The following is a 135,128-nucleotide window of genomic DNA, read 5'->3' as shown; positions in this document are numbered from 1 at the left end:
AATAATGACAGCAAGCATAGAAGGTTTCCTCTAATGAAAAGTATTTTATGCTCAGTTTCTATTACTGACCATGCCACAGGTACTTGGTAAACAACATTTTTCAACATATCAGTTCATGTGTGATCGAGAAACTCCCAAAATGCAAACAATATATATATATATATATGTAGAGAGAGAGTAAAGCTGCTGGTGATGAAGAATGCAATTTAAAATTCACAATGAGACTATTCTCATTTTCACCAAAGTAAAGCGTGTGCTAATCTAAAGAAGAAAATTATTTACTTGGGAGTGTCATGCTTGAAATGATGTAGGTTCTCATTTGAAGGACTACTTAATTTTTTTAAAAAGAAAATTAAAGTTTTGCTGAAAGAGTGATTGGCAATTTGCACGGGCTGGTTTACCCTTTCCAGGCACAAGTCCATAGTTGCTTTTACTGATATTGGTGAGACACAAGTAACTTTATTAATAATAAATGAATAAATTAAGTTATTGTTAAAACATACATGATCAGCGTAACAAGACTAAAACAAATGTCCCCAAAATTTTTATCATGTCAACCAGAGTGAAGATTCAGCGATCAACTACATTCAGCATTTATCCAGCTTTGTTATATAAAAGACTGATGATCTTTTAATGCCAATGAGGTATGTGGGGAGGAGAATGGGACTGCCCTGTTTTACAAAAGCGCTTGTTTGACTAATTTGACAAACTGTTATTCAATATCATGCTCCAGCCTACCCAAAAGAGGAGGCATCAGGCTTCAGCCTTCAATATCATGGCTAATGCATATAGACACTGTATCATGAGTGAAGGACAACACAGGTTGCAAGAGTATAGCAGGAAGAAACAGGGGCGAAGACAAGCTCGGTAACAGGCATCTCATTATTTATTTTGGGGTTGCACAAAGGGAGGCAGGCCAGCCTTTGCTCATGTAACCTGTATGAGGAAGGAATCAAAATACAACCTGCAATCCACTCGTCTGCAATGGCTAATTTAGTGTATAGACGGAAGAAACAGAGATGAAGATGCGACAGTTAATTTATTGTATAGAAGGAAAAAACAGGAATGAAGATGAGCCCGGAAACAAGAATCTTGTTGTCTTTTGGGAACAAAATATGACCAAGGACAATATCGCATAAGTTGCTAGCACTGTCAAAGGAACTTTGGCTTTTCAATGCAGTGTGGTTGTTGCTCAATGCTTCTGATACAACCCAATCATCTTCTAGCACCAGTACTCTACTGCCAGTAAACAGAGAGAAAAAAATTCCTGTCCTCATAGCTCAAACAGGCCAGAGAATACACTTGAACAAACAAGCCAATCCTATACTGATTAAATAACTATAAAAGTGTCGCATAAAGAAGGACCCAGTTATTATCTACATACAAGAGGCAGATCAATTAGATTCAAAATACACATAAATTCAAACCTTAGGACGAAGCGGAAGCAGCCTTGATAGCTTTTTGCAGTTCACTCTCCAAAGCACCTTCCAAATTCGAATTCTTCCTCGATTCTTTCAGCACATTGTCTTGCACACCACTCTTCTTGGTCTTCCATTGCTCAAACCCAGCAGAATTTTCGGTCATCGGTGATGCTTTCTTAGCAACACCATCGACATTTTTAGCTCTATAATTCCATTCCCGCCCGCCCAACTTGACTATCCTCAAGTCCTCCAAGCTCTGCTTTATCTCACTGTTCTCCTTCTGCAAGAACTCCATTTCTCTTCTCAGAGAAAGAGACATGCCCCTTAAGAGCTCCAAATTACCCTCGCTGCTCTTCGACTCCACCTCCTTGGCCTCCTTCACCTCGTCAACCCTCTCTATACCGATCTTATTCACGGCCAGAAAGGGCAACTGTTTCCCAATATTGGCGGGAAAATTGACGCCCCACCGGAAATTCACCGCAACGTGCTTGGTCACCGGCAATGCCGTCTTCGCCATGACCGCAATTCCAGACAAAAGCGAGCCTTTAGAAGGGGAAAAAGAAGAAGAAGAAGACTCCAGCGACAAGTCCTTCCAAGTAATCGGCCTCTCCAGAGGCACGAATCCCATCGAAGTGACCTCGCCATTGGCCTTTGGGTTAGGGTTAGGGTTAGGGTTTGAATACGTGGTTTTCTGGAGAGAGAAATCGCCAAATTGGGGCTTGATTTGGAGAGAAAAAGAGGGATTAGCGTGTAGGTTGTGTGGGAAGAAACTAAAGTGCGCGGAGATGACGAGAGGGGAATTGCGAGGGGAGCCGAAGAGGCTGACGCCGGATTTGAGAGAGACGGCGAGAGGCGGCGGGGCGTCGGTGGAACCGGCGGAGGTGGGGGTGTAGGAGAGCTTGAGATAGGGACCGGAGGGGAAATTGGTGCGGAGAGAGAGGGAGAGGTCGGAGGGGTCGGAGGCGGCGACGCCGGAGAGGAAGGGGAAGCCGAAGACGGTCACCGGAATCTTGGCTCGGAGGAGGAGTGGATTGGAGCGGTGGTGGTAGCGGAGAGATTGGGGCTTCTCATCAGTTTCGTCTTGGACTTTCAGCGAAAGCTTCATCTTCTCCAACTCGAGGAGACACTACCGTAATCCAATCTCTAAACTGCAGAAGCAGGCAGAACTGGGAAGTGCGAAGGCCGTTTGATTGGAGAACCGACGGAATCGTTCATCCTTTTTTGGTAAATTACACTCGTTCCCCGTAAGATTCACAAAAATCAAAAGGATGCCCCTTTCAAATTTGCTGAATAGTAATACACTGTCCAAATGTCCAGTCTTTGGATAAAATTTACTTCCATAATTCATCCATTTTTAAATTTTCATTTTAAAAATTTACAATTGTAATTTTTAAAATGAAAGATGAAACCAAGAGATATTTCTCATACTATATTATATTGTATTGTTACTAATAAAGGCATATCCATATGTGAGTTGTCCTGCCTATGTTGAAACCCCTCCCCCTCGCGCGACAATCTACAATTAAAAAATATTTTTTAATAATAAATTAGTCAAAAAAATTACAATTTATTCCAAAATTTGTGATATATAATTTTATATCTCAAAAAAAAAATTTAATCTCTTTTTACATAAATTTTTTAATTCACCCCTAATTGGTAATCTAAATTATAATGACTCTCAGGCATTGCAAAAAATAGAGTTACAATGATAATGAGTATATTTTATATGTTTATTTTAAAAATTATTATTTTTCACATATGTGCAAATAATTAGAGTTAAATAAAATTATTATAAGTAAAAATTAAAAAATATCTTTAAAATGTAATATTATATGACTCTATATTATTCTATATATATATATGACTCTAAATTATTCTATATATATATATATATGTTTCTAATAATAATAAGTTCAATGAGTGATGTAAGCAATAATAAGTTCAATGAGTGATGTAAGCAAACAATGTAGATATATATATATATATATATATCTATTTATCTATTCTAGTTGATATATAATTTTGTCCCATTTGTTTGTGTCAATAATTATATTCTTAGTGATTAAATGATTTAGAGACAAATAATAAAACTTTTAAAGACTGTTATCAATTTTTACTTTTTTTTAACTTTAATTATTTACTTTTGAAAAAAATAAACTCCTTATGGATTGTATGAAAAGTTGCTAAGTTACAATTTTTGTAATTTTAAAATATTTTAAATTAAATTATTGCTCTCGGCACACAAGTCAACTAATTGAGCCATAATAAATTGAGATTAGTATTAATAGGTTGTGAATTCAATTTTTTATCTTATACAGTAAAATAAAGTTTTCATTTGTGATTTACTTCTTTTATCGAAATTGAGAGTACGAATGATAAGAGATCGCACAAAAACGACAATCCTAAATATCTCAAATTATTCATAGAAATAAATACCATTATTAGGGGGTATGAGTGTGACAAATAGAAAACTTTATCTTGAAACATATCTCCAACCCCTCAACTCAACACATGAAACTTTGGCTATTAAAGCCCAAAACATTATTTGAATAAAAAATGTAGGCCACCTACTTACTGAATCAAATCTAAATCAAACTAAAACTATAGAAAATAAGCCAATAATGCCTTAAATAAAATTTAAGGATTTCATTCAAATTTTGTCATTTATAAGATTTTCTATAACTTGTCATTTCAATGTTTCTAAAATATTTTTTATAAAAAATATAAATAATTTTATCTCTGCTATCTCAATAACCATGTTAGAAACAAAAGTAATTTGTATTTATGTTTGCTTTATAGATGACAAAATTCATATTTATGTTTGATTGAATAATTTTTTTATAATTTTATATATTTAAAATTATATTTATAAAAAACTTTTATATTTTTCATTTGCCTATTTTCCCAACATTTTTGTTTTATACTTTTTTGAAAAATATTGTTTCTTTATTTTCGTTTCGTATCATATCCATTTACTATTTCTATTTATGTACAACCTAGGTCATGGTTACTTATTTTTTCATACTTAAGAATAAGAGTTTAATCCTAGTATAGAAGAAACACTAGCTATATGTTCAACACATATAAGTGAAATGTAGTTTTTGAGAAGTTGCCAAAAGGAATAAGAACTTGTGCCATGCATCGCTAATGATGCAAAAAACGTTTTTATATATAGAGAATGAGTAAAGAGGGATTTTGTAATCGCAAACAACGTAGACCCCAAAAGATGGTCCAATATTTAGTGGATCTATGCAAAGGGGAGGCGGGTTTTTAATTTTTTTTCAAAAACACAAACAAAATACAACAAAAGAAAAACAAAAACCCTTACAAGACTTAGTATTAGACATCCATATGAATAATAAAACCATTAATCCATAAAGGGTTGAGTATCACAAACCTCAAGTGGATGAAGAAACTGTAGGTTGTTTAATGCACCGTAGCTCTTGACCTCTAGCTAAGCTCCCACGAACTGCTACAGCCTGATCTCGAACTTGTTAGCTTAGATGACCAATCCACCCTCACATGCATAAGGGTTTCAGTCCATCCACACCTGAGCTACATCGAAACCCTTCAATGGATGTGTGCTAGCCTGTCTCAACAAATGTGAGCCAAAGCTGTCAGTGGTTCTTAAGGATAAGAATCAGTTGTCTCACGACCAAGTATCAACTTAAGAAGAAAAGAAATGAACAAGAGACGATTTTCAGCTTCTGAAGTAGGAAAAAGAAGCATACGAGAGCAAGAACAAGAGATAAAATAAAGCAAGGGCCGATGGCTTTCTTAGCACGCTCAATCTTCTTTTATCTCTCTTCTTATTTCTCTCCTTTTAAATATCTTTATTAAATGCTCTACGAAGAGCATGATGAAATAAAAACAAAGCATTTAATGTTATGTTGCTGAAAGCGACAAAAGGCAAAAGTACACCAATTTAATCTCGCTCACAAAACTATCAACTACTTATAGGAATCGGTCTATCATTTTAGCCTATTCAAGCGAAACAGTCGATTGTCCATAAAGCAACTATTGACTCCTTGTGCCTCCAATTACAACTTTTGATTTATTGCATCTAGGCCCTACTATAAACTCTTAATTGCCTTTTCATTAACTCTTAATTAAACCCGTTAAATCTTAAAGGTATGCCCGTCAACTCTTAACGATCTCCCAATTTGTTGATCCTTTTGTTAACTTTTAACAACATCTAACATCATTAACTCCTTAATGATGAAAAACACATTAACAACAATAGACCACTAATTAGGCCCATAACTCAACATATGTTGACTATCTAGGTTCATAGCCATGTAATACTTAACACACGTCAAACTTTTTAACGCTGATCGAACACTTTAACCTACTAAAATGATCTCTCCATCTCCTCAAAGCATCCTAAAAGATCCTAAGTGTTCTCTAGCTAGTATTTAGGATGATGCTAATGATAATGAAGTCAATGCTTCTGGTAAACCTATTTAGGCTTTTGATTACTGTGCATTAGAATCCTTCCACTATGCCAGATCGAGTAAGAGACATGGACTAAAATTCACAGAACTCAGTAACTATGCTAGATCCAATATGATGCGATTGAGATGACACATAAGAACTCCTTCCAACATCGGAAACTTATTTCTCATTGTGTGCATTTTGGCTAGGAGTTTTCCAACTACAATCAACTAAGATGGTATAAGATGTTCACCCCACGTCAAAAGTCAATAGATCCTATCAACGAACATCTATCTCTATACACAACTGTACAAAAAGCATTTTCACTTCTTACTTCAAATGGTTATGCTCAATGGAAAATTCTCTATATAAGTGCACAAGACAACTATATTATCTCAAGTCAAAGGACCAGATACACAATTGAAAATCAATAATATATCATTAATCCTCTCAACCATGTGATCTATTACAGACATCACATTTAGTAGATATTCAACTAATATCTACTTATATGTCTACTATCTGCATTTCATACAATATGACATGTAACTCACTATCAATTATCATTAACATCTCATGCTAATTAATGGTAGTAGCCCATGTGTCGGTCTATGATCGATTAATCACATTCCCATTTAATAAATCTGAAGATCGAAAATCACTTTAAAAAATTTGAAACTAAAGATCTTTGTCATATATTTTTAACAACTTAAGAATAAAATTTTTACCAAGATGTATAAGGACTCATTCATATAAATAAAAATGAGATTTATGAAATGAATATATGATCATTTATTAATTTACAAGAATACGTCATTAATCCCTATAACATATACTAAATTTAATATTAGAACACTAAATACTAATATACGATAGACCCAAACACATGATGGTCATACATGAAATCGCATGAGGCCACTTTAATATTGAGTTGCGAGATGCAAATATAGCTGATCTAAAATACATTTTTTTGCTCTGTTAAAAAAAAATTGTTTTGAGATCATGACCAATAACAAAATACTTTCTCACTAATTTAGTGAGGTAAGTATAAAATATTCCTACACAAGACACTTGATGTTTTTTTAGGACTTGAATACAAGAATATAAATGGATGAAATAAGGGTCAAAGTCTAAATCACTCACAAACGAGACAAGTCTCATAAACGTACTAGTATTCAGTCATCATAGAATTGCCCCCGAAGTTAGTTGGCAGCCCCAAGAGAGTACGTAGAATTGCCCCTGAAGTTAATCTCAAGAGGATTTCAAAATGATAAGGATGAGAACAAATCTCGTGAGGCCTATCCACCTAGAAGATGAAAAATACCCCCGTCACGAGAAGAATCTCCCCAAAAGGCATATGGATAATAAATTACCAAAAATGTAAAACTCTAAAGGACAAATAAAAAAAAATCTAAATCTTTTCGTAAATTTATAATTTTATTTAATTATTTTAATTTTAATAATTATATTTCAATTGACTCGATTTTATACAATTTTTTAACATCTAAAATTAATTTAAAATGCGTGTATTAATACTAATGTGGTATGTCACATGTTATATGACATGTGACTAAGTGTAAGGATGTAAGGATTATATGACACATAGCATGCCGTGTCAGCATTAACACGTGTCTTTTAAATCTATTTTAAGTATTGGATAAAATTGCACCTAGTTAAATCAATTGAGACATAATTGTTAAAATTAAAATGATTTAATAAAGTTGTAAATTTACGAAAATATTTGAGTTATTTTTACTGCTTGCCCAACTTTAAAGCATAATCATTTATTCTCTAAAATATCTCATTTACTATGCAATTACTTTTATTTTTTTATAATTGTAGGAGCAGATCTAGAAGTTTATGTTAGGAGAGGCTAAAGAGGGGGGTTGGGTGGTGTGTGGGTCCCACATCTACTTCCATGGGGCCATGCCTGCCCTTCACAAATTGCCCAAGAAAATTTTATGTCCCCCCCCCCCCCCCTAACAATTATACATAGTATACATAACATTATTATTAGTTTAAGATGGGTTAAATAGACAACAAAAATTTAGAGGGATATTAAAGAGCCAATCGAGAAGATCGCAAAACATATCAATTGTATAGCTCGGATGAAGCAGATCTGGAAGTTTCAGGGGGCTGAAATCTCAAGAGGCAACAAGAAAGAAATGAGAGAGAATGAGCGATTCCACAAGACAGGGTGTTGGTCGAAATGGGCGAGAGAAAGCGAGGACAAGCGAGCAAAGGCAAAGGATCGAGTGAGAGCGAGAGAAAAGAGAAGGGTTTGTTTTGCAGAAGGGCAAGGGTAGAGTAGGGTTTGCAAGGGGTGGGCCCTGATTGAGGCTGGGCTGCAAAAACAATTATAATTTTTTTGGGTTAATAAATTCATTTAAAAAAAAAAATTGGCTGGGCTCAACTGTGGGTTAGATTCACCCTGTAGGCTAAGTTGGATTGGGCTCTTATTAAAAAGTAATTTTTTTTATTCTAGAAATTTAAATGTGATGGTGGGTTGTCTCAGCTCATATGTAAATTCGTCCCTATATAATTGACTAATTTAAGCACGAGAAAGTCTTCGGTGAATGGATCTATGTGGACGTACGAAGCATTTCTAACAAAAGAAATTTGAAAAGGAAAAGAAACAAAAAGAAGCAAACAATTATATCTTATAAGGTATACAAACGTATCAATATCAAAACGTTGTGCACATGGTATCATGGTTCGGTTGAAAATTCTCACTCCAAGCAGCCTTTCCGTCTATGAATTTACTGCAACACATAACAAAGAAGCAAGTCAACAATCTCTAACCACTTCTCTTTGATTGAGCAGTGTATGGCAGGCAGCCTTAGCCTTTTGGAAAAAAAAAAAAAGTAAAAGTTAGATTTTTCCATAATTCAAACACAATGATTTTATTTTATTGTAAATATGGGATCATATTTATAAATTATTAGGTAAGGCTAGTAAAATAGTATCTTAATTTAATACAAGAAAATTAAAAAACAAAAAAAAAACTTTAGCCATAACAATATTATTAACAAAGTAAATAAGTTTCATCTCTCAATAATAATAAATCAGTAAGAACATCAATTGTAGGTCAAAGGGTGGGGTCAGTTCCAAAATCAAAGAAAGCTGCAGAATGGAGAAAGAAGGGGTGGGCAGGTGGCTGACCTTTGTCTATGGCTCACTCCCTCACGCTTATTAGCGACCAAACCAAACCAAACCAAACATCTCACGTCTCAATTCCCACCACATTTCAAATTCAATTTCCCATCTAATCCCAATTCCAAGTGCATTGATTTCCTCCCCATTCTACCTATCTTGACAACACCACTAATAAATAACGCGGCGGCACCAACACGTTTAAGACATTATTATATTTAGTCATCATCTTTATATTTGGTTTATAAAGATGATTCTCCCACGGCGGCCCGACGCTAGGCGTGGCGGTCGCACAATCATGAGAGAAGGAAGAGAAAAAAGACGAGAGCTCTGTGCATGGTCATGAGAGAAGGGAGAGAGACTGGATTCTACAGTGACATCCTTACAAATTTCTATTGGAGATGAGAGTATTTTGATCTTTTCAACCCTATTCTGTAAGCCTCTCAGTGAGGCTTTTTGATCTTTTGCAAATTTCTATTGGAGATGAAATTTCATTATAAAATTTAATCTTTTGGTTATAAAGTTACAAATAGTGTTCTAAGGTAGTGTTTGTTAAGTAAAATATATATAAAAAAAGTAAAATATAGAAATTATTTTAGATAAAAGTAATTTTTATTATGTTATATTTTAACTAATTTTTACCAAATAAACAGACGATGATGGTACGAATATGAGAAGAGACAATGCATGAATATTTGTTTGTCATTAATAATTTTAATAACAATATATAAAAAACGTAATTAAAAATAAATTATTAAATTTCGTTTAATGTAATTACAAAAAATTTATATGTTACTCGTGACGCGAGTTAATAGACAGATGGTGTGTGGGTCCCATCACCTTGATAGGACTTATGTTCTTTCCTTCAAATTGACTACATCAAGTAATTGTTATGTTCTCTCACGTTGACAAAATAACTATTTTGTATAATTGTATTGTGAGTGATTGAGTGAGAGAAAGAGAAAAAGAGGTAAAAGGAAGCAAGTTAATGACAATTGTTATTACAAATTTGATGCCAATTACCAATTACTCCACCACTGATTACTTAATCACTTACGCTTTGATTTGAGCGCTCCAGCATACGTGCGCTTATCATAATTTACATTACAAAATTCTCTCATTAAATTTAAAAAAAAAAAAAGTAAAAGTAATCATTCTCTTAAAAAGGTCATGTTATAAGTGTAATAATTAAGATATAATAAATATATTTTATTTTTAAATATTATTTATTTATTACATTTTATTTTTAATTATAAAATATATATATTATCAATTAATATGAGCCACGTGGCATTTTAATTTTTAAAATTTTATTTTCATCCGCTGCAGTTTGCCGGGCACCCACTCCGATAAGGACAGTATTTTGGGTTCTTACATTTTTGTAATTAAGTTTATAAATGTTAAATATTAAAGGTAAATGTTAATCAATCAAACATTAACATCTAAGTGGATTTAAATATAAAATAATTCATATCGCATTTCAAATTCCGAATGATCATAAAATAATTCATTAATTAAACCTTTGATTCACAAATTTACATCTCTACAAATAGAACCCTAGTAGAATATAAGTTTGATTTGCAATGATATTCTATGTTGTAAAATACAGTTAACGTAAGAGAGTAGTGAATTAAGTTTTTACTTTCTTTTAAAAAAATTTAAATAAGTTAAAGTTAAAAACAAAAAATTATAGCACACCAGAATATCATAATAGTTTGACAATCTACCTACTCCATTATCGGGCTCTCAACTAATGATTTTGTCAATTTAAATTCAATCATGCTAGATATACACCCATTATGTACATCTTGAGCTACATAAAGAGATATGATAACCAAAATAACCTGCGCCTCTATGCGTCTCATGAAGGATTTTTTTGTCATAATACCCCCTTATGTGGCACAAGGTGTATAAAATAGATGTACCAATAACATTTTCTATCTAAATTTACGTTTAAGTAGCTTTTGTAACAGACTCAGATATAAACATTTATAATAGATGATTTTTATAATTGGATCAGTCATAATTAATGTCTTTTAAAAAGGTTAAGTTTAATCTTTGTAAGTTCATAATAGAACGATAGTAAAAGATATAAGAGAATATTTCAAAAAAATATAAGAAAAATGACATTTCTCTTGAGCGTGCAAGGAGATAAATAGATGTGAATGGAAATACAATCTTTTTTTTCTTTTCTTCCAAAGGATCACAAGCAATGATGCACTTGAAAACTTTAGGGTGCGTTCTCTTTGCTTTTTAATTTTTAGTTTTGAGTTTTGAATTCATTTTCAGTTTTTTGTTTTGGTAATCTATTTTTAGAAAATTAAAAACACGTTCTCTTTGTCATTTTGAAAAACTATTTCTCAAAACAGAAAATTAGAAAACGCGTTCTCTTTGAAATTTTAAAAATAATTTTTTAATAATATTTTATTCAATAAATTTGATTATTTAGTAAATTAAAAATATTTAATGTTTATAAGTTATTAAAAAAATTCTACATTTTAAAGTTAATGAATTTTGTAATATTTTTTTTCACTATAATAATAAAATATGAATAAATAAATAAATAAATGTGTTTTGAATTTTGAGTTTATTTTGGATGAAAACACTCAAAACAACTTTTTGTTGTTTTGAGTTTTCTTTATAAATATGTTTTTTGTTTTCAAAAATGTATTTTTAAAAACAGTAAAGAGAACGCGTTTTCATTATTTTAGAAAATTGAAAACTAAAAATGACTTGAAAACAGCAAAGAGAACGCAACCTTAGAGTTTCGGAAGGATGATTTTTTCAGCCTCTTGTTTGTGTCTAATTTCCTTTTTTATCTCTACATCTCACAAATAAGTTAGAATAACAATTTAAATGTACAAATTGTCTGAAAAATATCCATCGATATTTAATGTTCTGATTGAACTTTGAAAAGTAGAAATTGTGTATTAAATGCTTTGTAACAACTATAAGTTCAAAAAGTGTCAAATATTACTCCATTACAGACAACAATTTAATCGGCTAAGTTGTTTGTTTATTGAGTATAGGAATATTGTATTTAACTATTTTTTTAATTTACGTGATTATAAAACAATTGTACTCAATTAAAATTTTACAACATAAAATTGTAAAACTTACTCGATTAAAAAGTTTAATTTAGTTGAGTATAAATAATCATTTACTCGATTATAAGTTAAAATACTAAATTACCTCAAAGTATTAGAGATTCAACAACTTTTTGAGGAATAAGTACTTGATTACAAATAATATTTATATTTAGATAATTACTTGATTACAAATTTTAAGTACTTGTTTAATTTTGCTATTCTAGAAACTTACATTATTTACTTGACTACAAAAATATATTTAGTTGAATATAATTTTATGCTTACTCGAATACACTACAACTTATAATTGGTTATCTTTTAGACAAAATTAGCTTACTTAATTATAAATGAACTTTACTTAATTAAAAAAATAAGCCTAATTGATTGTGCTTTCATATTTATTTTAAATGGATACATTACTCGAGTATAGAATAATTATACTCGATTATAAAATGGCATACAAATAGTTACTCAATTACATATGACTTTATACTCAATTAAGAGAATAAAATTTATGTTTTGATATATTTAATCGATATAATACTTGAATAACATACATTTATATTCGATTAAAAATATTGATATACTCGATTATTTTCTCTTTTATCTATTATTTCTAATACAGTCTTTTGAACACAAAAATAATATTGAGATGTATAATAGTTATGATAATTCTAAGTTATGGAAGAAGGAATTGTTTGTTGCATTCAACAAGAGTAAAAAAGAAGCCAATAGCTTGCTTAAGCGTTGGAATAGCTTTGACTAGCTATCTCTTCATGGTTAGGTGCACTCAGAAATGGTAAATAAGGACGGGTAGGGAATTTATTATTATTATTATTATTATTGGCACTCCCATCTGTACTTTTATAATATTTTATTTAATTCCTATTTTATACTTGTAGAATAATGGATACCTATGGGACCCATATACCTAATATATTTATTTTAACAAATTTATTAAGGGTGTTCAAAAAAATCGGTGCACCGCGGAAACTAGCCAAATCGAACCGAACCAAACCGATTCGATCGATTTTTTTTTTTTGCGGTAAAAAACGGTTTGGATTATGTCCAAACCGCACAGTTTGCGGTTTGGACAGTTTGCGGTTCGGTTTTAAACCGAATCGCCCAAAAAATTAATAAAAAAATTATTATTTTAAAATTTTAATAATTGGTAGCCCATCCTATTTATTTTTACACTATTTTGTCTTTATTTTTTGCTCCTATTTATTTACATTTAATTATTTTTATTTATCAATATTTGTGTCTTTATTTACCATTTTTAAATATATTTTTTAGTGATTTTAAATAACATTTCAAACCGCGATAAACCGCACTAGCGATTTGGCGTGCTGAAAATGATTCAGACCGGCCAAACCGCACCGCGAACACTCCTAAAATTCATGATCATAATTTAAATAAGTTCACAACAATTTATAACAAAAAAAAATCTGGCATTAATACAATTAAAAAGTGAAAAGGCAATAACTTCCAATATTTAATATTATTCTAGTGCATTAACTAATAAAAAAACACATCGGTTCGGTGGAGAATTGAGATGAAAAAAGATTATAATTAAATTAGGTATTAAGTTTGTAAAAATATTTTTAATTTGAACAAAATTGTTATGTTATCAGCATTGTGCAACATAACGTTTGTCTGACGCGAGTAAAATCGAAAAGAGGGCGTGAGCCTTCTCTTTGTATATCTACATCAGACAAATTTAATGCAAACAGAAGAACATTTCTCCATTTACTAATAAGGAATAATTTCAAAAATTTTAAGTAATAAATAGAATCAGAACAATCACCATGATGTTAGCCCAAGAGTTAAGGAGGTGTCTCGAGTTATTGGTAGTTAGAGAATTGAATCACACCTGTTTGTAGTAATAGACTTGGCCATAAATAGGATAGGGTGGTCCTAAGGGGTTACATTGTGCATTGTGGTGAGATTATGGTTATAAGTTTGTCTTTACATGGAATAATTACGATTCAAATTTGGCATTCTTTAGTTGGAGAATACTCTTATGATCACATTAAAGGAAGTCCTATATTGATTGCCCCTCCTCTCATTTTTTTACCAAACAAACAATAAATAAATAAATCTTACTAGACAATAATGAGTCAAGTTCACTTTACACACTTGATATATATATATATATATCTTAATTTAAACTTTATTAGAAGTTAATTAAATTTAATATAACAATAAAAATAAAATCAAATTAAATTAAAAAAGTTAAGCAAATTTACTTAAATGGGTTCAGATTAGTCCTTGAATTTACTTATCCATCACCTATTATGATTCCAAGTATTTAGTAATTTAAAAGATGGTTACACTTAATATGACTAGAATTTAAGTTCAACTAAGTGTATAGTTTGAACTAAACCTAAATCTAACCCATCAAAAGAGATAGATGGGCAAAATAGGTAATAAATCTAAATCTTAAACACTTTGCTTGATGACTATAAATATTCAGAGTCTATTCTCTAACTATCAGGGGTGGATCTACACTTGAGCTATTCTGAAGCCCAAGATAACTCACAATTAGAATTAGTTTTTATATTAAAAATAATTTTTAATAATAAATTAATAGAAAAAAAAATTACAATCCATCTCAAAATTTGTGACGTATAATTTTATATGTTAAAAAAAAAATTTCAACCTCCTCTACATAAATTTCTAAATCTCCCCTACTAACTATATAACTTCTAGTCATAACTCTTTTAACTCCTAACTTATAATCTATTATTTTCTCATCTTCTAGTCTCTTTTATCATCTCCTTCTATATTTTAGCTTCTTAGGTTGTGTTCTCTTTGCTTTTCAATTTTCAATTTTCAATTTTGAATTTTGAATTCATTTTCAATTTTCTATTTTGGTAGTCTGTTTTTAGAAAATTGAAAACGCGTTCTCTTTGTCATTTTGAAAAATTATTTCTCAAAACAGAAAATTAGAAAATACGTTCTTTTTGAAATTTTGAAAATAATTTTTTAATAATATTTTATTCAATAAATTTGATTATTCAATAAATTAAAAATATTTAATGTTTATAAATTATTAAAAATATATCTATATTTTAAAGTTAATGAATTTTGTAATATTTTTTTATTATAATAATAAAATATGAATAAATAAATAAATAAATGTGTTTTGAGTTTTGAATGAAAACACTCAAAATAACTTTTTGTTACTTTGAGTTTTCTTTACAATTTTGTTTTTCGTTTTTAAAAATTTATTTTTAAAAATAGTAAAGAGAACGCGTTTTCATTATTTTAGAAAATTAAAAATTAAAAATGACTTGAAAACAGTAAAGAGAATGAGTCTTCATTATTATAGAAAATTAAAAAGTAAAAATGACTTGAAAACAGTAAAAAAAACGTAACCTTAGGGTGCGTTCTCTTTGCTTTTCAATTTTTAGTTTTGAGTTTTGAATTCATTTTCAGTTTTCTATTTTGGTACTTTCTTTTTAAAAAATTGAAAACGCGTTCTCTTTGTCATTTTAAAAAATCATTTTTCAAAATAGAAAATTAGAAAACGCGTTCTCTTTGAAATTTTGAAAATATTTTTTTAATAATATTTTATTCAATAAATTTGATTATTAAGTAAATTATAAATATTTAATGTTAATATATTATTAAAAAAATATATACATTTTAAAGTTAATGAATTTTATAATATTTTTTTCATTACAATAATAAAATATGAATAAATAAATAAATAAATATGTTTTGAGTTTTGAGTTTGTTTTGGATGAAAACACTCAAAACAATATTTTGTTGTTTTGAGTTTTCTTTATAATTTTTTTTTTTGTTTTCAAAAATATATTTTTAAAAATAGCAAAGAGAACACGTTTTCATTATTTTAGAAAATTGAAAACTAAAAATGACTTAAAAATAGTAAAGAGAACGCAACCTTAGTTTTTTAATATAATATTTTATAAGTAGGGTGAAAAGATGCACTTATTCATGGCTACAATAATTTTATCAACGTAAAGGGTAATAGTGCTGTTTTTTTGACATCGGCAGCAAGCATTCAGCTGGGCGAGTCAAAGGGCGCGGGCATGCCGTTTGGAATTTGATCAACTAGCATATGTAAAGGAAGCCCGACAAAAGATGACATCATTGTCAAATAAAATCCTCTGGCTTGCAATGTGAAAGGGCCCCACTCTTAAGACTTTGTCATGGGTTTGTTGACCAATTCATATTGTGGACACTGGACCCACTCTTTTTTAAGGCCCCCCATCGCATAAAATCAAAATGAAGCCATGAAATTACATGCAGTGGCAGTGGCAGTGGCAGTGCAGCCAAGGCCGGCCGTGAGATTTTTATATGTGAAATTTTTTATATTTAAAAATAAAATTATATGTAATGAATATAAATAAAATTTGTTTATTATATAAAAATATTTAAAGTTATCATAATAATAATTTAAAATTTATAAGATTTCATTTTAAATTTACTCTTCTAATATTTTAGATAAAAAAATCAACAAATATTTTCTAATAAACATAATAAATCAATTTAAATATAAAAATCAATATAATATTAAATTCAAATCTAATTAAAAAATAATAAAATCTTGTTAGATTTGATATTTGAATTAAAATTTACAAAACAAATTAATAGAAGAATATAATCGTAAAAAATATAAGAAATTAATTACATTTTTCAGAATTTCTCATCGCCCACAAAACAACTCTAGACCCATCACTGCCAAAATTTTTGATAACTTAATGTGTACTTGTTTTCTCATTAAAAATAATTTTTGAAGTCTTCATTTTCTCCTCTTTTTTAATTGTAAAATTTAGAATTAAAAGAAAAAAAAAACAAATAAAATTTCCAAGCCCAAATGGTGGATTGTAGAGCAATATATATCTAAACAAAATAGTGATTTTTCGCCAACGACGACCGGCAAGTAGCGACAATAGACTGGCTAGAAATGACGAAAAAGAGAATATGTGCGAGGGAGATAAAGTCAACGGAGGTTTAGACTTGAGAGATTTGAGAATTTGGTCAAGGGAAAGAGGAAGGACATCTCTCGCCACTATTTTTGGTTTTTTCTTTGTTAAAACATGTTGTTGTTAAATAAAAAATAAAATAATTTATAAAAATAATATTAATAATTATTTGATTGATAAAAATAAAATAATTTAAGATTATGAAAACTAATAAAATAATTTAAATTATGATAATATTAATAATTTATAGACCTCTCTAAAATTATAAAAAAAAATAAAAGTAATTGGATAAATGGGGCCTAGGCAAGCCTAGATAGCCTATGTTAGCCTGCCATTACTTTTGGCTTGCACCTAGTCCGGATATAAAATTTAGAAACCCTCCCTCGGTTCCTCTCTTCCTCAAGTGTTCGTCGCTTATTTGCCCACCCTTTCTCCTTTCTCTCTCTCTTGCTTCGTTTGTTGCGGACTGTTTGTCTCTCACTTCACCTTGCGTGTCTTTATCGGATGACTTGAATCGTCGCTGGCTGGTTTGCCTTGCTCAATCGCTTTTTTTTATTGTCTTTCTCTAGCTATATCGCTCTCTAGAGTCGCTTCAGTCTTATTGGCTCACCCCTTCAACCTCAATCGTCACTCACCCTTGCTAGTTGTCAGCTCTTTCCTCGATTTCTCACTTGGTGTCTCTCTCAATTCTCTCACTCCATCGCTCATCAACGTGGCCTCAACCTTACCCTTATTGGAAAAAAAAATTAACTTTGCCCCTGGTGGCGTGGTAGTGACTTGCTTCTATCCTATTAATAAGATAAGTTTGTCCAGTCATATATAGAAGATAGATTTATAGATATTAGATTTTCTAATTAGAAAAAAAAAATAGAAAGAGGGAGGAGAGAGAGAGAGAGAAAGAGAGATTGATTGATGAGCAATCAGTCACACGTGCCGCGTGACAAAACATGCATTCGTCGTTTAGCCTTGAAGATTTGGCGCAACCAACAAACTCTTTGACTTTGCAGCGACTCCCTTCCCGCCTTCACATGTTGTACGCCTACGCAAACCAAATTTGTATTAAACAAGCTGCGTTTTCTTTTCTTTATTTATTTCTTGCTTTTCCTTTTATTTTACATAAAAGCGCCCAAAGTCTCGTACCCCGTGTTCCAAAAGTAACCCCTCCCCGCCACCCAAATTACCACTTTACCATGCGCCCCTTCTTATTTAATCCTCTCCCCCCAAACAAATACAGATAATGTTATCCCGATATTACTAACCGAGTCGTTCTAGGCCGTCTGGAGAAGAAAACAATTTTGCTCCGTTTACTTTGTAAATTTACAAAGCGGGCCACTGTTCCTCTTGTTCTGTGCGTCTTCTTTGCTTGCCATGGCCTTCGCTCGCTACTCCATCGCGCCTCGCTATTGTCGCCCGACCTCATCTCCGTCGTCTCGCCGATAGTCGTTACAGTGGTGAGGTGATGGAGACGAGACCAGCGACTGCAGCGAGGCACGACAGAGAGGTGAATAGCGGCCATGGCAGGCAGGGGAGACGCGCAGAGCAGGGGGAATCCATTGGGGGAGGGGGAGAGCAGGGCGTGGGGGCAAAATGGTCTTTTTGCCCCTTTTCGGTAAACACGTCTGTCTCTCTAGCATTTTCCTTATTAACCAGTGTTTAGAGGGCAAATAAATAATTAGATTGTTTAAAATCTGAAAATAAAATATAATAAATATACTTATCTAAAAATAAGATAATGCTAATAATGATACTTGGGGCCATGATTAAGTTTCAGTAATTGCATATTAGATGAATTAAGGGTGTGTTTGATTAGCATGAAAAATAAAATATTTTTCAGTTAAATTATAATTTTGGGGTGTTTGATTGATATTTTTTTTCATTAAATTTATTTTCCATCCAAGTATAAAAATGCCATATTTTCCTCAAAATCAAGAAAAATCAATTCTTAGGAAGGGTTGGTTTTAATTTTTATTGGAAGTTGGAATTTATTTTCTTTTTCACCTTGTGCAATTAATCACACTCTTATTGCATCTTATTCTTAATAGTTAAATAATTTTATTAGGTAGTGTTTATTAATCAATATATACACTGAAAAAAATAGAATATGAAAAATAATAAAAAAATATTTTTTATTATATTTATTAAATTTATCTAATGACATTTGAAAAAAAAGTTACTTGCCTTTTTATTTGAGTTTTTTTTAGATAAATTTGCCTCTCTTATTTTCAAATAAATTTATCTTGATTCTTACAGATAAAAAAATAATAATAATGCATGTGTCCTCTAGTATATTCTAAAAAATTTAATAAATAATTTGATAAAAAATTTGAAATGCTTCACAACCTTGTCTTGATAATTCCATACGTTGGTCCGAAAAGCATTCAAACTTTATGTTGATATAAATTTATTTTACTCATTTTAACAAATGCTACATTACCTGATTAAATATCTTACAATATGATCCATTTTTAATTGAGCAATAAAATTATTTAAAAAATTTAAATAAAATATATTTATTACACCTTAATTACTATAAAATAATAATTAATATTACTGAAAAATAAAATACCTTTGTTACACGATTTAATTAACTTAGTTAATAAAACAAAAAAAAGGACTAGTAATACAAAAAATTCAAACTTTTTCATGTTTTTACGATTTTATTTAAAATTTTTAATTTTGATAATAAGGTTCTGATTTGATTAATTGATTACAATTTTATCAATGACCCATATTCAATTTGAAAGACGTCCACAAGACGTGACATGTCACTTGACATTTTAAATATATATAACATATATATATTATATTTAATATTATTTTATTTTTTATTTGTTTACATGTATGCATGTGGGGTTATTCAAAATATTTTAAAATACCAAATGCATGTCATGTTGGCTGGTCTTAGATATCTCTTGAATCGGATTTGAGTCGTGGATAAAATTATAATTAATTGATTAAATTAAAATTTTAATATTAAAATTAAAATTTGTAGATAAAATTACAAAAATGTTAAAAGAATTAAATATTTCGTGTTAATAGAAAAAAAAAAGGAAATATATTATCCAATGCGACAAACAAAAGAGTGGAAGCGGAAGCGGAACGGTATACGAGCCCCTTTGACTAATCTGATGGGCTGATTGAATCCTGATCGTCCAAGGCAAGGCCGAAGCACGATCATGTCCGTACAGCGTGGCAGGATCCACGAGCGCCCGAATTGATGGATTGGATCGATGGGTATATATGCTTCCGAAATTTCAAAATTTCTTTTGACTTGAATCCCCCCCCCACCCAGCCTTCCCCCGAGGTCAAGCGTGTTGAATGACCGATATACCCTTCACACAAATATTACAAAATTTTAATGAATTTGAGTCTATTTCTTAGGTTGAATCTAAGCTTACTTTGACTAAAATTAAGATTATTTTTCTATATAGTCTTTATTTATATTGGGTGGTAGTTGGGGGTTGTAATTTTTTTGTTGCATTTATGTTAAAATAATAATAAAGTTGGGTGGGTTACAGACATGTTGAAATTATTAAATATAAAATAAAATATTGAAAGGGAAGTGAAGCAGATTTATCTGAGTCTTTTATCTTAAGCTTAATAAAAATCCTGAAATTGAAAGGAGAGGAGAACAGCAAAAAAGACAAAAGGAGGGATCTGGACAAGCCGCTTTCAAGCTGCGTTTTCTCTGTTGTTTTTCTTTCACTTTTCCTTATTTTGGTGTCCTTTTTTTTTTTTTTTTTGTTTCAAGTTCAAGTTGACTACCGCCTTTTGTTCGGGACAGGTTCGTCATTTGAGAAATTGTGAAGGCTAAAAATGCCAAAAGCAGAGATCGTGCCTGTCCGGGAGCAACAGGTGGCAGCTGACGTGGACGGTTCGATTGTAAAATTCAACCCGGCGAAAACGCCAGGTGTAACCGTCAACTAAGAACCCAACAACAACACCTAAAAAATATATATATATTAATAAAATAAAAGAAAACTGAAAACATAAGCGGGACAGAAACAAACAACCAAATTACAGTAATCTCTCTCTCTCTCTCTCTCTCTATGTAAAGCAATTAAAGTCTTCCCTCTCTATCTTATTTGACTGCTCTGCTTCTCTCTCTACTCTTTCTTTGTATATACTCTCTCTCTCTCTCTCTCTTTCTTTCTCTCTCTCTGTATAGGCGGAAAACGAGTATCCGATTGTTTGTTTTTTTTGATCTTTGTGTGATGTTGATTTGTAATCAAATGTGATGGGGAGTGGTTTCTCGCAGCTGTTCCCGTGCTTCAATCCGGCAGGGAGCCGGACCGGGGACGGCCAGCCGGAGGTGATCTTCACGGCGTCGGAGCCGCTCGACGAAACCCTAGGTCACTCATTCTGTTACGTCCGGTCCTCGGCGCGCTTCCTCTCGCCAACGCCGTCGGATCGGTTCGTGTCGCCTACTCATTCCCTGCGGTTATCGCCGTCTCACGAACCGCCGGGGAAGGCCAGGGTTGGCGGCGGTTTTCCCGAGACCGGGTTCAAGGCCATCTCCGGCGCCTCGGTAAGTGCGAACACTTCGACTCCCAGAACGGTCCTCCATGTGGACAACATTTACGACGATGCCACTGAGTCTCTTGGCGGTCTTGGCGTGAGGTCCAGTATAGTGAATGGATTCGAGAGTACGTCGTCGTTTAGTGCCTTGCCTCTTCAACCGGTGCCACGCGGCTCCTGCGGCGGAGGCGAACCGTCCGGTCCGATGGAGAGAACGTTCTTCATGTCCGGTCCGATAGAGCGCGGGGCTGTGTCCGGGCCGCTCGAAGGGACCGGCGGCTCGGATGGTGGCCAGGTGCCCTTCTCGGCGCCGCTTGGTGGCGTTTACGTGAAAAAGAGGAGGAAGAAGGGCATTCCGGGAATTAGGAAAGCCATCTCTAGGAGCTTTTCGGAGAAGAAGCGACCGTGGGTGGTGCCAGTTCGGAACTTCGTCGGCAGAAAGGATGGTCCGGCGGCCGGGGAGGGTGTTGATTCGTATGCGAAGGCGGAGAGTAACGTCCAGTGGGCTTTGGGGAAAGCAGGCGAGGATCGGGTACATGTGGTCATTTCGGAAGAGCATGGATGGCTGTTTGTGGGGATTTATGATGGGTTTAACGGCCCTGATGCGCCTGAATTCTTGATGGGTAACCTCTACAAAGCAGTTTACAATGAATTAGAAGGTTTATTCTGGGATTCGGAGGAAGCTTGTCAACAAGAGGGCTTAAATGTGGCTACCGATAATGCGGTAATTACTGGGGTTCCACACCCTTTAAAGGAAGGCTCTAGTGGAGTGATTTTGAGTGATGGGGAAGCACAAATTAGTAGATGCGGATCTATTCAATCTCAATCGGATCGAGGATCGGTAAAGAAAGTAACATTTCAAGCTGAACAGACCGGGGTTAGACGGAGAAGATTATGGGAATTTCTTGCTGAAGATGATCCAGAAGACGGGCTTGATCTTTCGGGTTCGGATAGGTTTGCATTTTCTGTTGATGATGCTCTTAGTGTGAGCAATGCCGGTTCCGCAGTAAGTAGGCGTTCTCTGTTGTTGTCAAAATTGAAACATGGGTTGATTAAGCATAAAGATAGTGGGAAATTGTTTCCGTGGAGGTTTTGGTTGGAAGGCAAAGAGAAAACTTCAGCTGAGAATAGATTAGAGGAGAGAACTAGCAGAAGTGGTAGGAAGCGCAAGGTTGGTCCTGTTGATCATGACTCGGTTTTGAGGGCAATGTCACGCGCTCTTGAAATTACCGAGCTTGGGTATTTGGATATGACGGACAAATTTCTTGATCAGAATCCAGAGCTTGCCTTGATGGGTTCATGTTTATTAGTTGTGTTGATGAGAGATGAGGATGTCTATGTCATGAACGTTGGAGATAGTAGGGCTATTGTGGCACAACATGAACCTGAAGAAATCAGTACGAGTGTAGGGTCAAATGGGCTCGTGGATAATGCATCAAATGCAGAGGACATAGTTGAGGAGTCTGCAGATGCTGCTGAGGTGGCGAATAAGGTGAGAAATGAGGCTTCTACAGAAATTATGAGGTTATCTGCATTGCAGTTGTCCACGGATCATAGCACAAGCATTGAAGAAGTAAGTCTTTCAGTTTAGGAAAATGCTTTGCAGGTTCACTTTTCTGATTATTTGGAGTTTTTGGAACTTGAAGTAGCTGCTATTTCTTTCCACTTGTTGACTTGCTATTAATTGGATTCAGTTTAGCTTCTTGAAGTGCTTGCAGAATATATTGTTTGATTGGGCTGCATCTGTAGGAATAGTGAAGTTTAGTACTGTTACTACTGATAATCTTAAGATGTGGATCTGAACCTAATTTGCTTAAGAACATCGTGATTCTGTTGATGTGGTGCCAGCTGTCTATTTCCATTTCATTTTTTTTAATGCTTATATGGATTCTGCGTGGAAAGTTATAATAGGAGCATGAAACATTGAATCAACAAATACTAGGTACATTACATGAAACATGGTACGGTCACTTATTATTTTCAAAATGAGTTCGCTACTATCCATATGTAGGAACAGAGATGAGTGCTCATACTTTATCTTCTATAGTTCTCGCTTCCTTCCTTGGTCCCCTTTTAGTAGTAACTCATCCTGTTGTACCATTTTTGTCATTTTTCCGAGGCAAGAGGATTAGGATGATTTGAGGAAGTTTCCTAGTAATGTTCATTTGCCAGTAGGATGCTTGCCTTGACTTGGATGTCTTATAGTTAACGGTTGGGACATATTATTTACAGTATTTTATTTTATGCTCAAATTGACATAGATTATTGTGTTTTTCATAAAATTAAAACCTTTCTTAAAAATAATTTTTCAAACTAAAACTCAAACCAAACTATTTCCCAAACTAAAACTCCCCATCACAACAGTATTCACATAGCTGAAAAAAAAAAAATCCAATGGATATCACTTACTGGGCCAGTGGCTTCCATTGGAAGCAGCTGGTTCCCTTTAGGAACTGCTGGCCCAAAAATGGGTCAGTCTGAACTGGTTGGGCAAGCATTTTCCAACCGTGAACCTCTGCCTCAGCTTGTGATCCTCTCCTTGGTCCTCTCAGTCTCCGTGTGATGTGGCTTAAGATGTGATGAGGAGTTTTATTTTAGGAAACAGTTTGGTTGGGTTTTTAATTCGAACTTTTTTTTAAGAAGTTTTAATTTTACAAAAATATCTAGATTTTTGGATTCTTCTATTGAACCTTCGGGATTTCTTCTAAATCTCTTCCCCGTCCTAATTTTTTTTTTTCAATCTCCCAAAATTGTACCTTAAGTATGACCCATGAAAAGTCTGAAACATTTTTCTTTTACTAAGCTTAAAGTTTGTCTATTTTGTTCCTTTGGGTCACATCAAGTTATCTTTTGGGAAGAAACTGTCAAGTTGTGTGTGCCTACGTAAGGTACAATTCATGTCTGATATTGCTCTTCAGGCTTACTTGTGAGCTTTTAATGATAGCGTATAGCCAAATGGTCATTGGCTGCAAGGCTTGGCCTTGGCCATAGACTTTCCTATTTGTGCAACTTGCCAGTTTTCCCAAGGCTAGGCTATGTGGTTGGCCCTTAACAGTTAAAGTGATTTCTCCTTCCTGGATCAGGTCTATATGGGGCCATCATTTGTATTTTGCCAATACATATACCTTTATATGTGTTTATTCACCCATGACTGTCTTTTTATCCAATATGATGGTCTGCATTTGTCTAACTTTTCATGCTCCAGGCTTCTGATTGTTATTATCATTATTATATTAGAAAATACAAATGATGAATGATGCTGAAATTATTGGGTATCCTTATTGTCTCTTCTTTGTGATTTATGGAATCTGTGACTATCCTTGAATCCTGCCTTCTTAAATCTTGTTACTCCTGTAGAAATTGAGATTAATGTAGCAGTTCAAATGTTGGGAAAGTTCATTTGAAGGTAATATCTTGAATTGATGTCAAAGGCACTTGTGCTGAACTTGTAACGGGATTTTCATCCTAACATCATGTGGTAGTAAAAGTTTTCAGAACCACAGGTTGAGGACTAAAAGATTTATTTTGAAGAACTTTTGAGTAACGTGACACACAAATGAATGGGGATTACTCAAGTACCCTCCTGGCCAAGTTAAAAATGAAATTAGACAGATCGAGATGGGAAAAAAATGCCCTTGAAAATAAATGTATTCTCATCTTCAGGAACATTATGAGCACAGTGAAATCCTAGGACATTCTTTTACTTCTTAGGGAACTGTTTGAATAATTGAGGGTAAATCTATAATGTTAGTTAGTCCTTCTTCTAATGTGGTTTGGAAAAAAAGTAATCTGTATTCTTTATAATGCAATCCTTATTTTGAGGCGCTTATCCTTAAATCTCAGACTTGTGTAAAGAGAAGAGGAAAGTCCAGCAATGGTTGCTAGACATTCCCGGACAAGCAAAGTTGACTCCAGGATACTATTGGTCATTGGAATTACTGAGGATACTGAAGTAGGTGGAGAGATACTGAACCAGCCTGTAGAATGCCGAAGGCTGATTTGGGCAAAGTAATGGTACATATCTGTACCTTGTTCCACTAGATCATTTGTTGACTATCCCAAGTGGAATTTTCAGTTTGCTCAACCTTTGGAAGAAGAGTCACTCGAATGCTCCCAGCGGCTAGTTGTGCCAAAGTCTTTGGTGGAGGAAGGACAATGGATAAATTTCAACTTTGATCATCAAACTACAAGACCTGAGTAGCCTTGTATGAAGCATCCATTTTGCTTCTTTCACAAGAATTCAGAATGGTACTCACTCTCTTGGTTAATAAAAGAGCTGGCTGGCTGGGAGGTCTTGCATTTAAATTGACAACTGGGGGGAAGAAGTGCCTAGTTGAGCACGCACTTGATTGTTGGTTTGTTGCTGGGATATTGTAGCAAATTGTTGCATTGTGAAAGTTCGTGTGGTTGGAGGTCAACACATTATGCCTAGGACAACAAACCCTTGGTTGTGGCTGGCTAATAGAGGGAGAATGCCTTGCCCTTTTTATCAGTGAGAATAGTGTGAGAGTTCTGTCCAAGCATTTTTGTGTCTGATTTTTCTTGAGCATGCCTATAATTTCCATGGCTCATATTTAGTTTATAAACAAGATTTATTCCTCCATTCTGCAAATGATTCCAATTAACAGGCTAGTTGTTTTCTTTTTTCCTTTATACAATGGACATGTTTCTAAGAAATACTTAGTTTCTATCATTGTATTAATAAATTATTAAGAATCCATCAATATTATTCTTTGCTGCTTCTGGATGTGTCCTGCATTTCTGGAGAAACCCTGAACCTATTTATTTGGAAACTATCCATGCGACTTTTTCCAGTGACTGATAAAAGTTCTATCACTGAGCAGGGGTATGTTTCTGTATTCAATCATCGCAAAATTGGAGAAGCCAGGGTACTAAACCATGTTAATGTAGCATATCTGCAAATCAAGATTAGCTCGAAGGAGATACATAGAGGCAGGGGTAGAATATCTTGTGCACACCTTGCAATCGAGCTTGAGATAGGACTGTCCCAAAAAAGTTTTTATGGTTGACTATAGATAGTTTTTGTGCCCTAAAAGTTTGTGGAGATGTATTTAGTTTTTCAGAGTTTTATTTTGCAATAGGTGTTGTAAAAGATACAGTTACCCCTCTTTTTAACAGTTATAAGCTTTTAGACAAGTCAATGGCCAACACATTTGCTCCAGTTTAGGCCTGGTGGGAACAATTAAGTATAACAATAAAACTAGTAATGAATTCTTGCCACCTTTGAGGTTCCCAAAGGTGCACACCGGGGGGGGGGGTGAAAGTTTGACTTTGCCTGCAGGGGGGCTTGGTGTTTCTGCTAGCTTTCCTAGGGCCTGCATAGGATGGTTCCCAGAGGCATGGGCAGTTGTGAAAGCTTGACTTAGCTTCCTAGGGCCACTTGACCCACTTGGAGAGTGGTCTGATTGTGATTGTAACAGAAGAGTGATTGGTATTGTGACAGTAGATAGTATACATGCCCATGGCCCATCCTCACTTGTATCTGTACATATATAAATATGTATATGTATGTAACCAAGAGGGGAGGGAGAGCATCAACTGTGATCAAATCAAAGAATACATCAACCTCCTAAAATATAAAAGATAAAATCTAACTAAAAGATAACAATCTAAAATATAAACAAAATATGACTCTGGAATCTAAATCAAACCATAATAAGATAAATCAAATCAACAACATATCAGGCGGTTTCCACAGCTTCAATCTGTGACCTTCTAATCAAAAGGAGCAACTTTCATTGCTACCCTTGCTCCTTTGATGTGAAAAGCTAAAATTATTGATACTGTGTCTTTTGTGAGAAATGCATTTATTGCTTCTTCACCCCAATGTATTTTCTGGACTATAGTAATTTGACTTTACAGAATAAATTTAGTACATCATAGTGTGCTTTCTAACAATTTGTTCTATATTGCTTCAAGGCATCAAACTAGAAATTGATATTTGCTTCACAGTTATGCTTTTACATGCTGAATATGTTAATGTTGTGTTCTGTCTTCTATACAGCTTCTCTGTTTTGCACTTTCTTTAACTTTGATAATGGTAGTTTGCTATGATTAGCTTTTCTCTTGTATCTTTGATTAGCTCAACATTCTTATGCTTCTCTATCTTAATATGAACTACTGCAGGAAGTTATAAGAATCAAGAGTGAACATCCAGATGACAGCCACTGTATTGTCAATGATAGAGTAAAAGGCCGTCTTAAAGTTACTCGTGCATTTGGGGCTGGGTTTCTTAAACAGGTTTGCAGATGATTTATTTTGTTGTTATGCCATCTGACAATAATATTGCATATTGCATGGGGAGGTAACTAACTTGTTGAACTATGATTATTGTAGCAGGGATTTTAATGTGAATGCAAAAGTAATCAATTACTGTTTTATGCTTATAGAACAGTTATATGTCATTTGAAACAAAGAAAGAGATGCGTCTATCAGATGTCCACAGAAATTGAGAAATAAATCTTTTTTTCTGGTAAGTAAGAATAATGTAAAAGAAGATAGAAAAATACAGAAAACAGTCCTAAGACCAATGCTAGGGCGTACTTCGAGCAAAAAACACTTAAGTTAGCAGGAGACTAACTTAGTAACCAGAACCCAAAAAAAAAACAACACTAATTAATAGGAAAAAACACCAACAAGAGAAAGTTTGGGCCATATCCTGAGCTTTCTAAGACTAAAACTGCAAACTAGAGGACTAAGGAGATATTTTCCATTCTGGAGGCCCCCATTTAACCACCGCAGCCGTACTCTGAATGATTGCTTTAAGGGTATAGACATACAGAAATAAAAATGTTACTGCGTTGATTTATGAACTTTCGACATGCATTTAGCACAAGATTTTGTGTTTATAGGTAATGTTAGAGATTAGGAGCACAATAGGATCAGTTCTTGCCAATTCTCACACCCTCAACGCACCCGATTGCAATGCAATTGGACAGAAATATAATCAGAAATAAAACAGATGGAAGAACAAAAAATATAAAGCTGTAAAGGAACAAACACACCGCCCAAGACCAAGAATTATACTGGTTCAGGCCAATATTTGGCCCTACATCCAGTCGCCCAAGGCACACAACAATCCTCTAGAAACCGGCCAATTAAATTTAGTACAGTCCCAACAATCCCTCTTTCCAGCGCTCCCAAGTACAAACTTCCCAAGAGATTACAAAAGATCGCTCTAAGAACAATTCTCACAATCTCTCTCTTTTACACTGCATTCAAGCGCTCAAGGAATTCAGAATGATTGGATGCCTGAGACTAGCGCCTTTCCCCTCTATTTATAGAGGTTTGGGACGCTGGCTATGAGGGATTATTTTAAACCTATACAAAAGTCTAAAATGCCCCTTATAATGTACGTAGGTAAAACATCCTACACTACTTAGTCTCTTGGGCGAACTCCTTCACGGGACTGCATGCATCCTCTCTTCTAGATACAATCGACTCTATGCAAAACTCTTAACAGGTAACAATACAGCTAATCTGCTACAAAATATTTGGCCTTTGCGTCTTTCAAGTCCCATTTTCAAACCTTGATGACTTGAAATCTATAAATGGACCTATGACAATGAGTTCTTCATATGACTGAATTCTTGAAATTTCTTAATGATGTCACTCTTCATCTGATATGGATCCGGATGTATATATATACATCCTGAAATGTTAAGCACTACAGAATTATTGCATCATGTTGGCTTTGACATGTTTGTATTTCCGTGAAGGCTCAAAATAATTTTTGTTCATATTGCTGAAAAGAACTGAACTTTGACGTCATATATGGGTAGTGTAAATGTCACGATATTGAGTTGGTGATATGCTGAGAATGCAATATCTATTATTGTGTGTAGTGAGTTATAAATATAATGAGCAAGAACCAATGCTGATTTCCTGATTAAATGAGATCTTGCTTTATTAAGCTTTTCATAATTTGCTTGAATTTTTTAACTTATGTAGTATGTCTACTGTATTTTATCAGGAGTACGAAAACTTAAAATGATGTTTTTGACTTGCATGTTGATACAGCCCAAGTGGAATGATCCATTATTGGAAATGTTTCGCAATGAATATATTGGTACTGCGCCCTACATATCTTGTTCGCCTTCTCTATGTCACCACAAACTTTGTCCAAGAGATCAATTCTTAGTCCTCTCATCTGATGGCTTGTATCAGTACTTGAGTAATCAAGAAGTTGTTTCTCATGTTGAGAGTTTTATGGAGAAGTTTCCAGATGGAGACCCTGCACAACACTTAATAGAGGAGCTTCTTTTGCGGGCAGCCAAGAAAGCTGGTAATATGCTGACCTTATTCTTTGAGTGACGTGTATGCTTGCATGTGTTTAGAGTGTGTGTGTGTATCCTTCATTTTTGCTTTCCCTTGCATTTACATTTCCAATCAGTTGAGGATATTTTTGAAAGAGATATACAAATGAGCATCCCAGTAAAATATTTGAGGCATTAGTGCTCTAGCCCTTATGAATTGGAGTGCACTTTTAAAGTTTTTCATGTTTATTTTCCTATAGTTTTATTTACTGGAAAATAAACATTAATTGTAATGTAGGTCAAATGTTTTTTTTTTTTTTTAATTTGTAGGACAAAAATGTAAAATTGCCAATTATATATTCTGAGATATGTTTTCCCATATGTGTTTGGTGTGTGCATGTGTATCCTTCATTGTATTGTATCAATGTATGTTTAATTAATGAAAGAAAATTATTTTAGATGTGCCTTTAATTCTGATATAGCGTAAACAATTCTATCATTATTGTGCCACATCTTAGAACATGGTGTTTGTAATGTTCCCCTTTTGCATTCCATGTATTAAGACAATCCATATTCCTAGCAATACACGATTGATTTGGTGTCGAGTCTTCTTCTTCTTCTTCTTCTCCTCCTCTTGAAAAGTTGAAGTACATAAAAAGAATGCCCTTAAGGGGAAGAACCCTGTATAAAGAAGGGTGATTGTTATAACCATCATCACACAAACAAAAGCAATCTCATGAGCACATAACTATGATCCAAAAATGAAGGCTCTACCACTCTTCCTGCATGCACAGTACTACACTATTAGAAACAACCTAATGAATTCTATGGAGCCTGTGGTACAAGTATTCTCAACCTCAGGAATGAGAAAGGACTATTACCAATGCTGGCATTGCCCATTAGGTACTGAAGAGGGATAGAATGAGGGACCTGTACCCACCATACTGTGACCTAGTAAATGATTAATAGTCTCTACACATGATCACTCCTTTCAAGCTGGAGGAAGAACGATCATCAAATTACCCTCTAGTCAGAAATAGGTTTGACCTCTTAGGTGCAGGATTACCTCTGTCAAATTGGAGCCAAATTGCCCAGACTATTAGAAAAATATGAACTTGGTTTATACCTTCGTTTTCATTTATTTGTCTTGTCTTTTGCCTTTGCCTTGGAATATGACATGCTTGTTTGACTGCCTATATTGTTAACTTACAATCAAACCTGACCTGGTTCACCTGTTTGTGGATGGAGCCTACTCTATGGTTTGGGTGTTGTGGCCTGAGAAATAAAGTAGTGGTAGAAAGAATAATCATGACCTAAGCATTTTAGAGTATTGTGGATAGTATTGGTGCATTGAGTATTGAAATATAGATATTTGACAAAAACCACAGATATTTCGAGTCCAGGTCTTTATTTTATCATTACCATTTTAAAGAATTTGTGTTTTTAAAGCTAAGTTAGGGCTCAAAGATGGATCTGATTTAATTGTGAAACAAAGTGAATGTGAGCTGGATTTTCTTGACAGCCAGAGAAAATATATGTTTTTAGGTCAAGTGGATTAGGTTTTAAGAACAAAAGATTTTGGTTCCTGGGAATTTAATTGGGTGAAAGGATAACTTATTTGTTCACAGGTAATGCATAGCAGTATGCGGAACTCCATTTGAAGAAAGTGAAAGGGGCATTACTTGGTGCAGTGTGTAGATTGCTCCAACTGTTCTAAAGTTTTCAAAAAACTAGTATTTGTTCACAGGACTAAAATGACCTATTTTTAGCTCAAAAACTTACCCCATGATGGTCAAATCAGTCCGAACACCTTTGCTCATCTAATGCCCTGGGTTCAATTAGTGAAATCCTACATTAGCCACTGTTCAAGACTTTAAACTCAGCCAAATTTGCATTGTGTACTAACTCAGATTTCTGGAATTAGGGCAATTTTTTATATCTATTGTGAAAACTAAGGCCACTTTCTGGTTCCTTTCCACTTTATGCCTGAGGCTTTTATTCTTCTTCTAGAGTCCTATCTCTAGTGCTTGAATCCCCTTTCTCACCACTGCTATATGATCCACCTTGGGTGGGTTTGTCAGTGTCTTAATTGAAATCTCAACTCCCACTCTTAAACTGAGGTGTTTTGTCACCTATGTTCAACCATTTATTCAACAGGTCATTCTGCATGAAACGATGGCTTATAATACTTGACAGATTGTGGGAAAGAATGACTACTGAGGGATTAGGTTGTGACTTTGACCTGGAATTGCATCTGATGGACCAAATTTTGATTTATTAGTGCACACAACCTTTTGAGCAGCAATGCTTGATTGTGATAGAGGCTGTAATCCTTGATTCACCTGTTATATTTTATTTTGACTACATGGTGTACTTAACATCCTCTATCTACTGGGGGGGGGGGGGGGGGGGGGGGTTTGATTCCCTAAATTCTAGACTTCCATGCATCTGTCATGTCTAAGGTTTTTCACCACGTTTTCTTTGGTCTTTCTCCCCTTCCTCTGTTGCAAATTTTCTTCATTTCATTCACTCATCTCATAGGTGTTTCTATTAGTCTCCTCACATGTTCAAATCATCTTGTGACTCTTCTATCTTATCTTTAGTAGGTACCCCTCTAACCTTAATACATATGAACTTTTTATAATTTTTGTGGGTTGAAGCATGAGAGATTTTTACTCAACAGAATTTTACATTGTGGTTGAAATCTAAAAATCTATTTGCATTATGAAAATGAAGATTAACAGCTCTTGGATGATTACATTGGTCCATGCTAGTGACAATCATGAAATATTCTACATTCCTGCCCCTCTGTGAGTGTTGTGCTCACGCAAAGTTTGGGTGCCATCTCACTTGTTCTATACGTGGTTTCTTTCTGTGCTCAGATAGATAGATAGATGTTCACAACTGTAATGCTTCTAATAACCGACTCTGGCTACTTTGGCATAGGCATTGGCCTTGCTATGGTTGTGCATTTGACCTTTGAGTTTCTTGTTTTGAATTTACGTATATGTTTATTTACTAACTCTTGTTGGAATGGAATTCGTCTTTGAAAGATAATATGGCCTAAAGTCATTTAATTCTGGTTATAAAATAATTTTGGAGCTGATCTTCCAGTCAGTATGATCATATGTGGAGTTTTTGTCAAGGCTGTACTTTTAACTCCACTTTTACCGATCCATTTTCATCAGCTTTGAGCAACTTAATCAATGCTTTACCAACCCAACAACAACAACAACATATCCAGCATTTATCCCACTATGTGGGGTCGGCTACATGAATTCTAGACTTTCATGTATTTTTGTCTTTTGTCATATTTTCATTTAAATCCATACAACTTCATATCAAAATGCTTTACCAACCCATTGATCATATTTTCTTAATGATGTGCAATGATATGCTTTACGATAAACTTAAAACTACAATAGTAGCCTGGAGTTTTCATTTGAAAGGCTGTTGTCTGCGATTGGATAGACTTTCCGAGTTTAGACCTGATCTTATGTTGTGTGCAGGAATGGATTTCCATGAGTTGCTGGACATCCCTCAAGGTGATCGTAGGAAATATCATGATGATGTTACCGTGATGATAATATCACTCGAAGGAAGAATTTGGAAGTCCTCTGGAAAATATGTTTGAGATCTTCAATCCATGAATCACCTGGCTAGTGACTTCGTCTGTACAAAAGTGAAGTTGCAGCTGTAGCTGCGAGCTGAGACAGTTGCCGGCAAGTATGGAAGCGATTCCGACCCTCTTTTCATGGGGCCATGAGGAGGATTCTTTGATCTCACATCATAAGCGCACAATTAAAAGGGGGAACCCCACATGATGATAGTGACAAAGGCTAATGTTAGCTATTAGTCAAACTCAAAAAGTGCATGCAACATATAGAGATGAGGAAAAAGAAAAAAAGAATTTTGTAGGTGGGATTGATGGGAACATTGATCTTTGGCAAAAAGATCCCTTTTACCTTTTCTTTCTTTTCTTTTCAATTTTAAGATTTAGCATAGATGGAGGCTCTTTGATTCATTTGTATCTCTTCCTTCCTTTCTATAGCAAAAAGATGTAATTCCATGGGGGTTTAGATTTCCTTCTGAATTGGGCATTTTCCTTTGTCAAAGATGAGCGTGGCTAATTTTCTTGGGGATTTGCGAAAGTATCATATTCCATTACCCAGCACGAGGCGCCACCAAGTGGGAAGAAGTGAACAACTAAACTTGTGGCACAAAGACCAATTTTTCTCTTTTCCTTAATCTGCGGAGACTGATTTATAATGCCAGTGAGGTGAAAGGGTACGTGGAAATTAAATACTACAAAGATGTGAATAGCATTAACAAGCAATATCAGATGGCATAATGAGAAGGATTAACCTCTTATTGAGAGGCTGATTGAAGGGCACGAAAATAACAAAATTGTTCCTGCTTAAATTGTAATTTTGTTTTCTGTCTCTTTCATGGTTGTCTCTAGCAAGTGTCGACTGCTATTGCATTGTCTGGTCGTTGTTGTCTCGCAATGGCAGTTGGCAAGGCAACGAGGTGAGGCGAGACCAAGCGAAGGTGGTGCGGTTATGCAACAATGGTCAATGATTGTTAGAGGCAGCCATGAAAAGGGAGAGAAAGGAGGGCAGAGAAAACAAATTTGTAATTTAGGTGAGAGCATTTTTATTATTTTTATGCTTTTCAATAAGTCTCTAGATAAGATTGATGGATTGTGTGGCATGATTCTAATAAGAAGGGAACTTTCACATAACTTGTCTTGTAAAGTGATTGGTGCTACATGTGTTTTTGTGCATGTAAAAAGCATGGTGTCAGCTAAGGGAAAAGTGGGTTTAGGAGATCCAACTTCTCCACATGAAATTCATTGATGGATTGGATAGGGTAGGTTGGGCAAGCATTGATGTAATTAGTGAGTTAGGTTGCTTCTTTAAATTTTTATTATTCTGTATTTGATCTTTTTCTACATCCTTGTATTTTATTTTGGATTTTATATACTATTAAGTGAGATTTTTTATTATTTGTTAATTTTGATTAAGATAAATTATGATCGTATTCTTAAAATTTAGTGAAATTATTAATGTTATATTTTTGAAAATGACAATTACCTTTCATTCTGTCAAAAAATTGAGTAAATTAATCATTTTACTCTCGCTTTCGTACATGGTAACATGGATCAACCATCATTAATAGTTTTATCAAACATAAAGACAAAAACATCTAGTGATTAAATAATTTATAGTAAAAAAAAGAAGGAAAGAAACATTAGAGTTTCTCTCTCTTAAAGGAAAACTCTAGAAATGGCTTCTCACTTTGGTTTTTCATCCCTCATCACCTTTAGGAAGTCTCGCCATCTGGACAAATTTGTCATCACCAATGATCCGTTTTTAATTGCACCTATTTTCACATCAAATATTAGGGCTATTCTTTTCGTATTTTAGTTTTAAATTCATTTTCAGTTTTGTGTTTTGAGTATCTATTTTGACATTGTTGAAAACGCATTTTTTTTGTCTGTAACGTTTTTTGTGTTTTAAAAATTTTAAACTTGTTTGTGATGAAAACAACTTTTTGTGCTTTGAGTTTTTTTTATAATTTTTTTTTATTTTTGAAAATATGAAAGTAAATATATTTTTACTATTTTAAAAAATTAAAAATTGAAAACAACAAACAGAATAGGGCTTAGTTTTTTGCCTATGTTCATCTTTTATCCTTTCTCTTTTTTGATTTACCCCATCTATTTTCCTCCAATCTCTTCGATTCTTTAATTCCTTCTTTTCTTCTCTTCTCCTTCCTGTTTCAAAAGCTGGCCTTGTTCCGTTTGTTGTGTTTAGGTCATTTTTAGTTTTCAGTTTTTTAAAACAGTAAAAACGTGTTACTTTTATATTTTTAAAAATGTATTTTCAAAAGCAAGAAAAAATTTTATAAAAAAAATTCAAAATAATAAAAAGTCGTGTTGACTATTTTCATCATAAACATGCTCAAAATTTTTAAAACGCAAAAAAAAAAAAAAAATTATAGATAAAGAGAACGTGTTTTCAGTAATTTCAAAACAAATATTCAAAACATAAAACTAAAAATGATTTCAAAATTTAAAACTGAAAACTGAAACACGAAAAGAACAGTTCCTAACCTTTTCTTTTCTTTCATCCCGACTTTTTCCACTATTAATCATTTTACCTTTTCTTCTTTAGATCTAGCCAAACCCCCATTTACCTCAACCTAAAATCAAACGCCTTATTTTCAAATTGCAACACATCACTTTAGATGTAAGAAATGGGTTCCAATGACAATTTGTTGATCACAAGCTTATTATTTTAGGATTTTTTTTTTTGTTTTTCTCTATTGTTTGCATCTTTGGATCTTTATTTGTTTGTAAGGCTACTTTTGTTAATTTGTTAGTCATGTAACCCTCTCTATCTCCTCACTAAATGGCTTTTGGAAAAACACTTTAGGTTGTTTCATTTGCCGGATGAATTTTGATCCTTCTAGGTCATTCCTCACTGTATTGAGTGATTTCATTGTCCCTAATTGGCTCTTTCAAGCCACACTTTAGTGGCCCTTTATTCCATGGCAAGATGCTTATGAATGCTTGTCCCAAGCCATTGGTTTCATAGTCATTGATGTTGCATCTATCTCTTATATCTATAGCTCGATCCTATTATCTTTTTTTTTTTTGGTTGCTCTAGTGTTTGTTATCTATATGGGTCTGACCCCCAACCTCCTTATACTTGTAGGTATTGTTATTAAAATTCCGATTCAACGTGTATGATTTTACATGTCGGAGACATCCAAACTATTTAAATCGTATACAAAATTGGAATTGGGATAAAATCGTATAAAATTGGGGTTTAAATTGTTAAAATCGTGATTAAGCTCGCGATTTCAGTGAGTTTAAATTTTTGACTAACTAGAAGCTTAGAGATGGAATTAGTAAGTGACCAAATTGATTAAGTTAAGCAAGCTTCCAGTAAGTTCTTACAGATGCACAATCCCGATGAAAAATTTGACTAACTAGAAGCTTAGAGATGGAATTAGTAAGTGACCAAATTGATTAAGTTAAGCAAGCTTCCAGTAAGTTCTTACGCACTCACAATCCCGATTTCTTCCACAAAACATAAACCCTTATCTTTCTCTCTTTAGTCTCTAGCCTTCAACCACTATTCTCTACCGCCATTCCCTCGCCACGTGGTTGCTTAGTGGTGCTTGGTGCTCGATTACTTGAAATCTCAACATTCTTAGTGTAACCTTTGTCTCTTTCTCCTTGTGTACTTCACTTTCAACTACTATTTACTAAGGAAACCATGTTAGCCTAGAAATTTAGCAATTGATTTGGGCAACCACACAACACAAATATGAATTAAGATCCCTAAATCGTGTTTCCTGTTAAAATTTGTATATTCAAAAATTAAATTATTGAAAACAAAACAAGTGGTAAAATACACAAACTAGGGAACTTCTATTGAAATGGTGGCTTTGATTTAGAAAATAATCACAAATAAAATGAGTTTTAGTTTAATTTTTCTGCCAATTGTATCTGCACACCCACAAGTAAGAACATACTACTCCATTGGGACAGCAGGAATGGAAATTCCATAATCAATTATCATCTATGAAAAAGTTATAGTTTGCTCAATACATTATCTATGTTAAATTAAGTAAAAATTGTAACTTAAATCTGATGGAAGAGGTTGGAAGCATCTTTTAAAGAATTTTGAATTTTAAGATGACATTTATTTAAAAGATGTTGATGATGATTGTGATGGTGATGGTGATGATGGAGATGATCATAGCTTGGACTTGGATGAAGATTTAAATATTTATCCTAATGATTTATTTTAGTTTGTATTTTGTGCTTGTAACATAGAAGTTTAACAATATTTGTTATTTTTATTTATATTAGATTATGACTTATGGGAATTTACAATATATGAACTGATATTTGAAATTTTGATTATGGATTGATGAATGATGATAAATAATGGACTTAATATTTAGAAATTTCATATTATTTAGTATTTTTGAAATTGATAGTGTTAAACTCAAGGGTAAATAAATATGATTTTGATGATAATAAAAATATTTTTATGATATAAATGTATTTTTTATTCATGTAAAATGTAAATTTACTTTGAATTAAAAGTGGGTATAAAGAGTAAATTTATTTTGAATTAAAGGTGAATTGTCTTCAGACATGTTTATTTATTTTGATCATTTATGTCTCAAAAGTTTATGTTTAAATTTTTATATCTTGATAAATGCATTTCTTACTCATATATAAAGTAAATTTATTTTGAATTAAAGAAAAATTGTTTCGAGATATGTTTTCTCTTACTCATGCAAAAAGTAAATTTATTTTGAATTAAAGGAGAATTGTTTTTAGATATATTTTCTTGTTTTAATTATTTATGCCTCAAAAGTTTATATTTGAATTTTCAAATATTGAATTAAAGGAGAATTATTTTTAGACATATTTTCTCTTATTCATGCAAAAAGTAAATTTATTTTGAATTAAAAGGGAATTGCTTTTAGACATGTTTTCTTGTTTTAATCATTTATGTCTCAAAAGTTTATAATTGAATTTTCAAATCTTGATTTCTCATGCAAAAAGTAAATTTATTTTGAATTAAAGGTGAGACATGTTTTCTTATTGTTTGAGAAAGCCTAAATATTTTTTGAATTTCAAACTTCATATTAACATTTTCTTTAATGGCTAGTGTGTTTGGAAAGTGTATATATAAAGGGTAAGTATAGAGGGTCAATGTTGAGAACAAACTTGATAAAACATTCAAACAAGAGTGAGAAGTTTCGAAGTGCTAGAAGTGTGTTAGCTGGTGGAATTCTCAATTGTTAATGACTTATTTGTAATTGTCTCTGATTGTAAGTTTGTTATTTTTCTCACTTGTTGTGTGAGGGGATTGTATTTGCTAGTGGTTCTTGCTTGGGCAGCCCAATTGGTCAAGAAGAGGGGCACAAAGTGCATTCCGTGGTAAATTTTGGACCAAGACCAAGGATCGAGTCTCGCAAGCGGTAGTGTGGGGTACTTCTCTCCAAAGTGAGAAGGGGCTCTTTGTGCGCGGTGAGCCCGGGTCTAGCCACTACGTCCGGCTGGGTCACCATGATTAACTTCCTCCCACGTTCTGTTGGGCCGGGTGTGGGGGGCGCTCGGGGTGAGCGATTTCACCTTTTGGACCAAAAGCTAGTGTTGGTTCTAGGTCCAATTAAAAGCTAGTGTTGATTCTCCCTAGTGGAACCTCAAGCTAAGTCTTGAGAGAGAGGATTAACCTTTTTAGAGCCGAACCTCTATAAATTTCTTTTGTTCCTTGTGATTATATTGTTATTAATCTTACTGCAATCATCACATATTAAGATCACAAATTTAAGAGTTTTCAAAAAAGTTAAAATTATTAATTTTTAAAAAAATCCAATTCACCCATTTCTTGGGTATTTTTCTGGGCAACAGATAGATGAAGTAATTTTAAAATAGGTATATATATTTTATTTATAATAAGAAATAATTAGGTTATTAAATCATATTAATTCATTTTTATAAAATTATATTATAATAAAAATATATTTACAAAAAATAAAAATATTTTTAATTGTCTTTAAAATTTTACAATTCGATTTTGTAAAGTTTTTTTCGATCCTACTTAAAATTTCAATTTTAACAACCTTATTTGTAGGCAAAACTAAAATAATTGCAACAATTTACTTTGGGAAGTTTACAAGCTCAACATTATTTCTCTTGATTCTTAGTGGTGAGGAATTTTAGAAACTCATAGGTTGTGACATGGGTATAAAAAAAATTTGTAAGCCTACCTTGGCCCTAACCCTTGTAGGTAGCCTTAATCCCACATTTATTCCACAAATCTCTTGTTGTTTTGTTAATCCCATTTCCCATAATTTTTTAGAATTTTCTCGTTCTTTTCTTTCTTTGTTTTTGTGAGAGAGAAATAAAAGAATAAGCTAGCTCTCGAAGGAGTGGGACATAGGATCAACAAAATGGTGAGAAAATGTGAAGCGAATGGAGGATTAGGGCTTGCAAACGAAGATTGTTGCCAAGGTAAGCTTCACAAATATCTTTTAGAGGTATGCAATTGGTTATAACCGAACCGAACCGAATTGAGGTATATAATCGAACCGAATCGACCGAATCATCTAAACTAATCCAACTAATTGAAATCGAATTAACCGAATTTTGAGCCATTGTAACCGAACTGAACTTTTTATCAAAAAAATCGAACCGAACCTAATAATCGAATCGAACCTAATAAAAGATGGTTGATTTGTCGGTTTGGTTCAATTTTTTGGTTAATAACACCAAAAAAATCAAACCGAACTAAATAACCGAAAATCTTAAAAGAAATAACTGAACCGAACCGCTATCGGTAAAAAATCGAACCAAATTGATCGAACTTGTCAGTTCGATTTAGTGAGTTCGGTTTATTCGAACTTTTGCTCACCCCTAATCTCTTTCTAGAGTCACTATGACTAGAACCTATAAGTTTCTAAAATACCTCTTAATTGAGAGCCATTTCTCTTTATTGAGATAATGTTCAATATGCCTACTTCCTAAGTAAGTTACAATTAATTTTAGTTTGTATGGCAAATGTGATAAGAACAATATAAACTATTTAACTATGAGATGTTCTTGTTTTTATGTTTGATCAATCTACGAATAACTGTCAATCTAGACTTACATATGAGAGACACTTAGAAAGAAAAAGAGAAAGAGAAAGAATATGTGTGTTTGAAGGAGTGGGAAATGGAATTGGTGAGACTAAGGAATTTGTGGATTGCATAATCTCTTCTTGTAATCATTATGACCATAACTTTTCAACTTATGAGTTTTCAAATGCCTCCTTGATAAGAATTAAGAGATGACATACGGCAAATGATAGATTTTCTAAATAAATTGGTGTAATCAATTTTAATTTATATTAATGTAAATGTAGTGAGGACAATTATAAACTATTTAATATTATATATTTTTCATTTAATTATGAACCATGATTGATTTGAGTTTAGTCATGAAATTAGAGAGAGAAAAAGTAGAATTTTGAAGTTTATGTTATCATCCAGAAGCAAAAATTTTATGATAAAATGTCTGTCTTAGAAGAATAAATTCACTTATAAGTTAACATATTTTAGTTGACTACAAAATTAGTGCAAAATTTTGAATTGTAGTTTCTAATTTATATTTTCAACAAAGCAAACAAATATTAAATATTTTTTTTGTGTGGATACAATAATGAATTTAGTTGATTGGAAACGTTGTCAGCAAATCGCCTGAATCCGCAAAAATAAGAAAACAATCAAAGGATATGGGAAGATCGTGCGCGCAAACACTGTGATACTTTAATTAGACACTGAGTATAATGAAAGAAATTGTATTGAAACTAGTATAAGAGATTTTATACTTTTTCAAGAATGGGTGTTTGCTTATTTATAGAGAAATATAGAGTGATTTAAAGTGTAACAGAATTATGATTATTGTAGATAGCGTTTATCTTGATTTTTCCTAACTTGGCTGAGATTATAATTATTATAGATGATGTTTATCTTGTCCTTTTTGGGGATAAATTTTTTTATGAATGATTGTTTATTCCAATATTCTAAAATCATTCAATATTAAAATTCTTTATAAATAATTGATTATCTTTTTGAAGAAATTTTTGAATATCGGAGTTATCTTGTTTGCGTAAAACCCCCCACATATGAGAAATTTATGCATTTCAGTCCAAAATATCATTTTGAGCTTTTAAGTTTTAATGGGTATTTGTTTATGACACTACAAATATAATAGTGATATCACATCATAAATTATTAAAAAGATGTTGAAATTTTGGGTTTATTTTAATTTTATAATTAATTTTTAATTTTTAATAATACACTAAACTTACTTTGTATTTAATTTCAATTTTATAATACCAAAAGCCTTCATTTTGTTATTTCATTAAACACCAAGGTGAATGATGAGTTGGAATAATTATATTTATGTGTACATGTAAATACATACATATATAAACTAAAAATATATAATTGAAACTGAACACAAAAAATTTAATATACTATTAAAAAATAAAAAAATTAAAATAAAATCTAAAAATTCGATATGATTAAAAAGTGTGACTATTAATAATAACAGTTATCTTAAATTTATTTATTTTAAAAAATAATATAAATTAATTTGGTGATGCTAACCGCCTGACCGGAGCCCGAGTGGAGTCTGAGTCGACTCGCAGGCGGTCCACAGCCCACACCGCCAATGGCATTTAATGCTACCACCAAACGAAACAAACGAAAAAGAAAAAAGGTCAAAAGAAAATAAGAGACAACAGAAATATCAATCTACCCCGTACTCGGGCGAAGCTTGTTGCGCCATCAACGTTGGAAACTCCGAAGCGGCAGACTCGTCGGATCGGCGATGGCGGACTCAAGGCTGTTGTCGGTTTTCCACCTCTCTCTGCTCATAATTTTCTTTGCCGACAGCGTCATCACTGCCGATGTTTCTTCTTCTCCGGTTGAAGCAGCAGCCGCCGCCGCCGCCGCCGCCATTGAATTACACGAAAATGAACATCAAAAGCCCCCGGAACAACTACCTAGATCGGATTCAACTCTCCAGATCCAATTGAACAAACTCAATTCTCACGTCCAAATACTCGGTTTCTCACTCTCAGTCACTCTCTCTGTATCCCTTTTTTTATTTTGAAATGTTTCCAGTTTCGAATACCTAGGTGTTGTATTTTTGTAGTCTTGAGGTTTCAGAAATTTCCCTCCGTAATTAAGATTGTTTGGGGATTTAGTTTGTATGGATTTGTTAATCATGAAAATGTAAGAAAAGACTTGAAAAATTAGATAGCTGCATGATGGGGGAGAAACTTCCTATAACTATCCTCTTTGCAATTCAGAATTCGATTTTTCTTTGGTGCTCCTTTGAATGTTCTCGAAGTTTTGCTAATTAATTTTTAATAGCAACGTTTTTGAACTTTTTAACCCGCCCGTGAGATAGAATGGTTTCATGTTTGTTTTCAAGTATACAGAAAGAAAAGGACAAGGAAAGGAAAAATATAGTAGAAATGATTTGAAATGGTATTGGTAAAATATTTTTGATTAAGAAGTTGAACAGAAACCAAGTTTTAAGTTGATTCTTTGACATTCATTTTGCTTTTATTGTATGATGATTATGTGCTGATTTTTGCTCCAGTAAATTCATTTTTAGGATGGCATCTACGGAATTTAATGTTCTTTTTTCTCCTTCATTTAATCATCTCTTGAAGAATCCCATATCGATGAGAAAGCTCGTGAACTGAAAAGCAAGGATGACATCATAGAAGATCAGAAGAAGTTAATCCATGGAATGGAAGATAACATTGCATCATTGCAGAGAGAGATTGCATCTCTAAGGGTGAGCCTTCGGCATTTCTTGATATTCTTATTTGCTGTTATCTCTATTGTTCCAGTTTTGAATGTTTACTTTTTGCATTTAGTTGTTAAAAAGTTTCGGCTGCATACTTTTTTAGGAGAAGGGGACATTAGATGCTGATCAGCGTGTGGGAAAGGCTCATGCCCGTATAGAGGAACTCGAGAAACAGGTTAGTAGTCATGGAAGAATATCCATTTACAACAAAGATAACCTCTCTATGTCATATATGTTAATGTCATGTCTTGTCAGCAGGTTAGCAAATTTAGAAAGGAAATGGAAGCTAAAGATAGGAAAAGGAAGGCTCTTGAATCTGAAAAAAATGAAACTGAGAAGAAGCTGGTTGAATTGACTTTGAAACTTGAGAAGGTAAGTTTATTCTCGTCCAAATTCTGTGCATGTTTGGCTTTGATTTTCAGGTAGTAATGTTAATTGTTAACCTAGGACTATGCGGAATTACCCTTAGATGATATAGGCCTCTCTCAACACTCACAAATCCTCTCGGTGTTAATAGGAATTGAAACAGAAAAACTTAAACAATCAATCAGAATGAAAATAAGAACAAGAAACAGAAAACAAACCACACAAACGCCAAGATTTATCCTGGTTCAGTTTCCTTTGAGGAAACCTACATCCAGTCTTCAAAGAGCACCCCTAGCAGTCTTATTAAAGCAAAGAAAACTGACTAGTACAGCAGCAAGATCTCCCTCCTATTCCCGAGTACAAAAACTGCAACTTCTCTCCCAAGATTACAAAGCTAAAAACAGAACTCTAGCATTCTTCTTAGAGAATACAATGCACTCGTTACAATAGAAGAGAATAGAATGGCTGCACACACCCCCTAGCACTCTTTTTATAGAGTTGGCTGTTATCCCTAGAGAAGACATTAGAGATTTACAGTTTAACCCCCCCAATTTCCATTAATTATAGTTTAAGATATAAACTTCTATCTAATTTTTCAATAGCCCTCTAGCGCACTGCCATCACTCACTGCTTTCACTTTTCTTCTTCTTATACCATATACTCGAGACAACATTTCAACATTAATCATCTTTTGATGGTGATCAAGAGTCTTAAAATATGTTATGACGCAAGGGTAGATTAGTCATGGAGAAACCATTGTAACTAACTGTAATAGCTAGTGGTTAAGTAGTTAGAATAATACAATTACTCTAGCTGGCAGTTAAACACCTAGTGGGAAGCAATTGCCTTTATTAAATAAAGCTATTGTAGAATAGGTTGGACATCTTATGGAATAATACAAAAGTTTCTTTCCCATATTCTCTCTCTCTCTCTCGTCTATCTTTCTCTCTTTCATTCCCTCTCGTCTATCTTTCTCCCACCCTCATTCTATCTGTCTTCCTACATTCATTCTTTCTCGAAATACCCTCAATTGTCCAGCCCATAATCTGAGGGCTTGACTCAGATGGAGTCAATTGAAGGAATTTAAATTGAATTCTAGAAAAAAGCATTGAGTTTTAGGAAGAGAACAGATAGAATGAAGAAGGGAGAACAGAAGAATGAGAGAGAATGAGAAAGAAAGATAGACGAGAGAGAGAGAGATAGAATATGGGAAAGAAACTTCTATATTATTCCATAAGATGTCCAACCTATTCTACAATAGCCTTATTTAAGGGCAATTGCTTCCCCCTAGGTGTTTAACTGTCGGCTAGAGTAGTTGTATTATTCTAACTACTTAACCACTAACTGTTACAGTTAGTTACAATGGTTTCCCCATGACTAATCTACCCCTGGGTTGTAACAATTTCCCTCCCTTTTAGAGAATTTTTGTCCCCCAAAACTCACAGTGACTTGCCTTGTTAATCCTTTCTTTTTTTCTTTCTTTCTCATCTTCAGCCTTTTCCTCCTTCCTCTTACATTCTTTTCTGAAACAAGCAAAAAAAATAATGCTTGATTAATTCTAAATGAGCCGAGAACAAGAAGTTAAATACTCTGCCTATCCTTATCTTTTCTCCTAGAAAATAGGAGATGAGATAGGATATTCTATCTCCTAAACTTAGGAAATTCTATCTCCTAAATTATAGAGATAACCTAAAATCTAAACATACACATTCAAACTTTAAATTATAAGTTACAACAATTCAATCTACACGGCTGGATGGCCTTATCCTTCATAAACATCTTCAACTTTGAATTTTGTCCAACACTCCCTCTTAAGCTGTGGAGTAGATGCACATCATTCCCAGCTTGCCAATCAGAAATTCGAACCTCGGTCTCATCATAGCCTTTGTGAACACATCTGCTACTTGATCTTTGGTGGGAATATAAGACAAGACTATCCCTCCTCCTTCAATTTCTCGTTTTGTAAAACTTCTGTCTATCCTCACATGCTTCATGCGATCATGTTGGACAGGATTCTTTACTATGCTTATTGTCGACTTACTATCACTGTATACCTTTGTAGGTTGAGCCAAGGGTATCTTTAGGTCCTTCAATAGCCTCTTTAACCATATCGCTTCACATATTCCTTGAGCTATTGCTTGGAATTCTGCCTTAGCACTACTACGGGCCACCACTGATTGTTTTTTGCTTCTCTATGTCACCACATTTCCTCATACCTTGGTACAATATCCTGTTGTTAACCTGCTGTCCTCATTTGAACCTGTCTAATCTGCATCCACAAATCCTTCAACTCCTTTTTCCTTTGTTTTTCGAAACATTAATCATTTTCCAGGTGTTCCTTTAAGATATCTTAGTACATGAAATACTGCATCCATATGTCTTTGTGTGGGTGAGTGCATATATTGACTTATTTTACTTACTACATAGGCAATGTCAGTTCGAGTCAAAGACAAATAAATCAATTTTCCCACCAAGCGTTGGTACCTCTCCTTATCTACTGGAATATCACCCTCTTCTTCTCTTGATTTCCAGCCCTTGTCTAGTGGAGTGCCAGTAGGTCTACATGCCAACATCCCGGTGTTTTTTAGTAAATCCAGGGTGTACTTCCTTTGTGATACAAATAACCTTTCTTGACTTCTAGCCACTTCCACACCCAAGAAATATTTGATAAGCCCGAGATCTTTGACTTCAAATTCCGCCTTTAGCTTCCCTTTTAAGGGTTTAATTTCTTGTAGATTATCACCTGTTACAATGATATCATCAACATAAACAATTAGAATAGATTTCTTCCCATATTCTGTGGTTTTCACAAACAAAGTATGATCAGCTTGTCCCTGTTGATACCCAAATTGAATTAACGTCATGCAGAATTTTTTGAACCATGCCCTAGGTGACTGTTTTAATCCATATAGAGATTTTCTTAGCTTGCACACATTTCCTATGCCAGCCTCCCCTTCAAAACCAGGTGGGATCCTCATATATATTTCCTCATCTAAGTCCCCATTAAGAAATGCATTCTTAATATCAAACTGAAACAGTGGTTAATCTAAATTTACTGCAATAGAAAGGATTACCCGGATAGAATTCAACTTAGCCACAGGTGCAAATGTCTCCTCATAATCTATCCCATATGTTTGAGTGAACCCTTGGGCCACCAACCATGCTTTATACCTTTCAACACTACCATCAACATTATGCTTCACAATAAATACCCATCGGCATCCAACTATCTTCTTGTCTAAAGGTCTCATCACTATTTCCCAAGTGCCATTTCCCACTAGGGCCTTCATTTCCTCCATAACCGCTGCTTTCCATTTAGGATCCTGCATTGCTCCTTGGATATCTTTTGAAACAACTATACTGTCAACTTTAGCAATAAACCCTCTGAATTTAGGAGACAACTTAGCATAGGTCAAATGATTTTTCAGTGGGTATTTTGCACAGGACCTTACCCCTTTTCGTAGAGCAATGGGCATTGGCCAATCCAGCCCGTCCTCAGGTGCTGCATCACTGCTAGTGTCATGCTCCTTGCTAAGAGTTTCCCTTGTTTCAGGGCTGTCCTTTAAACATTCTTCTTCAGTCCTGTAGATGTCTTCTGAAGGACTAGCAGCTGTTGGTAGAGATGATTGACACTGTTGCAGCTTAGTTTGGTCTTTTGGTCGTCGGGAATAAACAAACAAAGGGTCAGCTGGTTTGGTATTGTTCTGACCAGAACAATGGCCAGATACTGCCGTGTTAGAATCAATGGTTAATTTAGGGTCAACTGGAGCTGTAGCTGCTGTTGTAGGAGGGGATTTCACTGTTAGTGTGTTATCAGAGGTTTTAATAATTTCTCCCCCTTGAGAATACATTGGTAGCGAAAGAGTGGGAGTAGGAAGTGGATCAGTGGGAGGATCCATAGATGAGTTGGACTGATAGTAGGGAATATTCTCATAGAATGTAACATCGGAGGAAATATAGTATTTTTAGTTCATAGGGCTGTAACACTTGTATCCTTTTTGGGTAGGAGAATAACCAATGAAGAGGCATTTTAGGGCTTTGGGATCGAGCTTAGTACGAGAAAGACTGTGATTATGAACATAAGCAACACAACCAAACACTTTAGGTGCAAGAGATTGGAGAAAAGGAGCATGAGGATATAAGGTACAAAGGGTATCAATGGGGGTTTTGAAGTTTAAGGTCTTGGAGGGTAGACGGTTTATAAGGAAAGCTGCTGTAAGAACCGCCTCCCCCCAGTAGGAATGAGGGACGTGGGTTGTGAACAACATTGCTCATGCAACTTCTAAGAGATGCCTATGATTAGATGCTCCTGTCTCTATTATCCATACATCCTTAGGAATCTGTTTTGACACTAAAGAGCAGTGAGGGTTACTTTGCAGAGCAACAGGGCTGTAGGTTGAGAATTAGAGGAATTAACCAATCTTGTTCCTTGACTAAGCAGCCTGTACAATGTTTGTATTTGTTCTTTTGTCAGATTTAGGTAGACATGGCCACGGTTCATGAACCGCCGGTTCCGGTTCAAGAAATCTTTGAACCTGAACCGAACCGCCCAAGGGCGGTTTGGGACGGTTCGGTTCCGGTTCCGGTTCGTGCCGGTTCGGTCAACGGTTTGAGCCGGTTCGGTCAACGGTTCCGGTTCCGGTTCAAACCGAATTTTTTTAATTTTTTTTAAATATTGTTGTATTCAATTTTGGTCCTTGTTCCGTTGTTTGGTTCGGTTTGGTTTCGATTTTTAATTGTTAAATGTAATTGTAAATATAAATATTCTCAACCATATTTTTAATAAAAAAACACTACTAAAAATTGAAGAAATATAAGTAATAATTTCATTAAAAATAATTAAAACAACTAAACAAGTATGTAATACAAGTAATTAATTTTTACAAATGTGAAAAATAAAAAATAAAAAATAGAATTAGACTTAATTTCATTAAAAAATAATTACAACAAAAATGTAATACAAGTAATTAATTTTTACAAATGTGAAAAAAAATAAAATATGAACTTGGATGAGTTGGATCCTACGCATCTTCATTGGAGTCGGAAGTCGCCGTTGTTGAACCATCATTAACCCATTCGTCAGATGATGATGAATGGATAAGTTCTTCTTGACGTCGCATGTTAGCTCTTTCCCAATCATCGAGGCAAACTTGAGCTTCCAATGATTCTGGAGCCAATCTTGATCTTCTTTCGTCCAAAATGTTGCCTCCACTACTGAATGTTTGTTCAACGGCTACAGTTGAAGCTGGAACTGCAAGAAGTTGACTTGCAATAATTGCAAGAGTTGGAAATGTCTCCTTGTGCCTTTTCCACCACTCCAAAATTTCAAAATTTAAACTTGTATCTTCACCAAACTCAAAAACTGTGGTTAGATAAGTTTCGAGCTCCGAATGTGAGCTCGATCTAGGTTTTTTCCTCCTTTGATCTAAAAATTTATGACCCCATTTCATTGGTTGGGAGGAAGAGGAATGCGAAGCCATGGATGGAAATGATTCTTCACTACTAGGAGCAATAACATATGCTTCATATAATTGATTGCATAAAGTTCTAACCTTAGAAATTATAATATTCACATCAATTTCTTCATTATTTTCTAATCCTAACAACGAATAATAGTTAGACAAACACTCAATTAAACCATCAAATTTACACCTAGGATCAAATACCATAGTAACAAGAGAAATTTCAGGAATAAATTGATAATAACGTAACCATTTTTCTCTCATTTCTAAAATAGCATGACAAATTTCTTCAACATTAATTCCTTCCATTAATACACCGGCCACATTCATTGCTTCTATTAAAAATTGATGTGAAGTTGGTTTATAAACACTACTAAGTGTATGAGTAGCATCATTAAAAATTCGTAAAATATTCAAAATTGAACTACAAACATTCCACATAGTTGGAAAAATAGGATATTGTGGAATATAATTTGCTGCAAAAGAACACAATAAATCTTTATATTCAAAAGATTGATTAAGTAATTTAAAAGTTGAGTTCCAACGAGTAGGGACATCTTTTGAAAAACGTTTTGGGGTTTGACCATTGGAGGTGCAAAAATGTGCCCATGCTTTTGCAGTTCGAGGGTGTACCCAAATATAAGAAATAATATTTCTAATTGGATCTAAATAAGAATTAAGTGACTTAATGCCATCTTGAACACATAAATTTAAAACATGGCATGCACATCTAACATGAAAAAATCTTCCACCAAAATTTGGTTGGCAAATTCTTTTCAATTCATTAATAGAAGCAGTATTAGCCGATACATTATCAAAAGAAATTGAAAAAATTCTATTAACTAATCTATATTCTTGTAAAATTTGTTGAATTAATCTACAAATATTTTCAGCATTATGACTTTCATCAAAACATCGATACGCAAGAATTCTTTTTTGTAAAACATAATTTTCATCAACCCAATGACAAGTAATACCCATATATGAATGAGTTTGCCAATGATCACTCCAAATATCACTACAAATAGAAACATTAATATTATTGTTTTGAAAATATGTTATCAATTCAATTTTTGAGTTTTTAAACAATTTTAACAAATTCCTTTTCAAAGTATTTCTAGGAATTGATTTAAAACTAGGATTAACAAAGTTTTGACAAAATCGAGTAAAACCTAATTTTTCACCAAAACTAAAAGATAAATGATCAATTGCTACCATTTCAGCTAAACCAGACCTACAATTAGCTTCATTATAATGAAATAATTGAGGAGAGTTTGAAGAGGTAGCAAACCCGGATATTTGTGTTTGATCGCGGCTCAATCCAACCTTGAGCGGGTGCTTTGTTTGCAAATGTCGGGCGAAAGTACCATATCCACCTCCTTGCTTGAATTTGTATACCTGATTACAATAATTACAAGATACATCAAATTTACCATCTCCTTTTGGTGTTTTCTTGAAATGAATATTAAAAATATCAGAAGTAGAAATTTTTTCACCTCCCTTTTGTTGAGTTTCACTCTCTTGTGTTTGAAAATTTTGAGCTTCAAACTCAACATTTTCAAAATTTCTACCTTCACTTGCCATTTTTTTGAAAAAAATATGATAATAAAAAAATATAATAATGATAAAATAATATAGTAACAAGTAATAAATAATTAACAATATAATTGAATAAATTGATAAATAACAAAATGAGAAGATTGAAGAAATTGAAATTGAAATATTAAATGAGAGACAAAATTGAGAGAATAATAGCTTGAGACTTGAGAGAGAGAGAGAGAGAGAGAGAAAGTGTGAAAAATGAGTGGGGGAGGGAGGGGTATATATAGATAGGAATTATAAAATTAAAAAAAAAAAATTAATAAAATTGGCAGCCAACGGTCCAATTTTGGACCGTTGGGGGGGGGGGGGGGGCACGGGGGGGGGTTTGGACCGGTTCCGCGGTTCCGGCGGTTTCGGTTCCGCGGTTCCGGTTCCCCGGAACCTTGAACCGGAACCGGACCGAATTTCGCCGGTTCAGTCCGGTTCCGGTTCCGGTTCGGCCGGTCCGGTTCCGGTTCGAACCGCCGGTCCGGTTCAATTTTGGCCATGTCTAGATTTAGGTCTGGTTTTAATCCATTTTCCCCACCTGGTTTTGGCCCATCTTCACTAGATGCAGCAGCCACATAGGCTGATCTGCTGCCTTCTCGTTTATTCCTTAGTTTACCATGGATCTTCCAACAAGTCTCTTGTGTGTGGTACGGTCTCTTGCAATGATCACACCATTGCTTCTCTATTCCGGAATATTTTTGACCAAAATCCCCTTGCTTAACAGTAACAAGGGCTGAATGTTGATTAGTCAAATCAGCAGTCGATTGAAGTATAACCTTTCGGCGGCTTTCTTCTCTTCTAACTTCTGCAAAAACTTCCCTTAAATTGGGCAGAGGTTTAGTGCCTAAGATCTTGCCATGCACCTCATCTAGATCACTGTTAAGTCCATGGAGAAAATCGAAAATTTGATCTTTTTCAACCATCTTGTTGTATTTAACACTATCAGCAGCACTCTCCCAAGTAATAGTATAAAACAAATCCATCTCATGCCATAACTCTACCAAAGTATTAAAATAATCTGTAGCACTTAGATTACCTTGTTTGGTGATCCTTATGGCTGACCTTACCTCAAAACTTTGAGATGAATTCTCCAAATCTGAATACATCTCTTGCACCGAGTCCCAAATCTCCTTGGCTGTTTTGTGGAAGAGGTATGCCCTTCCAATCCTAGTCTCCATGGAATTTATTAACCATGTCATGATGGTTGAATTTTCTGCCTCCCATATGCCATAAGAGGCGTTTGTTGGCGAATGAGTTGGAGTCGCACCAATCAAATATCCTGCTTTTCGTTTGCCCTTGATCACTAATAAAACTGATTGAAACCACTCTCTAAAATTACTCCCATTTAACTTATGGTGAGTAATTTGTAGTGGGTGATTGTCGATTGAATGGCTGGACATGTTAGGAAAGGATTGAGAAGGAGCCGAATGGTGAACAACACTTGGGGAACTGGTGGCTGAAGTTTCTGTAAGGGTAGGGTTTTGGTTTGCATTGGCCATGATCTTTTCGAAAAAGGAAAAAACAAACGGCAAAGAAAAAATAAACTACTTGAGGCTTAACCTAGGCTCTGATACCATGAAACAAGCAGAAAAAATAATGCTTGATTAATTCTAAATGAGCTGAGAACAAGAAGTTAAATACTCTACCTATCCTTATATTTTTTCCTAAAAAATAGGAGATGAGATAGGATGTTCTATCTCCTAAAACTTAGGAAATTCTATCTCCTAAATTATAGAGATAACCTAAAATCTAAACATACACGTTCAAACTTTAAATTATAAGTTACAACAATTCAATCTACACGGCTGGATGGCCTTATCCTTCATAAACGATCTTCAACTTTGAATTTCGTCTAACATTTTCCTTTTGTTTTTTCTTCAAACATAAAATGTGGACCTCAGAGATCTCCATGCCAAGTATCTCTTCTCCCATTGATTTGTTAGTTCCAACAATTTCCTTGACCTTTGCTAAGACCAGTTCAACTGACATGATATCCGTAATTTCCCGCAGATGCAACAATTAAGCAACGTAGACTCACTTCAATTGTTTCCTTTGCTCTTTCGTAGCTTGTTCCTTCCCATTTTTTTGACGATCCACCTAGTAACTTTTGAACAGATCTTCACGCTCTACGGATCGCTCCATCGTGTTGATTTGATCATCCTCCTCAACGTTTACATATTCTAGCAACACTTTAGAAGCATGTTTTACTTCCTGTTTGACGGCATACACCTAGGGTTTACCTTCAATGAATTTCTCTTCCAACGGTGTTGCAGTGACTATTCTTGCAACTGCCATTCTTGTTCGGACTTCCTAATTGCATAGGAAAAGATGAGAATGTTCCGTAGGTTCCCCAATGGCTGGAACTCGATCTCCTTCCTGACTTTCATCTTTGGCGAGATTTATAGCTGAGTCATCTAATGAACCAATATTGTTTTTCAATTCATCTTGTTCATTGGCTTCAAGTACGTTAGAAATCTGAGGAAGTAATCCGGCACCACCTTTCCCATCGATAAATGATCCTTACGTTAAAAATTCCTGATTCACTTTAGTTGAGCCATTAGCTTCTTGCAGATTAGGAGTCTTTGGTAGAATGTCAGTTCTCGCTGGAATATGTTTCGCAGTGGATCTTGGGAAAAATTCCTCTAGTAAACTAACATTGAATCTCAGTGAAATTAGAATCATTAACGCGTCCAATTTTTGATTGAGAATATCGCCTTTCCCTTGGAATCCGTTCTCTATCTCCACAATTCCAATCCTTGAAAATTTGCCTCTGAACAACAATCTGTTAATTGCCTCTTGAGCCACTGAACAACAATTGTAATTGCCTCTTGAGCTGTTTCCAAGACTCATATAGCCGAGAAGAATCAACTGTCAAAAGTCGCCTTCAAAAATCCAAACCCACTGCTACGAGCTTGTTGGCATCAGCTATTGAAACTTTTGAACTCTCAGCTGAGAAGCATCGCTCTTGACTTCAATCAAGACTGATTCTTGGACTTGCGCCCAGACCTATTCAGTTACCTTTAAAGCACCAAGAATTGGTCGGATGACTTGCCTGATCTACTTCACCTTCAAACGACAAACAAGAATTTCCAAACTTCTGCCAAACCGGCTTTGATCACCCTCAAGACCAATCGGCTAGTGCAATCGCTGGTGTTCCCGCTCACCTAGACCTCTTCCCACTTCATGCCTAACTTTCTTGTCGGAATCGACCTTTTTGTCTCAGCCAATCATTATCTAAGGCTCCACCTCTTGCTTCGCCGTTAAGATTCGTCTCACCCAATCATCGTCTAAGGCTCCACCTCCTGCTTTGCCTTTAAGGTTCGTCTCACCCAATCACCGTCCAAGGCTCCACCTCTTGCCTCGCCTTTAAGATTCGACCCAGAGCCAGTTGCCTGTACTCACCTACCCAAATCGCTCCCCTGTCACTCCCCTTCAATCCGACCGTGCCTACTCCATCGACCCACCTAACGGACCCACTTCGCCAGCTGCCAAGAACATCGGCTTTGATACTACTAGTCTAGCCCTTAGATGGAGGGTTGGTCAATTGAAGGAATTCGAATTGAATTCCAAGAAGAAGAATTGAGTTTTAGGAAGAAAATAGATAGAATGAAGAAGGGAGAAAGGAAGAACGAGAGAGAATGAGAAAGAGAGAGAGAGAGAGATAGAATATGGGAAAGAAGCTTCTGTATTATTCCATAAGATGTCCAACCTATTCTACAACAGCCTTATTTAAAGGCAATTGTTTCCCGCCAGGTGTTTAACTGCAAACTAGAGTAGTTGTATTATTCTAATTACTTAACCACTAGCTGTTATAGTTAGTTACAATGGTTTTCCCATGACTAATCTACCCTTGGATCGTAACAAAATGTTGTAATTTTATTTAGAAAACTTGTAGTATTAGAAATGCTATTTTTTGATTTTGTTACATAGTTTCATTTTGATTTCTTGTTTGACATGGTTTTATCAATATATGAATATCTCACAAGGATTGTTCAGACTTGGTTTCATTGATTACTAAACACGAATTGCTCACTGTTTCTCTCTGTCTGTCTCTTTATGTTTGTTTGCTCTAATTCTTCTTGCTTTTTCTTCTTTGCTTCTCATTATCTGCTTCTCCCCTAATTTCTAGTTTTCTTCCTCTCCTCCCTCACTCTCTCTTTCTTCCTTTTGCGCTTACACCAATTTGGTATCAGAGCCTAACCTTTGGTGCACTGTTTCCATCACAGTGTCATAGGATCCTAAACCTCCATAAGCCCATGGAACCATTTCCATTGTTCACTAATCCAGCACTGGCATGTAGTTCACATTTCACACACAGCCATTGATGACATTAATTGTCACCTTTAATTGTTTATTATCCATCTTTTATCAGCAACAGAGCTTCATTTTGATCCATTTGCCATGACTGCCTTATACCATTCTAAATCCAAAAATTTACTGTCTATTGTCACTTGGCAGTCATTGCAAACAGTACCTGCTGCCATCGCAACAATCCGATCATCCATCATGGAAATTGATCAACAGCCCATATTTTGTCAAAAGCCTATTATTGAAAAAGTAGCTTTCATTTCATAACCAACAATAGTTGCTGCTTCGGCTTGAAGCCTAAGAGTTGCTTCTGGAGTTCTATGTGCCTTCTCATTATAACTTTGCTTAGTTTCTATAGAACCTTCTTTCTTCTTTTTGTCTTTCTTTTATCTATCATCTAGCGCTATCCCTTTCATTCTTCTTCTTGTCTTTCTTTTATCTGTCATCTTCTCATCTCTCTCATCCTCTCACAGCAACAAATGTTGTTGTTTCGTTTCCTTTTCTGGCTGTATGCTGCTGCTCCTCTCTATTTCTCATTACTCATTCTCCTTGTTTATATTGTCTGCTGGGGTTGGACTAATCTGTTCTCTCTCTGCTTTTCTTCTTTCAATGCTCTACTGTTGCTGAGTGTGCTTGTTTATTTTATGGCTGTGATTTTTTATCTGCATAGTCAGGTTTATGGATTTTGTTCTAGGTTGGGTCCAAAATTTTGTTTTCATCTAGTTTTAGTTGGACCTTAGTTATTTTATTTAACAAATTTATTAGAACAAAATTTTGACCAACCACATACCATGTAAATGAAATTTTCTACCTTACAAATACCAGGTAAAATAAAATCTTAGCATTCTAGACCTCAAGTACTTAGCAATCTACATGTAGTGAGAAATAGGTATTCAAATGCAAGTTCACTCATTAGTTTGGCTCTATTTGACTTTGAATTAGTTTGCCCTTGGGTTGGGTTAGATGTAAAAATGACTAATCCAAAATTGAACTGAAATAATAGCGTTGGCTATTTTTAGACCTACAATGAAGTACTGTTAGATAAGTTGTCCTACGGTGACTTTTTATAAAACCTTCTTTTTTATGCCACATTTTTTGGGTTGTTAGAAGTGGGGTACCATCTCAGAGACATGCCTCTTAGTTTATCCATTTTATCCATCTCATGGACCCACCTCCGCTATTTATATAGTACATACAAATGATGTAACCATTTTATCCCCAAATTGGGTTTCATCCTGGTTGGCCTTCTTTTGATCTCATTCCTCTTGGAACTCCTCTACCATGTGTATCACTTTGTCATGTAACTGGAGTGGTGTTGTGATATCTTGTTTTTGGTTTCTTTTGCAGCTTCAAAATGTTATTGAAGAAAAACAGAGCAAAATTCATAAAACTGAACGTGCACTTCAAATTGCTGAGGTTCTGAGATTACCTTGTGTGGTTAATACTTGCATAATGTTAGTTGCTAACATCGTGATATGTATACTTCTATGCCATGTGACATTTCTCTCAGGAAGAACTGAAGAAGGCAAAATTTGAGGCCACGTCTAGAACTAATGAGCTAATTGAGGTAAATATTGACTTGGTTTGCTTCACAATGTGATGTTGACATACATGCTTACTTTAGTTATAGGTCATTTAGAGTGTCATAATGGGTTTTATAGGTGTTTTTTTATGTTTTCATTATGGTTGCAATTTTTTTTTTCCATTCTCAGTGAATATTAGGGAAAGCATGCAGTTTATTATCTTGTACTACTATCCATATAGAGTTTACTAGGATACTTTCTCCGTTTTAACTTGAATTGCATCACAAGTTAAACTGCTTGTTGCTCATAATGAATTACTTTCTCTGGGCATAGATATTGTATGGTAGAAAATTCCAATGAGTTTTTGCTTCAGGGAGCCATGAAACTTTGAAGGTTCAAGCTTCAGCCATGGAAAGAAAAGATCTTTATTCTGATAACCTGGTACTACTGGTGGATGAGGCATGTAACTGCAACTGTGTGCTATGGGTGGATATGGGGAAATGAGAGTGTCCATGCAAAGTAGGATTTAAAATCTAGATGGTAGGTATGTGATACAATACAATGTTGTTAAACTGATGGTACTAGATATTTTATAGCATAATGGTGGTGCAGTGTGAGAATGATTGGATCACCTGTCCAAGTTGAGGTCTATGCAGATGTTGATTATGGAAGTATTGAACGATACAAGGCTAGGTTGGTTGCACAAGGCTTTACTCAAACCTACGACATCGACTATGAAGAGATATTTGCCCCGGTTGCTAAGCTAAACTCCATTTGGGTATCATTATCTCTTGCTGTAAATTTTGATTGGCCCTTTTTCCAATTTGACATTAAGAATGCTTTCCTTAATGGTGATTTGGATGAGGAGATCTATATGAGGGTTCCCCTTAGTTTTGAGCAAGAAGTTGATAGTGGAAGTGTGTGCAAACTTAAGAAGTCCTTCTATGGACTAAAACAGTCACCGAGGGCTTGGTTCTGTAAATTTAGCATGACATTTAACCGGCTAGGATACAAACAAGGCCAATCTGATCATACCTTGTTCATTAAGCACAGTGAAAATGGAAAAAGGGCTATATTGATTGTTTATGTTGACGATATTATTATGACAAGGGATGATTTGCAAGAAATTGATAATCTAAAAAAGCAATTGAAGGTTGAATTTGAAATAAAAGACCTAGGAACCATGAGATATTTCCTAGGCATGGAGGTAGCCCGAAGCAAAGAAGGCCTATTCATCTCACAACGGAAGTATATCTTGGATTTGCTAAAGGATACAGGAATGACAACCTGCAAACCAGTTGGAACTCCCCTAGAGAAAGGCTGGAAATTTGAAGAGAATGGTGATGATGCTTCGGTGGACAAAGAAATGTATCAAAGGTTAGTTGGAAGATTAATTTATTTGTCTCTAACTAGGCCAGATATAGCCTATTCTATGAGTGTAATCAGCCGATATATGCATTCACCTACTGAAAAACACATGAAGGCTGTTCAACATGTTCTAAGATATTTAAAGGGGACACCTAGGAAGGGATTAATGTTCAAGAAAATTAAAAACATGGGAATTGAAGGCTATGTGGATGCAGATTGGGCTGGATCTTAAGAGGACATCTGATCCACTTCAAGATATTGTACCAAGGTCTTTGGAAATGTAGTTGCATGGAGGAGCAAGAAGCAATCAGTTGTGGCTCATAGCAGTGCCGAAGCCGAGTTCAGGGCTATTGCGCATGGGATATGTGAGGTGATTTGTCTAGAAAGACTAATGGAGGACTTGGGGATAATCCTATCTCAACAAACAAAGGTATTTAGTGATAGCAAATTTGCTATCGGCATTGTTAAAAATCCAGTGCAACATGACTGGAAGCATGTAAGAAATGATAGAAGCATTATAAAAAGGGAGATTGAAGGAGGAGGGATAAACTTGTCTTATATACCTTCTAGTGATCAAGTGGCCGATGTCCTAACAAAAATGGTTGCAAAACCAGCCTTTGAGTTCCTAATTTGCAAGCTGGGAATGACTTTCATCTATTCGCTAGCTTGAGGGGGAGTGTTGGACGAGAATTCAGCAAAAGAAGAAGAAGAAGTCTACATTGAAAAGGAATGGAGAAGCTTTACAAGACTCGGTAGATATCAAGATTATCCTAGGATGTTTTTAGTAGTAGATAATTGTTGTAAATCATCTGTAAATATTATATTTTGTATATGTTTTTATCTCCAAATTTTTAGGAGATAGTGTTTCCTAGATTTTAGGAGTAGATGACTCAAATCCTTTCCTACTTTATAGGAAAGAAATTAGGCTAGAACTTGTATGTATTCTCTAAAACCTCTCGGAATTAATTTAAGCAAGCATTCTTGAATTTTCCAAAGACTTGTTTCAAAAGGCATTATACCTCAGGATGATTTTCAGATTTGTCTTCTAAGCCAAATGAGGAAATATTTGTTTCTCACAAAAATCACATAAACATATCAAGTAAAATGATTTAAGTATGTGTGAGATAAAGAGAGAACAATTTGCCTGAGAAACATGGCAAGAATCATACTTTCTGGAAATTAAATTTTGATTCTAACAGTTTTTGGTTGACCAAAGTGAAGCTTTGGCCAACTAAACTGGCTTCTCAGAATAATTGTATTCAATTCTAGAAGACTTTGGTCAACAAAACTTGAACTTTGGTTGACCAACTAGTTCTGAAAAATTGTCCTAAATTATATAGGAAGACTTGGTCAACTAAACTGAAATTCTAAAACTTTAAAAACCATATTGTCTAACTTTGGTCAACTACTCTAGCATTTGGTTGACTACACAGATGACCCAAAAATGAAAGATACGCTGCCTGTCTTTGGTCGACTAAGCATGACTTGAAAGATTAGTATTGCATTCTGTGGCACTTTGGTTGACCAAACTTGTTACCTTCTTTGAAATGCAGTTGCTGGACATCTTTGGTCAACATCACTTTGGTCAACTAAATTTCATGAGATTGTTAAAAAATTGCAAGTTTTTGTTTTGACAAACTTCATATGATATTAAGGTGGGAAAATACATTTAATGCTGTTGTTTTCAGTTCTTCCTAAGCTTCAATGAATTTTAGTTTTTGAGATACATATTTTGGTTTGGAAAACTTAAAAATTATTTTTGTTATCATCAAAAGTATTTGATTGTACCTTTGAAGTTAACAACCAGGTCCCTTGGACGTTGACATAACGGCATGGGATCTCCATTATAAATAGGGGTCTTCAGTCATCATCTTCAATAGGACAACTAGGGTATGCTAAACCAACAACTCGTTCGTTAGCAGATTGTCATGTGCCTACTTAATGCACTGTACACATGAATAAGAGAGGTAGTTATAGGCTGATATGCCTTGTACTTAGAGCATGCTATGTGTAATTGTACTTTGGCGGTTATGACTTTGGGTGGGAAAGGATTTCCATGAGACTTGGGGAAATCAGTATAAATATAAACTGATCTCACCCTTGGAAGTTATGAGAAGATTCATTAATTCAATTATGAATTTCTCCCTCCAATTTTCTCCTCTCTCTCTCTCTCTCTTGCTCGATCATTCTCTCTCTACCCCTTGTTCTATAGAATTCTCATCAAATCCTTAAGATTTGACAATTTTGGTATCAGAGCTTGTCTTAGGCTGGGGTGGTTCACTATGAATTCGACTTGATGGCTGAGGGAATTTGGATGAAGGATTTGGAGTTGCAACTGCAACAGTTCTGCACAACAGTGGTTGACTTGCAAGCTCACGTGGATCAATTGGAAATCGGATCTAATCGAAACCACGAGGCAATCATTTCAATAGATTGAAAGTTGGACAGAGCGATTACTTAGATCCATGAGGAGGTGGGAAGCAAAATCAGAGAGCAATTGCAAGGGTTCATCATGATGTTCGCTAGGCAGAATTTGGTAAGACTCTCTCCTGACTTTCCTCCTAGGGAGAGATTTGACCTGATTCTACCCTGACATGGGATGAATCAGAGGGCACTTGGAACCTCCAAAATTGGAGACAATCCAACGAAGGTAGGGGAGAATGTGATAGGGCGAAGGTAGGAAGTGTCAGTGGTGCACAACCAATCCGGATTCCCCATGCCAAGGCTGGATATCCCAATATTTGATGGATGAGCCCTGGGTGGTGGATTAGAAAGTGCAAGAGGATGTTTGAATGGTATAGAATCCCAAATCAACAAAGGATGGCCTTAGCTGCAGCCTACCTCAACGATGCAGGAGATGCTTGGTACTAAGGGTGGTCCAAGGTGAAAGAAGGCTGTCAGTGGGCCGAATTTGCAGAGGAATTACGTGAGAGATTCGGAGATCGAGGTCTTGTGGACATAGTGGAGGAATTCAACGATTAGAAAGGAGGGACCTGTGTTAGAGTACCAACTCAAGTTTGAAGAATTGAAGGCACTCATGTTGAACCACAACCCCCACCTCACTGAAGCTTACTTCGTCTCAATGTTCATAAGCGGCTTGAACGAAGAATTGAGACCAATGGTGAAGGTATTACAACCTAAGACCCTCAAACATGCAGCAAAGAATGCAAGGTTGCGCGAGTTGACAGTAGAAGCCCTATTAAAGAGGCAAAGGTTGCTAGTTAAGAGTGGACTTCACAATTTGCTGCCACCAGGGGGTAAGAGCTTCGGTAAGGAAGCAAGTAGAGGGGTGCAGGGAGTTAGGGGTGCAGGGAGTTAGGAGTTTGGCACTACTAGCTTCTAATAGTCAAGGAGGGAAGGTGATAGAGTAGAGAAGGCAGGTCATGCTCTGTTTTTGGTGTCGGGACAAGTATTTTCTAGGCCACCAATGCAAGAAGCAATTGCTTCTACTAGAAAGGAAGGAGATGAAGTGGGAGAGGAAGAAACAACTAATGTGCATGAAGGAGGAAAGGAAGATAACGGAGAAATGTCATTGCATGCATTGAGAGGGCTAGCTAATAGTAAGATAATCAAGGTGGAAGGAAAGGTTGAGGATTGCAGATTGATGATCTTGATCGACAGTGGGGGCACCCACAACTTCCTATATGAAGGGATAACTCAGAGATTAAAGTGCACATTGGTTAATGCTCAACCCCTAACAGTTACGATGGCTAATTGTAACAAAGTGATGAGCAAGTCATCTTGCTCAGGGTTATGTTGAGAGATGTAGGGGGAGTTATTTGAGGCCGACCTACGGCTACTCAAGTTAGGAGGATGTGATGTGGTGTTGGTGGTGGATTGGAGGAAGCATGTAAGTCCAATTTGTTTTGACTTCAACAATATGGAGGTGACATTTGAGGAGGAGGGTAAGAAAATGACCATGCAGTAAGGAGATGGGGCTACGTAAAATGATTACAGGGAGACGATTGCAAAAGATGTTCAAGTAGAAGATGACTCAGATGGCCCAACTGATTTCCATCTAGGCCATGGAAGGAGTGGAAGAAGAAGGCCAAGAGCTGGGGAATGACCTCATGTTGATTGTCAGTAGCTTGCCCCAAGTTGAATTGGAGGTAAAACAACTTGACCTTCTTAATGTACTCTTAGTTGAATTTGAAGATCTTTTGTGGAACCTACTTCCTTACTCTCTCATCGGACCCTCGATCATTCTATTAACCTGAAACCTAACACAGAGCCTATCAATGCCAGAGCATACCATTATCCCCCCACCCCAAAGACAGAAATATAAAAAATGGTCAAGGATATGCTTCATAAATCCTTGATTTGACCAAGCCACAGTCCCTTTGCGTCCCCTGTGTTGTTGGTCAAAAAGAAAGATGGATCATGGTGTTTTTTTGTGGACTACTGCCATTAAACGCCATGATAGTTAAAGACAAATTCCCTATTCCCCTCATCGAGGACCTATTGGATGAGTTGAAACATGCTACCATTTTTTCTAAACTTGACCTCCGATCGAGTTATCACCAAATCAAAATGAAGCCACAAGACATGCCAAAAACTGCCTTTCAAACCCGCCAAGGCCATTACGAATTCTTGGTAATACCCTTTGGCCTTACCAATACTTCAGCTACATTTCAATCCTTGATGAACCAGATATTCGAGCCCTACCTACTTAAGGAAATTTATCCTTGTCTTTTTTGATGACATACTCATGTATAGCCAGACCTTTGAGCAACACCTTATACACCTAAGGACTACATTTGAGATCCTCAAAATCAACCAACTGTATATTAAAAGGTCAAAATGTGCCTTTGCATAAGGACAAGTGGCATACCTAGATTATTTCGAGTAAGGGTGTAAGCACTGATCTAAGGAAGGTAGCAGTCATGATCTCATGGCCAAGGCCTACTACCTTTAAGGCCTTGAGGGGATTCTTAGGCCTAACCACCTATTACAGAAGGTTTGTGAAGGATTATGGGGTGATAAGCATGCCACTCACAAAATTACTGAAGAAGGAAGGTTTCAAGTGGGGTCCCAAGGTTGAGGCAGCCTTTGAGTAATTGAAGAAAGCTATGAGTGAGGCTCTGGTGTTGGGGTTACCAAATTTTACGAAGACCTTTGTACTGGAAACTGATGCATGTGGCACGGGTATTGAGGATGTTCTAATGCAAGAAGGAAGACCCCTAGCATTATTAGTCAAGCATTGGCCCCCAGACGTGCAAGCTTGAGCATTTATGAGGAGTTATTGGCTGTCCTAATTGTGGTTGATAAGTGGAGGCATTACCTTGAAGGGGGCCAATTTGTGATCAAGACAGACCATGGAAGCCTAAAGTTTTTGTTGCAACAGAAACTTCGCTCTCACTTACAAAAAAAAGGGATAACTAAGTTGATGGAGTTAGATTACATCATACAGTATGATAGGGCCCCTGTTTGTCACACTTACCGACAATGTAAAAGGAAAGGAGACGCAGGGGCAATCAAGGAAAAAGCCACAAGGGCAAAAGAGTCACTTTCGGTTGGGGGAGAATAACAGCCCACATGGTTGTAATGGACTAGGGAATACATATAAAAGGTAGGGGAAAAGGAGAGAGAGGGGCTAGAGAATTTAGAAAAAGTTTTGGGAGAGAAGGGTCCTCTCGAATAGGCCATTATCTGTTTATTTTCTTTTGTTTTGTTCATTCTTAACTTTGTAATTGGAGAATTCTAGAGTTTTGTTCTTGGGATGCTCTCATTTTTGGCATCAAAGCACTGATCCATGGGAGCGATCGTCTCTGAGAGAGTGGGAGAGTTGAAGGAAAGATTGGAAAGCTACCAACAACAGATAGAGGGGCAAATGGAGGGATTGCAGGTCGGATTGGATTCAATGAAATCTGAGTTCTAGAGGGTGCAAAATATAGAGAAGAACATGGCAATGATGTTGGACCAATTCAATCTATTAATGGAGAAATAGGAGCAGGAAAAAAGGGAGGAAAGGGAAGCAGAGTGGGGAGAACAAACCTATGGATTCCTTCCTTACTTCGGAGGTCATGCCGGATCTTGGAGGGAAGAGTAAGGACGTAGGCAGTGGATCTGATGGATTATGGAGGCCAAAAGTGAGAAATAGGTGGTTAGAGATGCCACTCTTCGAGGGAGAAGATCCAGATAGATGGGTTTTCAGGGCCAGACGTTTTTTGTTGTGAATTAGTTGACAGACGTTGAGAAATTGGATTCCATGGCCGTTTGTTTTGCAGGTGTTGCTCTTTCATGGTTTCAGTGGGAACAAAAGAGACGAAAGGTGAGGAGTTGGGGGGAACTCAAGGGGCTGCTGAGGAATCGATTTCAGTCCATGCAGGAAGGCACGATAGAGGAGAGGTTTCTAGCTCTCCGGTAGTGGAGATCTATCAAGGATTGTCGTCTTTGCTTCGAAACTCTGGCATCACCGATTGAAGACATGCCAGAGGCCATGCTGGAAGGGCATTTCATTAATGGGTTGAAACCGGGCGTAAAGGTAGAGATGAGGGTGTTAAGGCCTACTAGCCTAGAGCAAATAATGGACTTGGCACAACGGATTGAGGAACGAAATCAGGTAATCCATGGAAGTACTTTCGGGTCTGGCCCAAGTAAAGGCAAGGCCCCTTCAACCCCAATCCCAAATTATCAGCGAATTGTGATTCCTCCACCATCGCATCCTTCCCCCAAATCTGCGACACTCAGCCCAACCCCCTCATACCAGCCTCCAACCGATAGAAAGTTGAGCAACCCACCTTTCAAACGGCTTAGTGAAAGCGAGCTGCAAGCCAAACGGGCGAAAGGATTATGTTTTCGCTGTGATGAGAAATACACGATTGGGCACAAATGCAAGAATAAGAAGCTACATGTGATGGTCATATATGAAGAAGAAAGGGGAGAAGAAGAAGGAATGGAGGGAGTCGAGGTAGGGGAGAATTTTAGGGATTTGGAAGACAGCTAAAATGGGGGAAATGGTGGAGTTATCATTGAATTTAGTAGTGGGGTTAACACCACTACAGACGATGAAAGTTATGGGGAAAATAGAAGGCTAGGAAGTGGTGGTCTCGATTGATAGTGGAGCTTCCCATAACTTCATAGCCGCTAATCTGGTGCAAAAATTGGGACTATTACGGACACAAACTCGAGGCTACGGTGTGATCATGGGTTCAGGCATGGCGATACAGGGGGCTGGAGTATGTAAGAGTGTGACCTTATCGTTGCAAAATGTCGAGATAGTCGAGGACTTCCTGCCATTAGAACTGGGAAGCTCTGATGTTATTCTTGGGATGAAATGGTTAGCCACACTTGGGGAAAAACAAGTGGATTGGGGCTCGTTAACTATGAAGTTTACAGTGGGGGACATGGCTATCACATTGCATGGGAATCCCAGCCTCAGTAAAACGTAAGTAACCTTGAAGTTGATGATGAAGGCATTTTGGGAAAATGGAGGAGTGCTACAGGAATTGGGAAGCTTGATGGCTGAAGTAAAAGAGGTGAGGGTGGAAGTCCATGACAGTCTGCAAGAGTTGTTAACAGAATTTAAGGAAGTCTTTGAGGAGCCGTGTGGGCTTCCCTCACATCGGAGGAGGGATCACACTATAATGTTACAACTAGGGGTTCCTCTGGTAAGCGTAAGACCTTACCGTTATCCCCACCTCCAAAAAAATGAGATTGAAAAGTTAGTTTGGGAGATGTTGGTAGTAGGGATCATTAGCCCATTTTCTAGTCCCGTGTTGTTGGTCAAGAAGAAGGATGGTGGGTGGAGATTTTGCATGGACTGCAGGGCTTTAAACAAGGTAACTATCCCCGATAAATTCCTAATCCCAGTCATTTAAGAACTCTTAGATGAACTAAATGGGGCTACTGTTTTTTCTAAGTTGGATTTGAAATCGGGTTATCATCAGATACGAATCGCACCTGATGATATTTCGAAAATTGCTTTTTGCACTCATGATGGTCACTATGAATTTATTGTGATGCCATTTGGATTAACAAACACACCTGCCACATTCCTGTCTTTGATGAATGAGATTTTTAAGGAACACTTGAGATAGTTTGTCCTGGTATTTTTTGACGACATTTTGGTCTATAGTTAGTGTGGCTGAACATGAGCATTTGAGGTGCGTATTACGAGTCCTAACAGCTCATCAGTTGTATGCTAATGTAAAAAAATGCCAATTTCGGTAGAGGGAGATTGAGTATCTGGGACATGTTATTTCACAAGATGATGTGGCTGCAGATAATGCTAAAATAAAGGCTGTTATGGAGTGGCCCAGCCCTCAATCTCTACGTGAACTTCGAGGCTTCTAAGGCCTTACGGGGTATTACCAAAGGTTTGTAAGGAATTATGGCAAATTGGCGTGATCGTTGACGGAGCGTCTTCAAAAAGATAACTTCTATTGGGATGAGCTATCGGAGCAAGCATTTTAGTCACTAAAAAGGCCAAATGACAGATTTGTCGATGTTGGCCTTACTGGACTTCTCAAAGGAGTTCATTGTGGAGACGGATGCTTCGGGGCATGGGTTAGGGGCGGTTTTGATGTAAGAGCAACGACCTCTTGCTTTCTTTAGTCACGCCCTAAATCCGATTGGTCAGAATAAATTGGTGTACGAGAGAGAGTTGATGGCGATTGTATTCGTAGTGAAGAAGTTGAGACGTTATCTGTTGGGACGAAAATTTGTTATTTGAACTGACCTGCGAAGCCTTAAGTTTTTGATGGAGCAGCGATTGGTCAGCCTAGAATGTCAAAAATGGGCGGTGAAGTTGATGGGGTATAATTTTGAGATTCAATATCGCCTCGATTTGGAGAATCGAGCAACTTATGCACTCTCACGCCTCCACTCCCCTGTTACACCGATGGCACTCATCATTCCTTGAGTCTTACAGTTGGATCATCTAAAAATGGAGGTAGAGGAAAATAGTAAACTCCAACGGATCATTAAAGAGGTACAGTCTAATCATTCCAGCAAACTGGATTTTGCGTGGGTGGATGGTCATTTATTGTTCAGAAGTTGTATCTTTCTAAAGGCTCCACTTTAATTCCCCTGATGCTGAAAGAGGGTCATGATGGGCAAATTGGGGGCCATTCTGGTTTCTTGAAGACATATAAATGAATCTCTGCCAATGTATATTGGGTTGGGATAAAGCAGGACATTCATCAGTATGTTCGCCAATGTTCACTGTGCTAGCAGCAAAATATGCGACTCTCTCTTTGAGTGGTCTGCTGCAGCCACTCCCTATTCCTCGTCAAGTTTGGGAGGATGTGTCGATGGATTTCATCGAGGGGCTGCCAAAATTAGCTAGAATGGATTCAATTTTGGTGGTTGTGGATCGGCTAAGTAAGTATGGACGTTTTATTGCTTTGAAACATCCATTTTCAGCAACCAGTGTTGCAAGGGTCTTTGTGAAAGAAATTATCTGGTTACATGGTGTTTCAAACTCTATCGTTTTTGATAGAGATAAAATCTTTGTTAGCCATTTTTGGGAAGAACTTTTTTGGTTGCAAGGCACTAAGTTGAATAGAAACAACCTCCTATCACCCTCAGCAGAGGCCCTTAACAGAACATTGGAGACGTACCTCAGATGTTTTTCTTCCTCCAAACCAAAGGCGTGGTATAGTTGGCTTCCTTGGGCTAAATACTGGTCTAATACTTCTTACCATGTCTCCTCTAAATTAACTCCGTTTCAAATAGTTTATGGGCATGAACCTCTCCCATTACTAAGATTTGAGAAGGGAACAATAGTTGTCTTGGTGTTGGAACAACAAATTGGCTTTTAGGCCAAATGAGAAATTGTCACCAAAGTTTTATGGACCTTTCGCAGTGGAGAAAAAGATTGGGGAGGTGGCGTACAAGTTGTCTCTACCACACTCTTGTGCAATTCATAGTGTTCTAAAAGGTGGCCTAGGTGGCGGAGAGGTGCTAGGCAGCCCTTGGCCACCGTGAGTTCCTCTAAATCGGCCCTTTAGGTGCTGGCCCAATTAATCGGGCTCGAGCGGCTCCTAGGCAGCCGATGTGGCCAAGGCGGTGAGGTGTCGCCTTGGCCGCCCAGACGTGGTTTGGGCTCGAGACCTCTCACCCGACTCCATTACTAATGATCGTCGCAGCCGCCGCCGCTACATTGGCTTAGGTCGCCCGACTCCATTGTCGCTGCTATCGCTGGACAGGGACTGGAACAACCTTCGGACTTACCTGTGGTAACACAACGACGGTCCGATTGGCATTGGCGGGGGGTAACGATGTGATTGAAGGAGGCAGACGGTCTGATTGGCAATGGCGGGGGTCAACGATGTGCTTGGAGGCAGACGATCAGATTGGCAATGGCAGAGGTAGCGATGTGCTCGGAGGAGGCAGGTTTGAGAGAGAGAGCATTGTGAAATTTTTTTTTTGGGGGGGGGGAGTGAGAACGTGCTGAAATTTGAGGGGGTGGGGTGGGGAGAGAAAGAATATATTAAGGAAAAAATTAAAAAATATTAAATTTTCTAGGCAGTGCCTAGGCGCTAGGCGGCAGCTTGCCGCTCGACTAGCGTCTAGCGCCTTTTAGAACACTAGCAATTCACCTCGTATTTCATGTCTCCTAGCTCCGAAAGGCTAAAGGAGTAGTGCAGGAGGCTACCACTATCCCTGACTAGCTAACTGCAGAGTTGGAGATGAAAGTAGAACCATAATTCCTACTGGGGGTAAGGTTGGGTATGGGAAAAAACTTGAGGAGCCTTGATGTTCTTATTCAATGGAAGGGGCTGCCACCCCTAGAGGCCACTTGGGAGCTATACAATCAGATATTGCATCAATTTTTTGAGTTTTACCTTGAGGACAAGGTGAATCTCATGGGCAGAAGTAATGATAGGGCCCCTGTTCGTCACACTTACTAGCGACGTAAAAGGAAAGGAGACGCAGGGGCAGTCAAGGAAAAACACACAAGGGCAGAAGAGTCACATTCGGTTGAGGGAGAATAATAACTCACGTGGCTGCAATGAAATAGGGAATACATATAAAAGGTAGGGGAAAAGGAGAGAGGGGGGCTAGAGAATTTGGAAGAAGTTTTGGGAGAGAAGGGCCCTCTCGAATAGGCCACTATCTGTTGCTTTTCTTTTGTTTTGTTCGTTCTTAACTTTATAATTGGAGAATTCTAGAGTTTTGTTCTTGGGATCCTATCAAGAAAGGGAAAGAAAATATTGCAGCTGATGCGTTGTCAAGGTGTCAGGAAGAAGGGGCTTTGACAGCTGTTACTGCTCTGGTGCTGGATTGGTACCAGGAGGTTGTTGCGAGTTATGAGCTGGATGAGCAGGTTAAGGGTCTGTTGGAGCAGCTAATTCTGGACCCCTCAAGTAAAAAGGTGTATACACTAAAGAATGGCTTGATCAAATCAGGGAAGAATAGTAATTGGGGACTGCCAGACACTTAAGGAGAAAATATTGCAGACATTACATGAATCCCCTCTTGGAAGACATTCAGGGATACAAAAAACTTACCACAAGGTGAAGCAACTTTTTTATTGGCCTAAACTCAAGGATACAATGATCAGATTTGTGATAGCCTGTGACACTTGTCAGAGGTGCAAGCACGAAACAATGGCCTCCCCGGGACTGCTGCAGCCCTTAGCCACACCAGGGCAGGCATGGGAAAGTGTATCAATGGATTTTGTTAAGGGACTGCCTAGATTTGAAGGAAGGGATTGCATATTGGTTGTGGTGGATAGGTTTACGAAGTTTGCACACTTCTTAAGCCTAACTCACCTTTACACAGCTCAGGAGGTGGCTAGAGTTTTTCTTGACCAGGTCGTTAAATTACCATCCAGGCGGAGACTACTGTAATTTCCATCCAGCTTTCTAGGCACTCATTGCAACCCCATCATTATACTCACTTGAGAAGAGCAGGTTGATTGCCATGCCAACTTAGGGTTCACCACATCCTCATTGGATGCCTTTCAGTCCAGCCACAATTGTCACATTCACCAAATATTTTTTCACATTCTCTTCTAGGGCCTGTATCAACTAAAGTGATAGGGTTATATGTCTTTTTCAGATGCTCTAAATGATCTGCTATTACTGATTGAAGTGATTAACAGGGAATTTCTAGGGAAGGGAGGGAAATACTGGTGCCTTTTAACAACGGTCTATAAGGGGAGACTCTATGTCTATGATAGATATGGGTGCATATTATTTGTCTAGATGATGGCTTTGTTGTGCCTAGTATGAGCCCAGATAGATAGTGATGATGGTGTGAGAGAAGTTTTTGTGCTCCCTGGTCTTGCCAGGTTGGTGACGCTAACGACTAACATAACCTTTTGGTTTTTTATAATTTAGTTGCTATTGAAATGAAGGGACAGGTAGTCGACAAAAATCATCTGTTTCAATGTCATGTAACTAATGGAGTCTTATGGGATGAATGAAACTATGACATCTTAAACCAGAATTGACATCAGTGAATTTTTAAGGTAGCTCTTGCAGGAGTCTATTCTGGTGCTTCTCAACCATTAGCAGTCTAATATCAATGTGATTGTATGTACTAGGATCTGTTTCCTTAATCATGATTCTTGGTATTCTTTCCTCCTGTCTCCCGGATCACCACATTGCCATTGTTGCTGTTGACTTGAATATCGCTGTATATGGTTTAAATGTGGAAGTGGTCATGTCCACATTGTTGCTGTTGACTTCTCAATGTTATCTCAAAAATTCCTTTTTAGGGACAAACATGAAGCAATATCTCAAGAATATTGCTTCTTTTATTTCTGCCTATTTTCTGATTGAATTATGATGCAATCTACATTCAGGTTCATGGGGCATGGCTTCCCCCTTGGCTTGCTGTTCATATACTGCATGGTCAGGTAGGTTTTTTGGAGTACATGGGATGTGTATGAGGACTTTGGGCATGAGTTTTTGACTGATATTACTAACTTGCAGGCATTTGTCATGACACATTGGAGTACTAATGGAAAACCTGCAATGGACAGAGTTATGCAGAAGGTATTCTTTCATGATTTTCTCGTAGAGATTCCTAATTCATGGCAGCTGCTGGATCTATTTATGTGTTCTATTCTGGTAGTTATTGAGCATGGCTGTTATATACTGTAGAATGTTTTAACCAACTAGAATTACTTTTGAACTGTTTGAGGCTCTGGAGAAAAAAGCTCAAGCGAACAAGTGGGCTGAGCCCCATTTGGAAAACATCAAAACTGTGAGTCATTATATATTGACTTAGTTTTGTGCCTTTGGTTGGTTGGTTTAAAGTCTGCACTTCCAGATTAACTTTTTACTAAATTGGATTAACTTTTCTCCTTGATTTTATCCTGCAATGTGAAGAAATGGTTCCCAGCTGTTAAGAAACAGTGGTTGACATTCTCATCATCTGTTGAACCACATGTGCAATCACTAACCACAAAAGCTAGTGAGGTTTATAAGACATCCAAGGATGCTGTAACTCCGCATGTTATGAAAGTACAAGAACTTATAGATCCTTACTTCCAGGTATACCTTTTAATACTTTTCTTGTTTGCCTACTATATTGAGGTGCAACCATATGCCTCTTCAATAAAATTATTTGGTTGCAGGAAGTTAAGAAAGTTAGCAAGCCATATATTAATCAGGTTGCCACCATGACAAAGCCCCATGTTGATAAAGTACGGGGTGCTGTGAAGCCATATGCAAAGAAGATGGTTGATGCTTATGGCAAGTTTCTTGAATCTGCATCTATCTATCATCAGCAGGTAGATAGTTTGCTATAATCTTCTCTTACTTATGAGTTGTGATGTAATTTTGTTTTATTTTCTATCAGTTTTTATATTACATGGACTCAGATATTAGTGTCAGGTGTAGATATTGCAATGCCAACGTCTATCTCAAATTTGGTTCTTTCTCTTCCTGCTCACCTGCTGTCTAACTACAAAACATGGACTTATTGCCCTTGGCATGTCAAAAAATAGGGGAAGATTGATACAAAGATAAGCTTAAGAATCAAAGGTGGGGTTTAAAAGGCAAAAAAATAGGTTATTTAAAAAGTGTGGTAGAAAAGATTGAAATAAGTTGAGTCAAATTTTATGTGGAAGGAGATAGTTATTGCAATTCAGCAGACATAAAAACTATTCTAGGAGAGTTGAAAGCAGAAGCTCAAGACCAAATGAGTCATGGTGGTGCAGTGAGGAGGTCCAAAAAAAAAAAAAAGAAAAAAGTAAAAAATCAAGACAAAGTGAACTAACAACAATACTTTGCATACCTCTGTGTTGTGAACCTCCTTGCTTTGCAAGTCTTAGGAGAGGGTTATTTGTAGTCTTACCCTTGTTCTGCAAAAAGATTGTTTCCAAAACTTGGTCGTGACCTTGTAGTCACAAAGGATAAACCTTACTGTTGTTACCAAAGCTTGCCCTCCTTGAACTCTACAACAACAATGTCATATCAAAGCCTTACTGTTGTTACCAAAGCTTGCCCTCCTTGAACTCTACAACAACAATGTCATATCAAAGCCTTACTGTTGTTTAGCTATTGTTGCTCTTGAGGCTAACAGGTATATGCAGCAAGTGGAATTCCAATCTTGTTAGCATTTCTGTGTGTTGTATGAAGGGAACAGAATTGACAGATATCATCATCTAATGGGATTTGTGTCACACAACCTCCATTATTCTTTTTATGTCTTCTTGGGACTCCTTATGAATACTTGATAACAATCGTGGATCCATTTTAAAGACCTATAGACTACATTGAATTATCCAAAATATTCTCCATTCTTGTATATTGAAAATGAAGAAATTTTGTAAAGATGATGTAAAGAAAAACTTCCTTGTATGAAAGAAAATTGATTGCACAAGAAATTTATCTTATGGGTACTGATCAGACAAGATTGGAAAATCAAGTGATGTTTCTAACGCACTCTCCTTTTTTTTTGTTTTGTTTTTCCCAATGTGTATTTTTTTAATTTTATTATTGTCTTACGAAGGTCCAAGACACAGTGCAGGATAATTTGCAAAAGCATGAGCTCACAAGAGCTCTGGCAACCAAGGAGTTAGTGTGGTTTGCTGTACGTATTAGTGATTCTACCTTGCTTGGAATTTTTGTTGTCTTACGGATTGTATTTATAGTTTACTTGACAGTTATTATGTGTCTAATTTTATTTGTTGTAGGCCTCTGCTTCATTGGCCCTGCCTGTCATCATTTTGTATAAAGTTTGTTCAGCCATTTTCTGGTCAGTATAACTGATCTGCAGTATATTTCTCTGACTTTTTTTTTAATCAATATTTGCTTTTATCTTTGTTTGTATCAAGAGGTTAATGTTGATTTTGCAATATCTTTACCCCATCGGAAAGTGCAAGGAAATAAGGAAAATAGATGTTGTTCAACATTCCAATATGATAACTGCAAAATGAAAAAAAGAAAAGAAAAAGAAAGATACAGTTCTATATATAACATGGTACACGTTTTGTTTCTATTGGGGGGAGCTGCTGTTAGAATTATAATTTTCACTCCATTCTACCTAAACTTGCAGTAAAAAGGTGAAGAAACCTGTCCGAAATGGAAACTCAAACCAAGTACGTCGTAAAGCTAAGCGAGGGCATGCAGAAAAGTAGCACCACAAAGCCTAATATTCCTTTTTGGCATGTTCAGGTAGCTGCTTTATGAATGATGGTATAAAGCTGAACTTTACCTGTGTTAAATTATTGATGACCAACTCATCTAAAAGCTTAAACTATATGAGACCAGGGGTAATTTTATCTTTTATATTATTATCTTTACACTCAATATGTCCTCTCAGTTGTGATAGGCTTCAATATGTGATTTAGACAGGCATGTGCAACTATTTAAACATTGGAATCTCAATGAGATTTGAGCCAAGACCATCTCCTGCTCTAATATCATATTGAATTATTGAATACCGACTCATCTAAAAGTTTAAGCTATAAGATAGAGAGGTAAATTTATCTTTTTATATCATCACTTTACCTGTGAGAACACATCCCTGAAAATTTAACACATTAGTTATTATGTCTTAGCTACTATAGAAGGAATGTTTTTATGTTTACTATGCAAGCATATGGGATTTCAGGAAACAAGTTCATTCTTTCTATGAGAGGAAGAAGATTGGATTTAGGGTAGATTTCAAATTAAATCTCAAATGTACACTTCCTTTCTAGAAGATTTACCTTTTTACACTTCCTTTCTAGGACAGTTAGCCCAATGAGCCAGAAGATTTACCTTCTGTCCTTGGTTCTCTTTTATAAGGAAAATTAATAACAAAATTAAATTCTCTTGAACTATAGAGCTGTTAGGAAGAGAATTCGAGAGCTTGCCTATGACCAATCATAACCTTAGCTCATAAACCAATTTATAAGCTGGCCTAGGTATTTTGTACAAGTTTCCAAGAATAAGCTAATGCATTTCTATGACTAACTTTAATAATTATCTCCAGATGTAAATGGAACCTTTCTTGCATTAGATTTTCCTCATTGCATTTCAACCTCAGAGTCATGTTACGACTGTGGCTTAACAAATTCACATTTCTAGATTATGTACATTCCTTGTGAAACTAAATAAAACCTTATGAAGTTTTCTGGTGTTTGGAATTTGTGATCCACAAACAGGGTCAGGGAGGCCTTATAGATTTAAAAAGAAAATTTGATCAGTAAAAACAACAATCTCTTGGCAATGGTGTGTCACGAACCTAGGGTTTGTGATAGGTTAAAAGAGGAATTGGAAGGAATTAAGGGAGGGAATTAAAGGAGAACAGTATGGAGAAGATGATTTAGGGGGAAACGAGAGAGAGGGGGAGATTGAGAGAAAATTCTAGAGAGAGAATTAAGATCTTTGTTTATCAATTCAAGCATAATCCTTCCAACCTCAGCTGTGACTTATATAGAGCCTAACAGCCTCCCACATGCTCCCATGTGTAATATAACAAGTAGCCTAACTGCCTATAGAATAGGACAAAACCCTATAACATAGAAAAGGAAAAAAAATTACAATTATTGTGTATTGCATGCCAACTCCCACTATTATATTTACTAAACTATCCTTTCTTGTCCCCAAGAACTTGTAGCAAGTAGCCATGGCTCTTCACCCAATTCCAGCCTTCTCAATCTGTTTCATTCCTCTTTCCTTCTTTCTCCTCCTAGGCCTCTTCTTCTTTGTTCTTAGGTTTCCAAGATCCATCCCAGGCATAATTTGGTTTAGAACTTCAATAGAAGCAACCTGATCGACCTCAATGACTTCAGGTTCAAATCTGTGAGTGCTTGATGGAATAACAGACCGAAGTTGTAGAAGGTGCTTGTCCCTAAGCAAGTCCTTCACCTAAAAGAAATTTGAAAGAGGCAAAGGAAAGATGGATTCATTCTTGGATGGATCATTAGGTGACTTAATTTCTACTCGAGGATGTGAATGTAGCTTATTAATCATCTTCCTTTCAACATGACCACTCAAAATTGTCAATTCCGACTGCTCAAATACCACGAAATCCAGACCCTTAATGTCCTCATATGGAGGTTCCCCAACAAACAAACCATCTGCCCCTGTCGGTAATTCAACCACATCTTCTTTCTGTTTCTCAGAATATTCTCGAAGCTCACTCTCAACATTTTTCTCCTTCACTTCAACAACACCTTCTTCTTTTTGCTCATCGGAATATTTCAGAAGCTCGCTCTCCACAGCTTCCTTCTCCAAGAATCCTCTGTTACAATAATTCAATCCTGACGATTGCTTGTTTGAATCAATCATCTTCTGGTGAGAACTTCTTGGCTAGTCATCTGAAACGTTTCTTCTTGGTTTCTCAAAGAATTCAGCAGGAAAGTTGTAGTGATACTTCTTGGTCAGTATTCTTGCAAACTCTTGCAACTGCTCTCGTATCATACAACCAAATTCCTTGCACGTTTTGCTAACACAAGGGTCTAATGACTATTCCTGTGTCTCCTAATTCGACCCAAACTCCTCATGATTTTTGTTGGATGAAAACACAACATTCTTTTCTTGCAGTTGAGGTTCCAATCGTATCGTGTGCGCACTACTTCCCCTGGTCTCACGAGCAGGATAGCCTATTGGAAATACGTCATCCTTCTACTACAATTGAGATTCCGTTGGTCTCATACGTGCACTGCCCATCATGGTTGAAATCTTGTGCTGCAATTGAGGCTCCTATGGTCTCATGCGTGCACTGTCCGTCATGGCAGAAATCTCATGAGCAGGACAAGCCAAAGGCCAATAAACAAGATCTTTGTACATCCTCTGAAATTAGCAGTCGAGGGTCACTTGTTGGAATTTCGAATTCCGTCGAATTTGCCACTGGATCACTGAATCGTTTGAAACACCGCCCAACCAAGTCGACTTAAGCCTTCTCAATCTGGACTAGAACTACTCGTCCACCTCCTACCACCCAATTGGTCTTGTAATCTTGGAATTTCACCTCTTGTAATTTGGCCGAGACTCACAGAATTTAGCGGCAATAAGAGGAATCGAAAGCCTAAAACTGATCGCATTCGTAAGCCTAATCCTCAATTGAAGCCGCCCACCGCCAGAATTGCAAATTAACAGTGGTTAGGAGGAGTCACAAGCTGCTTCGTTCGACTTCGGATTTCCTTACTCCACCACGTGCCGGACTTAATCATCCCTTGACTCCACCGTTGTCCTTGCTTCAGAATCGCGCCTCCGACGGACTCCTATCACCTCGAAACGTCCACTATAGTTCACCGTCTGGGTCAGAATCCCCAACTGATCAAAGCGACAGCATCAACAATGCACCTGATTGAATTCGTGCTCGCCTAACCCAGAATCGCTTCTCACCGTTTGGATCAGGCTTGCTTGCTTGTGCTTGCCTCACCCAATCACCGTTCGTTTGGGTTGGAATCGCCTCCACTCTGATTTGCTAGAATTGCCTATGACTAGCAACTAGTTGATGTTTAATAATGGCATAGGAACTTGCTTCTCGTCGTCAACTTCCTAATTTGCATCAATTGCTGAAGGCCATCTGAGTTCTAGCGGAAAAATGATCGGCTCGCCACCGATCACCCATAACGAACGTTCCTATGTTTGTGTCACCTTTGACCTGCTACTTGAATTCCCTGGAATGATGCACGGCTTTTGAAACCAACCTGCGCTTCGCTTCTCAATTTCGAACCAAGAGTTGTTTTGCTCTCTCGGTTATGACCCATCCTTTGATTTCCCAGAATCTAATCGAAATTGCTGCTTGCACTCACCTATCAAGAGCTGAGAACCGCCGGTTTAGATCACCGTCGGAATTCAGTCCTTCGAACAAAATTGCTACGAGTTTGCTGGAATCACAGTCGAGGAACGATTGGCTTTGATACTATTTGTCACGAACCTAGGGTTCATGCTAGGTTAAAAGAGGAATTGGAAGGAATTGAGGGAGGGAATTAAGGGAGAACAATATGGAGAAGAAGATTTAGGGGGAAATGAGAGAAAGAGGGGGAGATTTGGAGGGAGATTGAGAGAAAATTGTAGAGAGGGAATTAAGATATTTGTTTATCAATTCAAGCATAATCCTTCCAACCTCAGTTGTGGCTTATATAGAGCTTAACAGCCTCCCACATGCTCCCATGTGCAATATAACAACTAGCCTAACTGCCTATAGAATATGACAAAACCCTATAATAGAAAAAAGGAAAAGAAATTACAATTATTGTATATTGCATGCCAACTCCTATTATATTTATTAAACTATCCTTGGGGTCATGACATGGTGGTGTTAAGAAACCAATTAAAATTATTCATTTCTCTTGGATTTCTTTGGAACAAAAAGAATTTTTGAGGAACATAATAGAAACTCTTTTGCTTTGGTGTCTGGGAGATTTTAGGTTGTCCCTTCCCCTGCCTCTTTTCCCTATTCTTGAATAATAGGTTTAACTATTGAGGAAGATTTTTTCTTCCCTTTACTGTGATAGTCTTTTTCATGGTAGTAAATACTTTCATTGTATATTTTTTTAATGAGCTCAATTGTTTAGAGGAGAAGATGAAATTTACTATGCAAAAAGAAAAGGAAGAAGAAGAGATTTTAATAGCATACCCCCTCCCAAATTTAAAGGCAAAAAGAAAAAAAAAGAAGAAGCATAAACACGCTGTTTATGGTTCTAGTAGGAACTTTTGGTTTATGATTGTTTATTTTTGTAGAACATGCATCAGTATGGAGATTCTCCATTGTCAAATTCCATGCCTTACAAAGAATTCAAGCGTCTATACTATACTACATAAAAGTGAAAAAAGGGATAGGACAGAGGGAACATAATAAAAGCATGATTATTGGGACTCACAAAATAATAAATAAAGATACTAGTTTTATGTGATTAGGAGTTTTTAATTTTATCTAAACGAATTATAGTTTTATTTGGAATTTTACTATATTGTGTGATAGAATTTAAGTGGTATTAGGTTACCTTATTAGGTACTAGTAGTTTTAAGAGAGGTCTCACTGGTGTAATACAAAAATATGTTTTCTTTTTGTGGGAATGAATAAAACTTTTGAGTATTTAGTAGAGCTCTCTCTCTCTCTCTCACACACACACACACACAATAACTGCCAGGCTCACGTTGCTAAGCTCATTGCTCATATTCTTCACTCACTGAAACCGAGCAAGATATATGATGAGAAATTGATGTATTAAATAGTAAATTTTGATATTAGGATTTAAGTCTTATTTAAATTTTAGAATTTAGGTTTTAGATTTTATTGTTGACGAGATTTATTTACCTTGCTCATTCTTCATCATATACCTTAGCAAAGACATCAGCACCAAGCCATTTGCAAATACCTTGCTATTTACCTTGGTGATGATGGTTGACAGCTCCAGGTGCAGTTGCAAATGGCTCCATTTGGAATACAGTCTTTGCTATTTCAGTTGATTGAAGGTTCGAATTATCTTCTAGTTTCAAATAGGCTTCGGATGTAATCTGAAAGGCAACTTGTTGATTTTGAATAAAAATTGTTATTTCTCCTTCCTGCTAAACCCTCCTCTCTCTCTCTCTCTCTCTCGGGTCTCCTGCATCCCCCACACTCCTTTTCCTCTTTTTCCCTTTCCTACTTCTTTCTCTTCTTTAAACTTCTTCAATGCTATTGGTTGTCAAGGATCAAATTTGGTATGAGAACAAACTTTGTCCAACCCACATTGCTACAATCCTCACCAAATCTCAGCTCAGATAGGATTTACAGTGGATTGCAAACTTTGATCCACGGCACAATGCCTCTTCAACAGTCATCATGGAAAAAAAAAAAATCAACAGTCATTATCTGCAACAATTTTCTTTGTCAACTACATATCCCCTTAGCTGAGAATCACTACCATCATCTTCAACCTTTGAATGCCATCATTGTTGACCATCATGGACACCATCTTTGTACCATTAGAAGCTTGCACCCATCAGAACAGAGCATTGGGGGTCCCTTGTTGGCACAATCCTTGTCATCTGAGTCCATCAGCACCAAGCCATTTGCAACTGCACCTGGAGCTGTCAACCATCATCAATCCACTGAAATAGCAAAGAACCCTTTGGAACATCTATAGCACATAATCATAAGGACTTCAACCCACATCCTCATGAAATTGACATCACTGGAGACCATTGTACAACTCCTTGGTTCCAGCAGCTGGAACCTGCTGGCAGTCAGAAGGTTTTGTATTTTTTTTTGAATTTTTATTTTTGTTTTTGGTTATAATTTAATTGGGGTTCATTAATTGAATTTGACTTAATTAGTGTTTAATTAACATCATTAGCAACAGAGATGGTGTCTGAGCAAAAAAAAATTAAACTACTGGGATCTCTAGGGGCTTTTTTAATGCACAAGGGGTCTTCATACAAATGATCAAACTACCCTGGTCTGGGGATAATTTACCCTAATAAAATTCTTCCTTCTCCTTGCTGAATACTCTCTCTCTCCCCCCCCCCACCCTTCGGGTCTCCCTCTATTCTTCAAACCACCCCCCCCCCCCCCCACCCCCAACCACAAAAAAAAGAAAAAAAAAAAACTTCTCTTCTTCAAAGTTATGCAATTCTATTAGCTGTCCCACATCCGTATTGTTCTTCTTAGCCTTTTAGCCAGGAGTTAGTGTTTGACCTTTGCTGCCTATGACTCTTATGTATATGACACATTAAGCGGCTCTGTTTTCTAAATGCTATAGTCTTTTTTAGCCTATATTTTACTGGCTGGGTGAACATGATGGGTCCTTGCATGCTCAGTATTCTGTAGGATCCTTGCTTGACTAGTAGGTCCTAGTGCTATCAGTATAGGACTAAGTCATAAAATAATGTAAAGCAAAGAGAAAAGACTAAAATACCCAAAACTAGAGGAACAGAATTCTGCCTTGTGATGCTAGTACAAGACCATAAGTAATAGCATTCCAATAGAGAGGCACAGTTAAACCTTTGACTACTAAGAGGCACTATAACTTTCAGTGCAAGGATTGATACATGCTTATTAATCACAGCCTAAATGAGACAGATTTGGTGGACAAGTTCTAAAGTCTGATTTCTTGGTAGATGATTCAATAAGGTAATGGGATTACTAGTACGCATGATAGAAGAGCTCTAAAGGAGGTGGAGTAATCTATGCTAAAAAAATTCTTCCAATCCTAATCAAATTTGATTCTTGTATGGTGATTTTTTTTCTTTTTCTTTTTTCCATTTGTAGATCTTCATCTCTTGCATGAAATAATTGACTGCTTTTATCACAGAAGTAATTTTCAACTCTGCAATTTTTTGTGTCACTAGGTTAGGGTTTATTCAAAGATTTGTGGAACACAAAGGGGATGGGAAAAGTGGTTTTGTCCCTTAGACCACTACCATGCTAACTGAGGGTTGTGATCTAACACCCCACAAACTGAACCAAATGGAGTTTCTGTTCTATGGGAAGAGGGTTGGAAGAGGTAGGGAAAGACTGGGAAGGAGATAAGAGTTGTTCACTTTTCTTTTTGCCATGGCTGTTCAAGGTCAATACCATTAGACAGGGTCTTGTAAAGCCAGGGGCATGTATTGACTAGATTGTCCTTTTGAAAGGCAGCCACTAACCTTAACTTGGTTAGGATAAGGTGCTGTTGATGATGATGTGATATCCTTTTGAAAGACCAATAAAAGTGTTCTGCACATCTATATTTGGAATTTGGTAGATTAGAGGGTATCTTATTTATGAAAATGTAGGTTCTATTGACCTTGTTTATAAAGGGCATTGCATGAGGCTCCTGCTTTGTGAGGGTTGGGGAAGGATCATTTTTTTATGCAACCTTACGAAGGAGGCTATTTCCATAATTCAAACCCATTACTTTCTAGTCACAAAGGAGCAATCTACCAGTGCTACCAAAAGGGGAGGATAATAAGAAATTGAAACTATTGGTTCCCGAAGGAAGAAATAAGGAAACTTTGGCTAGCATCTCAAAGAGAGTTGTCAGTCAAAGTGTCCTTAGTTTAGAAACTAATCATATATTTAGTTTTTTGGAGATTTCTAAATTGGCGTTTAGGGAACTTTCCTTCAGTGTTTAGGAAACTTCCTATTTGTGTATAGGAAAATATTTCCTATTGTTTAGTCTTAGTAATCTTTGCTATGTTGTATAATCCCTATCTCTATAAGAGGACTTGTATTTGTCCATACAAAGTAATGAAGAATATATTCAGTTTTCACATAGAATCAGAGCCATAGTGATCTGCCTTTATTATCTTCTTAATTTGATGACTGTGTGCCTTCATTGCCGTATAATTGTTTTTTTTTTTGGTTTGATTCTAATTTATCAGCCATTTATCTCCTCTACCAATTCAGAAATTTTGAAAACCACTACTCTAGTGCCAAAAGGAGATGGTGTTTTGGTTGATCCACCTATGGGAAACACTTCAACTAGTGAATTGCTAGGAATGTATCATTCTTGTCGTCTCGATGGTAAAAACTACCTACAGTGGTCTCAACTTGTGCGAACGTTTTTGAAAGGGCAAGGTAAGATAGCTCATTTAACCGAGCCAACCCTCAAGACCTCGAATCCAGATTTTCTTGCATGGGATATTGAGGATTCAATGATCAGGTCTTGCCTTTGGAGTTCAATGTAGCCTGGGGTAAGCAGGAATTATATGTTCTTATCTTTTGCTAAAGAGATTTGGGACACTGTAAAGCGTACTTATTCTAAGGTACAAGATGCTTTTGTAATATTTGACATTAAAACAAAGTTAAGTAGTACAAGGCAAGGGTCTTTGACAATCACTGAGTATTATAATAAGATGAATGGATATTGACTTGAATTATATCACTATTAAGGTATTAAGATGGTGTGTAGTGAAGATGCAACCACCCTTACTTGTATATTTGAGTGGGACAGAATTGTTGAGTTTTTTGGTGGACTTAATGCTGAGTATGACCAAGTGAGAGTGCAGGTTCTTGGAAGAGAAAAACTTCAATCACTTAATGAAGTGTTTTCTATAATTCATAGTGAGGAATATAGAAGGATAGCCATGTTCAATGAGACTAATCCTGAGGGATCAACAATGGTAACAAACAAGATGGATGGCTCTCAATTCAAGTCTCAAAAGGGAAGGAATGATCCACATCCTAGACCACAAGATCGGGAGAGTTTGTGGTGTTTATTTTGCAAAAAACCTAAGCAAACTAGGGGAACCTATTTTAAGTTACATGGAAAAGCGGTAGTTTTGAATAAGATAGAAAGTTTTAGAAATCTACAGTCCAAAAACCAAGCGCGGGCTTATAATGTAAACAAGGAGGAGGAAACCATTACTAAGAAGGCAGATCCAGATACAACTTCTGACTTAAGCTAATTGAATGCTGATGAAATCGGTAAGCTAAAAATCTTTCTGAAAGCCATTCAAGATGGCACCTGCTCACTGGCACAAGCAGGTACTTGTTTTCATTCTGAATCTCTACTGCCTCACATACTATTAGGAATGATTTATGGATTCTAGACTCAGGAGCTACTGACCATATGACCTATGACCTAAATGTGTTTGAATCCTATAATTCAATGAGTATTTCCAAGAAAATAACAATAGCCAATGGTAATACATTCCTATAGCCGTTGAAGGTAATGTTACACTCAATTTCTCATGACCTATTCAACAGGTCTTTCATGTTCCTAATCTTTATAACAATTTAATCCCAGTTCATTAGCTCACGAAATACCTTAATTGTCGTGTTATTTTCTCTCCTCATAAATGTAAGTTTCAGGCACTGGACACGGGGAAGATGATTGGTGCTACTAAGGAATGGAATGGGTTGTATTACTTGAAGAAAAGTTGTGTTTTCACTAAAGGGGATCAAGCTATTCTTGCCTGTTCATCACAGCCTGCTCCTATGACCGAGATATGGCTTTAACATTATTGTTTAGGACATCCTCCTTTTAGTTTGATGCAATCTCTATTTCCTACTTTATTTAGGGGTTTAAGTGTCACTAGTCTCCATTTTCTTTGATATATTCGGATGTTTGGGGGCCATCTAGGATCCCTAATTTTTCTGTGACTAGATGGTTCATATCTTTCATTGATGATTGTATAAGGATGACTTGGTTATATCTCTTAAAGGATAAGGTTGCTATTAGCATTATTTTGCCTATATTCTGTAAGATGATTTCTACCTTATTCGGATCCTACATTAAAAGATTTCGTGTTGATAATGCAAGAGATTATTTTAATCACCACTTGTATCAATTTTTCCAGTAGGAAGGGATTGTCCATAAGTCATCATGTGTGGATGCTCCTCAACAAAATAGAGTGGTTGAAAGGAAAATGCGACATTTACTTAATGTTACTAGGGCTCTTCTCCTTCATCAGTTTGTTCCTAAACATTTTTGGGGAGAAGTAGTCTTAACTACTGCATATCTGATTAATCGGGTTCCTTCTAAGCTCCTAAATCATCAAAGTCCATTCCAGTGTTTGTCCTTCCATTTCTTGAATGTTGGTCTTCATACCTCCCTTCCTTTAAAAGTTTTTGACTGTGTCTTTTGTTCATATTTCTAAGCATCATAGGGATAAGCTTAATCCTCAAGCACTTACGTGCATCTTTTTTGGTTATTCCCCTACTCAAAAAGGCTAAAATGTTATCATTCTCTTACCAGAAAATTCTCTGTGTCCAAGGATGTTACATTTGTTGAAGCTCAATTATTGTTTGGTTCCTCTAGTCCTGGTCACCATGGGGAGAATGTTACTAGTGGTGACCAAAGTGGTGGTCTCCCTATCTTGGATTTGCCTCTTGAGTTACACCCAAAGACTGAAACAGTAGCTATCCCTGACTCATCTACTTCCCCCTTGGGTGAACAGGACAGACCCAAACCACGAGAAGCATAGCCACGGCCAATGCTATTATCCCCGGTCAAGTTTAAAGGTTCCCCTTATGTTTTCAAGAGAAGAACACAACCTATTCTACATCCTTCTCTTGGACCAACATCCACTCTAAGTTTAGGTATTGAAATCACTTATCCCTCTAGTTCTTCTTCTAATCCTGTTCCTAATGACTTGGATATGCTTATTGCTATTAGAAAAAGAATCAAGAGTTGTACACAACATCCATTGGCCAACTCTCTCTTATCATCGCTTGTTCGCAAAACATAGAAGTTTCTTGACCTTTCTGGATATCATTGTTATTCCTAAGGCAATTGATGAGGTTTTAAAGGATCATAATTGGATGCAAGCAATGCAAGAGGAGATGAGAGCCTTGGAAAAGAATCAGACTTAGGACATGGTGCCTAAACCAAAGGGAATCAGACATGTGGGCTGTAGATGGGTCTTTAATCTAAAGTATAATGCAGATGGTACTTTAGAGAGGTATAAGGCTTAGCTAGTTGCTAAAAAGTACACCCAAACCTATGGCATTAATTACCTAAAGACCTTTGCACCCGTGACAAAGATGACAACAGTAAGGATCCTCTTAGCCTTAGCAACACATTATGGATGGTAGTTGCAACAATTTGATGTCAAAAATGCTTTTTTGCATGGAGACTTAGAAGAAGTATTTATGGAGCCATCGCCAGGATTTGACAAAGAAATTTTAGGAAAGGTATGTAAATTAAAGAAGGCACTCTATGGGCTTGAACAGTCACTAAGGGCATGGTTTGACAAGTTCTCTAAGGCTATGAAATAGATGAGATATCATTAAAGTAGAGATCATACTCTCTTCATTAAACATTCAATGGAGGGAAGGACAATAACTTTGCTGGAAGTGTTCTAAAAATCGACCTAGGCGGTCGCTGATCGCCGCGATTATGGCCTAATCGGTCCCCTTAGGCACTGGCCCGGCTAATCGGTACCAGGCGGTGCCTAGTCGCATGAACCGCCTAGGTCGCATGAATCGCCTGGGCCACCGGGCCACCTAATCCATTTTGTATAAATTGATAGTTAGGGTTTTTGTTTCCCTTTACCCCTTATCTCTCTCATCACTTTCCCCTTCTCTCTCTCGTGCACCACCCCTGACTGTCTCTGGCGGAGTCGTTGCCGCTGCCGCTTGCCCTTTCTGTCTCAGCCTCTCCCGTCGCATGCTGCCACCGTCTCTTGCGAAGTTGCTCCAGTCGTCTCTCTTGGCCCTAATTTCCCTTGGCCGCCGCCACCGCCAATCATCTCTCTCGTTGTTCTTCCTCCACCCTAGCCTAATACCCCAGTTTATATATATATAAGTTTCTGATTTATATATATGTAAGTTTTATTTGTCTTTTTAACTTTGATTTATCTAAAAATAACTTGAAATTATATTAAAAACTAAAAAAAAGAAAAGCAATCCACCTATGCCCTACCTAGGCGCTAGGCCCCAATCTGGTGCTTGACTAGCGCCTAACGCGTTTTAGAACACTGTTTGCTAGTCTACGTAGATGACATTATTGTGACTGAGAATGATTTTGAAGAGCAGAAATAACTTAAGGAGAGTCTTGCCAGAACGTTTGAGATCAAAGACCTTGGTGCACTGAAGTATTTTCTAGGAATAGAGGTGGCCTATTCTAAAGAAGGGATTTTTTTGTCACACTGGAAGTATATATTGGATTTGTTAAAGGAAACAGGATTGCTAGGAGGTAAAGGAGCAGGTACTCCAATAGAGTCCAACATCAAGTTGGGAGAAAATTCTATTTATCAGTCAGTGGACAAAGGAAGATATCAAAGATTGGTGGGAAGACTGATCTATTTGTCACACACTTGACCGGATATTGCATTTGTTGTTAGCTTGGTGATTCAATTCATGCATAGTCCAATAAAGAACATATGTAGATTGTAAGGAGAATCCTATGTTATTTGAAAAGCACACCTGGCGAAGGGATTTTGTTCAAACTAGGAAATGAATTGGATATTATAAGGTATACAGATGTAGATTATGTAGGATCTTTAACTGATAGAAGCTCCACAACCGGCTATTGTGTGTTTCTAGGGGGAATTTGGTGTCATGGAGAAGTAAGAAGTAGAATATAGTGGCTAGATCTAGCGTTGAGGTTGAATTCAGGACCATGGCTCTAAGGCAATGTGAATTGTTGTGGCTGAAAATTATTTTGGAAGACCTAAAGTTTGCTAGCAGTGGACCAATTAAGTTGTGTTGTGATAATAAGTTAGCCATAAGTATTGCACATAATCCTGTGCAACATGATAGAACCAAACATGTAGAGATAGACAGATACTTCATAAAGGTGAAGTTGGAAGCCGGCTTAATTTATGTTCTCTCGAAAAAAACAACTAGCTGATCTTTTGACAAAGGGGCTGCCCACTAAACAGTTTTAAGAGTTGGTATGTAATTTGGGAATGGTAGATATCCATGCACCAACTTGAAGGGGAGTGTTCGTTCCTGAAGGAAGAAATAATGAAACTTTGGCTTGCATCTCAAAGAGAGTTGTTAGTCAAAGTGTCCTTAGTTTAGAAGCTAATCATATCTTTAGTTTTTTGGAGATTTCTAAATCGGTGTTTAGGGAACTTTCCTAAAGTGTTTAGGAAACTTCCTATTTGTGTATAGTAAAATCTTTCCTATTGTTTAGTCTTAGTAATCTTTCCTATGATACACCTTCACCTTAACTATCTTGTTTTGATTTTCTAAGTAGCATCTTCCATAAAACAATTGATCTAAGATATAATTTTTTTTATTTGGAATAACTTGAAAAATGATCAATTTTGATATCTTTTATTAATGGATTTACATAATTTATCATCTTCATTGCTCAGTTAAGGGCTCTTTTCTAATTATCCTTGCTTCATGGTCGTATAGGATTCCAACGGTAAAATCTTATCTTGGAGTTACTGTAATAAGATTTTTGTTTTACTTGCATTAATGTCAATTATCTTTGTGCTTAGAACATTTTAAGTGTGTTAAATAAGCTAATTTCCATTAGACTTCTTGGAGGTTACAATGAGGGGGAGCCTTCAGATTGGGAAGGCCTTAGGTTTGAATTGAGGAAATAGTTTGTTTTGTTTTGTTGAAGCAAGGGTAAAGTTGCAAGCAAGGACAACCCACCCTCCCCATCGTCATAAATTAGGAAGTCTTGTATGCTAAAGAAGTTCTCTTTTTACTTTTCCAAAAGTGGAGGTGTTTCACTATTTTACTATTGGAAGTTTAGGACCAATGTCAGATTTTGATTGCAGTCAGGTGTTTCACCATTACCTTTAAAAATGATGATCTCTCTGTAGATGTTGTATGTATAAACTGATGAACTAGCTACTACTTTGGGGAATGTTTCTTCAGGTAAGCAAAGAAACTACATACCACAACTTTCAGTACCCATGAAAATCTAGAACTTTTGACGTAGGATCTAAATTGTATGACCAGTTTTACATTAGCTTGTACGTTAGCATCATACGAATTGAATACTCGTAACTCTGATGCAGCCATGCCTTTGTCGTGTTATTCTTGATTCATTTCTAATCGACTTCCTTTTCGTTCATGCAGATTGCTTACTCTGCCACGCATTGCATGGACTTCTGGAAGACTTAACTTCCCTGTGGTGGCAGCCAACTATAGATTGTTTCCAAGGCTCCACTTAGTTTTATGTATGTGTGAAGAAAGATTGTTGAAGCCTCATACAGTAGAACTAAGATATATGCTTAGTGGTCTGAGAATTCATGCTTAAAGAAGGCACTCCTTTTTGTGTTTTTTGTGTGTAGGGCTTAGTTCATGTGTTTTTCTTTATATCCTCTCTGCAGTTTCAAATCAGGCCTTTGCTTTACTCTACATGAATATTGTTTGTATCTGACCGTTATTTATTGATTTTAAGTTTAAATCTGTGTGTACTAGTAATAGGGTGTTTGCTGCTTATTGGTTCCTTTTCTACTTACCAGGGTAAGTTTTTTTTTTTTTTTTTTTTTTTTTTTATGTTGATTGGGAAGATCATAGTTTAAAATAAATAGAAAGTTCATAATGCATATGGAAAAAATTATTTCTGACCTCACAAAGTGGGAAGTCTCAATAAAGGTGTGTATGGTTCGAGTTGGTTTGACATGAAAGAATTTTAAAACGGTTTGAAGAAACTAAAGATTAAATCGAAACATTTTATTAGTGAAACTAAATTGTAAAATTGTAGTTTAGTTTGGTTTAAATTAGGTTTAAACAATATCATGGTTATATATATATATATATATTTATAAATTTATTTTACAGTTTACAACAATGATTATATTTATGGAAAATGCTATTGGTACACTTATTTTGTACATCTTGGGCTACATAAGGGGGTATTATGACAAAAAAATCTCTCATGAGGCGTGTGAGGGGCATGTGAGGCACATGATATTTTGGTCATAATATTTTCTTATGTAGTCTAAGATGTACAAAATAGGTGTGCATCTAGTATGATTCTATACTTATACAGAGAGAAGGCAATCACTATACTTAAAATTTAAAACTCTCCTGGGCAAAACATCAACCGCAATATTTGATACATATTCATCAAATTTGAAAAAATTTATTTGGAAATGAAACAAAATAAAATAAAATGTACTTAAACAATGAACAAAATTGAACGGTAACGGTTTTTTGTTTTTTTATATTTTACCATGTGTTGCACTATGTTATTTTACTCCTTTTAATTAGTCTGGAATTTTACATTTTATATAATATATAATATATAATATAATACCATCTATGGAATTTTGTATGTTTTTTGTTTCACGAACCCAAACGAAGCCGTAAACTCTTTCTAAAAAGAATTCAAATTAAACTATTTTTGTAAAGAAATTTAAATAAACCAAGTTCATTAGTCTAATTTAGTTTAATAACAACAATAACATATCTAGCTTTTATCCCACTATGTGAGGTCGGTTACATGAATTCTAGACTTCCATGTATTTCTGTCTTTTATCATATTTTCATTTAACTCCATACACTTCATATCAAACTTTAATATCTCTCCCACTAAAGATATTTAGACAGAAGTGCCATGGTGTATGCTATTTGCAGATGACATAGTGTTGGTGGATGAAACAAAAGAAAGAGTAAACACTAAGCTTGAATTGTGAAGAAACAATTTAGAATCTAGGGGATTTAAATTAAGTAGAAAGAAAACAGAATATATGGAATGTAAATTTAGTAAGAATGCAAGAGTGGGGGATGTCATAATAAAATTGGAAGATCAAATCTTACAAAGAAAAGACTATTTTTGATATTTGAAATCAGTGATTAAAAAAGATGGAGAAATTCACGAGGATGTCACACATAGAATTAAGACAGGTTGGCTAAAATAAATAAATGCATCGGGGGTGTTATGTGATGGTAAAATCCCATTAAAACTGAAAGAAAAATTCTATAGGACAGCTATAAGACAAATCTTGTTGTATGACTCAGAATGTTGGGCAGTCAAATACCAGCATGAGCAAAAGACGAGCGTAGCGGAGATGAGGATGTTAAGATGAATGTGTGGCCATACAAAAAAAGATAAAATTAGAAATGGAGTTATTTGTAATAAGGTATGAGTAGTGCCAATAGAGGAGAAGATGAGAGAGACTAGATTAAGATGGTTTGGTCATGTGAGAAGGAGACTAAGAGACGCTCATGTGAGCAGAGTTGATGAAATAGAACAAATAGTCAAAAAAAGAGGTAAGAGATAGACCCAAAAGAACTTTGAGAAAGACATTAAAGTTTGATATGTTCTTTAAAGTCTCCCAACTCTAAGAACACCTTTGAAACATATGAGAACACCTTTGAAACATAGTTTTAAGAACCATATTATTGGTACCCTTTAGGCTATATTTTAGGCTATATAATGCATCACAAATGACAAAAATACCTCTCACTTCACCGCCACCTTACCACCTTAGGTGAGAGATATTTTAGACATTTTAGTTACATTGTGTAGTCTAAGATGTAAGTTATGATATACCAATAACATTTTTCTAGTTTTAAATTGCAAAGTTGTCATTATTTTAAGAGTTTCTATTATTTAATTCATTTAGGGGGCGTTTGTTAAAATGAGCAAGATAAGGTGGTATTAAAATAAGATTGTAATACTTTCTGAATCAAGATATGGAATAGTTAAGATAAGGCCGGGAAGCATTCCAAGATTTCAATCAGACTGTTTGTTAAATTTTTTAGAATCCACTGGTAACTGTATTTTTTCGTGTTTGTTAATACATATGATAAGCACCAAGATAAGGGTTTTTTTTACCAAAATATCCCTATTACCAAATTTATGATTAAAATAGTATTTTATGATTAATATGAATTGTCAAAAAAATTAAGATTAAAATTAAAAATAAAAATAATATTTTATTTTCTAAATTCATGTTCAAAAATAAATTTAAAAAGAGTTGAAAAGTATAAATAATAATTGTTAGAATTACAATAATTCCACCTAAATAATTAAAAATGGCCAAAACATATTTTCATAATAGATAATAAAATATAAAATTAAATAAAATAATTTAAAAATTGATGAAATGAATTATATTAGTTAATAAATATATAGAGAGAGGGAAATTTAAATTTTAAAAATCAATGAAATGAATAATGTCATTTAAATTTTAAAAATTGTCAAAACATATAATAATTTAAAAATATATTAAATAATATTAATTATAAGAGTTAAATAAATAAGTTTTTTAATTCATTTAAATCTTTAAAATGCATTAAATGACATTAACTATCTTACAAGAGGTAGATAAGTAATTGAGTCTTATTTTGAAAGAGTCAGATAAATTTATCTGAGGGAGGAGGTCAGCTAAATTTATCTTGAAAGGGGGAGATAAGAGGTCATATAAGGCATTTTCTGAAAATGGTCAGATAAACTTAACAAACACGTTGGAAAGACCAAACATTCGGAATACTTTCCATATCTGACATTTTCTCCCTCTTATCTTGATTAACAAACACCCCCTTAAAGGATAGCAATGTAAATAAGATTTTGATTAACTTTATTTATATGTTTGTTTTAATAAATTTTCACGTAAATCTTGTATTTGTACCTCATTTTTATGCCTATTTTTACATTAACTAAATTTAATTGGAATTTATTAGGGAACCATTTACATCCATATTAAAGGGCACAAGTGATGATGTTCAAGAAAATAAGAAAATTCACATAAGACAAGTTGTTAGGTCACCAAAGTTGTACTGGGAGTTGATGCATGGGTTGATCCTAAACGACTAGCTACCTTAGGAGTTTGAATTATGAGCTAACAACACTTTCTCGAGATATTCAAAAATAAGCAACCCAGAGAAGACTCCACTTAGATTAGACGTTTCAACTCTTCTAAGAGTTTAGTAATCTCATTTGAGAATTTAACTTAGACATTGAAGTGTTCGCATAAATAATGTCTTGTGCCTTTTACCCTTTCTTTTTTGCAATATTGTTAGAGTTTGGGGACGAATTCCATAGCAAAGAAAAAATCATTGTTAAGCTCAAGTGACAACTATTAGAACCATATGTGGGAACTTGATCAAAAAGCCAAATAAAAACTTTCAAAACAACTTGCACAAGATCAAAAGCAGGTGGTAATATAGGCAAAGCAAAAGACATGACATTAACAATCCTTTGATCCTCCTAAGGTAGCGGGAAACTCTCCTGGTAGGGGCTTCGGGGGCTTTTAGGACTACCCTATATACTGTCCCTCTAAGGAAGTATAAAACCCTCGAAAACAACATGATGAGAGCACTAGGGTTCTCTAAGAAATGACAATTTTCTTGTAGAATGTCATGCCTCACACCTCACTACCACCAACTTCGCAAACTATGTTAAAAATGAGTAGAATGACCCAGCACATGAGACCAAGCAAGAGACTTTGAGAGGAGGTCTCTAGGAGAGTTAACCAGAGGATCCACCCTTATTGCAAGTCTATCGAGAAATGAGTGTCTGGGAACTCTCCTTGACCTAATTTGGTAATAAGAAATGGACCTAGTTTGATAGGTAGGGGTTGGCACAAGTGTAGAGCAAGATGAAACTGGAAACATACAGCCACATAGGGACTACAAAGTGGTGGAAAGTACGAATGTAGGAGAAGTTGGTGTCCTTCCAAAAAATTAGCCCATAAAAGAGTTTGAGACTAAAAATCAGACCACTTTCAATGCACGATAGATAGTTGATATGAAGAACATAATCAAACAAGTATTGGAGCAAAAGAAACTAGTACTAGTAAAAGAAGACCAGTAGAGGAGGAAGATCCCTTTTCACTCTTGAAATAATTAAAAAACCTCTCCCATCCAAATTCAAGATGCTGAGCTCACTACGTACTCAAGTAAGAGGGATTTCTGTGCCCATATTCAAAACTAAGTCAATAATGAATGTTATTGCATGGATGAGAAGATTCCATTATATGTTGAGTTTTCTCTCTGACTCTGACAGATCATGCTCAAACTTGGTTCAATAGTCTAATGAAAGGCTCCATTTCATCTTTTGAGCAACTAAGGAGGGAATTTATTAAGGATTTTATAATCAACAACCAGTAGAAAAAGGATGTCACATATTTGCTCAACATTTAACAAGGAAACTCTCAAGAAATACGTGGATAGAAATGCAACCTTGGAAATTCAGGACTTGCAAGTAAGTGTGTAGTTATTGCGCTACTTTAGGGAACAAAATCAATACCACTGTAAGAATCACTCACTTTGTATCAACCTGTTTTCTTGGAAAATTCATTTGTCTAGGCTAACAAATATATTTTGCAGATATCCACTTCTAGCCATGTTAGGCAATCAAAGGTCGAGCTTTGATAGACTTTATTGTGGAATGTACACATGAAAAAGAGCATAAAAAATTGGAAGAGTTGGAATGGAAATTGTTTGTTGATAGAGCTTCCAACTCATAGGGAAGTGGGGTTGGAGTAGTGTTAGTGTCTCCAAAAGGAGATACCCTGGAGTATTCACTTCATTTTTCATTTCTAAGATCAAACAACATAATAGAATATGAATCTTTGATTGGAAGAATGAATTTGGCAAAGAAACTACGAGTAGAAAGACTAATGGCCCACAACGACTTATAGTTAGTAGTGTAGCAATTTTAGGGCCATAAGATGCCATAGAGCTAATAATGGCTCAATACTTGATAGAAGTACAAGCATTAACGCAATTATTCAAAAACTTTCAACTATTGTAGATTAATAGGTCATTAAATAATCATGTTGATGCCTTGTCTAAATTGGCCTTATCAAAAGAAACAGTGGAAAGGTTGCATGTAGAAGTCCTCAAATGACTAATTATTAAGGAGAAAGAACTGCTCAGGCTGAGGATTGGAAAAACCCAATAAGAAAGTATTTAATGTCAAGAGAAGTTCCTACTAATCCAATAGAGGTAAAGCGAATAAAGGTTTTGGGAGCCCGATTCACACTCATTGACAATGTATTGTACAAGAAAGCCTTCACAATGTCTCTACTCAAATGTCTGGGTCCCCAAGAAGCCAAGTATGCCTTGGCAGAAGTTCATGAAGGAATTTGTAGGAAACATTTAGGATCAAGAGCACTAGATGCCAAAGTGCTTCGAACAGATTTTTTTCTATCTAATAATGAAGGAAGATGCCCTAAAAAAGGTGCAGCGATGTGACAGGTGTCAAAGGCAAGCCCTCCCACTACAAGAATTTGAAGGATTTACCCACACACGTAAATGTGGATAAAAATTATCTTATGTGTCAACTATAATTTTTCTTTACACATAATGCAAATGTCAAGATGTGTGGGTAAAGCTTAATATATTACCCACACATATATGTGTAGGTAAATATTTCTGTATATGTAGGTATTTTTATGTCAATAAGTTGTAATTGTAACGTAGCTGATGACGTGAATTTAATTGGATGATGATATGGCATGACATGTGTATTTGTTTTTATATGTAGGTAAAGTTAAGATTATGTGTGGGTAATAATATAAAAAATAATTTTCATATATGTGGGTAAAAACGTTATGTGTAAGTAAAAAAATATTATGTGTGGATAATAATTTAAAAAAATTTTGAATATGTGTGGCTAAAAAAAATATAACATGGATAACAAACATATTATGTGTGGGCAATAATATAAAAAATAATTTTCGTATAAGAGGATAATTTCCATATGTGTGGCTAAAAAACATATTAATTATGGGTGGGCAAAGCTAAAATTTTATATTTAAAATTTCAATTGTTGCAATATCTATTATAATATAGTTCAAACATAAGCGCACCAAAAAAATCATAAAATTACAAAATAAGCATAAAATCATAAAGTCACCTAAAAAGTTCAAACATATATGAAAAAAAACATAAAACAAATTATTAAATCTCGTCGTTAAATTCATGTTCAGTAGAATAGAGGGAAAGGTTGGAGCTAGATGAGTCGAGGCAGGAAGGGTCGATGCGGGATCATCCTGAACTATGATCCGATGGTACATATGGAGTAGACGGAGAAGGCATAATATTCTTCTCAATCAACACTTGTCGTAGCATATTTACGTCTCTTTGGAGATCTTCAAAAAGAGCCTTGTACTGCTTCAAATCTTTAACCAATTGATTGTAGGTTGGACGACTGGACTCCTCACTAGTCCATGTTGTCCCAGAAGTACTAGGAAATTGCTCCCAACCAAACAAATGGACATATAATAAAAAAATCATAAATAATCATAAAAGACAATTTAAAATGGCTAAAAAATTATAACAATAGCGGCAATGCCCATAAGATCGAACATTGATCACTACGACGATATCCTCAAAATCTTTCCATCGTGCTTGTTCAAATACACTAATGCAGCACGATCCACATCATATATTGTATTCTTTTTAATATGTTCGTAATTTTTAATATATTGTATTATCAATAAATAATTAATACTTAATTATAGTAGCTTAATAATTATATTCGTGCATTTACAGAATTATATTAAGAATTGCTTATCATAGTGTTAGTTAAATCTTAATAATTCTTTTCTATTTAGAATTAATGAAAATAGATTGAATAAGAAAAAACTGTAAATATAACCCTAAACACAAAAAAATCAGAGAAAAGAGAGAATATAAGAAGAGAAGAGATGAGATCATAAACAAGGTTAAAAGAGACCGAGATAGACCTAAAAATTAACCGGTATGAGAAACGTTGTAAATGACGAGAAAATGTCTAGAGCTTCGCAACTTTATTTCTATTCCTACAGGAACTTTTTATGAGCTTAATGGTATCATGTATTTATTAAGGTTTTAGGAATTTTAGAAATAAACAAATGAGCAAAAAAGCTTGATGAGCAAAAGAGGGATTTAATTTTAAGAAAGGGGGAATTTTAGTATAGAGATTTAGTTTTAAGTTTATTATTTGTATTTGTAAATAAAATAAAAAATAAATTATTTTAAATTATAAAAATTAAAACGACGTGGTTTTGTAATTTAAGTATAAAATCATAAATACATGGATATCCACACCTATATAATATTTGTAATTATGTATGGATAAGTTTATAAATAATTACCCACACACATAAGTAACATTTATTAATATTTATAGGTAATATAATCCAAAAAACTGCTAATCCAGTTAATACGTAGGTACCCACATAAATATAACATTTGTAATTATGTGCGGATAAGTTTATAAATAATTACCCACACATGTGTAACATTTATTAATATGTGTGGGTAATATAATCCAAAATAAATGTTACATCAATTAAAATTTTATCAAGAAATATCCTACCAATCTCTGAAAGTAGAGAAAAAAAATTTCGCTAAAATAAGTGTGGGTATATCAAGTTACCCACACATAATAAATGTGGATAATGTAATAATTTGTCTAATTTAATCACCCACACATATTATCATTATGTGTGGGTAAATACCCACGTATAATATGTAATTTATGTGTGGGTAAGTTTATAAATAATTACCCACACATATGTAACATTTATTAATATGTGTGGGCAGTATAATCCAAAAAAATGTCACATCAACTAATACGTGGATACCCACACATATATATAATTTGTAATTATGTTTGGGTAAGTTTATAAATAATTACCCACACATGCGTAACATTTATTAATATGTGTGGGTAATATAATTCAAAATAAATGTCATATCAATTAAAATTTTACCAAAAAATATCTCAACCTTTGAAAGTAAAGGAAATTTTTTTCGTCAAAATAAGTGTGTATATCAATTTACCTATACATAATAAATGTGGATAATATAACAAGTTTGTCTAGTTTAATCATCCACACATATTACCATTATGTATGGATAAATACCCACGTATAATATTTGGGTAAATCTCCCAAATTCTTGTAGTGCTACCCAAATCTCCCAAATTCTTGTAGTGCTATTCAATGTACCCCATCTCTACTATTCAGAACATCTTTCAGCCAACCTCATTTGCATAATGGGTTTGGACATCCTAAGCCCATTTCCATAAGCAACGGGGCAGTGAAAATTTCTCTTCTAACCATAGATTACTTCATACAATGGGTGGAAGAAAAGCCATTACGTACCCATCATCACTAAAAAGAAAGTGGACTCAATGGTATGGAAGGATATTATATGCATATTTAATCTTCCTAAGATCATCAACATGAATCATGAGAATCAATTTGATTATGACGCCTTCAAATAATTCTATGAAGGTTCAAGGATACAGTTAAGGATGGCCTCAGTAGCATACCCTCAGAAGTTAGTAATAGAACTATTATGTATGGGTTTAAGACTCAGCTAGAAAAGACTAAGGGAACTTGGGTAAATGAGTTATCCTCTATACTATGAGCATATGAGACCCAGTTCAATTTGTTCTATGGTACAAAAGCATTCATACCAGTAGAAATTTGGGTTCAATCTCTATGAATGAACGAATTCAACGAAGAAAATAACTTTGAAACTTTAAAAGGGAACCTAGACTTATTAGAAGAACAAAGAGACCAGACATGTATTAGATTGGCAACGACCTATTAAAGAAATGTGGCAAAGTACTATAACTTAAGGGTAAAAAGCCAACCATTGGAAGATGGAGATCTCATGTTATGAAAGTTGGTTGTAACTAATGCCCTTAGAGAAGAAGGAAAACTAGACACCAATTGAGAGGGCCTTTACAAAATCTAGAAAATGATCGAGCCCAATACCTATATACTACAAAAGGAAGTAAGATAGGCGACGAATTAAAATACTAATCACTAAATTTGTATTTACCTTATGATATTTGATATATTTTCAAATTGTCTAAATAAAGAGCAGTCACCATGTTGCAATCTTTTTTTGTGTGTATTTTGTTTTCTAGACAATGAATGCATAAAAAGAGAATAAAAGAGAGGTGAACATAAAAACCTAGCATCAGAAGTAAAAATGAGCGAGAATGATCTAGAGTTCACTAAAAAGAATAAAGGATGGATGGACAGATAAACCTAGCATCAGAGTGAAAATGTGCGAGAACATCTAAGGTTCATAATCCAAACAGATGAAGACTGTTAAGACTTACAATGAACTACTTAAACTAAGGTTTTCGAGAGGAAATACTAGGGCTCATTATGGATGCACGCCATAAAAAATCTTAAAGAATTGCAGGGCCAAGCATGGAAAACCTTGAAGCCCATAGTTAAATCCGGATCAAGTTTAACACAGCTTAAGATCGCTTTAGTCTCAGTTGGAAGGAAAAGCGCAAAGAACTGCTAAGACATATAGGGGTTATGTAAACTGGAATTTTTATTGAACCAATGGAATTTGGGACTTACTGTGGATGCACGCAATTGTCCGAAAACAAACCGATATGAGAATCCTTTGACATAACTGTTAGAATGATGCAATAACATGGCACCACACACCCAAGAGAAGGTGAATTGGATGTTTTAAAGAAGATGTTTTATTTGCAAAATATTAAGATCTAGTCAATAAAATAGTGCCTTTTGATCCTTTACTTTTTACAATATTCTTGAATCTTAGAAACGAATTTTTCAATAAATAAATTCATTATCATGTTTAGGCGATAATAATATTATTATCTAATTTTTTATAAACAAACTTCTAAAAAATATATATAAACATAAGCCACGTACACCTTAAGCCACCACAACCAACCAAAATATATTAGATATTCAACCATAATTATAATTATATATATGCATGATTTTCCAACACACATTAACTTGTTCCATATATCTAAACTGATCTACAGCTTTGTAACTTAGTTTCGTCTCCACAGGATTAATTGATGATATATCCCCTGCCGGAAAAATTTGTATAATTATAGTGGCTGTGCGCTTTGGAAATTGACTCCAAATCAGAAAATGCAGATGTGAAACAAAATCATAATCGGAAATATCTCTTTTAGTTTTTTATTTTTTTTTATTTTCTTTTCAGCCGAACAAATGCATAGAAACGAGAAAACGTTTACAGATCCTCCTTAATTATTTGGTAGCTAGCTAGAAAGCATTAGCAATGGCATAATTACAATGATATCCGTGAAGTGTCTAACTTCCGATCAACAAGTTTCACTTCCCGTTTTCCGTTGCGTACATGTTTGGTTTGGTTGCATGCGGCGATGACATTACTGCATCTGGCTGTTAGAGAAGTTAGAAAGCAGCGCCCAACGCCACCGCTGCCAAAACCAGGCCTCCCAGGGAGCTGGAAGCAAAGTGCACGGCGGAGCTTGTCGGACTTGGCGCAGCCTCGTCGTCGGACTCCTCATCGGCGGCGGGGTCCTCATCTGCATCGGCAGCTGGACCGGGTGAATCTGCTGGTGAGTTCGCCGGTGACTCGGCCTCCGGAGCCTCGGCTTCCTCTGCGTCTGGACTCGGGGCCGGGCTTTTAATATTCTTCTTGTGCTTCGATGGAGCTGGTGCAGGCACCGGCGCCGACTTTTTTGGCTCTGGCCCTGGCGTCAAGAAAGCCTTCCCGTCGATTCCGGGAGGTGTGATGACACCGGAGACTTGGAGCACCTGTTACATAATTAAATGTGAGAAGTAAGTCTAATATATATATATATATATATATATAGTTAAGGACATCTAATTATTAGTATTTTCTTGCTGTATAAGTTTGATTTATAATATATCAATTATGCGATCAAGCATTTTTACATTTAGAAGGTATTACAACTTTATCTAACTAGCTAGCTATCAATTTATTCATGAAATGCTATATATATATATATATATGTGTCCATTTACAAGGAAACATGTACGTATAATTATTTACGTACCGAGATGTTGTAAGGCTGGCAAGCCACCATCTTCACGAGCTTGACGTCGACGGGAGAGCCCTTCACCGCAGAGGCGAAGCCGATCTTATGGTCCTTGGTGGAGGTGATGTTCAGAAACCCCTGCATGGAGTCGGCGACGCCTGAGGACTGGTAGAGGGTAGTGACGATGCTCTGCTTCCTGGAGAGCTGCTGGATCTTGGGGATGTCGTAGTAGTCCAGGATGACGTGGACGCTGAGGATCCGGCGGACGAGCTCGAGCGGCTCACCGGAGAGGGAGCCGAGGGCGCCATTGTCGACGGCGAGAATGGTGATGCTCTGGCGGCTGTTGATCTCCCCGACCAGGTCGGTCTGGTTGAGGAGATCTCTCATGACGCTGAACTCCGGGAACCGGCCGAGCAGCCGGCTGATGTTGAAAGCCGACGCCGACGAGCTGATCAGCACCACAGCCAGGAGGCAAGAGAGCGTCACTGCGACTGACGATCTCGGACCCATATCTGATCTCTCTCTCTCTGCGACAACAATCGGTAATGCTCTCTGCTTCTTATATATATGCGGAGATTGATTTGAATTTGGATGGATGGAAGGATGGATCCGAGACGTGAGGAAGGAGGAGGAGTAGGTCAAAGCTCCAACTCCGCCGCACGCGGGGGGTTGTCTGTGGCTGCTGCGCCCATTATAGATGGCCCAAAGTAGCTAATTTTGGTCTGGAAGTAATGTACGAAGTTGACCGTTTCAACGGCTTAGAGATACCAGTGACTTCCTGGCTGCCTTTGATTTGAATTTGACGTCAGCTGGAATTCATTTCATGATGATTTATTTGTTCCATTTTTTTTTATAACAAGTTTTCGTATACCGTGTCCTTAATTCACCGGTCAAAAATGTAAGTATACATTTGAGATTATTTGTTAAAATAAGTAAAATAAAATGTATTAAAATAAATTTAAAATATATTTTTGAATTAAGATATTAAATGATTAAGATAAGACTGTATTCCAAAATTTCTATCAGAATGTTTGTTAAATTTTTTGAAATCTATTGATAATTATATTTTTTTTTATATATTTGTTAATACATATGATAAGTACCAAGATAAGAGTTTTTTTATTAAAATATTTTTATTATTAAATTTATGATTAATATGAATTGTCAAAAAAATTAAAATTAAAAATAATATTTTATTTCTAAATTCATGTTCAAAAATAAATTTAAAAGGAGTTGAAAAGTAGAAATAATTATTATTAGAATTATAATAATTCCACCTAGATAATTAAAAATGGCCAAAACATATTTTTATAATAGATAATAAAATATAAAATTAAATAAAATAATTTAAAAATTGGTGAAATGAATTATATTAGTTAATAAAATATATATAGAGAGAGAGAAATTTAAATTTTAAAAATTAATGAAATGAATAATGTCATTTAAATTTTAAAAATTGTCAAAACATATAACAATTTAAAAATATATTAAATAATATTAATTATAAGACTTAAATAAATAAGTTTTTTTAATAAAATTAAATCTTTAAAATGCATTAAATGGCATTAACTATCCTATAAAGTGTATATAAGTAATTGAGTCTTATCTTGAAAGAGCCGGATAAATTTATTCGAGAGAAGAGGTCGGATAAATTTATCTTAAAATGAGAGATAAGAGGTCATGTGAGATTTTTTGAAAATTGTCAGATAAATTTAACAAATACGTTGAAAATGCTAAACATCTAAAACACTTCTCATATCTAACATTTTCTCCCTCTTATTTTGATTAACAAACACCCTTTTGAGATATATTAGATATATATATATAAAAATATTTTTTACCTTCAAGTTTAGGATTGTAAGGCAAGCCACCTAACCCGACTCATACTTTGCTTGGTTTGAGCTGACTCGTTAGGATTTTGATAAATTCAGCTGACTCATTTAATATGATAAAGAATTTTATGGCGAACTGAGTTCAAGGTCATCATAATTTTTTTTTAAATTAAACTCATTAAAATTTATTTTTATATAATAAAAAATATAATAAATATAAATATAAAATTTTAAAATAAATACCATAACATTGTTGAAATAAACATAAACATCATTATCATAATACAAAGATAAATAACAAAATATTTAAATAATAACAAATATAAATACTCTCAAGTTTTGTTCATGAATCTATTCATGAACTTGTTCACGAGTTTTATTCACTAACCAAATTAAATAGAGTTTTATTTTATTCAAACTCAACTCATTTTTGAATCGAGCTCTAAATTGAAGGTCAATCTCAATTCATATATAAAATAAGTTAAATACAAATAAACTCTTATTAAATCCAATATTAAACTAATTAAGAGTGACTTCATTTATTTAAAACCCTATTCAACTTTGAAGGGGAATCAAAATATCCTTTCATCATTAGCCACATATGTCTCACCTTAACTTCTCACCTCATCCTACACAAATTTTATAGATTTATTATTAAACCATCTAATAGGTTGATTGAGACTATAAACATACTTTAAAAGTCAATAGATTTAAAAATGCCATTAAAATTTAGTATTTTTAATAATTTACCTTCAATTAGGTGAAGAACAAGTACCCTCAAGTGTCACATGGTTATTTAACAATAAAATTAGTTAGCTAAATGATAGTTTATTTTTAAATTAATTTAAAAGGTGGATATAATTTAAAAAAAAAGAGTTGCAAAATATATTTTTTTTAAATGACTATTCTTACATATTTGTGTTCTCGATTATGTTAAGAGAGATAAATTACAAATTAAACTTTTATTTTTATACAAGGCAATAATTAAATTCACAATCTATCAAATTAACATAACATATTATTTATTTGACTATTTGATTTGTGTTATGTGATTTTTTATAATAATTATATAAAAAAAAAGGAAGGGGGGGATGGTTGATTAATTGAGGCACACGAACCGTTCTTCCCCGACTATGGGCCCTAAATCCAACCAATAACGGCCGTGCCTCTTTCTCTTTGTATAAACCGGCTTTTCTTCTTTTCATCGTCAAATTCAGAAACCCTAGCACACCACCTTCTCTCATCTTATCGACAAGAAGTTAAGTTTCCTTCCGATTCGTTTCTTTAATACCGGATCATCTTCTTCGATGAGTCAAATGCCCGGGTTAAGCTGCAACGCTTGTAACAAGGAGTTTGCTGATGAATCGGAGCAGAAGCTCCATTACAAGTCCGACTGGCACCGCTACAACCTCAAACGCAAGGTAACAATTTAAGTAGAGCGCATATGATCCTTTCTTGCAAATCTATGTTTCTGTATGTAAGTTCATTAGTGGCTGGCCTTTATTTGTTTCGTTCTTCATTTCGGTCTCTTGCTTCTCTTCGATTGCTGCTGCTCTTGTTTTTCGTCCTTTGCCTCTGTAAAATACTTTAAATGGCGCAAGGCGCTATCTTTTTGAATTATTCTCTCTGGATGAATAGAAGATCTCTTGTTTATTGAAGCTCTCTAAAATACAAACAAGCCTGGATTAAAAACTTGAGTCAAACATTACAAGAGAGTAATTTGATTTCTTCATATAATAACTGGGGGATTCTGTTGACAGAAATTAGTTCGATTGATTGTTTTGTTTGCTCCTAAAGGAAGAAAATATAAGTTATCCTATGCACTTTGAGAAGGTGACAATACACTTCAAAGCAATAATTTGGTGGTCATCGTGTTCTTTTGGCATAGTTAATTGATTTATTGGTTTTTCTCTTAAGTCTTCTTGTTATCTCCTGACTAAGCTTGGCCCTGGGGAGCTACTTCTTCTTTCGCCCCTTAAGATCCATTCTACAGTGAATGGCTATTGACTAAACATGGGACTTGAGCTAGAATTAATGAATTATCGTTTCCATTTTACGAAGTTAGCCAAAAAGGCCTGTTTGAAAGACTCAACCTTCACGGTAGTCAATGATACAACTCTTTCTCCAACCTCTCACTCTATGTGAGGAAATTTTTTTTTCCTTATCTATGCAAAGTTGTTTCTAGCAGTGAATATCTCATCAGTTTTCATAGAAGTGCCAGCTGCTCAAAGTTGCACCTTCAATGGAAAGACCATGTTTGTCACCACAATTTCTACCACGAACATCATTGTTGTCTGGATTTCAGGATTGATGTTTACCTTGCTTCCGAATTATGGTGTTTGCATTCTCATTATTGCAATATTCATCTTCCAATTCCTATGAACTGTACCTAACACAAACTTGGGATGAGTGGCAAGATTGGGTGTGTAAGCACTGGCCCTTCTAAAACATGTGTATTCAAAAGTTGGACATGGTTATGTGGGCATATCATGAATGTATATTTAGCATTTAATATGATTAAACATTTATTGATTTGATATAAAATTTTTGAAATGTACTTCAATCTACATGAAATTTGTGTAGAAAAAGGAATTCTACCACGTATCCCTGCAAGAGCCTTTGATAATTTTGCTTGACTATTAAGCTAGGGTTTCTAGTCACTTTTCTTATGAGACTAAAGGATCAGATGTGTAGTAAGAATTGTGAAGTTATGTCAGGAAAACGTCTAACCACCCAATCGGTCTATAGCCTTTCATCATATTAGAAAATGGAGAAAGGCTGATAAAAAAACCAAAGCCCAAGAATCAAATGGTGGGATTTAAAGATGAAAAACAAGTTATTTTTAAGAAAAACTTTGTTGTGAGAGATATTGGATTGTGGAAAAGTGAGGCTAATCCAATGTGGACCGAATGATTACTGCTATCCAAAGTATGATAAAATCTATTATAGGAGAGTCAAAGGGGGAAAAAAAAAACTTCAAATGAAAAGGAGATATATGTCAGAGCTTAGATCTGAGTCATCTGACAATGGGGAATTCTCCTTTGTAATGGGGAGAATTGAATGAGAGGGAAAAAACAGAGAATTGAGGGAGGGTTAGAGAGAGAGAGAGAGAGAGAGAGAGAGGGAGGCGTGGGAGAAGTGAGATATCTATATTCTAGAATGATCATCAGGAGCGGGATCAGTGTTTTTATACTGATCCAAGCTCGGTAAAAGGTGCCAATTGGCTTCCAAAATTCAAACAATACATGAGTTTAAAAAATAGTCTATAACTGCCTAACTTTCCCACTGGCTACAAGCTTACTGAATTTCCCACCAATCAATTACATTCTATTTCCATGAAAATATGCTGTTGTAGTGAGGAGGTGCCAAAAGAAAAAAAAAAAATTGATCTGCTACAAAATTTCACATAGATGCCATAGTGAAGAAAATCTAAAGATATATGCATTTTAGCTAAAGGAAGCAAAGAAGGCTGTCAATAAGATCAAAAGCTTATGAAAATTTGTACCGGTGATGTAACACAAAAAATGGGGGAAAATATATATCTTTATATATATAAACCAACTAAATCAAAAGGAAGAAAGAAAAAGGATTTAAATCATGAAAGTTTATCAAATAAGAAACTAATGTGCTAGTGAATTGAGGGGTGATCAAGAAAAGATGGAATAAGTATTTTCTAAAACTATTCAATGAATGTAAAGAAAAACCGAAATGTTACATTATTACATCTTAATAATCTTGAGGAAAATAGAAATTGCATTTTTATAGACGCATTTGTCTGAATGAAGTGAAGCAAGTTATGAAACAATAAATAATGGTAAAATAGTTGGACTGAATAATATATCCATAAAACCATGAAAATGCATGGGAAAAAGGGTATTTTATATTTGATGAAATTATTTATTGTGATTCTTAAATTAAAAAAGTCCCACCTAGTGGGATAAAGGCTTCTGATTGTTGTTATCCTTAAATCAAAAAGGATTTCTGATGAACGAAGAAATAACACCCAAGTGCCTATTTACAAGAATAAATATTATGTCAAAAATTGTAAAAATTGGAAAGGGATTAAACTAATGAGTTGTGATATAAATTTTTGGGAGAGGATAATTGAGGAAAAGTTAAAAAGAGAAACTAAGGTTTCTAAAATCTAAGTTGGTTTGTCTAGTAGATCAATTAACAAAGCTATTTACTTAGTAAGGTGTCTAATAGGGATGTCTAAAAATAAATGTAGTAATTTGCATATGGTGTTCACAGATTTAGAAAAAGCTTGTAATAGAGTCTGTGGAAAAGTATTATGGTGAGTTTTAGAGAAAGAGTTGTGATTGCTTATATTTAAGCTATTAAAGCATGTAGTATCAAGCAAAACTGTGTGTTAAGAGTTGTGGCAGATATTGAAACTTCTAACTGTGATTGGATTACGTTAAAGATGAACTTGCAAAATACATCGGAGAAGAGGTGCTTTGGTGTATATTACTTGTGGATGATATTATCTTGGTAAGGGAGACAAAAGAAAGCATAGGCATGAGCCCATATTGTAGAAAGCATCTTAAGATTCAAAGGTTTAAGGTAAGTAGTTTAAAAACAAATTATATGAATTGTAGGTTTAATAACCTAGCAAAAACAGAAATTGTAGCTTTAATAAAAATGGAAGTATGGATGAAATTGCTATGAGACTTAACGATTAAGTTATTCCTAAAAAGACTACTTCAGATATCTACAATCATTGTAGAATGGTTAAAATGAAAGGTGCACCCAACATTAAAAACAAATTATATGAATTGTAGGTTTAATAACCTAGCAAAAACAGAAATTGTAGCTTTAATAAAAATGGAAGTATGGATGAAATTGCTATGAGACTTAACGATTAAGTTATTCCTAAAAAGACTACTTCAGATATCTACAATCATTGTAGAATGGTTAAAATGAAAGGTGCACCCAACATTATATGCAATGATAAAATCCCTGTAATAACACCCCCCCCCCCGGGAAAAAAAAATGCAGGAAAAGAAAAATTCTGGATTAGCTTGTTGTATGGCGGTGCATAATTTTAGGTAATTACATGATAACGTATGCCAAATGTGAACACAACTGACTTGAAGATGTTACATTAGGTCCATGACCACATAAGATAGAAATAGAATTAAAATTATCTGTGATAAGATTAGAGTGATGCTTATTGAAAATAACATGCTTGAGACGTGATTAAAATGGCTTAGGCATGTGAGAAGGAAGCCCTTGAGAGGGGTGGATGAATGAGATATAGCTGTCTTACAGAAGATATGTGTCAAGGACATGCCATTTTTAAATTTTTTGCTTCTTATATTTACTTTCAGCATTTTTATTTTCTGCTACATTGTAGCTTCTTTAGTTCCGTTATTGTATGTCCATTCCAGCTAGCAATCGGTTTGGATGTCAGGCCACATGTAAGGCCATAGGAAAAGGACAAGAGAATCTGTTAGGGAAAAGGACAAGGGAATCGGTTGTAACCGCTTGAGTGGGCATGATTCTGACTCCACCCGAGTGAGTATGTTAACTCTCCCAACCTTTTGGGAGAGGGCATTGAATGAATAGAAACTTTTCTCCACTACTCTCCCTCTACAGCTCTCTGTTCTCGTATTCTCCCCCCTCTCTTGCTCTTTGTTTCCCCCCCTTCACTACTCTCGCACTAACCGTCCTTGAATCTCACTGATTCAAGTTAATTCTTATTGTCACACCATGACAATATGGCCACGGGCAGTCAACCCCACCTAAAACCCTAAACTCTTGTGATGGTGAATTTAAATCTGGTCCACATTTTCACCAAGTTTTAAGAAAATTAAAAGATTTATTTGTTTAAATTTGAGTACAACTGTAGGGCTCATGTTGTACTATAACCTTCTTTGTGTAATGAACACTAGGGGTAATAAAGGATGCCTTTAATAATTTGTGATTAGATGGAGAGTGCACCCTTCTATGGTAGGAGAATATCTTCACATTGATTAATCGTGAATGGAAAAGGAATAAGATTCCAAGTAATTGCATAACAAGATGACAAAAACAAACCTTGTGCTTGTTTATATTGTTCTAGACAAATAGAATGCTTTAACCTTTTAACTAGAGGGTAATATTGAAATAACACCACATTGGGTACATTATCAACCCGTACATAAGCATAAAAAAGGGTCGCCCTTAACTCGCAAGATTCCTCACTTTGCAATATACACAACCTTTCCATTGCTTTTAGGTTGGTTGTCACACGCACCCATGTTCATCATCTAAGAATTATACAATAATGAATTTATTTGGTAACTATAGATATATTATTTTTTTATTATTTTGGTACCATATTGATTTCCAAAATAGTAAAATGGGTGTGGGAAGGGGCTTCCTTTTAGAGTTTTGGATGCTTTTTGCACCCTCCTAACCTTAAAGTTGTAACGGGTCTAGGGTAAAATTCTAACAAGATAGATGGTGTGCAATTATTCTAACATGACATTTGATGTATAATTATGAGATATTATGTTAAACATTATTACCTAAAAATACATGATATACATCCCCTTTATTCTTGTAAATAGGCTCCAAAGTTCTCTTCTGTCACAACCTAGGGTTTTCCTAGGGTTTGAATAGGAATTTGGAAGAAATCAAGGGAGAATTAGGACAGAAATGGAGGGAGAAATAGACAGAAATGAGGGAGGATTCGGACAGAATAGAGATAGGGAGAGAATCAGAGGGAATTGGGAGAGACATTAAAGAAGTTGAGAGAGAAACAACATTCAATTATCATTCACCAGTATGACTACTTCTCTAGGTTACAGCCTATTTATAGGCTTTCTAGGTAAATGTACAAACTAGCAAAGCAGTAAAGTACAACACCGAACAATATATGTAATCTACCATTACTAATATGCCCTTGGGGTCATGACATCTTCCTCCTCTCATTTGCATCTTTTTTTATTTAAGGATCACATTAAATAATTTCATACAAAATGTTGTATTCTCCCCTGCATTTCCATACTATCGGTATATTATCTTGTCCAACTGTTTCATATTATTCATCTTTTTCAATGTTTGCTTTATTTCATTTGGACACACACATACACTTGTTTCTACACCTTCAATGAATAAGTACTTACCTTCAATGAATAATTTTAAGTACTCTTTCCATCTCTTTGTTGTCGTCCCCTCATTTACTAATTGAGATAGAGCTTCCTGTAGTGAAAGGCCTGACTAATTGACTTTGCCAGGTTGTTATAAATTAAATGGAAATGTTTTAACGTAAACTGTTCCTGTGCACTTATGGATTCAAGTAAGTTGGTTCAATTCTATAATTGAGTGTTGGACCAAAGCAGGACAGGACCAAAGCAGGACATAACCTTTCAGATTTTATCTTTTATGCATTAAGACAGTTGTGTTATGCATAAAGAAAACACTGGGACAGGTTATAATGTATTAATTATTTGAATAATTAAAACTAGTTATTTAAAAACATGAAAAATAGCGGTGTCCTTGAGCACTTGTGCTTCAATATTAGTTGAATCTGGTACTTAGACATATAGTCAATCATGATTCTTGTGTCCATGTAACATAGATTTTAAAGCTTTGAGTTGAATCTAGGCATGTATGAGATTGCCTCAGTTGGGAGGTGGTGGACATAGAGTGGTTAGCTTCCATTTTGGTTGTGTTGTTATCAAAGCATTTGCTGGCTCTTCTAAGTTAAAAGCTGCATGGGGCAGGGCAATCTTGAGTCTCTAAAGAGATTGGCTGGCTGGTTGGTTGGATGAGACAATACCTCTCTGCCCCACCCATCCCCTGGAAAAGGAAGGGGAGGGGAGTGTTATGCCTAGTAGGAAGCACATCAAACTTCTTTGGGATCAAGCCCATTTCATGCTTGTTGCTGTTCCTATTACTATTATTAGAAAGCTGAAGAAAGAGATTTGCATAGATTTAAAATAACGAAAATGAGAACTGAAAACAGAAGTTCAACCAAATGGGCCCTAAAACAGCACAACATTGTATAAGTTATAATTAAAATGCCATTTAGATTTAAGAGCTTGTATTGTCACGTAATGGCTTCCATGTGCACCTCTCAACTCTGATGGTAACAACTGTTATTTCAAAACGTCAAGCAATGTTTGTAGTGTACTAAGATTCTTCTTTGTTTTGGTTTTAGTGACCCCCTCTGCCATTGTAAATATATTGTAGGTTTCTGGTATTATTGATGTTAAATATATTTTGTTGCCACACTGTAAATATCTGCATTTGTAAATATATGTGCCAATTTTACTGTTTTATTTGCTATGATAGTTGTTAAACAAGTGATTGTGAGTAAGTGGAAGCAAATTTTGGAGGTCTGCAAAAGGATATTAAATGCTTGAATAGGAAGGAAAATACAATTAGTGTTGTGTTATAGTATTTTATTGTGGCCTAGTTGTTTTTGGCTGTATTTTTAAAACTTTCTCTCTCTTTTTGTTTTTATATATATCTATGTTGTCAATTAGGTTGCTGGAGTTCCAGGGGTGACAGAAGTGCTCTTTCTATCTAGGCAGTCCGCACTTGCTGAGGAGACAGAGAAGTCTAGCAAGACTCCAATGCTGTACAGTTGTGGTCTTTGCGGAAAGGGATATAGAAGTTCCAAGGCTCATGCTCAGCACCTAAAATCACGAGCCCACATAGTGCGAGTTTCCCAAGGAATGACTGAAGATGGTGCCAGCACAATAATCAAGCCCCTAGCACCCCGTGTTGTTGATAAACCTCCCCAACAAAGAGATCAAGATGAAGAAGAAAGCGATGAAACTGATGAGTGGGAGGAGGTCGATCCAGAGGAAGATTTGGTTGATGAAGCTGAAGAGTTATCCCATATGAACATGAAAGGTGATGCTAGTGATGTTGACATGGATGACATTGACTTGGACCCAACATGCTGCTTTATGTGTGATTTAGAACATAATACAATCGAAAGTTGTTTAGTTCACATGCACAAGCAGCATGGCTTCTTCATACCTGATGTGGAGTATCTGAAAGATCCAGGAGGCCTTCTTACTTACCTTGGTCTTAAGGTAAACAAGATGCATGAGCTTATTTCCTCAGTCTGAAATTGTTTTATTTATGTTTGATATGACCATTTGTTCTATATTTTACTTGCAAACAACAATTGAGGTCTCACTTCCGTTGTCAGGTGAGAAGGGATTTCTCGTGTTTGTACTGCAATGAAAGGCGTAATCCTTTCAACAGCTTGGAAGCAGTAAGAAAACATATGGAGGCAAAAAGTCATTGCAAAGTGCACTATGGCGATGGTGGGGATGATGATGAAGCAGAGTTAGAAGAATTTTATGATTACAGCAGCAGGTTTCTCCTTTTGTTTATCTTTTTTCTTTTCCCCCTCGTATTTTTCTATGATTCGAGTAATCCAATTTTTGCTGCTGACCACATTTTCACCTTCTCTTTCCATTTAAGTTGGATTATATAACAACCAGTGGTGCTATATCTTAATATCAAAGATCAATTGTTTCTTTGTTATAGTTATGTGAATACTGATGAGAAGCAGCTGGTTGCATCTGATGACATGAGAAACATGGTTGAACTTGGAAGTGGTGGTTCTGAACTCATCATAACCCGGAGTACTAAGAGTGGAACTTCAACTAAGACAATAGGATCTCGGGAATATTTACGCTATTACCGTCAAAAACCTCGCCCATCACCAACAAATGGCTATGCCATTACAGCTTCATTGACTTCAAGGTTTGTCTTCTATTTCCCTCCTTTAGAAGCACCCAAAGGAAAAACACCTAGAAACATCCTTGTCCCATAGGCAATTTCATGTGCAAGTGCAACCTTATCCTTCCCTTCCGGCCATGACCTCTTGCCGAGGTGGGCTGGGGTGGTTTAAGAGCCGTATGCATTGGCATATAGACAAAAAGAAAAAAGAGAAAATAGAAATGAGGCAAATGTAATTGTCCAGTAACAATATATAAAGTCTTTTATCTTATTATGTGGGGTGGCTGTAACAGTGTAGTACCGACAGTGAAGTTATGTTTGTCATGTTCAGGTATCGCAGTATGGGATTGGCAACTGTGCAGTCGAAGGAGCGAACGATCAGAATGAAGATCTTGAAGGAGATAAACCGATCAGGGGTGGAGGCTATGCGTTCTAAGATTGGCATGAAAAGTAATGTCATCCGCAACCTCCCCAAGAATGTTACACACTAGTCCTTGTTCATGTTACGTATTTGTTGTTTTAAATTTTGTTTCCTTAGGTTGTGTTCAAATCAAAACCAAAACCTTTTTTCTTTCCCCCCAAACAGAATGGTTTACATTTATATTATAGGATTCTACAAATGGCTTTTGGCCCTCCGTAACACAGAGTTGCTTCGGTAATGCCAGCGTGCTGGTGGTTTACTTCTCCGGTTCTTCTTCGTTTGAGGATTGTGGATAAATATTGTTTTGAGGGTAGGGGTGAGCAGAAGTTCGGATAAACCGAACTGAATCGACCAAATTGGTTGGTTCGGTTCAGTTTTTTTGAAAAAATTATTTAATTCGATTACTTTGATTCGATTTTTTTATAAAACGGTTCGGTTCAGTTTACAATATTTTAAATTTTCGGTCAGTTCGGTGACCGAACTAATCGTGTGTTGACCCCCCCCCCCTCCCTAACCGTGAATCGTGAGTTGCCCCCCTTCCCCAAACACGGAACCCACATGGGCCACACCTAACCCGACTGACACTCGTACTCTTCCCCCTTCTCTCTCTCTTTCTCCCCCCCTCCCCCCACCCTCGCCTGCGAGCAGCGAGTTCATGTGTTGTTGAAGGCATAACCGCACCCCTCTTTTCTCTCTCTCTCTCCCTCCCCCCCCCCCCCCCCCCCACCCTCCCACTTGTAGGCGAGACTACGAGATTGATTCCGGTGGCCTCAAAACACGAAACCCACACCCGATCGAATCGAACCCTAACCCTCACCGCACCATCCCTCGCCTTCGTTTCTTCTTTTTCTTGTGCTTGGACAATCGACGAGGGCTATTCCAAGATCTAGGCCATGGCGACGATGCTAGCAATGGCGACTGTCGAAGTGGCAGAGGGGCAATCGGCGACGTGTGCTTCGAAACTCGTCAACTCTTGCGTCAAAGACTCAAAGGTATGCGTATATCTTCTGATTCAGTGATTTTTGTTCACTTGTTCTAGAAAATTCTGATTGGGAAACTCTCTGGCTATTTTTTATTCTTGTTCATTTGTTTTGGAAATTTTGACTGGGGACTTGGAAAATCGTTTTGGTTTTATGTTCGGCTATTATCAATTCGGTTCGGTTATTGCATTTTATTCTTTAGTTATTTCGATCTCGCTTAGTTCGGTTATACTAGGATTATCGGTCGGTTCAGTTTGGTTATTAGAGACAATTCGGTTCGGTTAAAAATTTTTGAACGGTTCGGTTAAGTTATAACCGATTGCACACCCCTATTTGAGAGTAAGAATTTGGCATCGAGATGAGATCAACAAGGAGTTGACTTACAAGGTCACTCTCTTTACCCATTTGGGTCATTTTTAAGATAAAATTATGCAGCAGTGTTTTGTGTGCCTCTAAATCAAAATCAATGGAGATAATATTTCATGCGAAATGTAACAGATCACATTACACATGATTTAAAATCCTTTTGGGAGAGCAATGTGATGGAAACATATTGAAGAAATTTTATGTTCTGGATAGGTTTTCCGTTAAGGAACGGAAAACAAGGCTGTCGTCTAAAATTTCTTTTTATAGAAAATAGGAAATTGAAAAGTTCTCACATAAAAAATGTTCAGATAAAAGTAGAAAATTCAAAATGGATAAAATTTATACTAAACTTTTAAGAAATTTTTTTACTGTTTTCTTCAACTGAAACATGGGGGTGTTCCTCCTATTTTCCAGTAGAAAAGAAAATATCAAACATATTCTATTTAAATTAAAATTATCTTTACATTAATATCAATATAAATAATAAAATATGAATCCTAAATTTATTGATAATAAACAGACAATTTCATTAATAAGCAATAATTTGTTGCATTGTAATGTTATAATTATAATTTTAAAATTGATTTATACTTAATAATATCAAACCATTGACAATGTTGTAAAAACTAAAAACTGATCGGTCAAACCAAGAAAGTTAATAATTAGTTCTTAAAATAATCTGATCAAATAGAAAAATTGATGAACAAAAAATTAACCAATATTTTATTAAATTAGATAATCAAAGCAATAACTTGAAGGACATCTCCCCGTTCAATCACTGTCTCCCCCAATCCCCACCACCCCCCTTCCCCTACGATTCCAAATTCCAATCCCCCTCAACCAATCAAACGCAAAAGAACTCTCATTAGACACCCCCCTCCCCCCCCCCCCTTCCACCTTCAGTGATGAAAAAATTGGCTAGGAGGCTCTTGCTTGTCTGTTCAACAGATTACTTGCAATGGCTACTTGCCAATCAAATGTTTGGCCAACAGTTTTTAGGTGACTTTTGTCCAACCATTCAACCTTTAATTCTCTTCTCTTTTTATTTTGATGTCTCAGTTATTCTTTTATTATGTCGTGAATGGTATAATTTTATTTATTAAAAAAATAAAAAAAATTACTAATTAATAGTCCAAAATATATAACTATGGTATTGTGTGACAAATTTTCGTTTATTTTTTATTTCTATATCTGGGTCCTAATTATTATGCATTTATTTAATACAAACAAAATTCCTGTTAAACTCATATTCAACCCTGCTTCAACTTTTAAAAGGCTAAATAATATAAATATTAATAAATATTAAAGTTGACTGATAATAGTTAATACTCAAAATATTAATAACAATAAAATCAACATTATAAAATTTTTAAAATTTTAAGAAAGAATGAAAATTATAAATAATCTCATTAATTAATACTTATCGTTAATATTGAAATATTAATAATATTATGAGTTAATATATAGGTGATATTAACTTTATAATATATTATCAATATAACTTTTCTTTGATATTAATTTTTTCCTTTTAGCTGAATACCTATCTTTGTTATTAAAACTATTTTGTTGTTGTACATAGAGAGTATATATCTAACCATATGTGATGAAGCTCAAGATTTCACCAAAACATTTGTAGGTATAATCTGATGAATGAAATTTCGCCACATATTTAATCTCTATTTTCGTCAAGATAAAGTTGCATGAAACTACAAGCGTAATGAGGATTTTATTGGGACTCTTTGAAGGAATGCCCACCGATGCTCAAATCAAATGCATGTAGTAGGTGAAGTGTGGAAGAAAGATAAGAGAGATGGGAGAACTGGTAATAAAATTGGAGGGAGAGGGGGAGAGAGACCTGAAAGGCTCACATCCTAGTGCATTTATGGGAAAACCCTAATTCTATAAGAGCCCTTCAGCTTGCATGCTACGTGTTGGCGCCACTTAGTCAAGCAGGTTGTAGTTGTAGGTTAGAAGGTTAGCTTGTTAGGCATGACACGAGTGGTTATGGACAGTTATGAAGTGGATGGCATGCCCAGCATGCTTGGCCTTGCATTGTTAGTGTGGGGAGTATGAGGCGGCATTCAACCAGATTAATAGATTTTCTATTTTTGTTTGGTAATTAAAACTCGTACAAATCAAATATGCTCATAAAATTAAATAATGTCAATTACGAAAGCATCAATGAACATCACAACAATATAAACAGTTAGATTTTACATGTGATGCAAGAAAAAGGAATCCATCTTGCCCTTCCTTGAATGGAGACTTTAGGTTTTAGGATTGATTATGATGTCTAGTGATTGCTTGAATGGTCATCTATCATATGGTTTATGGGTTTAAAGGTGGGACAGTCTTCTTAAATGGTCTATATGTTGACTCCTTCATATTAAAAATCATTGCACATTGTTTTGATCGGTCATGTTTACCCTTTTGTTTAGCAAAAGGATGTTGGGTCGACTTGAATGGCAAAGTCTTGGAGGATTATAAATATAGTATTCGGAGGTTCTCAAAGTGTGAGGAAAAAAATTTAAGTGTTGGATAAAGGTTTTGAAATACATCTTATAGATTTCTAGTATTTCTTTTTCTCAAGGGATTTCAAATAAATGGGTTATTCCAATTTATGTGGAGGTGAAGGGTATTGGTATTGTAAGGATCAAGTGTTTAATGTAGTGAGAACTTTAGAATTTTATTCCAATTTATGTGGAGGTGTGGAGGTGAAGGGTATTGGTATCGTAAGGATCAAAATGTTTAATGTAGTGAGAACTTTAGAGGGTATAGTTTGCATTCCAAAAGTGTTCAAGAATTTAATTTCTTTGAGTTTGTTAGATTCTTAAGATTTCATTTATAAAGCTAAAGGTGGAGTTATAAGGGTTATTCAAGATTGCATGCCCTTAATAAAAGGAATTAACCTCTAAAATGAAATACAATGAATGAAACATCTTTCTCTTTAAGGTATGTGTTGTGCCATAGAAATTGGGTGGAAAAAATCGAAATATTATTTTAATTAATTAACGACAGTGCGTCGAAAGATCGTGGCACAAAGCCGCGAGCTAGTGGGCAGGCCTTGCCGCAAGATCGTGGCAAAGGCTTGCTCGCGGCAATGCTGCACATCACGGACAAGCCTTGCCGCAAGCTCGCGGCAAGGCCTGCTCCGGGAAGGCCTTGCCGCGAGCTCGCGACCTGCCACACGCTCACGGCAGTGCCGCAAGTTCACGACCGTTAGTCATGCAACGCCTACCGGCCTTCTCAGCAGGTGCGGCGGTGTACGCCTTTCGGAAAAACCAAGAGCTCCATCCAGGAGAAGACACGTGTCACCACCAGGTACCCTTGAAAATCGCGCCCTATAAATACCCAACTAGAAGACAATAAACAGGACTTCCGATTCTAGTAAAAATTTACACTTTGATTGCACACTTATTGCTTCTGGTGAATAGTCATTGGCATTGGGGACTGACTTTGGCATCAGAGGGTCTTCACAGGGAAGATTCCCGCGAGCCTTCTAACCTATTCTCTCAGTGCTAACAGGGCCAAAAGCTAGCGGCAAGGGCTTGTGGCAAAGGCTAGTGGCAAGAGCTTGTGGCAAGAGCTTGTGGCAAAAGCTTGTGGCAAGGGCTTGTGGCAAAGGCTTGTGGCAAGGGCTTGTGGCAAAGGCTAGTGGCAAGGGCTTGTGGCAAAGGCTAGTGGCAAAGGCTTGCAGCAAAGGCTTGTGGCAAAGGCTAGTGGCAAGAGCTTGTGGCAAAGGCTTGCGGCAAAGCCTAGTGGCAAGAGCTTGTGGCAAAGGCTTGTGGTAAGGGCTTGTGGCAAAGGCTTGCGGCAAAAGCTTGTGGCAAAGGCTAGTGGCAAGAGCTTGTGGCAAAGGCTTGCGGCAAGGGCTTGTGGCAAGGGCTAGTGGTAAAGGCTTGCGGCAAAGGCTTGTGGCAAAGGCTAGTGGCAAGAACTTGTGGCAAAGGCTTGCGGCAAAGGCTTGTGATAAAGGCTAGTGGCAAGAGCTTGCGGCAAAGGCTTGTGGCAAAGGTTAGTGGCAAGAGCTTGTGGCAAAGGCTAGTGGCAAAGGCTAGTGGCAAAAGCTAGCGGCGAAGACTTGAGACGAATCCTTGTGGCAAGCATCCTGACAGCAAACTCCCTCGTGACAGCATCTCTAACGGCAACCTAACTTCACCCGACATCAAGCTCGAGTGGACCCCACACATCACAAATTTTAATTATTGTATTTTGGCAACAACAGTATGTTTTCACATCATAATTTAAAAAAAAAAATAAGACATTTTCTATAAAAAAAAACCCTTATTGACCCTTATGATTTACATTTTACTTTTAAAAACTCTTAATTAGTTGATGTTCCATTTTTATTTATTATTATCCAAAGTGATGCTTAAAAAGGTTTACCTCTAGTGTTCCTATCTTCCTATTCCATTTAAACTCTTGTGTTTGATTTAGTTTACGGGATTTTTGTGTGTGCCTATTTTTATGGATCGAATATAATTTAACTCATAACTCGTCTTAAAGAGACTAAATTTTCAATTCATTCTAAAATACCCAATTTAAAAGAAAAAAAAATGACTTTTAGGGCATTCCAATTAAAAATCTTTAGAAACCCTATGAAGAAATTTCAAAATTACTGTTAAACTCAATGGTAAGTAAATATGATTTTGATGATAACAAAAAGAGGGAGATTGTTAAGCTCAAGGGTAAGTAAATATAATTTTGATGATAACAAAAATATTTTTATAATATAAATGTATTTTTTATTCGTGCAAAATGTAAATTTATTTTGAATTAAAAGTCTGTACGAAGAATAATTTTTTTTTTAAAATTAAAGGAGAATTGTTTTTAAACATGTTTCCTTATTTTAATCATTTATATCTCAAAAGTTTATGTTTAAATCTTCATATCTTGATAAATGCATTTCTTACTCATGCATAAAATAAATTTATTTTGAATTAAAGGAGAATTATTTTCAGATATATTTTTTCTTACTCATGCAAAAAGTAAATTTATTTTGAATTAAAGGAGAATTATTTTTAGACATGTTTTCTCTTACTCATGTAAAAAGTAAATTTATTTTGAATTAAAAGAGATTGCTTTTAGACATATTTTCTTGTTTTAATTTTTTATGTCTCAAAATCTTATATTTGAATTTTTAAATCTTGATTTTTCATGCAAAAAGTAAATTTATTTTAAATTAAAGGTGAGACATATTTTCTTATTGTTTGAGAAAGTCTAAACATTTTTTGAATTTTAAATTTCATATTAATTATTTATTTAATGGCTAATGTGTTTGGAAGATGTATATATATAAGATAAGTATGGAGGCTCAAAGTAGTACAAACTTGATAGAGCATTCAAACAAGAGTGAGAAGGTTCGAAGTGCTGGAAGTGTGTTGACTAGTAGAATTCTCAACCATTAGTGACTTGTTTGTAATTACTTCTGATTGTAAATTTGTTATTTTTACTCACTTGTTGTGTGAGGAAATTATTTTACTCACTTGTTGTATGAGGGGATTATACTTGCTAGTAGTATGCCAATAGTTCTTGCTTAGACAATAAATTGTATGTTGGTTCTAACTCCAATTAAAAGTTAGTGTTGATTCTCTCTAGTGGAACCTCAAGTTAAGTCTTGAGAGAGAGGATTAAGCTCTTTAGAGCCGAATCTCTATAAATTTCTCTTGTTCTGTGGTTGTGTAATTTCATTATTATTAATCTTATTGCAACCATCACATATTAAGATCACAAATTTAAAAGTTTTCAAAATAATTAAAATTATTAATTTTTCTTTAAAAACCTAATTTACCTCACTTTTAGATATTTTTTTGGGCAACACTTACTACAACTTAATATATGAACATAAAAGTCATCCGTCTCCATTAGAATAAAATGGCATGCCTTAAATATAAATTTGTCATGTTTGATACACATGATATCATCAAAATAAAATTTATGCATACTTCTAATGTCACATAAAAACACATATAACGTGTATAAAACATGACATACCTAAAAAGTAATGAAGCTTTCAAAACCTATACTTCAAGGACTTTTTTTCCTCTTTAAATCGCTTGTCTCACCTAAAATATTTGAATATTCCAAGGGGTTTCAACTTTGCAATGCCACTTGCGATCGTATCAGTATCATTCCAAGAGCTTTCTTAACCGATGCCCTCAACACCTCCTGGAAAGTTTCTGACCAAGCCATCTCAGACCTAAGCAATGTAGAGCAAAATAACATCACCATACATAATCATAGATGCAAATGAAATGGCAAACAAAGTATATTTCTAAACTCAATTTCTCATAGAACACAAAAAAATCACGAAATAAAAGTTTGCGGATGGGGGAAACTTACCGTGAGATCTCTTTGGAGAAGATCTTGCTCACTATTTCTAGCTTCCCAACCTCTTTTTGGTCATCTTGATGATAAGTTTTTTCTTCCTTTCACTAGTTTTCTCTTTTCTTTCTTTATTTTTTCCTATTTTTTTTTATCTCTTACACTTGCTTCAACTCCCTTGAGTGGGAGACCATCTTCCAATATATAAGATTCCTAATTTTTTTTTCAAAAAGAATCTAATTAATATGAGAGATTTGTGTTTTATTTTTATTTTTAAAACCTTCCTTTTTTATATGAAATGTATCTATATCTAAATGATAGAAGAGTGAGACCATAAACCCATTAAGTGTGTGTATCTGGAGAAGTAAGATCATCACTGGGTTATTTTAGTATTTTTGACAATTCAAATCAATGTAGAGATTAACTGGTGCCAAGCCATTTAAGTGATAGCAAAGTCTTAGAGGAGTATAAATATAAGGCCAATGGGTTAAACTGAGTGGTGGCCAATTCAATTGGAGTAACAACGAAATCTTGGATAACTATAAATATAGTTTTTGGAGGCTCTCGAGTGTGATGAAAAAGATTTGAGAGCTGGATATTTAGGGTATGTAAGTAAACCTTCAAGGGCTTTAAAGATATCTTCTTGTATTTAGACTTTTAGTATTTCTTACCCTTTAGAGATTTCAGATAGTTGAGAGAATATTCTTTTAGAACATGTGAAAAGGTATATTTCTACAAAATTGTGGGATTGAATTCATCTGTTGGGCAACTTGATTGATAAAAGTTGCAACAACCCTATGAGGCAATAGATGTTTTTAAGTTCCATTCATTGAGAAATCTATGGGGTGTAGTTTTGGGAGATTGTGAGAGAGAATATTTATTGAGAGAATAGTCCTTTTATATGAGTTTTATTGAGAACTTTTTTATGTGATGAAGATAACATGTTGACATCATGGATATTATTATTTCAGGTATTTGATAATTATAAAAACATCTCAAAGCAAGAGAGGATCAATACCAGCCGACTTAAAGAAGAAATTGCGGATTTTGTCATATATAATTTTCAATTTTAATAAGGGTTCTCTAGCATCTATAAAATTTTCAAGTGGGTAGTCAATATGTATATATATATATATATATATAAACACACACATAATCATTTGACAAAATATACAATGTTTTTATTGAAAATTATTTTTAGTTTTTATTTCCAACACTTTAGAAAAACAACATTAGGTAATGCTTACAAAATAAAAATGAACAATTCAAACACATAATAACTTATTACAAAATCAATTAAGGGTTATTCTCTTCATGTTTTAGTTTTAAGTCTTAAATTCAATTTTAATTGTGTCTTGAGTAACTATTTTGAAATTTCTAAAAATACGTTTTTTTTTTTTTTTACATTTTTTGCTTTTAAATTTTTTTTATTATTTTAAGTTATCTTTACAAAAAAAATTTCTTATTTTCAAAAATACATTTTTAAAAATATAAAAATAAACATATTTTCACTTATTTAAAAAATTAAAAAATAGCCTAAAAACAACAATGAGAACAAGATCTTAGATTTTAAATGATTGTTTTATTTTTCCATGATAGTTTCATTTTTTAATAAATAACTAATTGAGATTTTGTTTTTAAAAATAATATTATTTTTAAAAAAATTCTCAAAATGTTACTAATCCAAACTATTTTTTAAAATCTTACAGAATCTTCTACATAACACAAACTAGCTAGTGAAACCAATTAGGAGTGAGCAACATTTCGGTTAAACCGAAATAACCAAATGAATCACCCGAACTTGGTAGTTCAATTCGATTTAATTTGTATTTCATTTCAATTCAATACGATTTTCAAATTTGAGTGTTTTGGTTATTTTGGTTCAGTCTTTAAATTGAAAAAAAAAATCGAAATAACCAAACAGATTGAAATATCAAATTTGATGTCATTTTTAACCAAATTAAGAATTAGATTTAGAGAATGACAAATTTGACATAACGGAAGAAGAAGTTGTTCAACAGTTCCAACCCTTCCTCTTCAACCCTTCCTTTTTACTCCGACCAACCCCAACTCTTCTCCTTTCTCTTTGTTCCGACTAGCTATTGACCTCGACCTTTCTCTTCCTCTTTGCTTCAACCAACAATCGACCCCAACCTTTCCCTTTCCTTTTTGCTTCCATCAACCCTAACCATTCCCCTTTCTCTTTGCTCCAATTGACGCCAACCCTTCTCTTCCCTCTTTACCTCAAGCTCTAGCTCTTTAACTTCCAATTCCATTTCGCCTCGACTCACTGTCGACATCCCACACCCCTCACGACACCAATCGTCGTCTGCAATGCCCATCGCCATCGTCAACCGTCATCTTCTTCCATTTTTCATCCTTTTCTTCTATAACAGGCAACAACCAATCAGCTCAACCCACACCTCTTCAATTCTATACCGACGAACTCTCATCGACAACTCACATCTTCGTCCCATCATCTTCTTTCAATTTTTTTGATCACTTTAATTTTTTTATTTTTCAATTTGTTTGATTTGAACATCTATTCGATTGGTTTGGTTCAATTTCTTAAAAAAGTTCAATTTATTCAATTTGAATAATTATTGAACCAATTGAATGCTCACCCCTAAAACCAACCATCTTTCAAGGAACCACTGGCTGAACTAAACTAACTGCACTTTTAAATAAAAATAAAAATAATAATAAACACACAAGTTCAACCAACAATTCTAGCCTAGCCTAGGCCAAATCTAATCTAACTTAAAATACATTTTAGGGGAAAAAAAAGTTTTATCCCAGAAAATAATTTGGTATCATTAATATTTTGAAATTTTTTAAATAAATGGTAGTGTTTAAAAAACAAATAAAGGTATCTTTTCGCCAATCAGATAGAACTTCCTGTATAGAAAGGGCAGACTTAATTGACTCTTCCAGGAACTGCCATTCCCACAGGTGTAAAATGTCCAAAATGGTGGTTTATACAGTTTGTCAACAAACATGCCACCAAATTCTGCAGGAATATATCATTGTCCCTCCAAAAATATAAATTCCAACCCAATTGAATTCTACATCATAAGTCAATAAGCAGCCAACTTGACAGGTTATATCCAAGTAAGGAAAGCAGTCACAACATGGTGACAGAATTCTCAAATTCAACTTGAAAAGCATGTCTTAACAGCATCACGTTGATCTACTTTTCAACTTTCCAGTGGACATTGCATCTAGACCATTTTTGTTCTTTTCTATTTTTCTTCCTTCCATTCCTTAGTTTCCCTTCCACTTGTACTCAAAGTATAACTAGAAAATTAGAAAAGAAAAAAGTTAAAAATTAATTCCATGTATATCACTAAAAAGCTGATGGTACAGAAAGTGAAAGCTTACAGAAAAAGATAATGCTGGGATCTAGAGACCAAGACTACCTAAATGTCATAGAAGCGAGAACGCCGTCTTCGAGAACTGCAAAATACAATACAGCGCAAAATTACTATGTCTAGATGACAAGGTAATAGATACAACATTTGATTGGAAAATATAGAAGCCAACTATACAAATCTTGACATGCATGCACACATGTATCTGCATATTGATATCTGAACTGAAACATTCCAAGGTCTCAGCAGTGCACAGTGCGCATTAACAGATGTAACCAGAAACTAAGACCCCATAATCATTAAAAGCTTTCAAGAAGATAAAAAAGAAATCTAACGTCTTGCTGTCTCTTTACAGATGAAACTAAAGTACTTACTAAGGAAAAAAAAGAGAAGGTCCTGCCCTGCAAAATCTAACTTCTTGCTGGCTCTATACAAATGAAACTAAAGTAGTTACTGAGGAAGAAAAAAGAGAAGGTCCTGTCCTGCTTTGATCCAATACTCAATTATAGAATTGAACCAACTTACTTGAATCCATATGTGCACAGGAACAGTTTGCGTTAAAACATTTCCATTTAATTTATAACAATTCCTGGCAAAGTCAATTAGTCAGGCCTTTCACTACAGGAAGCTCTATCTGAATAGCTAAACCAATGCTCTAGTAAGTTGGCTTCTTTCATTATAGGTTGTAATTGCCATGTTGCCTAATTCTACCAACCTAAGATTTACAGTAATTAAAAAAAATAAGAATAACTATAACTTCCCAAATCATAATTCTGTGCCCAAAAGCAGATAAAAAACTGTTTTAAGATACGATAAATAGCATTGAAAAACAAAACAACCAAACATGTAAAGAAAAAATCAGCAACCATATCTAATCAAATGATTTCACCCTACAACCTGAGTTCTATACAATAAAAAGAAGAAAACATAAAAATCTCCTACTGACCTTCGATGATCAGCCCTATGCCTTGGGTGGTGACTCGCACTCATAAACTCATCATCAGTCTCATCAACTCTGTACTCTGGAAATTCTACAGATATGACAGAACCCTCATCAGAAGTGGAAGTTCTATGACTCAAATTGCGACTTCCTCTTCTTGAATCCGTGGTTCTTGACCTTCTTCGGTTTCTAGATGTTCTCAAGTTATCAAATACCTGATATAAGATACATGAAGTCCACCAGTTGCCTTCATCGCCAGGGAAGTCCTCAAACTCATCTGCAGAGCCATTTTCCCCATATTCAATCACATAATCTCCCAAAACCACACCATGTGGGGTTTCTGCATGAATGGTGCTTAAAACATCTACTATTTCAGAAGATTGCTGGAAGTTCTCCCAATCAAGCTGCCGTGCAGGATCAATTTTTGAAGGGCGTGCGTGGGGGTGTTGTAGTTGAGCATGTTCTTGAAGTTCCAAGTAGGTGCCAGTAAATGCACAATGATTCTCCTCACAACAACGTTTCTTCTCATTCAAATGTGCACGGGCAATATCAATGATGGCCCATCCAGTAACTTCTCCTCTGCATAAAGGGCAAGATGGCTTGTTGGATTCTAACAATATTCGGCGCATATTTTGTGGGGAAGTTGCATCCAACGTTGAAGGTGAGTCTGAGTCAGATGGCATCCCATGTGCAGTTTTGAACCGATCTAGACAATTTGAATGCAAGTGATCTGTGTCGCACACAAAAGGCCGACATCCTTTCTCATAAGATGAGCATTGGAGGAGAACACTATTGTGAGGGAAATCCAAGCATATGGGGCAAATTACATCTTCCCAGTTGATATTAAGTTGAACCTCCTCCATAGGCAATTGACAACCCTTTCTCCCTCCCCTCTCTTTCCTTCCTTACCTCCCTCCCTCTCCCCCTTTCCGTTTCTTCCTCTGATATGTAGACTTTTCTCTTTCTTATAAGCCCTATAAAGTCTCAATGGCCATGACAAAATTTTTACATGAAACACCCTACAAGCATGAAATGCAGGCCTTCCTCTTCTTGGATCATAGCCAACACAAAATTGTTCATAACCTGACAAGAGGATGAATGGAGTCTTTTGCCACGCAGATCAATCAAAAGATTCAGAATCTAACAGAAGTGTTCAAATTTTCCTAACAAACTGGCAGAAAAGCTGCACATGATAAAGGAGAAACATCAACATGAGTCAAGGGGAGCACAAAGAAGACTGCATGGCTCAAGAATCAAATGCACTTGAACTTCAATTTGTTCCAAGATCAAATCATGGAGAAGTAAACAAGATAAATAAGATTTGTAGTAGCTTGCAAACTAGTTTATTTCTTCTATGTATTGATGGCAATGAGTCATAATATGCTCTTCTAAAATAATTTACGATATCTCTGAATTGCATGCTGTCATTGATGCTATCATAATTGATATAATTTTATGAGATGATTTCATTCTGTGATGCAAACTTAAATAAGCTTCTAATTAGTAATTATCAAACAAATATACAGAAGAAGCTATCACTGGCCAATGACAAGTTACAACTCTCTACCCAGAACTAAACTAACAAAACAATTGCCTACGGCCTGAACTTGCTGAGTATTCCCCGTCCACAAAAACGAACTTAAACAAACAGGTGCATTCTTGTAAAAAGTTCCTTCCTGAAATACTTGATTTAAGGCTATATATATGTAACAAAAGGAAACAAATAGGCATGGTAAATTGGTAACCATTAAAATAAATATTATTACCAGTACAGTTTCCCTCCCCTTAGTTTCTTGAGGTCAAACTTATCTATATCCATTACTTTTTACCTCCTTGTTATTTCATAAAAGAAGATCACAAAAGAAACAAGGAATCTATTAAAGCTTTGAGTAACAACCACAAGAAATAAGAAGATCACAAAAGAAACAAGGCAATCTATTAAAGCTTTGAGTAACAACCACAAGAAAGCTACAACCCCTCTCAGTTCAAATCCAGATAAAATTCATTCAATTTCTTGGTTTTCATGCCAGAAAACTCAGTGGTAAAATAGTTTCCTGGTCGAATAAGTTTTACCCCCTTCTCTTTTATTTTCGTTTTTTATTTTGTTTACGTATTCGTATTGGACCTGTGCTAGATGCATAACAAAGGATTGTTCGATCTCTTTATAATATGAATATATAAATTCCAAAAAGTTCCCTTGGCGGAACACGAATAATCTTTTATCTTGAATGATTCAAAAAGCAAATAAATAAGAATCAATCGGACTACAAGCAAGCATCAGAACTGCAACCAACGCAAAATTCAATAATCTATGCGAACAAAGAAAGCTCAATAAGAAATTTACCAATCCAGCATGCCCTAACAGTAAAAAGTCAACCAAGAAATCCAGAAGCAACTTCGAAAAACGACGCGATCCGAGAGAGAAGGGAAGACCTCGCGACTGAAAGTTCAACACGAGGCCAGCGGCGGGAACTGGCAGGATGCACGTGCTGTATATAGAGCGTCGGTGGCGGCTACATAGATGGACCTCTGGTCTGGAAGTCGATTGAATGGGGGGCGATTTGGGGAGGTCACAGCGAGTTGGTGAAACCAAACGGCGAAGTCGTCGTTTACTCGTTTTCCCGTTCCTCTGCCCTATATACTTTTCCATATATTGCTAGCACCCCCTAATATTTCTTATTATTTTACCAACTCCTCGCGTTTGTTATATGAGTCGTTTTACAAGACCTGATGAGTCTACCGAGTAACTCATAAAAAGTGGTAAAAAGATGATTTTGCCCCTGTCCACTTTACAAATTTGTAAAGTAGGCCACTACCCCCTGTTCTACGCGTCTCCCCTACCATGGTCGTCGCCTCGTTTCTTCGCCACGTCTCATTGCCATCGCTTCTGTCGTCTTTTTGCCATCGCCGTCTCGCCTCATCGACAATCGACTCAACAACTGTCAGCGAGGCGAGGCGGCGATGGCAGAGAGGCGACTGCAGCGAGACGGCAGTCATGACAGGAGAGACGTACAGAGTATGGAGGAATCCATGGAATGAAAAGAAAGAGAACAGAGCATGGGGGCAAAATAGTCTTTTTGCCCCCTTTCGGTAAACCCGTCGGGCTTTCTAGCATTTTCCTTGTTATATACAAAACCAACTAAACACAATTAGCAGAAGTCAACGTTATGTAATTATTTACTTGTTACCAAGTAAGTTGACTTCTAGACTAAAAAAATTGAATTAATGGAATTCACTAAAACTAATTAAAGTAGCTGAATTTTATTCAAAATAGCTTTAAAAGTTTTATAGGAATTTAAGATATTTTACCAAATAAAATTATTGTGATATATATGTGATAAAAGGAGTTTTTTTAATAAAATTGAATCTAATTGTAAATTAAAAATAAAGATTAATATAATTCACGGTAGATTTGCTCCTCCCGTTCTTCAACCTTACAAGGAATGTCCCCTAACCCCTAATTTTTTTAGAATTACATAAATTGACACAAATTTTAAAAATCTAACTCTTTTTTTTTTTTTCCATTTTTTGGAATCAATGTTGATAAATCACAAATCAAGTCCATTAAAAACAAAGTTCAAGTCTAAGAAGAGGAAAATATATATACTTCAAAACTTAAGAAACTGTTCAGTCTCCGAGAGACTGTCGATAGTTTTGAAAAACTATCAATAGTTCATTCTTCTAGATATTGTCAACAATTTCGACAAATTAAAAAATTGTTGACAATCTCAAGAAAAAAGCCAAACGAAAAGGTTTCGAGATACTAAAAAGTCTCTTGAAGACCTCATTTTAGTGAGCAAAACCAGAACATGATAATCTCTTATATTAAAAAATTCCTTTAAGAATTCCATAAAAAATAAGTATTATCCATAAAAGTCCTAATTCTGGTTAATTTCGAAATATCAAGAATACTAATCACAAATTCTCACACTCCTCTATAAATAAGTGAGAGCTCATTCTAAAAGAGGTACATCTCTAATACCGATTTCAATAATACTTAAAAGTTTTCTGCAAATTTGAGTGTCTGACTTAAATATCTAAGTTGTTCATACAAAAATTGTCATATGTCCTATAATTATGTTATCTCTTGTAGAATTTGAAACATAAAGTATCCTTAATTAAAAATCTATCGTTGTATCACAATGACAATAAATGTAAAAGGAGAAAAATAAAGTTCCAAAGGTTTATGCCCATTTTGAAACCAAAGATTTATATTATCCCTTTCAACAATTTTCAAAACACTCATAAGTTAAATGATAAAATAAGAGAAAGAATAATTTAATGTATAAAATATCTTTTTACCCATCAACCACATCTCAACTCTTTTTCTCTCTTTTTTATATTTTTTTTTTGTTTATAAAAGAAAAAAATAAATTAAGTCTTCGATATATGACTTCTATTCTCTTTTCTATAATCAAGCATAACTATCAAATCCAAATGTCACTTATCCTAACTATTACCCAAAATAAATGGATACAATCGTTTTTAATTCTTTTCCTAAAGAAAAACGTTTTCAGCTACTTAAACAAACTAATTACATTCTATAGTCACTCAAACAAATTAATTATATTCTATAGCCATTTTTTTTTCAAGAAATGTACCTAAATTGGAAATGTGATTGGATAAAAACTTAAATAAAATGGCAAATTTGTAAAATTAGTTTGTCGGGTCAAAACTGGTAAAGTGACCATAGAGTGCAACTAATTTATTTAAGTGGCTGAAAATATATATATTTTTTTCAAAAAAATGGTTAAAAATGAATTTTTTGTTTGAGACATGGTTAATTTTTGTAATTTTCACATATTAAATTCAATAATTGTTATGAGTATTTTCCGCACTACTTCTTATGAGCTGGGCTTGACCCAACAGGCCAGCCCAATCACCTGAATTCCAATAGGCCCGAGCTCATCAAAACAAGGTCACACGTTGCTGAAACCCCGAGCTCAGATTACGGAACCAAGCGAGCTCCCAGCAAGGCTTTCAGAGAGTTCTCAGCGATATACCCAACGAACTCCCAGCAAGACTTCTAGCTCACTGGCCAAACCATTCAAACTCGTCGATCAAACTATTCAGCTCACATAACAACATTGCTGCTAAATAACCGGAGGCAGGGACCCACCTACTTTATCTGATGCAAATTGAATTCCTGATAATACGGAGCCCCATTCCCGATTTTATGGGATTGATAAAGACATCTTGTCTCCATAATGTCATTATTCCACTTTTGTACTATTCCATGCAATTGTAAACACCCCTCACTATAAATAGGGGTCAAAAACACCATTATAAAAAAAGAATAATAATAATATACTATTACTCTGCCGAAATGCCCAGAGAGCAGTTGTGGAGTAGGCATCATTTTGGTTGAACCACGTAAAAACCTCCCGCGTACATTCTATTTCATTCCTCCTTATTGCATTTGGGCTAATTTCCTTATTGTGGACCTAAGAATCATGGTGAACTAATTCTGAACGTCGACAATAATATTTATACACAAACACCAAATTTGGTGTAAAGTTTGTAAAAATTTATTTTATTCTTAAAAACTTTTTAATATTATTGGTGTCGACGTTTGATTTCGGCCGACCGTGATTCGTTTTGGGCCGCGGTGAGTCAATCCAAAAATACCGAGAAGGAAGGAAGAAAACCCCTCCCCCCGACGTTCCAAGTGTGTACACCAGAATCTTTTACGTGGTTCGGCCAGAACGATGCCTAGTCCACGGCCGCCATCTGATCATTCTCCCAGAGTGGCGGTATCTGATTATATTTTTCTTGTTCTCCTTTCCTTGCCCCTCATGGTCTCTTTTATTTCCATTTTTCTTGAGGGGCTTTTACAATCTAGATAATATATAAAAATACAGTGTTTGTATAATGGGGGACAAATAGTTCTTACCGCCTTCGCAAGACCGGGAGTGGGATCCTCATTACGAGGGGCATGGGCTGTTACAGATAAAGTGATCGGACCCTACCTCTGACTTCTCAGCAGCTTTGCCGCTCATGCGAGCTGGAGGTTTTAGGCGAGCGACCTGGATGGTCCAGCGATCTGGAGGATATTTCAGGAGCTCGTTAGTCGATTGCTCCGAGCTCGTTGGGGGATTACCGGGAGCTCGCCATATGCTCGCTTTACGAGTTCCGGATCTTTGGTGGAGGCTGGACCTTCCTTGACGAGGTCATCCGGGCCTTCTAGGCCTCGGGTGATTGGGCCGGTCTATCGGACCGAGTCTGGCTCATGCGGGGTGATGCGGGAAATACATATAACAATTGGTTTTAAAAAACAAAAATTAACTCTATAACAACATTTAAAATCCCAATTCTAACTTAAAATAAACTTATTTTACCCGTTACATTATATCTTATCTTTATCTAAATTTTGTCTAAAAATTTAAAACTAAATTGTAACTAAATTATTTATTTATTTATTTATTTTTTATTTTTTTACTTGTACATGCATAACATGAGTTATACCTATTGGAAGTGTCATATGGGTGTGTATAGATTAAAAACAAAATTAAATCAAAGATGCCACAAAATTCTACACAAACCATATGCAACTTTGATGTTTAAACAACAGAATATTACATTACATGTAATCAAATAAATACGTACCTGGATGGGCGATGTTAGGTTGGGGGTAGAAACTGTTTCTACACTAAGACTAAATACTTCTCAAGCTGTGGATGGCCTAATTCGTCCACACAAAGCAAGCTATCCGAAGCCAACTTGTTATCACAGTCCCATGCTAGCCAAGGAACATTAAGTTATCAACACCCATTGTGATCTCCTTAGTCTTTTAACACTTGACTCAACACTTGAGCCAAAACTAGTTATCAGGAAGTAAAAAGAAAAGAAGAAAAAACAATGCACACGAGAAGATGGTGTTGGGTTTTAAAGAATGGAAAGCAACGAAAATTTAAAAAATTTTCGATCAACAAAACTCTTTGGCCAATCATGAAACCCAAAAGACTAGATCTAGTTTACAACAATATAACATTTTCGAGAATAAAAATAAAAATAAAAATCAACCTTTTGATTTTTCAACGCGGGAAGATTGAATTTTCATGCCGTGAGGTGTCACCCATCCTCTACAAGTGATCCACACAAAAAAAAAAGCTTTATGAATGTCAACGAGCATGCCCCTTGAGACTTCTTGTGCCAAGAATACAAGATCTAACCCAATCTTTCAAAAATATCAAGTTTCTCTCTCTAACTTTTCTCAAAAGTCATTTTTTTTCTTTAAGAGGCAAAGGCATTAATGGCTTATTTATAGGGGATGAGTCCAAACCCTAGTTTAACTAGGGTTTGGAAACAAGTCCAGCATGTCTAGGATGTGCTCAATCGCGACTAACCCACTGGTAGGTTGGGCGTGTGGGTCGGGCAAGACACACGTGGGCCATACTGGTAGGGCCGTGCAAGGCGAACCCATAAGCCATGTGGGCCATGCAAGGTCCAATCGCCCCCTTGGCCTACTTTGGGGCCCATGGCAGGCCCCGGGCTACGCTTGAAGCAACTTGTTGCCTTTTTTCTCCCCCGATTTCTTTTGCTCCTTGTCGACATCTCATAGACTTTTCTACAAGTGTTAGCTTACCCAAAAAACCCACAAATTTCGTCCAGGTCCAAAACATTTTTCAGTCCCATTGAATTTTTTCATAAAACTTTTCTTTGTTTGTGTGTGACCTTATAAGTTCACTATGAAGATGACAAATGATAATTTATAGAATCCTACTCCTAATTAAATTCTTTGTTATGATTCATAATTTATGTCATTTCATGACAAAATTAATATTTTGCTCTTAGACCAAGATTGACGTCTAGCAATGTATCATGGCCCTATATCATAATAAAATGCAAACGATACTTCAGATGAACCTTTTCGTGACGAGTTCCAGTGTTATTCAACCACTCCATCATAATGCCCCGGTACGGTCTAGAAGTATGGTGAAATGTTAAACTTCCAATAATCGGCACTATACGTACGAATGTTAAGTCCACAACTCCTAGTTGAATTAATAACTCTTATTAATTCTCAACTATCCGCGTTGGCCAACAACTTCTTGAGTTGTAACTTCATCATTCACGTAGGGTATATACCTTTTATGATTCTCACTAAGGTCGATAAATTTCATCTTACGTACTCACCTACCTTTGTATGATTCGGATCATATCCAATAACCGCCCTATTAGAGACCTATCTTACTGGACCCAAATAGTGGCATCAAAGCATGACGCTCCTCATACAAGATAACTGTGGTATCTCAAGAAAATAGATTACTAGCACATGTTGCCACAAAGAACTCCTAATTGATATTTAGTAAGAGTTACCATTTGGGCGTTCTCGAGTTAGGTTATTCAGTCAACCCATTCACCAATGAGCACCTGCACATTTGCATTAATGTCACAACACAAGTAGTCAATGAGATCAACTACCCTCCTTACGAGCATGCATAGTGTGTACCAATCTTGAAGGTACTATGAAGGCCCTACTCTATAGTCTTATGATTGAAAATAGTTTAAGAATGAAACATTAGTCATTCGGTCTCATTAGTATAATCTCATCATAACCCAAATGACATTACTACACTCTTTGGGCTTCATTAGATAAGAAAATATTAAGATGAACGCATTACCAAGTATGAAAAGGAAAAATACTTTTATTAATCAAAATATGTCTGAGATTTATAAGAGACGCAACTGTTATGGGTATTTCCTGCACCACTTCTTATAGACTGTACTCGACCCAACAGGCCAACCCAATCTCCTGAAGCCCAATAGGCCTAAGACCGAGTTCATCGCTGAGACCCGAGCTCAGACCACGGAACAAAGCGAGCTCCCAGCTCGCTGGCCTAACCAAGTGAGCTCTCAGCGATGCTTCCAGCTCGCTGGGCTAATCGTTTAGCTCACATAGCAACAAAGATCGTGGAACAACCGGAGAAGAGAAACTACCTACTTTATCTAAGGCAAATCAGATCCCTAGTAATATGGAACCCATCCCCGATTTTATGGAATTGATAAGGACATCTTGCCTCCATGACGTCATCTTTCCACTTTTGGATTTTATGTAATTGTAAACACCCCTCACTATAAAGAGGGGTCCAAAACACCATTGTAAGGGGGACAAGAAGAATGATATATTGTTACTCTGCCGGAATAACCAAATAGCAGTCGTGGAGTAGGCATCGTTCTGACCGAACCACGTAAAAACTCCCTGTGTGTGACTTATTATATGTTCTATTTTGTTTCTCCTCTTAGCCTTTGAGCTCATTATCTCATTGTAGGCCTACGAATCACGATCAACCAATTCCGGACGTTGACAACAACCAACTCACAACTCTTATGATTAGCTCTAGGTTACAACTCTATTAGATAGGTGAGAGAACAAGTGCACAACCCATACACAATTACATTATTCTTCTAATCTTTATTCTAATTAGTTAATTTGGAAGCCCAATAAAAAGCGCACGAAGTGACCTCAAGTATGCCCTACAAACAGCCACATGTTAACCACTAACACAGAAGGATCAATTTCTCCTGAAGCTTCCACCAACCATCTAATACACAAAACAGTCAACAATTTTTGTTGGATAGTTGATATTTTTCTCGATCTTTGGAAAACTGATCAACAGTCTTCAACAAATGATCAACTATTTTTCCAGATATTACAAAACCAATCGACAATTATAAGAAGAAGTCAACATGTACATGTTGTATGGTCTAACATCTAGTTGTATCTGGTCCATTAACACTTAATAGACATCGTCATTAACTCTTAATGACATTTTAAGATCCACCATTAACTCTTAATGGCATTGAGAACATAATAAGTGCACAAATTTAATTAAGGACGTCATGTTTTCCAATGTGTGACTTTTTAGGTTCACCACATAATAGTAATCAGATAACACAAAACCCCTTTGATGTTGGTCGAACACTTAAACACATCTCAAGAATTTTTCTATCTTCTCAAGACATTATAACAGTCCTAAGTAATGCCTAGCAACAGCTCAGAACAATATAAAAGGCATTGAATTTTATTCATATGTGAACTTATTACAAGTGACGATTACCGTGTAATACAATCATTCCATCACTTAACGTCCCGATTGAGCGAAATCCATAAAGTGATAAACTCACAAACCCAGCAACTATGTGTCCGATCTTATCAATATGACTGGATAACACATCAAAAAACACATTTCTTGATCATTCATTTTGCCCCCACTGAGGATTTTCTGGTCACATAAATAATAGACTACATAAAACATTCGCCTCAATTTAATGAGGGTAACGGATCCCATCCACAATCACCTACATCTATGCACCAACAATATTAGACTACATAAGATGAATGTCTTTACCTCGCAATTGGACAGTTCAGCCCATCGACATATCTTACACGCCAGCACACAAGGTAATTGCGTCACTTCAAGTCGAATAATCAATTACACAATCGCAGCTTGATAACAAAATCATAATTTATCATGTCATGTGGTCTGTCATCGACGTCATATTCGGTGCGTTGTTCTCCAACAATCACCCATGAGTTTACTACGAGCATCACATACTCTGTGGTATGCGACTCACCACCCTTTACCATTAGTATTTTATACTAATTAAAGTAGTAAACTTATGTGATATTCTATAATTAATTAATCAGAATCCCCAACTAAAAAATCTAAAGACCATGAACATTTAAAAAAAATCATGTTACTAGAGAAATTTGTCACATATTCTTAACAAATTAAGAATGAGATTTCAAATAAGATATTTAGGGATTCATTTATACAAAATAGGAGAGTAATGAATGAATATAACTTTACAATTAATATACATAAAGATACATCAAATGTTTAATAAACTCGCTAGATGACATATAAATCTAACATTATGGCATATCACTAACAATATTTCTAGTCTTTAATATTGAATCAATTTGTGATAAGTGATATACATGGCAACAATTATAAGTTAGTAAGAAATTGGATCGAAACGACTAAAAATACAATGATTAAAGTCATTATCATCTTTAAGATTAAGAAGGATTGTTTGGAGCATACCTCATACTCGAAAACTACCTCTAATACTCAAGTTGGTTAAGGAATTGTTGAAAAATAAAAAGTGATAGGATAGAAAAGGGGAAGATGGAGTGTTGATACATGTGATAGGATAGAAAAAGGGAAGATAGAGTGTTGATACAATATGACTTTGTATTTTAAGTGGAATTTTAACTTGATGATGTATGCTTAGATTGAAATCTTTGGGGTGAAGATGTAACGCCCCGTAAATAGCGATTTAATTTAATTATTCATTATCGAGGTAATTTAATTGAAAAGAAATATTAAAATAACTTGTTGTTATTAAATAAAAATAAATTATGTGATTTTAAGGAAATAAGAAATTAGGATAATTAATTATGTTATTTTATAAAATTTCTGGAATAAGAAAAAAATTAAAATAAATCAAATTGTGGGATTTTTATAAGTTTCGGGCGTTTGTGTAATTAATTAAGGAGGGGTGTTTGTGTGATTAATGGAAGTTATAGGGTGCCGGTGCGAATTTTAGAAAGGGCCAAAAAGTCACCTTAAATATAATGTAGGGTGTATATATGTTGAAGCAGGCGTGCGGGCCCGAGCGGTCGCGCGCAAGGCAACCAGGCAGCGGGCGAGGGTTCGAGGCACCGAGGCTGCGGGCGCGAGGTAGGAATTTTTGGCTGATTTATTTTAGCCACTGGACGTCGAAACGACGTAAAAAACTACATCGTTTCGATTGAGACGGTGGCCTCCCAGCGGCCGTCCAGCGCTGCCACGTGGCGCCCCCTCCTCCACTCATTTTTTGGCCAATTTAAGCCCGATTTCGGGCGTTCCTTTTTCAATTGAAATAGCAGCAA

General features: G+C 35.6%; 6 protein-coding genes across 12 annotated transcripts; 3 read left to right on the top strand and 3 right to left on the bottom strand.

The window, feature by feature from the left end:
- Window positions 1-529: 529 nt before the first annotated feature.
- LOC127812432 (uncharacterized) lies at window positions 530-2,655 on the bottom strand. 3 transcript variants are annotated; one of them, XM_052352807.1, is made up of 2 exons: window positions 1,428-2,655; window positions 530-936 (listed from the first exon to the last, which is right to left on the bottom strand). In XM_052352807.1, the coding sequence occupies exon 1, from the start codon at window positions 2,524-2,526 to the stop codon at window positions 1,429-1,431; it is 1,098 nt and encodes a 365-aa protein (XP_052208767.1). In that variant the 5' UTR covers window positions 2,527-2,655; the 3' UTR covers window positions 530-936; window position 1,428. The 3 variants fall into 3 exon arrangements, with proteins under 3 accessions (XP_052208767.1, XP_052208769.1, XP_052208768.1); XM_052352809.1 differs by lacking the exon at window positions 530-936 and adding an exon at window positions 965-979; XM_052352808.1 differs by lacking the exon at window positions 530-936 and adding an exon at window positions 1,021-1,239.
- An 18,456-nt stretch (window positions 2,656-21,111) lies between these two features.
- LOC127813278 (protein phosphatase 2C 29-like) lies at window positions 21,112-33,988 on the top strand. Of its 2 annotated transcripts, XM_052354169.1 has the most exons (4): window positions 21,114-23,143; window positions 27,718-27,831; window positions 29,611-29,875; window positions 33,356-33,988. In XM_052354169.1, the coding sequence occupies exons 1-4, from the start codon at window positions 21,290-21,292 to the stop codon at window positions 33,478-33,480; spliced, it is 2,358 nt and encodes a 785-aa protein (XP_052210129.1). In that variant the 5' UTR covers window positions 21,114-21,289; the 3' UTR covers window positions 33,481-33,988. The 2 variants fall into 2 exon arrangements, with proteins under 2 accessions (XP_052210130.1, XP_052210129.1); XM_052354170.1 differs by lacking the exon at window positions 33,356-33,988 and having other exon boundaries at window positions 21,112-23,143; window positions 29,564-29,711.
- An 8,148-nt stretch (window positions 33,989-42,136) lies between these two features.
- LOC127812938 (uncharacterized) lies at window positions 42,137-88,001 on the top strand. Of its 2 annotated transcripts, none has more exons than XR_008026021.1 (15): window positions 42,137-42,499; window positions 43,115-43,242; window positions 43,358-43,429; window positions 43,513-43,626; window positions 56,328-56,396; window positions 56,491-56,547; window positions 70,629-70,682; window positions 70,759-70,821; window positions 70,970-71,032; window positions 71,158-71,322; window positions 71,406-71,561; window positions 72,785-72,865; window positions 72,969-73,030; window positions 73,331-73,470; window positions 87,671-88,001. XR_008026021.1 is itself a non-coding variant. In XM_052353541.1 (15 exons), exons 1-14 carry the CDS (start codon window positions 42,262-42,264, stop codon window positions 73,410-73,412), a joined length of 1,404 nt encoding a protein of 467 aa, XP_052209501.1. In that variant the 5' UTR covers window positions 42,138-42,261; the 3' UTR covers window positions 73,413-73,449; window positions 87,671-88,001. The 2 variants fall into 2 exon arrangements, 1 of the variants encoding a protein (XP_052209501.1); XM_052353541.1 differs by having other exon boundaries at window positions 42,138-42,499; window positions 73,331-73,449.
- A 10,557-nt stretch (window positions 88,002-98,558) lies between these two features.
- Window positions 98,559-99,830, bottom strand: LOC127812778 (fasciclin-like arabinogalactan protein 3). Its single transcript, XM_052353307.1, has 2 exons — window positions 99,339-99,830; window positions 98,559-99,075 (listed from the first exon to the last, which is right to left on the bottom strand). The coding sequence occupies exons 1-2, from the start codon at window positions 99,828-99,830 to the stop codon at window positions 98,710-98,712; spliced, it is 858 nt and encodes a 285-aa protein (XP_052209267.1). The 3' UTR covers window positions 98,559-98,709.
- Window positions 99,831-102,296: 2,466 nt separating this feature from the next.
- LOC127813688 (cytoplasmic 60S subunit biogenesis factor REI1 homolog 1) lies at window positions 102,297-111,485 on the top strand. Its single transcript, XM_052354799.1, has 5 exons — window positions 102,297-102,573; window positions 109,630-110,187; window positions 110,307-110,476; window positions 110,651-110,869; window positions 111,177-111,485. The coding sequence occupies exons 1-5, from the start codon at window positions 102,460-102,462 to the stop codon at window positions 111,334-111,336; spliced, it is 1,221 nt and encodes a 406-aa protein (XP_052210759.1). The 5' UTR covers window positions 102,297-102,459; the 3' UTR covers window positions 111,337-111,485.
- A 10,368-nt stretch (window positions 111,486-121,853) lies between these two features.
- Window positions 121,854-125,868, bottom strand: LOC127813656 (uncharacterized). Of its 3 annotated transcripts, none has more exons than XM_052354744.1 (4): window positions 125,592-125,868; window positions 123,254-124,430; window positions 122,318-122,392; window positions 121,854-122,233 (listed from the first exon to the last, which is right to left on the bottom strand). In XM_052354744.1, the coding sequence occupies exons 2-3, from the start codon at window positions 124,108-124,110 to the stop codon at window positions 122,356-122,358; spliced, it is 894 nt and encodes a 297-aa protein (XP_052210704.1). In that variant the 5' UTR covers window positions 124,111-124,430; window positions 125,592-125,868; the 3' UTR covers window positions 121,854-122,233; window positions 122,318-122,355. The 3 variants fall into 3 exon arrangements, with proteins under 3 accessions (XP_052210704.1, XP_052210705.1, XP_052210706.1); XM_052354745.1 differs by having other exon boundaries at window positions 122,356-122,392; XM_052354746.1 differs by having other exon boundaries at window positions 125,681-125,868.
- Between the last annotated feature and the right edge of the window lie 9,260 nt (window positions 125,869-135,128).

This window comes from Diospyros lotus, chromosome 11 (genome assembly GCF_014633365.1).
Source record: "Diospyros lotus cultivar Yz01 chromosome 11, ASM1463336v1, whole genome shotgun sequence".
NCBI lineage: Eukaryota > Viridiplantae > Streptophyta > Magnoliopsida > Ericales > Ebenaceae > Diospyros > Diospyros lotus.
Note: the sequence above shows the minus strand (reverse complement) of the source record. Positions and strands in the feature narration are given on the sequence as shown.

Excerpts from the sequence above, each read along its gene's own strand:
- LOC127812432 (XM_052352807.1), bottom strand. The coding sequence starts at position 2,526 with ATGAAGCTTTCGCTGAAAGTCCAAGACGAAACTGATGAGAAGCCCCAA.
- LOC127813278 (XM_052354169.1), top strand. The coding sequence starts at position 21,290 with ATGGGGAGTGGTTTCTCGCAGCTGTTCCCGTGCTTCAATCCGGCAGGG. Across the intron at positions 23,144-27,717 it reads ATAGCACAAGCATTGAAGAA|GAAGTTATAAGAATCAAGAG; the intron begins GTAAGTCTTTCA and ends GAACTACTGCAG. Across the intron at positions 29,876-33,355 it reads GCGGGCAGCCAAGAAAGCTG|GAATGGATTTCCATGAGTTG; the intron begins GTAATATGCTGA and ends TGTTGTGTGCAG.
- LOC127812938 (XM_052353541.1), top strand. The coding sequence starts at position 42,262 with ATGGCGGACTCAAGGCTGTTGTCGGTTTTCCACCTCTCTCTGCTCATA. Across the intron at positions 42,500-43,114 it reads TTCTCACGTCCAAATACTCG|AATCCCATATCGATGAGAAA; the intron begins GTTTCTCACTCT and ends CATCTCTTGAAG. Across the intron at positions 70,683-70,758 it reads TTCATATACTGCATGGTCAG|GCATTTGTCATGACACATTG; the intron begins GTAGGTTTTTTG and ends ACTAACTTGCAG.
- LOC127812778 (XM_052353307.1), bottom strand. The coding sequence starts at position 99,830 with ATGGGTCCGAGATCGTCAGTCGCAGTGACGCTCTCTTGCCTCCTGGCT. Across the intron at positions 99,076-99,338 it reads GCCAGCCTTACAACATCTCG|GTGCTCCAAGTCTCCGGTGT; the intron begins GTACGTAAATAA and ends ATTATGTAACAG.
- LOC127813688 (XM_052354799.1), top strand. The coding sequence starts at position 102,460 with ATGAGTCAAATGCCCGGGTTAAGCTGCAACGCTTGTAACAAGGAGTTT. Across the intron at positions 102,574-109,629 it reads GCTACAACCTCAAACGCAAG|GTTGCTGGAGTTCCAGGGGT; the intron begins GTAACAATTTAA and ends GTTGTCAATTAG. Across the intron at positions 110,188-110,306 it reads TTACTTACCTTGGTCTTAAG|GTGAGAAGGGATTTCTCGTG; the intron begins GTAAACAAGATG and ends TTCCGTTGTCAG.
- LOC127813656 (XM_052354744.1), bottom strand. The coding sequence starts at position 124,110 with ATGGAGGAGGTTCAACTTAATATCAACTGGGAAGATGTAATTTGCCCC. Across the intron at positions 122,393-123,253 it reads CATAGGGCTGATCATCGAAG|TTCTCGAAGACGGCGTTCTC; the intron begins GTCAGTAGGAGA and ends TGTATTTTGCAG.